The sequence below is a fragment of the Aegilops tauschii genome, chromosome 5 (assembly GCF_002575655.3).
Source record: "Aegilops tauschii subsp. strangulata cultivar AL8/78 chromosome 5, Aet v6.0, whole genome shotgun sequence".
NCBI classification, from domain to species: Eukaryota; Viridiplantae; Streptophyta; class Magnoliopsida; order Poales; family Poaceae; genus Aegilops; species Aegilops tauschii.
This window is the reverse complement of record NC_053039.3, coordinates 160,644,123-160,788,301: the sequence shown is the minus strand read 5'-3', so window position 1 is coordinate 160,788,301 and position 144,179 is coordinate 160,644,123. Positions and strand designations below refer to the sequence as shown.

The window sequence follows — 144,179 nt, the reverse complement described above, 5'->3', positions numbered from 1 at the left end:
ATGTTGCACAACCACCTAGCTTTGAAGATCCAAAACAGCCTGATATGGTATACAGGCTCAACAAGGCACTGTATGGCCCCAAACAAGCCCCACGAGCTTGGTATGACACACTCAAAGACTTCCTGAAGAGCAAAGGCTTCAAACCTGGTTCCCTGGATCCCACTCTCTTCACGAAGACATACGATGGTGAACTGTTTGTGTGCCAGATCTATGTGGATGACATTATCTTCGGCTGCACTGACAAAAGATACAGTGATGAGTTTGGGCACATGATGCAAGAGCAATATCAGATGTCCATGACGGGTGAGCTAAAGTTCTTCCTTGGTCTTCAAATTCGTCAGCAGAGCAACGACATCTTCATATCTCAAGAGAAGTACCTCAAAGATTGCCTGAAGAAGTTTGGAATGCAAGACTTCAAAGGTTACTCAACGCCAATGCCAATCAAAAGTCATCTGCGCCCCGACGACAATGGTAAAGCGTTCAATCAAAAGGTATACCGCTCCATGATTGGTTGTTTACTCTATTTATGTGCATCTAGGCCAGATATCATGCATAGCGTTTGCATGTGTGCCCGATTCCAAGCGGCACCAAAGGAATCGCATCACTTAGCTGTGAAGCGAATTCTTCGATATTTGGCTTACACCCCAACACTAGGATTATGGTATCCAAAGGGCTCAAAGTTTGATCTAGTCGGATTCTCAGATGTTGATTATGCTGGTGACAAGGTTGATGGCAAGTCCACATCAGGAACATGTCATTTTCTTGGACGATCTCTTGTCTGTTGGTCTTCAAAGAAGCAGAACTGTGTGTCTCTCTCCACAGCTGAATCTGAATACATTGCTGCTAGATCTTTCTGCGCTTAGCTTCTATGGATGAAGCAAACTCTCAAGGACTATGGCATCTATCTAAAGAAAGTGCCACTTTACTGCGACAATGAAAGCGCCATCAAGATTGCCAACAACCCAGTTTAGCACTCGAAGACAAAGCACATTCAGATCCGTCATCACTTTCTCAGAGATCATGTCATGAAGGAAGATATTGATATCATTCATGCCAACACTGAAGAGCAATTGGCAGATATCTTCACAAAGCCCTTGGATGAGAAAAGGTTATGCAAGTCGCAGCGTGAGCTAACTATCTTGGAATCCTCGAATGTCCGGTAATTGGACATACGTCCTAACGTTTACGCATGTTGATGACTTAGATGTGCAACACACGAAGTAAAGTATATCTTCAATCTATGAAGATATACACTCTAAGTGTGAATACATTAATGCAGAATTTGACTTCGGAGCGCCACGATAATTGTGCGCCGTGTCTGGGTCTAATACTTCGTATACGGTGGGTAACGCCACCACCAAACTCTTGTTTGAGGTGTTTCATTTGGCATCACGATTGCAAAGTCTTCGCATTTGGTTTGTCTTCAACATTGATTTGTTTTCGCGTCTATCTTCGCAATATTGATTTTGTCTAATACTAATAAATACATACATTTGTGTTCTGTCCTCTACAGCATTCACTTATAGCTATGTTTTCATATTTGAATCTTTTGATCTAAGTGAATGTGATCGGACCCTAAACCCCCCTTCTATGCTTCTACCTCAGATTCTATCTATCCAAATCATATGCATTCTATTGAAACTGTCGATTGTCTTCTCTGAGTCCTTGTCAGCAGAAGATACATAGACAAAAGTTGAATCTGTTTTAATGCTATATCCTTATTGCCTGAAACCCGGAGAAGCCGGAACGACCACCCGACAGTCCAGGCGTGCGTGTGAACATGGAACAACTTCCAATGTGTTGCATGCATGCCACGTGTCCTTCAGATGTGAACCGACAGGGGCACCTGCGTAATTACAATGTGCTGTCCCTTTCCTTATAAATACACAACTCACTGCGGTCATTATTTCTTCTTCCACCTCGCCACCGCGACCCTAGCGCCTCCGCTAGCTCGCGTCGACACCGGAGACAAAGTGCTTAGCCGCCGCGACCTCTTCGACGCCGTCCTCACGCCGGCCTTGGACCTCGTCCTCTCCGCCGGCGCCGTAGGTGTCTTCCGCCGCTAAGTTAGGGCGCGGAAGATTGAACTGCTCGGCCTCCCTCTCAACTTCATCTAGCAGTTCATCGTGCGGTAATTCAATCTTACTTTTTACTACCTTTTTTATCCATCAGATCCATCCACTTCAACCAAAAGGGGTTTCTTAACTTCCCAAACTGGATCTGTCTTCTTCTACATCTCATATCTTGCCAAGTATATTCACTTATGCTTCACAACTAGTTAGATTCCTCACTTCTACTTATTCTTGGATTCGTACAAATTTGGAACCAACTCTCTTCAAATAAGTGAACGCCATGAGGTCAATGTCTTCAAACTGATTTATCTTCAAAATCTTTTGAGAATGCATATGACCTCTTCCCTTCCCTCGCACCTCTAATGCTATCACATGTACATGTCGGTGGGAGAATCCCTTGGTTCTCATAGTTTGCATTCATTTGCAGAATTCTTACAGCGAGACATCAATTCTCCTGAAGCCCGTTCCTGTCTGACCAACAAAAGGAAGCCATTCACTGTATTGAAGCCCTTCAGTCTGTATATTATGGCAACTGAAAAATCTGCAAGGAAAGGCCGCAGGCAGCGTCGTGGAGATACATCTAAGGATTTACCTCCTGATCTGTATGAACTGTACAAGACAGATCCTGAAGAGAACTATGGTCAGCGCAAGACTCGAATCTGTCACACCCTGATTTTCATGCCACAACACTTAAGCTAATAAATAATGATAAAGTGTGGTTTGACAAAAACTTTTGCATTATTTGGCTTTTATTTGGAGTTGGTTTTCTCTCTGGGTTTTTCAAGTGGTCCTTAAAGTCAACACAACTCCACCTTCTATACTTCATCTCCTTGCCCCAAACTTCTGCCCAATGATCATGCCATGTGTACAGTGCAATATAGTATTTTCTTACAAAAATAATTTGGCCAAAAAGTATTTTCTAAAATTAGTTTTCCAAAAACCGCTGAATTGAGGTTTGCACTGCAAGTACTTGATTTGGGGTGTGAAAAATCTTTCAGAAGGTATATTTGAATCCTATTAGATATAGGACTCCCATAAACCACAAAAATATAATTTCAAAAGTTATGTTCCTATTTTATTTAAAAGCTTTTTCTTAAGGCCAGAAATGGTCTTTAATAGGGAAAAATTATTTTATTGTTCAAAAATATTTGACAAAAATCAGGGAGACTCAGTGGACATATATTGTCCATATATATGAGTTTCAATACATGGTCATGTTCAAAATTTTGGACAAAACCTCCCAAAACAATTTCTGCGCATTTCAAGGATTTGAAATATTTATACAGGAAATATTTTCATAAAAATCCAAGGAAAATCCAGCAAGTCACAAATGCATATTGTGATCACGTCGCAAAGCCTCATATCAATCAAGGTCATTTTGGTTCACCAAAATGCCCCAAAACCCTCTCTGACCAGAATCAAATTTGTACAACTTTGTACTACCAACTTTCTCTCCATGACCCTAACTTTTGTGAGCATGTTCACATGACCAAATGAGGCCACTACACCAAGTGGTGCATCATGGGGAAGTGATTTGCTCAACTAGATCTACACAAGTTCATTTCTGCTAATTTCTAGGGTTTACAAAAGTTGCATTGGCAATTTTGCCCAAATGAGCTCAAAATTGGTGGAAGGCCCTAATTATATGTGACATTTCACCCTGTGGAGTGTCATGACAAATGGAGATCATCTACTTGCCCAAACCAATATCAAACACCTTCTGCCACTTTACCAAAATTCCATTTTTGACCTCTTCCACTAATCTCCATGGGCTCAACTTTGTACCACAGCTGCTCCTGACCCTCTTCTACCTCCAGTAGCAATGGCAGCATCTCAGATCAATTATTGGGGGGTAAAATCACCTCTTTCTCTCTCTGTTCACCCATGGCAGCACCTCTCTCTCTCCCATTTCTATATTCCAGCACCCCACCTAGCATCTCTCCACCCCAGGGCATCCAAGGAAACCCCAAGGCACAAAGGGACATGCCCTGGCCCTTTAAAAATGGCCATGCCAGCCATTTGCATGCTCCAGAGCGCCCTACAGTGCGCTCCCGCACTGTAGCCGCCCCCTGCCAACCACCCCCGGCCACATCGGGCCTTCCCAGCGCGCCCGACGAGGTGCCTCGGTGTCTGCGTCACGCTAAACCCCTGTCCCCCTCCTCCTTCTCCCTCCCGCTACCCCTCCTCGCACGCGCACCGGCCGCCCGAGAGCTCCAATGAGCGGCCTCACACGCGCGGCATCTCTGGCCTTACCCCGCTCTCTCCCTTAGCTCCCCTCGGCGTAGTCCACGCCTAGCAACACCCCAGACACGGCGCCAGCTCCTCCCGAGCCCTGTGGCGACGAGCAGGAGCTCGCCGGCGCACGGGTCCACGGCACCCCGTCGTTCGCCTATTTAAGGGCCTCCCCGAGCCCTACTCTCCTCACCACTCGCTCTCTCACTCCCCTAATCACCCCCCTACACCACTCACCCCTCTCTAGACGAGCCCGAGCTCGAGATCGAGCTCGAGCTCCGCAGCCTCGGGTCGCCGTCGATCCCACGGTACAGGCCACCCCTGGCCCTCTTTATTGCTTCTATGGAACGCCCATAGCCCACTGATCGATTCCCCCCTCTTTCCTGATCATTGTGTAGTCGGAAACGGCTGGAGCCATCGGCTGGAAACATGCTACTGCTAGCTGTAGTGCCGTAGCAGTAGTGTGGTCCCCCGCGTTACTGCTAGACCTAAAACTGGAGCTACTGCCTTTTCCCTAGTAGTGATGCTACTTCTGCTATGAATGATGCTATTGATGATGCTAGTACATTTCTTGATGATAATGTGCCACTAGATGAATTTGTTGATGCACAACTTACTAAAGCTAAAGTAATTGGAACTGATGAAATTATTGAAAGTGAGAATTATGAAACACCAATTAGACCTAACTCTCCTAGATATGAATTGCCAGAGATACCTGAGGTTTATGTTATGGAGGGAGAGGTAGCTAGGGGCTTTCTAGCTTGTAAGGATAGAGATGATCTCAAGAAATTATTATGCAAGCTGAAAGAAAAATCTTTGAATGCTAGAATGAAATATGATCCTAAGTTTGCTACTTCACCTATCTTTATTACTGATAAGGATTATGAATTCTCTATCGACCTAGAGTTAATTACTTTGGTTGAATCTAATCCTTTCCATGGCTATGAAACTGAAACTTTTGTGGCACATCTTACTAAACTAAGTGATATAGCCACCCTATTTGCTCATGATGAGAAAATTCGCTACTATTACATTCTTAAGTTATTTCCTTTCTCATTAAAGGGTGATGCTAAATATGGTACAATAGTCTCGCTCCTGGTTGTGTGCATAGTCCCCAGGATACGATTTATTACTTCTCTAAAAAATATTTTCCTGCTCATAAGAAACAAGCTGCCTTACAGGAAATATTTAACTTTTTGCAAATTCAACAAGAGAGTCTCCCACAATCTTGGGGGACGCTTCTCCAATTACTTAATTATTTGCCTAATCATCCTCTCAAGAAAAATGTAATACTTGACATATTCAATAATGGACTAACCGATGCTTCTAGGGACTTCTTAGATAGTTTTGCTTCTTGTGTTTTCAGGGAATGAACTGTTGAACGAGCTGAGGAAATATTGAAGAATATGTTGAAGAACTATGATGATTGGACTCTTCCTGAACCACCTCCTAAACTCACTCCGAAGAAGAGGAGTATTTTATTTCTAAGTCCTGAAGATATGCAAGAGGCAAAGAAATGTATGAAGGAAAAGGATATTGAACCTGCAGATGTTAAGAATTTACCACCTATTGAAGAAATACATGGTCTTGACACACCACCATAGGTAGTGGAGGTAAATTCTCTTTTAAAGTTTAATGAAGGTGACATCCTTTACAATAAACATCCTAGTCAATGCTTATATTAATTTTACAATTACATTATGAAGCAAGATCATTTCAATGCCTATGTTATGAAACAATTAAAACAAAATTATGATATGATTGCTCGCTTGAGTGGCTTCTTATTTAGAATCACTAATGATGTTAGAGCAGTAGGAAAACATACTTCTATGGTTCAAACTCAGTTAGAACAAGTTGCTAAATCTCAAAGTGAGTTAGTCAATGAAATGAATAATAGTACAAATGATCATGTTGTTAGAGTAATGACTAGAGGAGGTAAAATGACTCAGGAGCCACTTATCCTGAGGGACACCCTAAACGAATTGAACAAGACTCTCAAAGAAATAAGGTAGATGCACCTAGTCCTTCTAAAAAGAAAAATAAGAATGAGAGGACTTTGCATACTTTTAGTGAACCTAAGGTGGAAAAACCTTCTGATGATAATGATGTTTCTCTTTCTGATGCTGAAACTCAATCTGGTAATGAACATTCACCTACTGATAATGAAAATGATAATGATGATGTTCATGTAGATGCCCAACTAGACAATGATAAAGAACCAGATAATGATGTTGAAATAAAACCTGTTGTTGATCTTGACAACCCACCTTCTTAAAATAAATGATATGATAAGAAAGATTTTGCTGCAAGAAAACATGGTAAAGAAAGAGAGCCATGGGTTCAGAAACCCATGCCCTTTCCACCTAAACCATATAAGAAAAAGGATGATGAAGAATTTAAACGCTTTGTTGAAATGCTTAGGCTAGTCTTTTTGCGTACTGGTTTGACTGATATTTTAAAGATGGACCCTTATGCTAAATACATGAAAGATATTGTCACTAATAAAAGAACAATACCTGAAGATGAAATATCCACCATGCTTGCTAGTTATTCCTTTAAGGACAGAGTACCTAAGAAACTAGGAGATCTAGGAATACCAAGTATACCATGCTCCATTAAAAGAAGTTATGTCAAAACTGCTTTATGTGATTTGGGAGTCGGTGTAGTGTTATGCCTTTCTCTTTATATAAAAGACTAGATTTGAAAAAACTAACACCTACTAAAATATCATTGCAAATGGCTGACAAATCAACTGCCATACCTATCGTTATTTGTGAAGATGTGCCTGTTGTTGTTGCAAATGTTACTATCTTAATAGACTTTGTTATACTTGAGATTCCCGAGGACGACAATATGTCGATTATTCTTGGTAGACCATTTTTTAATACTGTAGGGGCTATTATTGACTGCGACAAAAGCAAGGTCACTTTTCATATCAAAGATAATGAGCATACAGTGCACTTTCCGAAGAAACAATTTCGAGTGAATGGTATTAATTTTATTGAAAAATCTCCAACAATTACTATTGGAAGTTTTCAACTCCCTCTACCAACTGCCAGAAAGAAATACCAGACACTTATCGTTGGGGAGATGCTTATCCCTATTGAGGTAACTTAGTGTTTTATGAAAGTTCTTCGGGTTCATAAGACTTGATCAACCTTATTAATGGATTGTTTTCGAGAGGCGCGTGGTCGACGAATTTAGTAAGCACAACCTCCTGTACCCACTTTTTGTTTTCCATTATTTTCAGTTAAATATTAGAAAATGCCATGGTTATCCTGTTTTCTAAATTTTTCGTGCAATAAAAAAAGCCTAAAAATAAAAGTGCTCAGAATGCTATTAAATTTTAACACGATTTTTTCTGAATATTTAAGAATTTTTTGTACTGAAAACACGACAGGGGGGTGCCCCAGGTGCCCACTAGGCGCTAGGGTGCACCAGCTACCCCAGGCGCGCCCCGGTGGGTAGTTGGTCCCATAAGGCCCCCTCACTTGTCCATTCAGCTCACTTCAACACCTACCTCTAGAAAAAATCACTCTAGCTCGCTCTCTCGTGTTCTAGCTCTTAAACCAGCGGATTTCGATCTCTTTGCTCGAAGCTCCATTTGCGAAACGGTTTTGGGGGATTGCTAGTTGGTATGCGACTCCTCCATAGCTCTAATTAGTTTTTGTTCTAGTGGCTACTCTTGGTGCTGCTGTAAATGAGCTTGCATGTTGAATTCTTTGAGTTTCAAGTAGTTTGAATGCTTGATATAGCCTCTAGACATCCATATGAGTAGTTACTATCAATCTTGTGAAGTTTAGTTGAGAAAATTTTATGGCTCCAAAATTTCATAAATTTGTTCTTAGGAAGATGGACCTTTTTTGAAGGAGTTCATCTAAGAAGAATGCCAAGGGAGTCACCGGTGAATTATCATCTGGTGACATCAACACTCCACGATGGACGGAGGTCCGGCCATTCGAATGGCCACACATTGCCTTCATGGAAGAAGCTCGATTCCACCAAGAATTTGTGCAATTCATTGCAAATGCTGGGATCACCAACTTCCTCGCAGATGAGTGTGACCAACACCACACCCTCACGAACTCCTTTGTGCAAAAAAATTATTTTTTTAATAGGCATGAACCTCGTGTGGTGTTGTTTAATTTATACTCTAAAACTCGTCAGATACCGCTCACTGAGTTTTGTGAGATGTGTTTAATGCCCTCTGACGGTGAATTAAGAGAGCCTACACCGGCAGAGTTTGAGGACTTCCTCCTCACTTTAATAGTGGGTGAGGAAAGGGGCGTGTCGAAAGCCACGGCCACTAGTCTGTACTTTCCTTCGGTGCATTACTTTGCTTTATGTATCATGAAGAATTTGACTTGTAGGGAGAAGGGCAGTATACTTAGTGCCCCTGACCTTGCCATTTTACACCGTGCATTTCACAATGATCATACCTTTAACCTAGGAGCTATTATTGCATGTCATCTGCACCTTCACAGAACTAAGGGCAAAATCCATGGTGGTATTTATGCCACTCGCCTAGCGGGATGTTTCAATGTTCAGATATGCCACCATGACTATCTTTTGCCCCGAGTTTATCTAGATCACCAGGCGATGGTGGCTCACCCATTATTGATGCTGCCCATTATTTTCACAATATTCTTTAGAACTTGGTTTTCGGTGAGAAAACCCATGATATTATCCCGTTTCATGCACCTGCCTTATTTTATTCTATTGCCACAGATACACCGTCCTACAAGCAGACATTATTGCCTACCGGAACAACTAGGCAGCGGAAAACGGGGAGCCCCAGGAGAGAAAAAAGGGGAGGAAGTTTCATCGCGTTTTACGATATGGAGCCGCCGCCACCTCCTTTTCTTCATCGGGAGGCTAGACCTGGAGTCCGTTTTGGGCTCCGGAGAGGGGGATCTTCCATCTTCGTCATTAACAACCATCCTTCATCACCAATTTCATGATGCTCACCGTATGGAGTTAGTAATTTCTATGTACGCTTGTTGGACGGTGATTGGTTGGATGACATTCATCATGTAATCGAGTTAGTTTTGTTAGGGTTTGATCCCTATTATCCACTATGTTCTGAGATTAATGTTGCTATGCTTAAATCTTGTCACTAGGGCCCCAGTGCCATGATTTCAGATCTGGACCATTTATGTTTTCACCATTATATCTATGTTCTTGATCTGATCTTGCAAGTTATATGTACCTGTCACGTGTTATGATCCATAAACCCCAAGGTGACAATATTGGGATACTTTTCGGTGATGACCGTAGTTTAAGGAGTTCATGTATTCACTATGTGTTAATGCTTTGTTATGCTTCTATATTAAAAGGAGGCCTTAATATCCCTTCGTTTCCTTATGGACCCCGTTGCCATGGGAGGGTAGGACAAAAGATGCCATGCAAGTTCATTTGCATAAGCACGTATGACTACGGAATACATGCCTACATTATATTGACGAATGGGAGCTAGTTCTGTGTCGCCCTAGCCTATGACTGTTGCATACGAATATCATCCACCAAAATCACTGATCCAATGCTTATGAGCTTTTGACATATTGTTCTTGCTAAGTTACTATTGTTGCTGCTACTGTTACAACTGCTAAAAAATCACCGCTACTACTGTCATTGTTACTATCGCTGCTACTACTATTTTTTTAACTGTACACAGTAGGGCAATGCCCCACTGCAATTTTTATAAATTTAAAATGGACAGAGTCTTACAAGGCTTGAGCTAAGCCAACAAGAAGAAAAAAGAAAAAAACTAAGCTAAAACTAAAAAAAGAGAAGAAACAAAAGAGAAAGGAAAAAAAGACTAAAACTAAAACTAAAACTAAAAGAAGAAGGGAAATTACAACAAATTGTCCAGCCAAAGATTGAAACCAGGGGCATGCTTCTGCTTGATTCTAAATCTAAGCCATTTCAATTCCTCAAAGAAAATATGCCTCCAATTCTGGAAGGATCGTTGCACTTGCTGGAAGATAAGATTATTCCTTGATATCCATATTGCCCATGCAATTACTATTCTACTGATCATACTACTGTTCTACTGATCACTATTGTTACTACTATTATTTGATCACTATTGTTGCACTTACTGGATATCACTACTACTATTGTTATCGCTATCAAACTATCATACTACTGTTCTACTGGTCACTTTGATATAGATATTAAGTCTCCAGGTGTGGTTGAATTGACAACTCAACTACTAATACATGCAAATATTCTTTGGCTCCCCTTGTGTAGAATCAATATATTTGAGTCGAATACTCTACCCTCAAAAACTGTTACGGTCCCCTATACTTGTGGGTTATCATGCCAGAGCTCAAAGTTTAAAATAGAAAGAAAAAGTTATTTTGAGAGGCATGATTTTCCTGTCAACAAAAGTGACCGAGAATTCCCAATATCTTCCATGCTAAACACATTATAGGCGGTTCCCAAAAACAAAATAAAGTTTATTTCCTTTCCACCATTCTTTCACAATCCATGGCTAGCCATATCCACGGGTGCCTTCCATACGAACACTTTCCAAGGAATTTATTATTGCTATTTTTTAAATTTCGGGGCTGGGCATCCCTATTACCTTGCCACATTCTTGTGGAATGAGAAGTGAATAAACACTCATCCTGAGACTAACACGCCTAGCATCAAAAATATTGGCCACCCCTTGTGTCGGAGTCTTGGGACCTGCGTCCACGTACTTGCTAATGAATTGAGGTTCAAACACTAGGGCTCTGGTTCGCAACCTAGTCGACTAGACATGGATGGTGGCGAGGGCTCAGGAGACGCACGCAAGCACAGAGCACGGCGAGGACACACGAATTACCCATGTTTGGGCCACCGTGGTGGTGTAAAACCGTACTCCTGCTTGGCTGGGTTTGCTTGTGGGCAACAGTGCGCTTGGAACTACAAGGTGAGGTGAGGAAGGAGGAGACCATCCTAACAATGGTTATCCTCCCTTCTTATAATGCCTTGGGCCTCCTCCCCAAAAATATGAGTGGAGAAGGGCTTCCACAGGGCGGCAAATTTGAAGGGGGACAAGGGCGCAGGCTTATCCTGGCCAAAGGTGGTCTTCGCCTACTACATGTGTTATCCTAATATAAGCGTGGGCTCGGCAGCGATGTATGTCCTGGGCGCCGAGCTGTCTTGGTCTTCATTCACCCAAGTGGAAGGCTTTGGGACTCGCTTTGGAGGGAGTCATGCACCATTTCCCCCTTAGCACCAAGGTGTAAACTGGTCTCTGCCGTACCCTGCCATCCTTATCCTGACAGCAGGGCGTCACCCATGTGATAGGTGCGGGCTTCACGGCTGGAACCCTGAGGCTGCCTTGCGAGGTAAGCCTCATGAGGCGGCCCCGCGATTCGGCCTCACGAGGCTACCAAGGACTTGGTGAAATCTGCTTCGTCTCTCCTGGCGGCGGGGGAGCCTCGGGAGGCTGGCTCCACACAGGTGGCTCACTTCCTGGGGGGGCAGGCTTGGGCCAACCTTCTTGGCCTGCGAGGGCCCCCTCCTGGGCCGCAGGCAGACGGGCCATGTGTAGCAACCCGACCTCAGACAGTCAAGCATTTGTGTGTCCGTGCCATCCCTGGATCAGTATGCTGGCACACATAGTACATCAATGTATATATGAAAATTTAATCACATGTATAAATAACGTAAAACTGATATATATATATACCTTATAAGTCTCAGCGGAAACAGACAAATGGGTGTGGAGTCCCATCACTGCCATCGGCATGTTGAGTGTAGACCATAACCCAACAATGAAACTCACTCGTCATAGAAATAATCCAGAAACATGATACATTGCAGCCGTGTAGGTCAGTACATTGAATGTACCAGCAAGATCACTCTAAGAAAACATATGATAAAACTATACTATATGCAATATGGCTTTGTGGCTCTGTGTTTGAGTTTTGTTTGTGTAAAATCTGGATTTTATTTTGCCTACAACGAAAGAATGTCAGGGGTCTGTACTACAGAATTTTCTATCATGACATGGTTCCACCAACCGATGTTTCATAACCCATTAAATCATAACTTGCCCACAATTAAGTTAACAGTCCGGTGTTGAGAGTTCTGAGATAGATCCAAGTCCAGAGGCTCAAATTGTCTGTAACCAGGGACACGACTAATCAATTAGGTTTTAACTCTGCAGAGTGTTGTGCACTTTACCCGCAAGATTCGATCCCTCTTTTTATGTTCTCGCACTTCAGGGTGTTTGAGAACAAGATGACCAAGACATGGTCTTCCAAAGAGTTCATCTGACCACTTTTCGGTGCCCATCCAATCCTACCGTAGTTCTACATCTGCTGGCACCGTCCAAGCTAGAGTCACCACTAGGGTCAACCAAGCCAGAGCCCATAGTGACTTGTGGTTGCACAGGTAAGCTTTCGGGCATGAAGTATTCTTCCATCTCTTTGAGCATCGGTGGAGCTTTCCGGATGATATCATGGCGCTTCTCCGAAATCACTGAGTACGGGGCGCACCATGTACCCTTCTTAACCATTCTCCACCCAGAGGTATATCAAATTCTTGTCTCGAATCTTGAAGTCTTGAGGCCTTGAAGATGCAGTCCTTGCAGATGCCATCATGAAGTTGTCGTCATTGACGTAGAGTCCTCCTTATTCACACCACTCCTGAATCTCTCATACCAAACCCCGTCTATGATAGCGTAGCATTAAAACTATATACGTCCCGGGCTTGGTAACAGGGAGATGGGTTCCTACCTCATGCATTCTACCCAACTACAAGATTCAATATACTACTGAAGGAAATGGTGAATTGGTAATACTATATGCAAATAAAGCATACGTATGAAAAACATGGTCAAAATGAACTTGCCTGGTAAGTGGATGAAGATATTAATGCTCTCAGAAACTTGATAAACTATTCGTCACCCCGAGAAAATCTATATAGTTAAACATTGTATTAACATAAGCAATAGTCCTAGCAAACAATACCAGCAATCAAAATAACAATCAAAAAGAAATATATAAATCCATAATGAAATCAAAGATACCCACATAGAATTCCAAAGAAAACTTCAAGAAAACAAGGGGAAACCCAACTCACACAATAACAGTTAATACTCTCATAACAAAACTAAATTACTCTAATAACTTTTCTACATCAAAGAAAATATAATTCTAATGAAACAACATAAAACAATTTACTAAAGCATTTACTATCAAAAAGAACTAGTATAACAACTATTATAACTAACTAGTCAACCCCAGAACAACTATAACAACTAGCAAAACACTAAGACAATAGTAAACAATACTAAAATAATTATGAAACTAATTTACTCCTAAATAATAGAAGCAATAACAACATAACTGAAGTGGCAAAAATAATTACTTTTAAAACTAATAAAACAATTTTTATAAACTATGACTCTGAACTAAACAAGCAAATACGAAAGCAGTAGATAAACACTAAGAAATAACTACAAAAATGTATCTAATGTAGCCTAACAGAAACATATAACAACATGTAAAAAGTTACAAAAAGAATTAACTAAAAATAATTAAAAACAACAATTATATGACTAAAACAACTATATAAGCAAAACAATACTGTTTTTGCAATAAACCTAATTTAAAATAAACTAAATCACTATATGCTACTGGATAGACAAAGCAATAACAAAAAAAAGAATCAATCAAAATCTATTCTAGAATTCAAACGAGAGCCAAAACAATGTTTGAAGCATATTTTAAATAATTCAAATTTAAACTATTCAAATTAAAAATTTAAAGTCACAAACAGAAACTTCATAAAAAATTGACACAATGCAATTGGAGTCACTCGAAAACAATAAAAAGCCTAAATGATATTAAAGATCTAAGGTCAGAACTATTTTTGTAAATCTAAATAAAACAGAAAAGAAAAACTTCTAGGAGTCGGACAGGGGTGCACGTGGCAGCGTCTGATTGGCCGAGGTGTGTGTGTGATCTAGCGGTAAGGGCGGACGTCCGAATCTTAAGAAAAGCGGCACGCTGCAGACTAATTGGAAAAAACCGAGGAGACTCAGTTTGATATAAATGGGGATAAATAGAAAATAAACCGACAAATAACCATACCGTTTCAATCCAAATAAAAGATCCTATAAGATCTAATCTACGCCGTATATTTTGGATCGGAGGGAGGAGAGGGCTTATAGCGATGGTGGCAACTCCGGCGAGGTCGTTGGCGGCGGTGGCGGCTCGGGGACAATGCAAGCGGCTCCTCTCGTGAATCTCCGACGTAGATGAGGTCTCTGTTTGTGAGGAACTTGCTAGTATATCTCTCGATCTGGTGATTCATGGCAGGATGAGCTGGGAATTTGAATTAGGATAGAGGAATTCCTCCCAACCACCCACACCTCTATCCAGTCATGCCAAATACAAGACCGGCCTCAGCCGTCCAAATCCTAGCCAAAACTAAGAAGAAAGCATCAACGGCTATTTGTAATATCGTACACCCACTCAGCGGGCCCAGTTGGAGCTTGCAAGCCACTGGGGAGGCCTCTTGGGCTGAGTCGACTTGGGCATATCTTGATTCACTGTAGGTGTCTTGCGTTTGTTGACAGCCGCCGTGCCCTATTCACCATTCAACTCGCCAGGAGTGTTGCTGTTTTCCGTCTGGTCGCTGACACCCCCCCTCCGTTGAGAAACGGCTTGTTTCCAAGAAGGCACACGGGGAAATTTTTTACGAAGAGAATCAATGTCTTCCCACGTACCCTCCTCTAGCGACGTGTCGCTCCACTGTACAAGTCCTTGAGCAATGGTACATTTGCCACTTTGACGAACACGCTTCTGCAGAATCTTGATAGGAACTTGCAAATGGGCAGCAACAGGGGAAGCACTTGCTGGATTGTGCAGTCAGGATGTACAACCTCCTTAAGTTGCATACATGAAAAACAGGATGTATTTTACTGCCCGGTGGAAGTGCAAGTCGATAAGCCACTTCTCCAATCTTCTCCAGAACCTCATAAGGACCAAAATACTTGAAGGAAAGCTTGTAGTTGGATCGATGTGCAACTGAAGACTGAACATAAGGATGAAGTTTCAGAAACACTTTATCTCCCACTGTAAAATGCATTTCTGTTCTATGCTTATCTGCTTGATGTTCCATGCGCTGTTGTGCTCTCAGCAGGTGTTGTCTGACAGATTCCACTACTACTTGTCTTTCTTCCAGCCACACTTGGATATCCACAAGAGCCACAGAGTCTGATGCAATTATACCAAAGTATCTTGGAGGGTGCCCATAGATCACTTCAAAGGGTGATTTACCCACAACTGAATGACAGTTAGTGTTATACCAGAATTCACACATAGAGAGCCACTTGCTCCATTTTGTAGGATGGGAACTAATAAAGCTGTGAAGATAACCTTCCACTTGTTGATTCACTCGCTCTGTCTGTCCATCAGTTGCTGGGTGATATGCAGAACTCAGATTGAGGTGAGCACTAGTTCTTTTAACAAGTATTTGCCAAAAAGAGCTAGTGAATATAGGATCTTTGTCTAACACAATAGTTTCTGGCATTCCATTTAGTTTGTACACATTATCTAAGAAAATTTCAGCAACTTTTTGAGCAGTGTAGGCATGTTTGAGGGGCATAAAATGACCATACTTAGTAAACTTGCCAATAACCTGTAGAATGCAGTCATATGAGAAAGAAGAGGGAAATCCTGTGATGAAGTCCATTGTAACAGTTTCCCAGGCTTGCTTAGGAACTGGCAGAGGTGAAAGAAGTCCTGGATAATTAACCCTCTCTGCCTTAGACTGCTGACAAACCATGCACGATTGTGCTTTATGTCTAATAAACTGCTTCATGCCAACCCACCGAAACAGTGAGTGTATTCTTCTGTAAGTGATAGGAAATCCTGAATGCCTCCCCCACTGGACTATCATGGAATGAAGAGAATACTTTGGCATGTAATTCAGGATGATTACCAATGCATATACATCCTTTATACCTAATGATCCCTTGGATTAATTGATATTTAGGTTTTGCCTGTAGGTCAACAGAAAGTTGTTGCAAGAGCTCAGTTGCTTTACCATCATTTTCATAACTGGCAATGATTTCCTCCATCCAAACAGGCTGAGCTCTGGATATACTAAGCACTTGTGAATTAGGTGGCCTTCTGGATAAAGCATCAGCAGCTGAATTTTCAACTCCCTTCTTGTACACAATCTGATAATTAAGCCCCATCAATTTTGTAAGATCCTTCTACTGCCAAACTGTGTGAAGTTTCTGGTTCTGCAGATGAACCAAACTTTTCTAATCAGTTCTAATGGTAAACTATTGCACATGCAAATAATGTTTCCATTGTTCCACTCCAAGGAGAATGGCCATGTATTCTTTTTCATATACAGACAGAGCCTGTTTTTTGGTCCAAGGGCCTTGCTGACATATGCTAGGGGGTGTCCTTCCTGCATGAGCGCAACTCCAATTTCTACATCACATGCATCTGTTTCAATGACAAAGCGGTTTCTCAAAATTAGGGAGAGCTAAAACTGGTGCTTCCACAAGGGCTTTTTTCAGAAGAGTAAAAGCTTGTTCTATAACTGTAGTCCACACAAAGGGAACTCCCTTCTTAAGCAACTCTGTCAAGGGTCTGCTAATGATACCAAAGTGCTTAATGAACTTTCTGTAATACCCTCTGAGCCCTAGAAATCCTCTGACCTCTTTAACATTCTCAGGACCTGGTCACTGTTGGACTGTCTAATTTTTACTAGGATCAGTAGCTACACCAGCAGCACTAATGACATGCCCCAGATAAGCAACTTGCTCCTATGCAAAGGCACATTTGGACAACTTAACATGCCATTTACCAGTCTGCAGAATGGAAAGGACCTGCCTGACATGGAGTATGTGTTCTTTATAAGTCTTACTGAATACCAGTATATCATCAAAGAATACCAGAGTATTTTTTCTATTTACTAGAAACAAGGAAGTGTTCATTGCTCCTTGGAATGTATTTGGTCCACCTGTAAGACCCATGGCAAGCACTGTGATCTGAAAGTGACCACGATGTGTTAGGAAAGCTGTTTTAAATTCTTCTCCAGGGGCAAGTCTAATTTTATGGTAACCAGCTCTAAGATCCAATTTAGTAAACCATGCTGCTCCATCTAATTCATCAAGCAATTCATCAATTACAGGTATAGGATATTTTCCCTTGATTGTAATAGCATTTAACATTCTGTAATGAATGACCAATCTCCATTCACCTCCTTTCTTTTTCACTAGCAGGACTGGGGAGGAAAATGGGCTTGCACTGGGTCTGATCAAGCCAACTTTGAGCATTTCATCTATCTGCTTTTCCAACTCATCCTTCAAATGAGGCACAATTCGGTAAGGCCTTACAGAGACTGGCCTAGCTCCTGGTATCAATGGAATTGTATGATCACAAGCTCTTCTAGGGGGAAGGCATGTTGGTTTTTCAAACACTATAGAAAATTCTTCTATAAGTTGTTGTATCTCAGGGGGAATAGGTAAGTATTCTTCTAGCTGTACAGCAGATATAGACACACAAGTATAATCAAAATCTTCTGGCACTGTGCTGTGCATAGTCACCAAGGACCCTTTGTGATGGAAGGACAACCATTTTTGAGCCCAGTCAACATACATAGGACAATGGTGAGCTAGCCAATCCAGACCTAAAATGCCATCATAGTTCTGGAGCTGAAGAATTCTGAAATCAGACTGAAGCTCATGCCCATTACAGTTCCACTGAGAGTCAAGCAGTTTGCTCTTACATTGTATGGTAGTTCCACCTGCCACTAGAACTGCCATAGGTGCAGTGGCTATCACTCCTGATAACTCACTGTACTCATGATCAAGGAAGGAATGTGTACTACCAGAGTCCACTAGGAAATGCATGAGGTGGCCTTGCAAGGAGATTTCCAGTTGGAGAACTGGTGATTCAGGTTCTCTGCCTACTGGTGCAGCAGAGAGCCTCATAGAATGCACTGAGGAGGGAGATTCAGTATCAGAGGTTTCAGAATCTTCAGACGACTCTGACTGTAGCTGTTCAATCAATTCCTACACAAAATGAAGTTGCGCAGTGGACTTGCACACATGATCCCTTGCCCACTTTTCACCACAGACAAAACAAAGGCCCTTATCATTAGTACTGGCTGTAGATATTGCAGTAGAAGACCATTGTTCATCAGTAGATCGAGTTTTGTTGACTGAAGAAACTGATGACTTCTTTTGGGAAAAATTGTTCATAGGAGTAACTCCTTCTCCCAATTCTTCATGCAAAAGGGTTAATTCATAGGCTGCATCGAGGTCCTTCGGCTTTTGCAGAACCACTGCAATTCTGAAACCTGGTTTCAAACCATCAAGGAAACGGGTAGTGTAGTGCAGAGAGTTGGGTGCATCCTCATAAGTAGTAAGTTGATCATACAGTTCAGAAAATCTGTCAACATAATCTTCCATAGTAGTGACTCGTGCAATACTAAATAATTTGCGGAGCAGAGTCTGATGCTGGTTCCTACCAAACATGCTCTGTAACGCAGCAGAGAATTCAGACTAGGAATAGTTTGGCATCCGTCTCTACACTGACTCAAGCCACAGAGCCGCTGCGCCCTCAAAGTGTGCCCAGGCCAGGGAAACCCATCGGTGATTTGGAATGTTCCACAGGCACAACGATTCTGCGACACCCTCGGGTTGGTACCATCCAACTTCGGTAACTCCATATGCAGGGAATAAGACGAATGCTCAACAGTATCCAAAACAGAGGAATCGCGGCCGAAAAAGTTTCTGGGGGACGGATTGGATTCGCGCGCACCTCTAGCCGGGGGAGGAACATAGATGTTACGTGATTTTGCCCGGTGCTCGTGGTCGAAGCCCACGGCGTCCTTGGTGACACCGCCCTGACTCTGCTGAGACGGCGAACTCCCACCTCCCTTGGGACTTGGCTCCGGGGACTCCTTGCTCAGATCCGCCTTGAGCTGCTCCAGATCAGCGCCAGCTCCTCGCGGATGCCTTCAGTCCGCTATGACATGAGGTTGTTGAGCGTGGTGTTGTTCTCCTTGATGAGCTTTCTCATGGACGAGATCAATGACTCACCGTGCTCCTTAAGCCTTTGATCCATGTCATTGGCGAGCTCATGGCATAGGAGGTTGTAGACGGCGCGACCATCTGCGCTGAGGCCCTCCATGGCTTGCCGACGCCGGCGGTCGCTGAACCTGGTCTGATGTTGGTGCTAGGGAATCTCCAGGACGATGGCTCTGAATACCAGATGTGAGGAAGTTGCTAGTATATCTCTCGATCTAGGGATTCATGGCAGGATGAGCTGGGAATTTGAATTAGGATAGAGGAATTCCTCCCAACCACCCACACCTCTATCCAGTCATGCCGAATACAAGACCCGCCTCAACTGTGCAAATCCTAGCCAAAACTGAGAAGAAAGCGTCAACAGCTATTTGTAATATCGTGCACCCGCTCAGCGGGCCCAGTTTGGGCTTGCAAGCCACTGGGGAGGCCTCTTGGGCTGAGTCGACTTGGGCCTATCGTGATTCACTGTAGATGTCTTGCGTTTGTCGACAGCTGTCGTGCCTTGTTCACCATTCAGCTCGCCAGGAGTGTTGTTGTTGTCCGTCTGGTTGATGACATTGTTTGATGCGGAGGACGACCACGATCAAGTGGGTGACCTCAGCGGGGCTCGGGGATGACAGGTGCGACGGCGGGGACATTCGGTGGTCGATGGTGCAGTTGCTACGGTGGCTTCACGACTCAGCGAAGTGGATGGGGAGATGTAGGGGAGCAAGGGGAGGACGGGGTGAGCTCGGGAGGCGATGGGGAGGATGTGAGGTGCTTGGGTGGGTGGCAATGGCGGCGGTGGCCAAGATTAGCTCTGGCAAGCTATTTGTGGGCGGTGCAGAGGGTCTCGAGGTTCAGGAAAGGGCGGAACAGGTGGAGGGGGGTGTTTATATAGGGGGAGAACGACTTGGAGGAGGGGGAAGATCGGGGAGAGAATCCCGAGGGATCCGGGATACGGCGGCGGTTGAGCGAGATCCGGCGTGGCCTTGGCTTGGTGTGAGGAGATAGAAGATGCGGGCCCCGCTGTTAGTGAGAGAGAGAGGCGAGTGAGAGGGAGAGGGTTTCGGTCATCCGAGCGATAGTGCTTCGACGATCGAGAGGCTGCTGGGCCAGCCTAGCGCGTAGGTGGGCCGAGGAGAAGAGAGAGAGAGTGGTCGTGGTGCTGGGCATGGTTGGGCCTACTGGCTACGACCATTTGTCTATTTGTTTTAAACAAACGGAGAATAAAACTAAAACAAAAGTGAGAAAAACACATAGACATATAATATATCAAAAATTTCAAAAAAATAAATCCTAAAAGATGAACATATTTTGAGAGGCAATTAAAATCCTCAAAAAATATAAATAAAGCACTGTTGCATTAAAACCCAATAAAAAACATTTTAAAATACCAAAATCATTTCAAATTTATTTTCTCCCAATCTTCCATTGATGGGAATCATTTTACCCTTATTTCCATTTATTTTATTTTATTTTCAAGAAAATAATCTAAATAAAAGTCAAATAACTCTAAATTGATTGTAGATTTCAAAATACCTTCAAAGGGACTTTCATTTGATTCCTTTAAACTTCGAACTCATCTTTGAAGAAGTCATTTTATCTTCTCTCATGAGGATCATTGACTTGCATAAAGTTTATGACTTTGAAGCGTTTTCAAAAAGGAATTCAAATCTCTCCAAAACCACTTTTCATTTCAAATGGAAGAAGTCATGTTGTCTTATCTCTACGGTTTTGTAATTGAAAGGAATTTGAATTCTTGGAGGTCAAGATGCAAGGTGAAAGTTTGGGAAATTCATATCATTCCCTCTCATTCAACTTTCAAAAGTTTCAATTTCCACTCATTTTCACACAATCAATCACACAACAAGCAGACAAACAACCATATTTATTATTTAATATAGCATCCCAAAATTTAGAATTTTGGGATGTTACACCATCGTACCCCGGTATCCACTTGACCGACACCCTGCTGCTTCATGAGCGGTACAGGCACACAAAATGGATTGTTTTTTAATTATTAGAGTTGGCACATGCAAATTTACTTGGAATGGCATGGAAATACCGCATATAGGTAGGTATGGTGGACTCATTTGGCACAACTTTGGTTTTAAGGAATTGGATGGACAAGAAGTATTTCAGCTTAGTACAAGTGAAGGCTAGCAAATAGATTGAGAAGCAACCAACCAAAAAATGAAAATGTTCATAAACATGCATTGAGAATAACTAACACTAAATAATGCACCGTAAGTAGGATGTTAGTTTGTTGCATAACTATTGAGTTTACGTGCATGCTTAGGGAATCACAAACCTTAACACCAATATTCTTACTAAAGCACAATTGTTCACTAGCATAACTCACATATTATCATCTCCATATCGCAGACCTATTGCAAGGAATCAAACTTATCATAACCACTGATCTACATGAAAGTTTTTATTATATCCTTCTTGGATATTCATCACATTGGGACCATATTCATATCTTGTGCAAATTACCACTACTCTTATCAACTCCCAAACAGATATAAGTGAAGCATGATACTTTATCTATTTCTCCAAATATAATCACCGCCGTGCTAAAAAATATATAAGTGAAGTACTAGAGTAACTACCTAGCTCAAAAGATATAAGTGAAGCACATAGAGTATTCTAACAAATCACGAAAAATGTGTGTCCCTCTCAAAAAGGTGTGTCCAACAAAGATGATTGTGACAAATTAAAAAGAAAAAAAAGACTCATATAATACACAATGCTCTAAGCAAAACACATATCATGTCATGAATAAAAATATAGCTCCAAGTAAAATTACCGAAAGAGGGGCTACCTTCGAGGGCATCCCAAAGCTTAGTTGCTTGGGTGTCCTTGAATATTACCTTGGGGTGCCTCGGGCATCCCCAAGCTTAGGCTCTTGCCACTCCTTATTCCTTCATCCATCGTGATCTCACCCAAAACTTGAAAACTTCAATCACACAAAACTCAACACAACCTCATGAGATCCATTAGTATAATAAAGCAAATCACTACTTTAAGTACTATTTTGAACCCGTTCATATTTTATTTTTGCATTATAACTACTGTATTCTAACTACTCCATGGCTTACACCCCATGATACAATCCATAGTTTCATCAAAACAAGCAAAACAATTCATAAAAAACAAAACATGTCAAAAATAGAATAGTCTGTAGTCGAACAATCACCATACTCCTGTAACTCCGAAAATTATGAAAAGTTAGGACAACGTGGGAAATGTATATATCAATCATGTGTAGAAAATTCAAAAAATCGACGCTCCAGTGATTTTTAACAATTCTGTTACTGAGCGAAAAAAATTCTGTTTTTGCACAGAATCAAAGCAACTATCATCCAAATCATCCCAAAGGCTTTACTTGGCAAAAACACTAATTTAAACATAAAACACAATCATAACATTAGCATAATTGTGTGCACACAAGAAAACGGAAAAGAAACAAGAAAAATAAGATAACTATTGGGTTGCCAACCAACTAGCGCTATTGTTTTACGCCCCTAGCTAGGCATAAGGCATAGTTTCAAGTGTTTTCATCTTTATTCTTCTTATCCAAAGACGTGTTTTCATCAGGACGCTTTTCAAAGGTAATATGAAACACATCATCCATAGAAATTTTAGCATTATCAAATTGTCCATCCGCAAATCCCTCTCGATTACCAGCTACAATCTAAGAGTATTGCTTGTTAACATTATTGCAAACTTGTTGGATTATATTTAGAGGAGGGATTTATTTTTTATTATTCTCATCAAAGATGTGGTTGTTGCGAAACAAATACCTCAACAAGTAATCACTGTTATATAGGATCTCATCTATTACTAGTTTTTCACGGTTCATACCATAAAAATCAAAGATCTCCCTAGCTTCTTGTACTACGTGATCAAATTCATTCATGAGGACAAGGGTAGCTATTTTCTTAGCTCTAAGATTTTTTATAACGGGCAACTCATCGAACAATCTTTGCAAAGTAGGATGGGTACGAATAAAGCTTCTTTCAAGTTTAAGAACAAGCGCGTAGATAGCTTCAGCATAGTTTTTGGTTCTTTTAAGTATGGGAGCATCATCACAAGCCAAAGTTCCTATGCAATTAAACAATTCTTGGATAACACTTTTTCCTATAACATTCCCTGGTCCGATCACAAAAATTTTAGCATCAAGATTGGTAAAAATTTCAATTTTAGGAGTTTTACCATCTTCACTTTCTACCTTGCCAAAATCACCCATGATAGCAGTTTCAAACAAGTAACACGCAAGAAAATAGAAAGGCACACAAGCAAAAAGGCAAACGAAAAATGTTTTTGTATTTTAGTAAATCTTTTTTAGAAGTGGGGGAGATGAAAACGAGAGGAAAATGGCAAATAGTGTAAATGCAGGGAGATGAAAGTTTCTGCGAAGGTACTTGATAGATGTTGATGATGTCTCCCTGATAATGGCGCCAGAAATTCTTCCTGCTACTTGTGAGCTGTGTTGGGATTTGCTCGAAGAGTAGAGAATGATGCGGTAAAGTAGAGTTAAGTATTTCCCTGAGTTAAGAACTAAGGTTATCAATCCAGTAGGAGAACCACCCAACACCTCGTTAGCAGTACCTACACACAAGATAAAAAATCCTTGCATCCAACCCGAACAAGGGGTTGTCAATGCCTCGGCGGTTACTTGCAAGAATAAATTGTATGGTGATATATATATATATATATAGATAGATAGATAGATAGATAGATCTAACAAGAACATAAAATAAAATAAAGAAAGAAAAATTGCAGCAAGTTATTTTTGGTTTTAATATATGATAAGAAGTAGACCCGGGGGCCATAGTTTTCACTAGAGGCTTCTCTCTTGAAAATAGCATATAGTGGGTAAACAAATAACTGTTGGGAAATTGATAGAAAAGAAAATAATTATGACGATATCCAAGACAATGATCATGTATATAGGCATCACATCCGAGACAAGTAGACCGGCTCCTGCGTGCATCTACTACTATTACTCCACACATCGACCGCTATCCAGCATGCATCTAGAGTATTAAGTTCATAAAGAATGGAGTAATGCCTTAAGCAAGATGACATGATGTAGATAAAGTAAACTCAGGTATGAATAAACCCAATCTTTTTATCCTTAATCGCAACAATAGAATACATGTCATGTTCCTTTTTGTCACTAGGATTGAGCACTACAAGATGAACCTAGTACAAAGCACCTCTGTAGCGACCCGACCTCAGACGGTCACGTCTCTGTGCTTCAGTGTCATCCCTGGATCGGTAATGCTGACACACACAGTACTCAAAGGATTTATAACAGAGTAGAAATCACACACTTTTTACATCGAATGTCTCAAAAGAGAACTCATTACAATAAATATGGCTTAAGGCCATCTAAATAAGATAACAACGGAAGGCTTGGAAGATAAAGTGAGTCCATCAACTCCAACGGCATAGCTGAGTGCACGACAACGGCCTAGCGAACCTTACTCCTCGTCTGAAAAGTCTGCAACATGATACGTTGCAGCCCGAAAACGGGTCAGCACATGGAATATGCTGGCAATGTGACACAGTAGAGTAATGAACAGATAAATGCTATCACTATATGCATATATGGCTGGTGGAGGCTCTATGGTTAATATGTTTTTGCGAAAAGCCATTTTTTTCCTACAACAAAGGAATATATTTTATTTAACTATCATGGTAGTTGAAACATCATTGAGAAGGTTCCTCCAACTCAATCCCAATTAAAAATAATTATCAACCCAACAAATTAAATTAGAGTGATGAGATCCATATGATAATCCAAGATCCAGATACTCAAGATGTCCATAACCGGGGACACGGCTAACCTTGATTAGTTTGTACACTCTGCAGAGGTTTGCGCACTTTTCCCCACAAGACTCGATCTCCTCCGTTGGATTTCTTGCACTACATGATGTTTGAGAAACGGATGACCAAGATACAGTCTTTCAGAAACATTAACTCTAACCTCGGGTGGACAGTTACACCTACTTTCCCTCTACATCTGCTAGCCCACCACTGGAAGAGGTCATGCAACATACTCAACTATGCTAGAGCCCATAATAGCTTGTGGCTGCACACGGAAGTTTCTAGCATGAATAATCTTATGATCCCTTTGAGCCTGGGTGGCGGACCGTAGGATGATCACACGGGTACTCCGGGATATCCTAGGACAACACTGGATTTTCCAGGTGCCCACAAGAAATCCACCCAGATGTGTATTAAAGTTGCCACCTTAAGTTGAACCATTAATTAACAACTCACATCTGTCATGGATCTCTCAACCCAAACCACGTCTATGAGCATAACATATCAATATAAGCATACGTAGAAGTAACTCCCAAGGGTTTGATAATAAACATGGCAATAGGATCTACCTCATCAACTACTTCCCAATACCCACATGTTAATCACATCCTAATCATGCAATGTTTGAGGATTGGAACTAATGCATAAAAACTAGAGATGAAAAGAGTATGATCAATGTGTTACTTGCCTTGCTGACGATCCGTAAAACCTAGTGACTCGTAGTAGCACGCTTCGCACTCCGGGAATTCTATCGCAAATAAACAACAGCATACATAAGCAATCAAGCAATGATGCACGGGTAAAACTCAAGTAAGAAGATCTAACCAGAAAGTTCAACTGAAGAACTCCGGTTTGCAAAAAGAATAAAATCAAACGGAGCAACGAAACTCGAACCACGAAAGAAACAAGATCTGTTTACTAATATGGACTAAAGTCAAATTTTACTGTATCAAAATCTTGTTCGAGTTGGTTAAACAGAAAGAGAACTTCGAGACGAAGATCTAGGCACTTGTTTCACCTGATTTGGATAAACGAGCGAAAAGATAAACTAAAACGAAAATCAGGGCAGAAATCGCGATCGAAAACAATTGCGGAAAACCCTGGAAAAAAACTGACGAACAAGCTAACGAACGAACCTTCGCTGCCTGCGGCTAAGGGATGAATAGCGTTCGTTAAAACGAACGTACGGACGAGCGTCCGCTATTTAGCCGAACTGAGAAAACCGAAACAAAAACCAATCTAATCTAAAAAACGAATCTAGGTTTTTGAAAAAAAACGAACGGCTTTCTAACGAGAACCAGCGGCGGCGGGCGGCTACCTCGGCGAGGTCCGGCGGGGTCAGCGGCGGCGGCGGCGAGCGGATCCGGCGGCGGCGCGGCAAGGCGGCCGTGTGGCATGGGAGTCGAGGCAGGGCGCGGCGGCTAGCTAGGGTTTGGGCGGGGCTGGCGGGTTTGGTGGGCTGCGGGGTCGCGGGTGTCGGTGTACAAAAGTAGGGGCACACCTTTGTACCCCTTTACTTGTGCACGATCAGTCTGAGCCGCGCCCACGGCCACAGTAAGAAGAGCAGGGGAGGGAAGCCGGAGAGAAGCCAGAGGAACAAGATGGTCAGAGGCAACGCCAAGGCCAGAAACACAAGACAGCAAAGGGGCGAGGTGGATACCCCCGGCAAGGCCCTTGCCGGGGTGGCCTCCGCGGCCTCGGCAAGAACCTTGCCGGGGCAAATTTCCCAAACACCAACAGAGCGAGCCAGCCTTGAGCCCACAGGTTCCAACCCAACCAACTATGGTTGGACCAGGGCTCGGGAGGCACCTCTGTGGTGGCATGCAGATCTTTGTGAAGACAAGGAATATTCAAGATCAGATGAGGATTAGAAGACAATGATCCTCGGCGAGATCCTTGCCGAGGAAAGCCACAAGACCACCCGCAAGATCCTTGCCGGGGACGACTGCGCGCCATGGCTAGACACTTGCCGGGCCCCCCGGCAAGACCCACCCTTGCTGAGGACGCCAGAAGGGCCACTGCCAGGCCCACACCAGTCAAGTCTCCACCGCCACTCGCATGCAGCTGCCAGCCCAACCAGCTGGGCAGGCACCTGCGTGGCAACGAGCGGCTTCCGAGCCAACTCAGCAAGCACCTGCGTGGTGGTATGCAGATCTTCATGAAGACCCTACCACCGTGCCACCTCAGCTGCCTGTCTGCCTACATGGCGCCGCATGCACCGCTGGCCTGGGCGCGTGTCGAAGCAAGGCGAGGCGGCAACGGACGGGACGGGCCTCGTTCCCGTCCCCAATAAATCTAAGGGACACCTAGGCTACACATTAAATGTTTCTTGTCCTGTAACACGAGCGATAAGCTCGCAGCACTGTAGGCATTTCCACCTCCTGTGTGCCACTGTGGCAACCCCTTTCGACTATAAAAGGAGGCCCATGGCGTACTGGAGAGGGATTCGGCTCTTCTGAACGACACAGCCACCATAGCTAGTTCGAGAGCTCAAGAAGTCTCTCAAATACACACCAAAGCAGGACTAGGGTATTACGCATCCTCGCGGCCCGAACGTGGGTAAACGATCCTTGTGTTGACTGCTAATCCTGCTCTTCTCACAACCCTGCGCCCCGGCAACCGTAGTAGGGATTCTTGTGATCCCATAGGTGTCGTTTCGCACCGACATCTTTGGCGCGCCAGGTAGGGGGACGCAATTGTGAGAATCTATTCTAGTAGTAAGCCTAGCAGTTCATCATCGCCATGGCTCCCAAGAAGAAGACGATCACAGTGATCGGCACGTCGAGAGCCGAGCGGCCCGTGCTAGTGCGGGCGAGCAGCGGGCCGGTCGCGGATAGAACCAGAGCCGCGGCAGTCAGAGCCTGGCGAGCGCCATCGTTCGTGCGCCAGATGATGAGCCGCACGCCGCCAGGTCCAAGGACGGGACTGGGCCCCCCGCAAGCGGCGCGGGGCCCTCCAGGGGCGTCGCTGTACCCCCTACGGGCGGCGCAGCGATCTCCAAGACGCCAACCCCGGCGACCACAGCGCGCTCTTCCCATGGTGTGCGCGACGAGCAGCGTCACCACACCGGTGACCCTACACACCGCCATGGGAAGAGCCCTCTACTTCATCCACGGGACGAAGGGGTTCACCATGCCTGCCGAAGTACTGGCGAAAATGGCACGCAGCCGCTGGGCCGTGATAGAGCTCCTTCCAACGTGGTTGGAAGTCGAAGCGCGCCACGGTCCACGCAGCTGTCGCCACCACCCACACAAGTAGAAGCTTTGGCGCGCGCACAGCTGCTCCTCGACTTCCCTCATGCTGCGAAGAAGCTCGACGAGTGGAGAGCCACAATCCGGAGCCTCGTCGCCGTCGCTAATAAAGATGGTCCGCGACCGGCGGGGCCTTCGGGCCGGCGCTCCGTCGAACCGCTGCATGCCAGCGGTGGAGGGGCCGGGGGTGCTGCGGCCACGGCGCACTCTCCTTCTCCATGCCAGCCACCGCGGGTGACGGTCCGTCGCGATGACGCTTGTGATAATATGTCCATAGCATCGTCCGACCCACAGAGCCACCGCGACCAACGCCAAGTTCTTCGAGAACGAGCCCACGAAGATGCTCGAACCACTATCGAGCGCCGGCGCGATACGCGCCACCAGTCGGACAAGCGGGCGGGACCCGCTATGGACCACCCAGCGCCGGGGAGCTCCGGCGGCCTACCTTACGAGGTGGGTTGCCCAACTTTTACCCGTGAGCTGCGGCAGTTCCAGTGGCCGTCCCACCGCACGTTCAAGCCCGACGTCGGCGAGAAATACATTGGCAAGACCCATCCATCAGAGTTCCTCAGCATCTACACCATCGCGATTCAAGCTGCTGGAGCTCGCGACGACAAGGTGCTTTCCAATTACTTCCCGTTAGCACTGAAGCCCAATGTCATGTCTTGGTTGATGCACTTGCCGGCGGATTCCATTTCTTCTTGGTCGGATCTGTGCCATGAGTTCGTTGGCACCTTCACTGGAGGCCACCAAGCTCATGGTCAGGCCAGTGATTTGCATATCATTCCCCAGAAGGAAGGGGAAAACCTGTGCAAGTACATCCAGAGATTTAGCCGGGTGCAGTAAAACATCCCCGACGTTCATCCCGCCGCCGTGATCAGCGTGTTCCATCAGAACATGCGCAACCACAAGATGCGCGAAGAGCTAGCGATGACCAAGGTTAAGGATGTGGCCGAACTCTATGTTCTGGCCGATATGTGCACCCGGGCTGAAGAGGGAAGGAAGTACCCCGGCGAAGACGCCGGTGCGGAAACCGACTCTATTGATGAAGACACCGCTGCCCCGACGAAAAGGGCCGGCGTCGCAACAGGAAATGCAAGGGCAAGGCCGTGCTTGCCGTCGAGGGGTCCGACAGCACCGGCGCCGCCAAGAAGCAAGAAGATGATGATCATGACGAGGACGACGAGTCCGGCGAGCAAGAGTCCAGAAGGCTACGGAGGCCATGTGCGTCGATGGTGGCGCCTCGCTGCATACTTGTCACCGCGAGCTCAAGCAGTGGGCGCAAGAGATTACTGCAGCGGAGCCATCGTTCGACGCTCAGAAGCCGCTGAAGTGGTCCAGCACGCCCCTCATCTTTGACACCGAGGACCACCCTGACCCCACAACCGCGGTCGGGTGTTTGCCGTTGTTGGTCTCGCCAATGATACGCAACCTCAAGATGTTGGTCGACGGCGGGGCCGGCCTGAACTTGATCTCGCCCGTCGTGATCAAAAGGCTACAAATTCCGGATGGAGACCTCGAGGAGACGGGCACGTTTCAAGGGGTCAATCCGGGGAGGAGCCAGCCAAAGGGGAAGGTCACACTGCCCGTGACGTTTGGAGGAGAGTTGAACTACAGGACGGAGAGGATCGTTTTTGATGTGGCCGAGATCCCTTTGCCCTACAACGGGATCCTCGGCCGCCCGGCACTAGCCAAGTTCATGGCGACGTCGCACTATGCCTACAACATGCTGAAGATGCCCGGGCTGTTGACCATCATCTCCATCCCCTCCGACAAGAAGGACGCGCTGATTTGCGCCGACCAACTCTACTAGGAAGCAGTTGGAGCAGCTACCGCGAAGGCACTTGCTCCTACCGCTGAAGCCCCGGGAGGGAAGAAGAAGCCCGGCAAGACCTCTCGCACCCACTCCAGCAAGCGCACCTCTTCGGAGTGTTGTGCTACCGTCGAGGACGTGCCAGAGGGCTCCACCGGCAAGAGCAAGAAATCCAGAGCTGAGCCACCACAGACCAAGAAGGTGTCCGTTATGGAGGATGGCACAGGAGGGGCTTTCACCATAAGCTCCACCCTCGACAACAAATAGGAAGGCGCACTCGTCACCTTCCTGCGGGCGAATGTCGACGTGTTTGTGTGGCAAGCATCCGACATCCTCGGTGTTCCCAGGGGAGGTGATTGAGCACCACCTAGTTGTCTGTCCTCGTGTGCGGCCCGTCAAGCAGATGGTCAGGAAGCAGGCTCTGGAAAGGCAGGAGTTCATCACAGAGGAGATCAAGAAGTTGGAAGCGGCAGGTTTGGTGAGAGGAGTGCTCCATCCGACGTGGTTGGCCAATCCGGTGGTGGTGCGCAAGGCAAATGGGAAGTGGAGGCTGTGTATTGACTACACAGATATCAATAATGCTTGTCCCAAGGATCCCTTCCCGTTGCCGCGCATCGACCAGATTGTTGACTCCACGGCCGGGTGTGATCTGTTGTCATTCCTCTACGCCTACTCAGGCTACCACCAGATCTTCATGACAAGAGAAGATGAAGAGAAGACAACATTCATCACCCCATGTGGTACGTACTTCTTTTTACGGATGCCTTTCAGGTTGAAGAGTGCTGGCTCGACGTTTGCAAGAGCGGTCCAAATTGGTTTTGAACCCCAGCTCCATAGAAATATGGAAGCATACATGGATGACATAGTGGTCAAAACCAAGGACAGGGCAACTCTTGTATAAGACCTGGAAGAGACGTTTGCCAACCTGCACAAGATCAACCTCAAGCTGAACCCTGAGAAGTGTGTCTTCGGCGTTCCGTCGGCAAGCTTCTCGGGTTCTTTGTGTCGCAGTGCAGGATCGAGGAAAACCCAGACAAGATCAAGGCTATTGAACAGATTGAGGCGCCCAAGCGGACCAAGGATGTGCGTCGGCTCATTGGCTGCGTTGCCGCCATGAGCCGATTCATCTCCAAGTCCGCCGAGCACGCCCTCCCTTTTTTCAAAATCCTGAAGAAGGCAGGCCCAATGCAGTGGACCCAAAAGCCGAGGTGGCATTGCAGGATCTGAAGAAATACCTTTCCCTCACGCCAATACTGGTTGCGCCAAACCACAAGAGGCATTGCTGCTGTATCTAGCGGCAACAAATCAAGTGGTCAGCACCGCTCTGGTAGCACAGAGGGAGGTCGACGAGGAGGCAGTGGCGATGGCAGGACCGGCGGATGGCAAGCCAGAGATTCCCCCGGCAGGGCCTGGTGCCGGCAAGGCAAGGCCCCCGGCAGAGTCTGACGCCATCGGGGCAGTGCCCGCACAGTAAGGTGAAGTGGTGCAGAAGAAGAAGATGATGCAGCACCCGGTTTACTTTGTCAGCTCCCTCTTGCAGGGGGCTAGGTCAAGGTACTCCGGTGTGCAGAAATTTCTCTTTGGCCTCCGTATGGCCTCGAGGAAGCTGCGTCATTAATTCCAAGCCCACGAGATCACTGTCGTCACCCGCCTCCCGTTGCAACGGATACTGCACAACCCAGATGCGACCGGAAAGATTGTGGAATGGGCCTTGGAGTTGTGGAGCTTTGGTTTGAAGTTTGAAAGTACCTCAACAATCCAGAGCAGAGTCTTGGCGGAGTTCATTGCAGAATGGACCTCAACGCCCGACGAAGAAATCCAGGAGACCGCTCTCCCCGGCAAGGAAGCAAGCCGCGACAGGATCATGGACTTTGATAGGGCTTTCTTGCTGCAAGGTGCCGGTGTGCTGCTCCCGTCGCACCCACCGGAGAGCACCTCAAGTATGTGATCCAGATGCACTTTCCCAGGGAGATGTCCACAAACAACACTGCTGAATACGAGGGGCTGCTTGCCGGTCTCAGGATCGCGGTGGACCTCGGGGTGAAAAAGCTCATCGTCATGGGTGATTCACAGCTTGTCGTCAGACAAGTCAACAAAGATTATCAGAGTCTGTTGATGGAGGCCTACATAGATGAGGTGAGGAAACTGGAGGAGCGCTTTGATGGTATACAAGCGGAGCACGTTCCCCGGGCGGAGAACGACATCGCTGACTACCTGTCGAAGCACGCTGCATTCAAGCTACCTGTGGAACCAGGTACCTTATTGCTCAGGTTAACTCAACCATCTGTCGAACCATCAATGGCGCAGAACAAGCATAGGAAGTGAGGCCCCGGCAAGTACTTTCCCGCCGAGCCCCCAGGGGCTGCCGGCAAGGGTGTTGCCACAGATTCTGAGCCCACCAAGGGGCAGCTGCCTCCGGCGGGGCGCCATGCCCTGGCCGTAGAGACGGCTGCCCCCATGGCGGAAGAGATGCCCTTGGTCCTTGCCGTCGAGCCCCAGGCTCCAGCATGGGCACAGCATACCATCCATTTCCTCCAGACAGGGGAACTTCCTGAGGATCAGGAAGAAGCAGAAAAAGTAGCCCGTCGGTCTGCCTTGTACCAGTTCGTCGATGACGTCCTATACAGAAGAAGACCGAACGGTGTGAAATTCAAGTGCATCCTCCGGGAGGATGGACTGGAGCTGTTGGCAGAGATACATGGAGGCATATGTGGCTCCCACATAGGATCAAGGGCCCTTGCCGGCAAGGCATTCCGGCAAGGCTTCTTCTGGCCCACCGCCCTCCAGGATGCAACGTCACTAGTAACCAAGTGTGAAGCGTGTCAGTTCCATTCAAAGAAGCTTCATCAACCAGCTCAAGCCCTTCAAACAATCCCTCTCTCCTGGCCATTTTCGGTCTGCGGGCTCGACATACTGGGCCCCTTCCCCCATGCTGTTGGGGGCTTTGACTACTTGTACGTTGCAATCGACAAGTTCACAAAGTGGCCGGAGGTGGAAACGGTGAGGAAGGTGACAGCACAGTCAGCCGTCAAGTTCTTCAAGGGACTAGTCTGCCGTTTAGGTGTGCCAAACAGAGTCATCACCGATAACGACACACAATTCACAAGCCGCACCTTCATGCAATACATTCAAGATCTTGGCAGCAAGGTCTGTTTTGCTTCCGTGGCACACCCCCGGAGCAACGGCCAAGCAGAGAAGGCAAATGCTGAAGTGTTGCGAGGCCTGAGAACGAAGACTTTTGACAAGATGCACAAGAGCGGAAGGCGCTGGATTGATGAGATGCTGGCGGTTCTTTGGTCGATCAGGACGATGCCAAATCGAGCCACCGGCCAGACACCCTTTACCCTAGTATATGGGGCAGAAGCAGTTCTCCCCACAGAACTCATATACGGGTCACCTCGAGTGCTCGCTTATGATGAGCTTGAGCAAGAGCAGTTGCGGCAAGATGACACAACGCTCCTTGAGGAAGATCGTCTTCGGGCGGCTGTGAGAGCTGCACGCTACCAGCAGGCCTTGCGCCACTACCATAGCCGCAAGGTCCATGCCCGAAGCTTTGAGTAAGGCGACCTTGTTCTTTGGCGCATTTAGTCGGCCAAGAATTCCAGCAAGTTGACGACAAAGTGGGAAGGCCCTTATCGGGTAATACGAGTCACCAGGCCCGGCGTAGTCCACCTGGAGACCGAAGATGTTGTCCCAGTGAGCAACTCCTGGAACATCGAGCATCTTCGCAAGTTTTACCCATAAGGCGCGGCTTGTCTGGCCTCCCGGCAAGGCACCTTTTGTACAAGCTTTGCCGGCAAGGCATGTAACCCTTTGTACAAAGCCAGGCGCAGACCCTGAGCATAAATAAACGAAGTGCTGGCGCCCTAAGTCATAGCATGCATGCTAGGTCTAAGTCTCTTCCTCGGTTAGGGTTGGTAGTGCTTGGCGGCGACTAACCCCTAGCCTGGAGGTTGAGTTTCGCGTCTTTCTGTTCTCTTTGGTTCGCAGGGCACGCGGACACTTCTGCTGAGCCGCTTGGGAAGAAGAGAACGAATCGGCGCTCTGGCCCCGGTAGGCCAAGACCGCCGGGGGCTGAAGATACAAGGATCCAACCATGGCAAGCCAAGGTTGCCAGAGGCTACAGATTCAGATAAGTCTTTCATCCCCCTGTCATGTGTTTCCGTATAGAACTGGGACATGTGAAACCTCGTTTATATTCTTAAAACCACCTTGCTCCCCCTTTCCTAAACCCAAGAGCTACCTCTTGGGTCAGAATTTGGTAGTAGCCGCGGTGGCAAGGAGATGAACGAGGGGCCTAACTCTACTTCGCCCCTACCTCCGCCAAGAGCGCGAGAACGGTCGACCGAAGTGGAGAGACGGCAAGGCCTGTTGCCGGGCAACAATGTTTATCATAAAAATAACAAGGATTCATCTTTGGCATGGGCCTCGCTCATGCACAAAGAACCCGGCAAACCCCCTTTTCATTAAAAACATCCCATACAGGTATAGTTCGTACGGAATGAAAAACATGAGTAAGGGGATTACAAGCTTTAAATCTAACGAGTGCCCGCAGGCTTACAAACTAAAAAGAGATAAAATGCCCGTAATCCCTTTCTTGTCCCTCTCCTCAGAAGATGGAGCAAGACAGCAGAGGGCAAAAGGGGCGCCTAGGCGAGGTGCGAGGAGCAGAAGGCACCAAGGGAACATCTTGGTGCCACGAAAGGAGCTGGAAGACAAGGCAGCAGGCTGGCAATACGCGACGAAGGCGTCGGTGCCCGCGTACTCCGAGTTGACGGCCGCCACCCGCCTTCTTCGCCTTCTTCGGCCCTCCTACGCCAGCCGCCCAAGGAGACGACGGGGAGCACCCCGATGGAGAGCTTGGCAAGGATGGCCCTCGGCAGGGCGCGTGGCCGAGGGAGGGGCGGTGCGGTCAGTCGAAGTCGGCATCCTGCCGCTCGACTCCCTCGTCGTCGCTGTCGCTGTCCTCCTCGTCACTCCCGCTTGAGGAGTAATCTTCATCGTCGTAGGAGCTCTCCACTTAGCACTTCAGGCGAGTGCCAAGATCTCCGAAGACCTTGACGAAGAGCAGGCCGCCCTCCATTAACTTGAAGTAGAGGGCGAGCCCCACCGTCAGGCTATGGATGCGGGCAAATGTCTTCCATCCGCCACGGAGATACATGCCATGAGGAGCGGGGAAGTCGACGTCGACCCGCGTGCCGCCTGTCCCGCAGCCCCTCATGTGCAACCTGAGGGTCTGGGGCGAATCAAGCTCCATCTCCTCTACGAAGGGGGTGGGGAGACGGAGACGACGACGCGGTGGCCGGCGCAGCCTGATGAAGAACTCGCAGGGCCGGTCCCCGACGTGACCCTCCATCGCGGGACACCTCGTCCCCCTCTCCCCCTACCGCCGCGGCGACCTTGGTGTAACGCCCCGAATCTGATGTGCCAGGTGTCTTCCAGTTATTCGCCGTCCTTGCCATGTCATTTGCTTGCGTGTTGCATTTGCCATGCCATCATCTGCATTGCATCTTCATGTATTTCAAAACATGCATCTGGTCATTTTCCCCGTTGTCCGTTCCGCGTTCCGATTCTCTCACACACGCCCGTTGCCCCTCTCAGACCTTGTTTCGTGAGTGCCATTTAAATGTTCTCAGAATGGGATGAAACTTGGCGTGCGGTGTTGTTTTAGAGTAGGTAGACCGCCTGTCAATTTTCATTCCATTTGGAGTTCGTTTGACGCCCTAACGGTTAACCGGGTAACAGTGAAAGCCCTCTCTCTTTGCAGCCCATCACCCCTTCACAACAGCCCATTAGCCCATCCAAACCCCCTCTATGCTCTTGGTCGTTGGATCGTGATCGTGTGGGCGAAAACCGCTCCCCATTTGGACTCTCCTAGCTCCCCCTACCTATAAATATGTGCCCTCCTCGAAATTTCCGCAGTTGAAACCCAAGCTTCTTCCTCCTCCCGCCGCCGGACATGTCCGCGCTGCCATCGGACGAGTCCGCCACTGCCCTCCGACCACTCTCGTCGCGCCATGTGGGCTCCTCCGCCGCCAGCCGCCGGCGGCCTGCAGGCCCTGATTGGGCCCTCCGAGCCCATCGCGCCCCCGCACGCCTCCGCCACCGCGCCCGCTCGCCCGCGCCGCTCGTCGCCCGCGCTGCTCCGCCGCCGTCCACCGCGCCGCCCAGCACCTGCGCCACCGTCGTCCACCGCGCCGCCCGGTCGCCGCCCGCACCGCCGCGCCACCTCCGACCTCATCGCCGGCCAGATCCGGCCTGCCGGCACCGGATCCGGCGCCCCCGACCCTCGCCGGCGACCTCTCCTCCAACTGTGGCCGTCGTCCCCCTCGTCTCCGGCCAGATCCGCCGCCGCCTTGTTTTCCGTGCCGGGTCAACCCTAGATCCAGAGGTGAAATTTTCTGCCAAGTCCCGAAATTCTTGCATTCTGGTGCCCAATTTGTCAAGCCATATCTTCTTGCATATAGCTCCGTTTTGCGTACATGATGTATCAAAATGTGCATTGTGAGATGCTCTTCATTTCATTGCATTGTGGCATACTTGTTGGAGTTCATCTTGATGCCCTAATCGTCGTTGCAATAGTGCTATGTGATGTTAACTTGCTGAGATTGTTATAACTTGATGATTTGTCATTTTTGTTGCATTTTGTTTGTGCATCCTATGAGCATGATGTCTACATGTTTGTGAAGCACCTCCATGCCATCTTTACAATGGTGCCATCCATGTATTTTATTATGCCCTGTAGTGAGTGTACCAAGCTTGTGAAGTGGATTACTTGTTGTTAATATTCTGTCAATACCGAAACTGCTATATCATGTTGCTATATTTGCTTGATGCTATCAATTGATCTATGCAGAATCTGGAGATGTTCACTAAGGATGTTTTTTCTATAAATGTGATGATCTATCCACAAATGCCCTAGGTTGCATTTATATCCTGTTGTAGCTTGCTGTAAGCTTGCTCTCAAATTGCTAAATAATGTTGATGTCAGCCTGTTAACATTAAATTCAGTTTTGCCATGTGTTTTGCTAGTGAATCTGCCCTATCATTTGCCATGTTTGCATGGTGGTACCATCTTTTCTCTTGATCTTTGGAATAAGTTCAGTAAGGGAGTTTTGTTAATTGCTTTTAGTACTAGCATGTCATACCTTTGGTTGCCATGATAAGTTCCTGTAGCATGTTGTTTGATAGCTCTAAACTTTGCAACCTGATGTTATTTCTGTCATGTCTGTGAAACTGTTATTATTTGCAATCTTGCCATGTCCTTTTGAGCATGTTCTATTGATTTCTGGAGATAACTCAGTGTTCATGTTGATTAATGCTTTACATGTACATCACGTCCATGTCATTTGTTTTCATGTTGAGGTGATATAGCATCTTGTTTTGATACTTGCAAGTTGCCTAGTTGCTGTTTTGGACAGCTTGCCCTTCAAACTTGTTTCATGTGTATGTGTTGAACCGTTGCTCCGTTTTGAGTGTGATCTACATGAAACTTGCTTAGTTTTGCATGTAGTTTCATGTTACCTTGTTGCATCTATGTTTTGAGTGTGTTTTCTTGATGGTTGAATGCATTTTGCATCAATGTCGTGTTGAACTTGTTTTGCTCACACCTTCTAGGCCGTAGCTCCAAATGAAATGAACTTTATATGTAACTTGACTAGCATTTCGTGTAGATCATTTTGGTGCACCTTAACTTGCTGTTTCACAACTTGAACATAAGGTTTGTTCAGATCTGGACCAATTTCGAAATTTGCATATCGCGACTTACCGGAATTGCTATATGTTGTTTCCGGCCTCATTTAAACTCGATTTGATGTGTTGTTCTTGTATGTATCATCTCTTGCCATGCGTAGCCTCATGTAGCCTTGTCATGCATCATACCTGGTTGAGCTTCATGCCTTGTTCATGTGTGTGGTGTGTTTACCATGTTGTGTGCTTCTCCTCGATAGTTCCCGTTTTGTTGCGATCGTGAGGATTCGTTCGTCTACGCTGGGTTCGTCTTCGTGGCTTCATCTTCTTCATGGACTCGTGCTTCTTCCTAGTGGGATTTCAGGCAAGATGACCATCACCCATTACTATCATTGCTATGGTAGTTGCCTCGATGCTATCGCTATGCCGCGTTACCTACCACTTGCTTATCAAGCCTCCCAAATTTCCATGAACCTCTAACCTTTGACACCCTTCCTAGCAAACCGTTGATTGGCTATGTTACCGCTTTTGCTCAGCCCCTCTTATAGCGTTGCTAGTTGCAGGTGAAGATGAAGATTGCTCCATGTTGGATTATGGTTATGTTGGGATATCACAATATCTCTTATGTTATTAATGCATCTATATACTTGGTAAAGGATGGAAGGCTCGGCCTTATGTCTGGTGTTTTGTTCCACTCTTGCCGCCCTAGTTTCCGTCATATTGGTTTATGTTCCCGGATTTTGCGTTCCTAACGCGGTTGGGTGTTATGGGAACCCCTTGACAGTTCGCATTGAATAAAACTCCTCCAGCAAGGCCCAACACTGGTTTTACCATTTGCCTACCACCTATACCTTTCCCTTGGGAGTAATTAACCCGAGGGTCATCTTTATTTTAGCCCCCCCCCCCCGGGCCAATGCTTCTCTAAGTGTTGGTCCGAACTAGAGCCACTTGCAGCGCCACCTCGGGGAAACTTGAGGGCTGGTTTTTAGTTGTACGTAGTGCTCATCCAGTCGTGGCCGGAGATGAGATACGCGCGGCTACTATCAGGGTGTCGGCACGCTGGGAGGTCTTGCTGGACTTGTTTTACCATTGTCGAAATGTCTTGTAACCGGAATTCCGAGACTGATCGGGTCTTTCCGGGAGAAGGAATATCCTTCGTTGATCGTGAGAGCTTATCATGGGCTAAGTTGGGACACCCCTGCAGGGTTTGAACTTTCGAAAGCCGTGCCCGCGGTTATATGGCAGATGGGAATTTGTTAATATCCGGTTGTAGTAAACTTGAAGTAAACTCTTCTAAAATACACCAACCGCCTGCGTAACCGTGATTGTCTCTTTTCAGGGTTGTTCGAGAGGAGAACACGGTTTTTGGGTTATGTTTGATGTAAGTAGGAGTTCAGGATCACTTCTTGCTCATTACTAGTTGACGACCGCTTGTTAAGCTCCTCTTCTCGCTCTTGTTTCGTAAGTTAGCCACCATACTTTGCTTAGCCGCTGCTGCAACCTCACCACTTTACCCCTTCCTTACCCATTAAGCTTTGCTAGTCTTGATACCCATGGTAATGGGATTGCTGAGTCCTCGTGGCTCACATATTACTATACCAACAGTTGCAGGTACAGGTATTGCGATAATCATGACGCGAGAGCAATGTTTACTCCTTTTGGAGTTCTTCTTCTGCTTCTTCGATCAAGGGATAGGTTCCAGGTCGGCAGCCTGGGCTAGCAGGGTGGATGTCGTTTGAGTTTCTGTTTGTGTTTCATCCATAGTCGGATGTTGTTCTATGTATGATGTATTGATGTATTCTTGGGGCATTTGTGCCATATGTATGTATCCCCATCTCTTATATAATGTTGATGTAATGATATCCACCTTGCACAAGCATGTCAATATGTGGTTCTATCCTTGGTGGGGCCTTCGAGTCTCTTTAGGATAGTATCGCATATTGGGCGTGACACTCGGCCACGCCCCCTCCCCCTTCCTCTTGTGGCTGGCTCCACCGCAACGGGCTCGTGGGAAGGAGGGACGCGCTAACGAGCAGCGACCCTCGCCGCCACCGTCGAAGGCCCAGCACCTCCTCTCGCCATGGCAGGTGGAAGAAAGAACCAAAGATGAAGCAGGATGGATACTGAAGAATGTGGGATGGCGCCCTCCCCCCCTTCTTTATAAAGGGGCGGGGTCGAGACTCGGCAGCCCCACTTAGCCAATCCGGCCAGCGGAGGCGCAGGGAATCAGGACCGACCAGCTGCGCCAATCAGCGATGGCCCGGTTTCCCGCCTCCACAGCCCGCCACTTGCATGAAGGACGCGTGGCGAACGTGCAGGGTCGAAAGGACGGGTGAGGCAACCGTTCCCCGCCCCGTGATGGGGGGTCGTGGGTGCCTTGAAGACGGCGACCCGAGTCCATCCAGTAAATGAGCCGCACCGCCACGCCTCCCTATTTTTATGGGGAAGGCGCGAGCCGCCTCTTTACCACGATGTGACGCATGCATGCGGAAACCGCCTACCTATCATTGTTCCTGCCATGTGCTGTTATTTTCACTAAGTCTGAATCTGCCCTATCATTTGCCATGTTTGCATGGGTGGTACCATCTTTTCTGTTGATCTTTGGAATAAGTTCAGTAAGGGAGTTTTGTTAATTGCTTTTAGTAATAGCATGCCATACCTTTGGTTGCCATGATAAGTTCCTGTAGCATGTTGTTTGATAGCTCTAAACTTTGCAACCTGATGTTATTTCTGTCATGCCTGTGAAACTGTTATTATTTGCAATCTTGCCATGTCCTTTTGGGCATGTTCTATTGATTTATGGAGATAACTCAGTGTTCAAGTTGTTTAATGCTTTACATGTACATCACGTCCATGTCATTTGTTTTCATGTTGAGGTGATATATCATGTTGTTTTGATACTTGCAATTTGCCTAGCTGCTGTTTTGGACAGCTTGCCCTTTAAACTTGTTTCATGTGTATGTGTTGAACCGTTGCTCCGTTTTGACTGTGCTCTACATGAAACTTGCTTAGTTTTGCATGTCGTTTCATGTTATCTTGTTGCATCCATGTTTTGAGTGTGTTTGCTTGATGTTTGAATGCATTTTGCATCAATGTCGTGTTTAACTTGTTTTGCTCACATCTTCTAGGCCGTAGCTACAAATTAAATGAACTTTATATTTACTTGACTAGCATTTCGTGTAGATCATTTTGGTGCATCTTAACTTGCTGTTTCACAACTTGAACATAAGGTTTATTCAGATCTGGACCAATTTCGAAATTTGCATATCGCGACTTACCAGAATTGTTACATGTTGTTTCCGGCCTCATTTAAACTTGTTTTGATGTGTTGTTCTTGTATGCATCATCTCTTGCCATGCGTAGCCTCATGTACCCTTGTCATGCATCATACTTGGTTGAGCTTCATGCCTTGTTCATGTGTGTGGTGTGTTTACCATGTTGTGTGCTTCTCCTCGATAGTTCCCGTTTTGTTGCGATCGTGAGGATTCGTTCGTCTACGCTGGGTTCGTCTTCGTGGCTTCATCTTCTTCATGGACTCGTGCTTCTTCCTAGTGGGATTTCAGGCAAGATGACCATCACCCATTACTATCATTGCTATGGTAGTTGCCTCGATGCTATCGCTATGCCGCGTTACCTACCACTTGCTTATCAAGCCTCCCAAATTTCCATGAACCTCTAACCTTTGACACCCTTCCTAGCAAACCGTTGATTGGCTATGTTACCGCTTTTGCTCAGCCCCTCTTATAGCGTTGCTAGTTGCAGGTGAAGATGAAGATTGCTCCATGTTGGATTATGGTTATGTTGGGATATCACAATATCTCTTATGTTATTAATGCATCTATATACTTGGTAAAGGATGGAAGGCTCGGCCTTATGTCTGGTGTTTTGTTCCACTCTTGCCGCCCTAGTTTCCGTCATATTGGTTTATGTTCCCGGATTTTGCGTTCCTAACGCGGTTGGGTGTTATGGGAACCCCTTGACAGTTCGCATTGAATAAAACTCCTCCAGCAAGGCCCAACACTGGTTTTACCATTTGCCTACCACCTATACCTTTCCCTTGGGAGTAATTAACCCGAGGGTCATCTTTATTTTAGCCCCCCCCCCCGGGCCAATGCTTCTCTAAGTGTTGGTCCGAACTAGAGCCACTTGCAGCGCCACCTCGGGGAAACTTGAGGGCTGGTTTTTAGTTGTACGTAGTGCTCATCCAGTCGTGGCCGGAGATGAGATACGCGCGGCTACTATCAGGGTGTCGGCACGCTGGGAGGTCTTGCTGGACTTGTTTTACCATTGTCGAAATGTCTTGTAACCGGAATTCCGAGACTGATCGGGTCTTTCCGGGAGAAGGAATATCCTTCGTTGATCGTGAGAGCTTATCATGGGCTAAGTTGGGACACCCCTGCAGGGTTTGAACTTTCGAAAGCCGTGCCCGCGGTTATATGGCAGATGGGAATTTGTTAATATCCGGTTGTAGTAAACTTGAAGTAAACTCTTCTAAAATACACCAACCGCCTGCGTAACCGTGATTGTCTCTTTTCAGGGTTGTTCGAGAGGAGAACACGGTTTTTGGGTTATGTTTGATGTAAGTAGGAGTTCAGGATCACTTCTTGCTCATTACTAGTTGACGACCGCTTGTTAAGCTCCTCTTCTCGCTCTTGTTTCGTAAGTTAGCCACCATACTTTGCTTAGCCGCTGCTGCAACCTCACCACTTTACCCCTTCCTTACCCATTAAGCTTTGCTAGTCTTGATACCCATGGTAATGGGATTGCTGAGTCCTCGTGGCTCACATATTACTATACCAACAGTTGCAGGTACAGGTATTGCGATAATCATGACGCGAGAGCAATGTTTACTCCTTTTGGAGTTCTTCTTCTGCTTCTTCGATCAAGGGATAGGTTCCAGGTCGGCAGCCTGGGCTAGCAGGGTGGATGTCGTTTGAGTTTCTGTTTGTGTTTCATCCATAGTCGGATGTTGTTCTATGTATGATGTATTGATGTATTCTTGGGGCATTTGTGCCATATGTATGTATCCCCATCTCTTATATAATGTTGATGTAATGATATCCACCTTGCACAAGCATGTCAATATGTGGTTCTATCCTTGGTGGGGCCTTCGAGTCTCTTTAGGATAGTATCGCATATTGGGCGTGACACTCGGCCACGCCCCCTCCCCCTTCCTCTTGTGGCTGGCTCCACCGCAACGGGCTCGTGGGAAGGAGGGACGCGCTAACGAGCAGCGACCCTCGCCGCCACCGTCGAAGGCCCAGCACCTCCTCTCGCCATGGCAGGTGGAAGAAAGAACCAAAGATGAAGCAGGATGGATACTGAAGAATGTGGGATGGCGCCCTCCCCCCCTTCTTTATAAAGGGGCGGGGTCGAGACTCGGCAGCCCCACTTAGCCAATCCGGCCAGCGGAGGCGCAGGGAATCAGGACCGACCAGCTGCGCCAATCAGCGATGGCCCGGTTTCCCGCCTCCACAGCCCGCCACTTGCATGAAGGACGCGTGGCGAACGTGCAGGGTCGAAAGGACGGGTGAGGCAACCGTTCCCCGCCCCGTGATGGGGGGTCGTGGGCGCCTTGAAGACGGCGACCCGAGTCCATCCAGTAAATGAGCCGCACCGCCACGCCTCCCTATTTTTATGGGGAAGGCGCGAGCCGCCTCTTTACCACGATGTGACGCATGCATGCGGAAACCGCCTACCTATCATTGTTCCTGCCATGTGCTGTTATTTTCACTAAGTCTGAATCTGCCCTATCATTTGCCATGTTTGCATGGGTGGTACCATCTTTTCTGTTGATCTTTGGAATAAGTTCAGTAAGGGAGTTTTGTTAATTGCTTTTAGTAATAGCATGCCATACCTTTGGTTGCCATGATAAGTTCCTGTAGCATGTTGTTTGATAGCTCTAAACTTTGCAACCTGATGTTATTTCTGTCATGCCTGTGAAACTGTTATTATTTGCAATCTTGCCATGTCCTTTTGGGCATGTTCTATTGATTTATGGAGATAACTCAGTGTTCAAGTTGTTTAATGCTTTACATGTACATCACGTCCATGTCATTTGTTTTCATGTTGAGGTGATATATCATGTTGTTTTGATACTTGCAATTTGCCTAGCTGCTGTTTTGGACAGCTTGCCCTTTAAACTTGTTTCATGTGTATGTGTTGAACCGTTGCTCCGTTTTGACTGTGCTCTACATGAAACTTGCTTAGTTTTGCATGTCGTTTCATGTTATCTTGTTGCATCCATGTTTTGAGTGTGTTTGCTTGATGTTTGAATGCATTTTGCATCAATGTCGTGTTTAACTTGTTTTGCTCACATCTTCTAGGCCGTAGCTACAAATTAAATGAACTTTATATTTACTTGACTAGCATTTCGTGTAGATCATTTTGGTGCATCTTAACTTGCTGTTTCACAACTTGAACATAAGGTTTATTCAGATCTGGACCAATTTCGAAATTTGCATATCGCGACTTACCGGAATTGCTATATGTTGTTTCCGGCCTCATTTAAACTCGATTTGATGTGTTGTTCTTGTATGTATCATCTCTTGCCATGCGTAGCCTCATGTAGCCTTGTCATGCATCATACCTGGTTGAGCTTCATGCCTTGTTCATGTGTGTGGTGTGTTTACCATGTTGTGTGCTTCTCCTCGATAGTTCCCGTTTTGTTGCGATCGTGAGGATTCGTTCGTCTACGCTGGGTTCGTCTTCGTGGCTTCATCTTCTTCATGGACTCGTGCTTCTTCCTAGTGGGATTTCAGGCAAGATGACCATCACCCATTACTATCATTGCTATGGTAGTTGCCTCGATGCTATCGCTATGCCGCGTTACCTACCACTTGCTTATCAAGCCTCCCAAATTTCCATGAACCTCTAACCTTTGACACCCTTCCTAGCAAACCGTTGATTGGCTATGTTACCGCTTTTGCTCAGCCCCTCTTATAGCGTTGCTAGTTGCAGGTGAAGATGAAGATTGCTCCATGTTGGATTATGGTTATGTTGGGATATCACAATATCTCTTATGTTATTAATGCATCTATATACTTGGTAAAGGATGGAAGGCTCGGCCTTATGTCTGGTGTTTTGTTCCACTCTTGCCGCCCTAGTTTCCGTCATATTGGTTTATGTTCCCGGATTTTGCGTTCCTAACGCGGTTGGGTGTTATGGGAACCCCTTGACAGTTCGCATTGAATAAAACTCCTCCAGCAAGGCCCAACACTGGTTTTACCATTTGCCTACCACCTATACCTTTCCCTTGGGAGTAATTAACCCGAGGGTCATCTTTATTTTAGCCCCCCCCCCCCGGGCCAATGCTTCTCTAAGTGTTGGTCCGAACTAGAGCCACTTGCAGCGCCACCTCGGGGAAACTTGAGGGCTGGTTTTTAGTTGTACGTAGTGCTCATCCAGTCGTGGCCGGAGATGAGATACGCGCGGCTACTATCAGGGTGTCGGCACGCTGGGAGGTCTTGCTGGACTTGTTTTACCATTGTCGAAATGTCTTGTAACCGGAATTCCGAGACTGATCGGGTCTTTCCGGGAGAAGGAATATCCTTCGTTGATCGTGAGAGCTTATCATGGGCTAAGTTGGGACACCCCTGCAGGGTTTGAACTTTCGAAAGCCGTGCCCGCGGTTATATGGCAGATGGGAATTTGTTAATATCCGGTTGTAGTAAACTTGAAGTAAACTCTTCTAAAATACACCAACCGCCTGCGTAACCGTGATTGTCTCTTTTCAGGGTTGTTCGAGAGGAGAACACGGTTTTTGGGTTATGTTTGATGTAAGTAGGAGTTCAGGATCACTTCTTGCTCATTACTAGTTGACGACCGCTTGTTAAGCTCCTCTTCTCGCTCTTGTTTCGTAAGTTAGCCACCATACTTTGCTTAGCCGCTGCTGCAACCTCACCACTTTACCCCTTCCTTACCCATTAAGCTTTGCTAGTCTTGATACCCATGGTAATGGGATTGCTGAGTCCTCGTGGCTCACATATTACTATACCAACAGTTGCAGGTACAGGTATTGCGATAATCATGACGCGAGAGCAATGTTTACTCCTTTTGGAGTTCTTCTTCTGCTTCTTCGATCAAGGGATAGGTTCCAGGTCGGCAGCCTGGGCTAGCAGGGTGGATGTCGTTTGAGTTTCTGTTTGTGTTTCATCCATAGTCGGATGTTGTTCTATGTATGATGTATTGATGTATTCTTGGGGCATTTGTGCCATATGTATGTATCCCCATCTCTTATATAATGTTGATGTAATGATATCCACCTTGCACAAGCATGTCAATATGTGGTTCTATCCTTGGTGGGGCCTTCGAGTCTCTTTAGGATAGTATCGCATATTGGGCGTGACACTCGGCCACGCCCCCTCCCCCTTCCTCTTGTGGCTGGCTCCACCGCAACAGGCTCGTGGGAAGGAGGGACGCGCTAACGAGCAGCGACCCTCGCCGCCACCGTCGAAGGCCCAGCACCTCCTCTCGCCATGGCAGGTGGAAGAAAGAACCAAAGATGAAGCAGGATGGATACTGAAGAATGTGGGATGGCGCCCTCCCCCCCTTCTTTATAAAGGGGCGGGGTCGAGACTCGGCAGCCCCACTTAGCCAATCCGGCCAGCGGAGGCGCAGGGAATCAGGACCGACCAGCTGCGCCAATCAGCGATGGCCCGGTTTCCCGCCTCCACAGCCCGCCACTTGCATGAAGGACGCGTGGCGAACGTGCAGGGTCGAAAGGACGGGTGAGGCAACCGTTCCCCGCCCCGTGATGGGGGGTCGTGGGCGCCTTGAAGACGGCGACCCGAGTCCATCCAGTAAATGAGCCGCACCGCCACGCCTCCCTATTTTTATGGGGAAGGCGCGAGCCGCCTCTTTACCACGATGTGACGCATGCATGCGGAAACCGCCTACCTATCATTGTTCCTGCCATGTGCTGTTATTTTCACTAAGTCTGAATCTGCCCTATCATTTGCCATGTTTGCATGGGTGGTACCATCTTTTCTGTTGATCTTTGGAATAAGTTCAGTAAGGGATTTTTGTTAATTGCTTTTAGTAATAGCATGCCATACCTTTGGTTGCCATGATAAGTTCCTGTAGCATGTTGTTTGATAGCTCTAAACTTTGCAACCTGATGTTATTTCTGTCATGCCTGTGAAACTGTTATTATTTGCAATCTTGCCATGTCCTTTTGGGCATGTTCTATTGATTTATGGAGATAACTCAGTGTTCAAGTTGTTTAATGCTTTACATGTACATCACGTCCATGTCATTTGTTTTCATGTTGAGGTGATATATCATGTTGTTTTGATACTTGCAATTTGCCTAGCTGCTGTTTTGGACAGCTTGCCCTTTAAACTTGTTTCATGTGTATGTGTTGAACCGTTGCTCCGTTTTGACTGTGCTCTACATGAAACTTGCTTAGTTTTGCATGTCGTTTCATGTTATCTTGTTGCATCCATGTTTTGAGTGTGTTTGCTTGATGTTTGAATGCATTTTGCATCAATGTCGTGTTTAACTTGTTTTGCTCACATCTTCTAGGCCGTAGCTACAAATTAAATGAACTTTATATTTACTTGACTAGCATTTCGTGTAGATCATTTTGGTGCATCTTAACTTGCTGTTTCACAACTTGAACATAAGGTTTATTCAGATCTGGACCAATTTCGAAATTTGCATATCGCGACTTACCAGAATTGTTACATGTTGTTTCCGGCCTCATTTAAACTTGTTTTGATGTGTTGTTCTTGTATGCATCATCTCTTGCCATGCGTAGCCTCATGTACCCTTGTCATGCATCATACTTGGTTGAGCTTCATGCCTTGTTCATGTGTGTGCTGTGTTTACCATGTTGTGTGCTTCTCCTCGATAGTTCCCGTTTCGTTGTGATCTTAAGGATTTATTCGTCTACGCTGGGTTCGTCTTCGTGGCTTCATCTTCTTCATGGACTCGTGCTTCTTCCTAGCGGGATTTCAGGCAAGATGACCGTCACCTTGGATCTCATTACTATCATTGCTATGCTAGTTGCCTCGATGCTATCGCTATGCTGCGTTACCTACCACTTGCTTATCAAGCCTCCCAAATTGCCATGAACCTCTAACCTTTGTCACCCTTCCTAGCAAACCGTTGATTGGCTATGTTACCGCTTTTGCTCAGCCCCTCTGATCGCGTTGCTAGTTGTAGGTGAAGATGAAGATTGCTCCATGTTGGATTATGGTTATGTTGGGATATCACAATATCTCTTATATTATTAATGCATCTATATACTTGGTAAAGACTGGAAGGCTCGGCCTTATGCCTGGTGTTTTGTTCCACTCTTGCCGCCCTAGTTTCCGTCATATCGGTATTATGTTCCCGGATTTTGCGTCCCTAACGCGGTTGGGTGTTATCGGAACCCCTTGACAGTTCGCCTTGAATAAAACTCCTCCAGCAAGGCCCAACATTGGTTTTACCATTTGCCTACCACCTATACCTTTCCCTTGGGAGTAATTAACCCGAGGGTCATCTTTATTTTAGCCCCCCCCGGGCCAATGCTTCTCTAAGTGTTGGTCCGAACTAGAGCCACTTGCAGCGCCACCTCGGGGAAACATGAGGGCTGATTTTTAGTTGTACGTAGTGCTCATCCAGTCGTGGCCTGAGACGAGATACGCGCGGCTACTATCAGGGTGTCGGCACGCCGGGAGGTCTTGCTGGACTTGTTTTACCATTGTCGAAATGTCTTGTAACCGGAATTCCGAGACTGATCGGGTCTTTCCGGGAGAAGGAATATCCTTCTTTGATCGTGAGAGCTTATCATGGGCTAAGCTGGGACACCCCTGCAGGGTTTGAACTTTCGAAAGCCATGCCCGTGGTTATGTGGCAGATGGGAATTTGTTAATATCCGGTTGTAGTAAACTTGAAGTAAACTCTTCTAAAATACACCAACCACGTGCGTAACCGTGATTGTCTCTTTTCGGGGTTGTTCGAGAGGAGAACACGGTTTTCGGTTACGTTTGACGTAAGGAGTTCAGGATCACTTCTTGATCATTACTAGTTGACGACAGCTTGTTAAGCTCCTCTTCTCGCTCTTGTTTCGTAAGTTAGCCACCATACTTTGCTTAGCCGCTACTGCAACCTCACCACTTTACCCCTTCCTTACCCATTAAGCTTTGCTAGTCTTGATACCCATGGTAATGGAATTGCTGAGTCCTCGTGGCTCACAGATTACTACACCAACAGTTGCAGGTACAGGTATTGCGATAATCATGACGCGAGAGCGATGTTTACCTGTTTTGGAGTTCTTCTTCTGCTTCTTCGATCAGGGGATATGTCGTGGATTTGTCACGGCAGATGTCCTAGTGTGAGGACTTAGTTGTGAGGCCAACGCATCTATGCAGTAGCTTGAAGGGGTTGGTCGGAATTGAGAGACGCAAGGCGGATCAACACACGAGACAAGGATTTAGACAGCTTCGGGCCCCGGGAAACATCATCCGGTAATAGCCCTACATGCTGTTTGTGGCTAGGTCTCATTATGCTCATGAGGGAGTCGCCGTAAACCGGCTCTCCTAGTTGTGTCTAGCCCTAGAGATTGTTTCTTCTTGCTTCTCCCTTCTTTGGGGAGCCCTGCCCCTCCTTATATATGTTGAAGGGGCGGGTTACATGACTAGTCCTAGTAGGATTAGGATTGCTCTATTACAATTGGAGTCCTAGCCTTGCTTCCTTGGTAGGAGAATATTCCTTATGCCTTTCCTCATAAACCGGCCCACCATAACTTGAGCCGGCTTCTGGGCCTTGGGCCGACTCTTCTGTGTGACCCGCCGTTAGGGCCATCCGTGAGTCGCCAGGCTCGTGAGTCGCCACTCCGGCGGGTTACCAATGAAAACGCCAAGCCTGGCCAGGTCATACTTCCGGCCGGGTCATACCACGGGGTATATCCCCGACATTAGCCCCCAGTTTAATTTGGATTCATCCATGTTAAACTGGTCCTGTAAAATAAACACAAGAACAAACTTGATAGGTTGTGCTCCGGGTTAAATATTTTCCTGACTGCATACTCAAGATCTTATAGCAAATCTCTTTTAACAGATATGTCCAAACCTCGCCAATGCAAAAAATCCAGGCACTTCTTCTAAAAAATCCGGGTCAATAGGCCAGCTTCATAACCAATCTGCTGACATTGGCTCTTGTAGAGAAATATTATAAGAAATAATCCATTCGAGTCGGCCTTCAATGCTCTGACTTGACAAAAATATTGGTCTTGAAATATTCAACTGATATTCAGCCGGCTCAAAGATGTAGATCTTGCCGATGATTGCCAAAATTGCTGGGTTATAAATAACTGATGCCGGGTCATGATTGTTGTAGACACCGGGTTAATCTGGTCTACTCCAAACTGAGAATTAGTCATAAACTGAATATTCCACATATGTAGCCCCCAAGTGTCGGGTTGTCATGCTTGCAGCAACCTGGGACTTGTAATTGCCTTATGCTCATAAAAACTTCAACCAGTGTAGCCCCCAAGGGCCGGGTCATTATGCAATAATGAGCAGGGACTTTGTAAATATGATCATGTAAACTTGACCAACAACGCGTAGCCCCCAAGGGCCGGGTCAGTAAGATATTACCGAGCTGGGACGTTGTATATGATTCATTGATAATAACATCATATGATGTAATCAACACCATGGGGCTTGAACCCACGTCCACAAGGTTAAGAGCTTTTTACTCTACCAATTGAGTAGTGGATCTTTCAATATAATAGATTAAGGCTTGTGTACCTTGAATTTTCGACAGGAGCAATTGGTAGCCCCCAAGGGCCGGCTCATTACAATGGGATGAGTCGGGTCTTCAATAAGTTGATCAAAAAATGACTTTACATTAGCCCCCAAGTGCCCAGGTGCATGCTGGCAGTGACATGGGACTTGCATATTTCATGTAATATCAATTTGAATAATGTAGCCCCCAAGTGCCGGGTCGTAAGCCTGCAGCGACTCAGGACTATTCCTTCCATTGTAGAATAATCATATCCATTGATAAAATAATAGCCATTGCGCTTAAAGCGACTTTGAAAACCTCAATCATAATACTGGTTATTGATAACCATAATAAAAATCCAGCCGTGTTGGCTATTAAATATTTGAATAATATAATCCGGTTTGGAAAACCGGTTCCTGTGATGTTGAATCATACTACCAGTTTAGGATACCTGTGCAGTAAGGGTGATAACCCAATCTTTAGAAGACAAAAACTTCCAAATGTTTATGATTGTCATATATGGAGATTTATCATCCAAAGTCAAGCCGGGTTAAATAGAAACCACTCATATACACTTTAGATATGATCAAAAAAGCTTCAAGTAAAATCCAAAAAATGTTTGCAAAAAGAGACTTCAAAAATTTTGAGGCTTCTGATTCGAATACGATCAGAAAACCATTCCAAAGGGGTTAAGCTAAGATTCGGATACGATCGTATAGCCCCAGTGGCTTTGCTGTTGCCGATCAAGAGGGTACCGACGGCTATGTTCTCTTTGGTTCGAATACGACCTATGTTTGAACAGGAAGCCCCCAAATGACCTTGAGAATTGTTTAACGACGCTGATTCAAATATGATCCACGTCGGACCCAAAGGGGTTGAGCTATGATTCGGATACGATCAAGAAGCCCCCTAGTGGGTTTGGTAGTGTGCCAATCAAAAGGGTACCGACAGCTATGTTCTCTTTGGTTCGAATACGACCTATGTTTGAACAGGAAGCCCCCAAATGACCTTGAGAGGTTTTTAACGACCCTGATTCGAATACCATCCAAGTCGGACCCAAAAGGGATCTTCATTTTGAGCCGGAAATTTTCTGACGGCCTTTCAATTTGCACCAATGTGGCAGTAGCCTCGGGTCCGGGTTATTTTTCCCTCAAATGACCCGGAGTTCTTGAATTTACTGAAAACCGGCAACATTTGCTGAGTCATGTCATCATAGCCCCCGAGTCTCAAGAGGATTCAAGGAGTTGGCATGAGATTCTCCACAGTTGACCATGATATAGACCTGTTTGAGTCCTGCATGGGAGAACTTGCAAACCGGAGTAATTGCTCTTTCAAAGAAAGCAATATGTAATACAAAATATACTGGATGGATTTCATGTTAGGCCAGAAATTATCCGCCGCGGAGTTGATGATCACTATGGTGAAGCTGAAAGAAATCACGGGCAAGTCGGCCGAAGGTACAGATGAGTCAGCCGCGGCGGTTTAAACCGGAGCGGCGGGCAAGTCAATCGCGGGCGTGGTAAGCTGCGCGGATGGGCAAGTCAACCACGTCGTGTTGATGTAGAGAACAATTGTCCTGCATCAAATATCACCAACCCAGAGTAATTTCTCTTAAAAGAATAAAACATGTACTGATGAAATTCATAGGAAAAATAACACCTGGTATTTTTTGTCGGATGATCGTGCTAGATAATGCATAACACTGCTTTGGCTTTTGACAGAAGAATTGCTCTGATGTGTGCAAAGATAGTGATTGGAGACTGAAATATGCCAACACGTCTCTTTTGGTTCCCTTGAAAACCATGCCATATTGAGAGGAGTAGTAGTACTGGTTCTCCTATCTTCAAGTGCCTAGGATGATTGAGTTCTCTGTACGTAGTCTTTTGGTCTGCGACTAGTACTTGACCGTGAAATCTTTCGCACGAGCAGTGATAGGAGAGACTGAAGGAACTTGTTGCTTTTGTCTTCTCATGCATGTATAGCAGATATTTCTTTCCTTTCTTCATCATTAAGTCATCCATGCAAATTGATAAACCAGTCTCTCCAGAGCCCGAGAGGCAGCGGCTTAGCAGCAAATGCAAGGCGGCTCTCCTGCTGTAGCTTGAGGCAGATGGCTCAACTCTCCCGCTGCAGTGGTTGAGGCAGCGTGAGATGAAGCGGAAGCAACTGGAGCACATGTCGGGTAACATGACCCGGCCAGGCGCCGCGCGAGATGAAGCAGAAGCAGTTGCAAGGCCGAGTGGCTCATAGCTAGCGCAAGAAGCAAAGAAAACAGATTGCAATGGTGACTCGATGATGACTCACAGTCTGGCCATAGCAGAGGTGGACTCGATCAGAGGACGACGACGGCTCAGCAGGGTAGCGGCCTGACGCCAGCCGCAGGAGCGGAGTCTGAGTAGAATGGCATGAGGCGAGGGGGCGGCCGAGGTAGCTTACTCACGCGGAGGTAAGGCGGTTCAAGGCGCGGTGCGTCACAGCGGCTTGGCGTAGCTATGGGAGCGACGCCGGTGGAAATAGCAACCCACAAGCAGGGGCGGTCCGAGGTCTGCTCTGGCAGGGGCCGCGGCGGATCTTGGTGGAAGAAGTGAGGCCGGCGGCTCAGGCACAAAACCCGACGGGAGCGGAAATCCGAGGCGAGGCGGCACTGTAGCCAGGGCGGATCGGAATAAAATCGAGCGGATGCAGCTTGAGGGTACCCCGGTCGAAACAAAGGCAGCAGAAACGACTTGCAATGGTGGGTCGCGAGGGAGGCTAGGCGACTCTCGGCGCGAGGCGGTTCTGACCGTGGCGGCTGTTCATCACAAGGAGGCCCGGAAACGGGGGGCGGCTCACCAGCGGCGATTTAATGCGGCACCGTCTAGAGGTGCACGGAGGCTCTCCAGTTGCTTGGCCGGGGCCAGCAGCAGTGGGCGGCCCGTGGCGGTGACTCAAAGCCTGGTCGGTGCGGCGGCTCTGCAGTGGCTCACGGTAGCGGCTGTGGACTCAGCAGGGACCAGGTCTTCGTGGAACCATGGCAGCGGTTTTAGGCAGCTCGACGGCGCGCGACAACGAAGGTCGAGCAAGGAGAGATCAACAGAGACGCAGTAAGGCGTGGCAGAAGCAACGCTCGTAGGCGGCGGGTCAAACTTGAAGCAGGACGAGCACAACGGCAGTTTGGAACACGGGACAGCCCGGAGGGTGACCGGGCGGCTCACGGCGCTGGGCGACTCAGCGGGCGACGGGCTGCTCGCGCCGGGGCGGCTCAGTGGCTCGGCGACCGGCGGTTTGAACGACGAGGGCGCGATGGCGGCGACCGGCCCAGAGGTGATGGGAGGCCGTGGCGGGTCGGCGGAAGCGATGGCGCGGTCGGCTTCGATGAGGTTGGAATGAGGGAGGTGCCCGGTTCAGTGGCGGCGACTCAGGGCCAGCAGAGCGGCGCATCCGACGGAGAGGGCTAGCGGAGCGAGCCGCGGCGACGGGTTGAATCAGGTCGCAAGAAATCAACTCCCATGGCGGCTCAGTAAACAGGCGTGGAGGCGATGCGGCGACTCTGGCGGAGGATCGAATCCACGTCCGCTTTCCGTGTCATGGCCGGCTTAATCGACTCTCGTCCGTGTCCTCCTTCCAGTCGTGGTTGGTTTGACTCTCTTTTTTTTCATGATACTAGTAGTACTTTGGAATGGTCTGCAGTTCCTCCTTTCCTTTGCCATGTACGTACTAATGGGGAACAGTGGAAGTGCTTGAGGACTCTTTGGACTTGGCTCGATCATCACGGCGCTACTCCAGCCCTTGTTTTTTTTTAATATGTGGGACTTGCAATCCATGACGCATCAGCGGAAAAGCCAAACTAATTTACCCGGTCGCGGCAGAGATCTGTTTTCTCGGTGGAAACTTGCCATGGACCGATTCCACGGCGTACGACACGCCGCCTAATCAAATGAACGATCCTCTGAATTCCTGTCAGACTCAGCAATGTGTGGTAGAAGTTGTCTCCTCTGATCTCGGATTCGACTTGCAAAGGTGGCGGCTCACGGTGGAGGCGATTCATGGTAAAAGAAAATCAGCAGAGGCAACCTACGGTGGCGGCTTGGAACAACCTGGCCTTGCGCCTGTTGATGAATTGCACCCATCGGATTTTGGTGAACCGCCACTGAACAAAAACAAAACCTTAGGGATTTCCTCTGGTAACTAGTTGACCGGATGAACTCCATTAATCAAAAGTTTCTGATCTTGATCAGGGCTGGAGTAGCTCCTTCCAGAACCGACTTTTCTTCATCCTGAAACTTGCGAACTTCTCGAAACCCTTGTTAAGATCCCTCCAAGAACTCAACACCACCATGCGCAGGCCCCACGATGGGCGCCAACTGTCGTAGATTTGTCACGGCAGATGTCCTAGTGTGAGGACTTAGTTGTGAGGCCAACGCATCTATGCAGTAGCTTGAAGGGGTTGGTCGGAATTGAGAGACGCAAGGCGGATCAACACACGAGACAAGGATTTAGACAGCTTCGGGCCCCGGGAAACATCATCCGGTAATAGCCCTACATGCTGTTTGTGGTTAGGTCTAATTATGCTCATGAGGGAGTTGCCGTAAACCGGCTCTCCTAGTTGTGTCTAGCCCTAAAGATTGTTTCGTCTTGCTTGTCCCTTCTTTGGGGAGCCCTGCCCCTCCTTATATATGTTGAAGGGGCTGGTTACATGACTAGTCCTAGTAGGATTAGGATTGCTCTATTACAATTGGAGTCCTAGCCTTGCTTCCTTGGTAGGAGAATATTCCTTATGCCTTTCCTCATAAACCTGCGCACCATAACATGAGCCGGCCTTCTGGGCCTTGGGCCTACTCTTCTGTCTGACCCGCCGTTAGGGCCATCCGTCAGTCGCCACTCCGGCGGGTTACTAATGAAAACGCCAAGCCCGGCCAGGTCATACTTCCGGCGGGTCATACCGCGGGGTATATCCCCGACAGGATAGGTTCCAGGTCGGCAGCCTGGGCTAGCAGGGTGGATGTCGTTTGAGTTTTTGTTTGTGTTTCATCCGTAGTCGGATGTTGTTCTATGTATGATGTATTGATGTATTCTTGGGGCATTTGTGCCATATGTATGTATCCCCATCTATTATGTAATGTTGATGTAATGATATCCACCTTCAAAAGCGTGTCAATATGCGGTTCTATCCTTGGTGGGGCCTTCGAGTCTCTTTAGGATAGTATCGCATATTGGGTGTGACACTCGTCCACGCCCCCTCCCCCTTCCTCTTATGGCTGGCTCCACCGCCACGGGCTCGTGGGAAGGAGGGACGCGCTAACGAGCAGCGACCCTCGCCGCCACCGTCGAAGGCCCAGCACCTCCTCTCGCCATGGCAGGTGGAAGAAAGAAGCAAAGATGAAGCAGGATGGATACTGAAGAATGTGGGATGGCGCCCTCCCCCCCTTCTTTATAAAGGGGCGGGGTCGAGACTCGGCAGCCCCACTTAGCCAATCCGGCCAGCGGAGGCACAGGGAATCAGGACCGACCCGCTGCCCCAATCAGCGACGGCCCGGTTTCCCGCCTCCACAGCCCGCCACTTGCATGAAGGACGTGTGGCGAACGTGCAGGGTCGAAAGGACGGGTGAGGCAACCGTTCCCCGCCCTGTGATGGGGGGGGCGTGGGCGCCTTGAAGACTGCGACCCGAGTCCATCCAGTAAATGAGCCGCGCCGCCACGCCTCCCTATTTTTATGGGGAAGGCGCGAGCCGCCTCTTTACCACGATATGACGCATGCATGGGAAAACCGCCTACTTATCGTTGTTCTTGCCATGTGCTGTTATTTTCAAAGTCTGAATATGCCCTATCATTTGCCATGTTTGCATGGGTGGTACCATCTTTTCTGTTAATCTTTGGAATAAGTTCAGTAAGGGAGTTTTGTTAATTGCTTTTAGTAATAGCATGCCATACCTTTGGTTGCCATGATAAGTTCCTGTAGCATGTTGTTTGATAGCTCTAAACTTTGCAACCTGGTGTTATTTCTGTCATGTCTCTGAAACTTTTATTATTTGCAATCTTGCCATGTCCTTTTGGGCATGTTCTATTGATTTCTGGAGATAACTCAGTGTTCATGTTGTTTAAGGCTTTACATGTACATCACGTCCATGTCATTTGTTTTCATGTTGAGGTGATATAGGATGTTGTTTTGATACTTGCAAGTTGCCTAGTTGCTGTTTTGGGTAGCTTGCCCATTAAACTTGTTTCATGTGTATGTGTTGAACCGTTGCTCCGTTTTGAGTGTGCTCTACATGAAACTTGCTTAGTTTTGCATGTAGTTTCATGTTACCTTGTTGCATCCATGTTCTGAGTGTGTTTTCTTGATGTTTGAATGCCTTTGCATCAATGTCGTGTTTAACTTGTTTTGCTCACATCTTCTAGGCCGTAGCTCCAAATGAAATGAACTTTATATGTAACTTGACTAGCATTTCATGTAGATCATTTTGGTGCATCTTAACTTGCTGTTTTAAAACTTGAACATAAGGTTTATTCAGATCTGGACCAATGTCGAAATTTGCATATGGGGACTTACCGGAATTGTTATATGTTGTTTCCGGCCTCATTTAAACTTGCTTTGATGTGTTGTTCTTGTATGCATCATCTCTTGCCATGCGTAGCCTCATGTAGCCTTGTCATGCATCATACCTGGTTGAGCTTCATGCCTTGTTCATGTGTGTGGTGTGTTTACCATGTTGTGTGCTTCTCCTCGATAGTTCCCGTTTCGTTGCGATCATGAGGATTCGTTCGTCTACGCTGGGTTCATCTTCGTGGCTTCATCTTCTTCATGGACTCGTGCTTCTTCCTAGTGGGATTTCAGGCAAGATGACCGTCACCTTGGATCTCATTACTATCATTGCTATGCTAGTTGCCTTGATGCTATCGCTATGCCGCGTTACCTACCACTTGCTTATCAAGCCTCCCAAATTGCCATGGACCACTAACCTTTGTCACCCTTCCTAGAAAACCGTTGATTGGCTATGTTACCGCTTTTGCTCAGCCCCTCTTATAGCGTTGCTAGTTGCAGGTGAAGATGAAGATTGCTCCATGTTGGATTATGGTTATGTTGGGATATCACAATATCTCTTATATTATTAATGCATCTATATACTTGGTAAAGACTGGAAGGCTCGGCCTTATGCCTGGTGTTTTGTTCCACTCTTGCCGCCCTAGTTTCCGTCATATCGGTATTATGTTCCCGGATTTTGCGTCCCTAACGCGGTTGGGTGTTATCGGAACCCCTTGACAGTTCGCCTTGAATAAAACTCCACCAGCAAGGCCCAACATTGGTTTTACCATTTGCCTACCACCTATACCTTTCCCTTGGGAGTAATTAACCCGAGGGTCATCTTTATTTTAGCCCCCTCGGCCAATGCTTCTCTAAGTGTTGGTCCGAACTAGAGCCACTTGCAGCGCCACCTCGGGGAAACTTGAGGGCTGTTTTTTAGTTGTACGTAGTGCTCATCCAGTCGTGGCCTGAGACGAGATACGCGCGGCTACTATCAGGGTGTCGGCACGCTGGGAGGTCTTGCTGGACTTGTTTTACCATTGTCAAAATGTCTTGTAACCGGAATTCCGAGACTGATCGGGTCTTTCCGGGAGAAGGAATATCCTTCGTTGATCGTGAGAGCTTATCATGGGCTAAGTTGGGACACCCCTGCAGGGTTTGAACTTTCGAAAGCCGTGCCCGCGGTTATATGGCAGATGGGAATTTGTTAATATCCGGTTGTAGTAAACTTGAAGTAAACTCTTCTAAAATACACCAACCGCGTGCGTAACCGTGATTGTCTCTTTTCAGGGTTGTTCGAGAGGAGAACACGGTTTTTGGATTATGTTTGACGTAAGTAGGAGTTCAGGATCACTTCTTGATCATTACTAGTTGACGACCGCTTGTTAAGCTCCTCTTCTCGCTCTTGTTTCGTAAGTTAGCCACCATACTTTGCTTAGCCGCTGCTGCAACCTCACCACTTTACCCCTTCCTTACCCATTAAGCTTTGCTAGTCTTGATACCATGGTAATGGGATTGATGAGTCCTCGTGGCTCACATATTACTACACCAACAGTTGCAGGTACAGGTATTGCGATAATCATGACGTGAGAGCGATGTTTACTTGTTTTGGAGTTCTTCTTCTGCTTCTTCGATCAGGGGATAGGTTCCAGGTCAGCATCCTGGGCTAGCAGGGTGGATGCCGTTTGAGTTTCTTTTTGTGTTTCATCCGTAGTCGGATGTTGTTCTATTTATGATGTATTGATGTATTCTTGGGGCATTTGTGCCATATGTATGTATCCCCATCTATTATATAATGTTGATGTAATGATATCCACCTTGCAAAAGCGTGTCAATATGCGGTTCTATCCTTGGTGGGGCCTTCGAGTCTCTTTAGGATAGTATCGCATATTGGGCGTGACACTCGGCCACGCCCCCTCCCCCTTCCTCTTGTGGCTGGCTCCACTGCCACGGGCTCGTGGGAAACAGGGACGCGCTAACGAGCAGCGACCCTTGCCGCCACCGTCGAAGGCCCAGCACCTCCTCTCGCCATGGCAGGTGGAAGAAAAAAGCAAAGATGAAGGAGGATGGATACTCAAGAATGTGGGATGGCGCCCTCCCCCCCTCTTTATAAAGGGGCGGGGTCGAGACTCGGCCGCCCCACTTAGTCAATCCGGCCGGCGGAGGCGCAGGGAATCAGGACCGACCCGCTGCCACAATCAGCGACGGCCCGGTTTTCCACCTCCACAGCCCGCCACTTGCATGAAGGACGCGTGGCTAACATGCAGGGTCGAAAGGATGGGTGAGGCGACCGTTCCCCGCCCTGTGCTCGGTGGGGCGTGGGAGCCTTGAAGACTGCGACCCGAGTCCATCCAGTAAATGAACCGCGCCTCCACGCCTCCCTCTTTTTATGGGGAAGGCACGAGCCGCCTCGTTACCATGATGTGACGCATACATGCGGAAACCGCCCCACGCATGCCGCCCACGTCACACACGCCCCCCCACCCCCCATGTCGCGCGTTCAACGTAGGTCGTGGGGAAGCGCAGAGGACGAAGAGTTATTGCGGTGAAAATCCGCCCCGCCTGCCCGCGCACCGTTCTGGGCCTGGCCCAACAACGTGACGCGCTTATGTGTGGCCCAGGCCCGGGAGCTCCTGTCGGTGTAAAAAAGTAGGGGCACACCTTTGTACCCCTTAACTTGTGCACGGGCAGTCGGAGCCGCGCCCACGGCCACACTAAGCAGAGCAGGGGAAGGAAGCCGGAGAGAAGCCAGAGGAACAAGATGGTTAGAGGCAACGCCAAGGCCAGAAACACAAGACAACAAAGGGGCGAGGTGGAGACCCCCGGTAAGGCCCATGCAGGGCGGCCTCCGCGGCTCCGGCAAGAACCTTGCCGGGGCAACTTGCCCAAACACCAACAGAGCGAGCCGCCTTGAGCCCACAGGTTCCAACCCAACCAACTACGGTTGGACAAGGGCTCGGGAGGCACCTCTGTGGTGGCATGCAGATCTTTGTGAAGACAAGGAATATTCAAGATCAGATGAGGATTAAAAGACAACGATCCTCGGCGAGATCCTTGCCGAGGAAAGCCACAAGACCCCCGGCAAGATCCTTGCCGGGGACGACTGCGCGCCACGGCAAGACCCTTGCCGGGCCCCCCGGCAAGACCCTTGCCGAGGACGCCAGCAGGGCCACTGCTAGGCCCGCACCAGTCAAGCCTCCACCGCCACTCGCATGCAGCTGCCAGCCCAACCAGCTGGGCAGGCACCTGTGTGGCAACGAGCGGCTTCCGAGCCAACTCAGCAAGCACCTGCGTGGTGGCATGCAGAGCTTCGTGAAGACCCTACCACAGCGCGACCTCAGCTGCCTGGCTGCCTACATGGCACCGCTGGCCTGGGCGCGTGTCCAAGCAAGGCGAGGCGGCAACGGACGGGACGGGCCTCGTTCCCGTCCCCAATAAAGCTAAGGGACACCTAAGTTACGCATTTAATGCGTCTTGTCCTGTAACACGAGCGATAAGCTCGCAGCACTGTAGGCCTTTCCACCTCTTATGTGCCACTGTGGCAACCCCTTTCGACTATAAAAGGAGGCCCATGGCATACTGGAGAGGGATTCGGCTGTTTTGAACGACACAACCACCATAGCTAGTTTGAGAGCTCAATAACTCTCTCAAATACACACCGAAGCAGGACTAGGGTATTACGCATCCTCGCGGCCCGAACCTGGGTAAACCATCCTTGTGTTTACTGCTAATCCCGCTCTTCTCACAACCCTGCGCCCCAGCAACCGTAGTAGCGATTCTTGTGATCCCATAGGTGTCGTTTCCCACCGACAGCGGGCGCTACTTATAAAGGGGCCGGCCTGAGGAGTCCTGGTTGGTTACGGCCCGGAGTAGGTTAGAACTTTTTTTTAATATTTTGACGCGCAGAAAAACGATTAAAAGAAATACTAAACGGACTCCAAAAATCCTGAAATAAATTTTCCCCGTCCTCTAAAAGTATAGCGGACAAAGAGAACATTTATTTGGCCTCTAATGCAATTTTGAAAAATGGTCTTTTACATCTGTCTCCCTAACTCGAACCCACTACTCACATTTGCCCCTAATTCGAAAGCCTGCTCAAAAATGCCCCTCCGCCGTTATGTGCACTTATAGAAATACCCTTATGTGCCGTTACCGTCCGGTCAAAGGCCTTTGACCGTGAACGGGACGTTTTCTGGACATTTCTCCCCTCCCTCCATGTGTCACTTACTGGTGGGACCCACTCTCAAAAAATTAAATGGAAAAACCCTTTCTCTCACCCCCCTCTCTCTCACTTACATGTGGGGCCCCTCATCCATAGAAAAAAACAAAACTCTCTCTCACCTCCCCCTCTCTCTGTCTCTCTCCCTGCCAAACGACGGCCCGACGGCCGCTACCTCTCAACTCCGGCGAGAGTGCCGAAGGGCGCCGCCTTGGCCGCTGGCCTCCCCTGACGCTGCAACCCTCTCTCCCTTGTTCTCTCTCTGCCGCTTGCCTTCGTTCCTGTTCCGCCCTCTAGCCCTGTCACGCAAGCACTGCAGAGAGCGCCCCATCGCCGGCGTCTATCAAGTACATGGCCAACGGCAACCAAAAGCGCCGCCACCTCGCCAGGAATCTCATACGCCATGACCTCATCCTAACAGCCTATGATTTTGACCAGAGACGTCCAGGACAGAGCACCATAATACATCTACCCCACCGCCGAGCTCGGACCACCGCCTTCGATTCGACGCCGTTCAAGCACGTGAGCCGCTCCAAGTGGCTCCTATGGCATCCTGATGTACCAAAGAAGACCTGGGAGTCCTCCATAGCAAGCTCCATGGCCTCGGGCCGTCTTCCCATGAGCTCTGAGCTCTGTCATGGCCGCCATCGTCGAAGTTGTTGCCCCAGTCTTCCTCGAACCCCAGCGGCGTCGCCATCATGCTCCTAGTGAGCTCCTTAATGGCACACGGATGGTTTTCGTCTCCCTCCCCCTCGCATGGTAGCTGCCGCACTTGCGCCGCCCGGAGCCGCCGCGGGAATGGTCGCCGTCGTTCGCTCTGGCAACCATATGGTCCGAAGAGCACATCGCTGGACGCGGTTGAGCAAGAGCTATCGCCTTGTTCCCTCGGCTGGCCTCCTCGCAACCTCCCACCGTGCCTCCCTCGTGGGATTTGGTCACCGCTGGCAACCGTCGGACTAGTTTGAATAGTCATGTTCTTTTTTCTTTTTTTCAAGATCGGCCCCACATGTAAGTGTGGGTGACAAAGAGGGTGAGAGAAAGTGTTTTTTCTGTTTATTTTTTAAGAGTGGGACCCACTACTAAGTGGCACATGGACATAGGGGCAAAATTATCAAAGAAATGGCCAGATAACGGTCAAACAGCTTTGACTGGACGGAAACGGCACGGAGGGGCATTTCTATAAGTGCAACTAACGGCGAAGGGGCAAATTTGAGCAGGCTTTCGAATTACGGGTATATCTGATTAGGTGGTTCGAGTTAGGGACAGAAATGCAAATGGCCCTTTGAAAAACGCGCATTTTTTTCCTAATTCGAATAAAATTGCAATAAAATCCAAAATAAAAAAAATATTAATTGATTTTAATATTTTCCTCCAATATTTCATTTATTTTGGAGAAGTCATATTATCTCCTCTCATATATTTTTTTAATATGAAATATTTTCGGAGAGAAAAATTATTAAAACCAAAATGATCCCTGTTTCGATATTTGATAAAATTCAAATATGAAAACGGCGAAATCCCCAACTCTCTCCGAGGGTCCTTGAGTTGCTCAGAATTTCAAGGATCGCAAAACGAAATGCAATAAAGCATGATATGCATGAATGACCTATGTATAACATTCCAAATTCAAAATTTGGGATGTTACAACCTCTCCCATTGCAAGAAAAGTCAGTCTAGTTGGCCGAACCAAGTCAATAGATCGATGAGAAATATGAAGCTATAATAACTATGCATAAAGGAATTCAGAGAAAACTCAAATAATATTCATGTATAGATCTGATCATAAACTCACAATTCATCGGATCGCAACAATACACCGCAAAAGGTCATTACATCAAATAGATCTCCAAGAATATCAAGGCGAACATTGTATTGTAGATCAAAGAGAGAGAAGAAACCATCTAGCTACTAACTATGGACCCATAGGTCTATGGTAAACTACTGACGCATCATCAGAAGGGTAGCAAGGTTGATGTAGAGCCCCTCCATGATCGATTCCCCCTCCGGCAGAGTACCGGATAAGACCTCTAGATGGGATTAATGCGGCTTGAACTACGTCGGTATTTCCCCAAAGAGGAACAGATGATGTAACACAGTTACGGTAGGTATTTCCCTCAGTCATGAGAGCAAGGTTATCGAACCAGTAGGAGAACCACGCAATACTACGTGAACGGCACCTACACACAAATAACAAATATTCGCAAGCCGACGTATTAAAGGGGTTGTCAATCCCTTTCGGGTAACGGCGCCAGAAATTGGCAGGTAGACGGGATAAAAATTGTAGTAGATTGGATAAATAGATCTCGCGAGAACGCGAGATAAAATAAATAATAATAATAAATTGCAGCAAGGTAATTTTGTATTTTTGGTTTAATAGATCTGAAAGTAAAAGCAAATAAAAATAGATCGTGAAGGCAAATATAATAAAGAAGAGACCCGGGGGCCGTAGATTTCACTAGTGGCTTCTCTCGAGAAAAATAGCATACGGTGGGTAAACAAATTACCGTTGGGCAATTGATAGAACTTCAAATAATCATGACGATATCTAGGCAATGATCATTATATAGGCATCACGTCCAAGATTAGTAGACCGACTCCTGCCTGCATCTACTACTATTACTCCACACATCGACCGCTATCCAGCATGCATCTAGTGTATTAAGTTCATGGAGAAACGGAGTAATGCAGTAAGAACGATGACATGGTATAGACAAGATCTAGTTATGTAGAAATAGACCCCCATCATGTTATCCTTAATAGCAACAATGCATACGTGTCAGTTCACCTTCTGTCACTGGGATCAAGCACGGTAAGATCGAACCCATCACAAAGCACCTCTTCCCATGGAAAGAAAAATCAATCTAGTTGTCCTAATTAAACCAAAGCTTCAAACAATAAATACGAGGCTATAAGTAATCTTGCATATAAGAGATCAAAGAAGACTCAATTAACTTTCATGGATAAAAAAATAGATCTGATCATAAACTCAAAGTTCAACGGATCCCAACAAACACACCGCAAAAAAGAGTTACATCAAATAGATATCCAAGAGATCATTGTATTGAGAATCAAAAGAGAGCGAGGAAGCCATCTAGCTACTGACTACGGACCCGTAGGTCTACAATGAACTACTCACGCATCATCGGAGAGGCACCAAGGAGAATGATGAACCCCTCCGTGATGGTGTCTAGATTGGATCTGGTGGTTCTAGAACTTGCGGCGGCTGGAATTGATTTTTGTCGACTCCCCTAGGGTTTCTGGAATATTGGGGTATTTATAGAGCAAAGAGGTGGTGCGGGAGGCCACCGAGGTGGGAACAAACCAGCTGGGCGCGGCCTGGTGGGTTGTGCCCCCCTCAGGGCACCCCCGGGTGCTTCTCCGGCCCATTGGGTGTCTTCTGGTCCATAAAAATTCCACAAAAAGTTTCGCTGCATTTGGACTCCGTTTGGTATTGACTTCCTGCGATGTAAAAAAACAAGCCGAAAATAGCAACTGGCTTTGGGCACTATATCAATAGGTTAGTGCCAAAAATGATATAAAATGACTATAAAATGATTGTAAAACATCCAAAATGATAATGTAACAGCATGGAACAATCAAAATTTATAGATACGTTGGAGACGTATCAGCATCCCCAAGCTTAATTCCTACTCGTCCTCGAGTAGGTAAATGATAAAAACAGAATTGTTGATGTGGAATGATGCCTAACATGTTCATCACATATTCTTTTCTTTGTAGCATCGACATTTGGACTTTTATATGGTTCAAAGCAATAGTCTAGTTTGTACATGAAGACTTTAATACTCAAGCATATCAACAAGCAACCATGTCTTTCAAAATATCAATTCTAGAACAAGTTATCCCTAGCCCATTATGCTCATTCATTGATCCATTCATGAAACACACTCGCATATTAGCTACACCCAATGCTCAAGTACGATCATAATGCCCCTTAGTTGGTGCTTTATAAGAGAAGATGGAGACTCAAATAAAAATAAAAATTGCATAATGTAAAAGAAAGGCCCTTCGCGGAGGGAAGTAGGGATTTGTAGAGGAGCCAGAGCTCAAAGCGAAAAAGATAGAGATAAAACATTTTGGGTGGCATGCTTTTCCTGTGAACAAAAATGATCGAGTATTACCCAGTACTTTCCATGCTAGATATATCATAGGCAGTTCCCAAACAGAAATAAAGTTTATTCCTTTTTCAACCATACTTTCACTTTCCATGGCTAGCTGTATCCACGGGTGCCTTCCATACCAACACTTACCAAGGAATTTATTATTTGACAACATAATGTAAATTCATTTTTCATTTCGGGATTGGGCATCCCTAATACCTTTGCCGTAATCTCGTGCAATGACATGTGAATAAACACTCATCTTGAGAATAACACATCTAGCATGGAAATATATCAGCCACCCCCTACCGTTTCATGAGCGGTATGAGCACACAAAAGAGAAGTTTATTTTGAAAATTAGAGATGGCACATACAAATTTTCTTAGAACGGCTAAAGAATACAGCATATAGGTAGGTATAGTTGACACATGTAGCAAACTTGGTTTAAAGGATTTTGGATGCACAAGTAGTGATCATACTTACTGCAAAATGAAGGCTAACAAAATATTAAGAAGCATTCAACCAAGAAACGAAAAATCTCATATGCGAGCATTAAGCATAACTAACACTGAATAATGCACCACAAGTAGGATGTAATTTCATTGCATAACTGTTGGCTTTCATGCTTGCATAGGGGATCACAAACCTTAACATCAATATTCTTACTAAAGCATAATTACTCATCAACATGACTCACATATTATATCGACATATCTCAATACTATTACAAGGAATCAAGTTTATTTTGTCCAATGATCTTCATGAAAGTTTTTATTATATCCTCCTTGGATATATATCACTTTGGGACTAGTTTCATATGTTGCTTTTAATAAGCTCAAACAAATATAAGTGGAAATCATGAGCATCATATTTCTTTCCCTCAAAATAATTTAAGTGAAGCAAGAGAGAATTTCTAAAAATATACTAACTCTCAAACAAATCTAAGTGAAGCATGACAGCATTTCTTCAAAAATACTAAAGCACACCGTGCTCAAAAAGATGTAAGTGAAGCACTAGAGCAATTCCATAGCTCATAAAGATTTATGTGAAGCATAGAGAGCAATTGTAATAGGTCATAGCATAATTTTCGCTCTCTCAAATAGGTGTGTCCAGCAAGGATTCCTGACTTAAAATAAAAAGCAAAACAAGCAAACACTCATATCATACAAGACGCTCCAAGCAAAACTCATAGTATGTGACGAATAAAAATATAGCTCCAAGTAAAATACCGATGGTCTCATTAGAAGAAAGAGGGGTGCCACTCAGGCATCCCCAAACTTAGTTTCTTGCTCCTCTTTGGATAATAGCTTGGCCTGCCATGGGCATCCCCAAGCTTAGGCTCTTCTTACTCCTTATTCCTTCATCCATCATAATATCACCCAAAACTTGAAAACTTCAATCACGCAAAACTCAACAAAACCTTCGTGAGATCCTTTAGTATAAGAAAGCAAATCACTACTATAAGTACTGTTGCAAATCCATTCATATTTTATTTTTGCATTATATATAATGTATTCCAACTTTTCTAGGGCAAAAACTCTTCAAAGAAAACCATAGAATCATCAAAACAAGCACACAACGCAAAGAAAACAAAATCTGTCAAAAACAGAATAGTCTGTAGCAATCTGGATATTTCAAATACTTCTATAACTCAAAAATTCTGAAAAATTAGAACAACGTGAGCAATTTGTATATTAATCTTGTTAAAAAACAATCAGTATTTTCTCACGCTTATGTCAAAAATGAAAATTATTTCCGTGAGCACAAAAGTTTCTGTTTTTCAGCAAAATCAAATCAACTATCACCCAACATGATCCTAAAGGCTTTGCTTGGCACAAACACTAACTAAAACACAAAAAACAGAATCATAACAGTAGCATAATTGTGCAAACACTCAAGAACAGAAAGAAAAAAGACAAAAATAAATTTTATTCATTGGGTTGCCTCCCAACAAGCGCTATCATTTTATGCCCCTAGCTAGGCATAATGCAAGGATCTAAGTATTGTCATCTTTAGTCTCCAAGTCTTCAATCGAACACTTGGGATTCTTTAAGGAATTAGCATACAAATTTTCAATGACAATACTCCTAGGAATGAGGTTCAAAAATTCATTTTTGCAAGTGAGTTGTCTTATCACTTCAATAAAATTGGGATGGATACTAATCATCTTAATATCTTCTTTATTATTACTAGAAGTTGCACCCTTGTCCTTAGTGACTTGAGAAATCTTGCCAAATTTTAAACGTGTTTTTTCAATAGTTTCAGCAGAAGCAAAGGCCGTGCTTAGATTATGTCACGCCCAATATGCGACCCTATCCTAAAGGGACTCAAAGGTCCCACCAAGGATAGAAGCGCATATTGAAGACGCTTTTGCAAGGTGGATATCATTACATCGTACCATTACATAATATCTGGGATACATACAAAGGCATACAAATCCCACCAGAATACATCAAACATCATACATGAGAACAACATCCGACTACGGATGAAACACAATCAGAAGCTCAAATGACATCCACCCTGCTAGCCCAACTTGCCGACCATTAACCTATCCCTCAATCGAAGAAGAAGCAGACGAAGAACTCCAACACAAGTAAACATCGCTCTCACGTCGGATCATCGCATTATCTGTACCTGCATATGTTGTTATAGCAATCTGCGAGCCACGAGGACTCAGCAATGCCATTACCATGGGTATCAAGACTAGCAAAGCTTAATGGGTATGTAAGGGGTAAGTGGTGAGGTTGCAGTAAGCGATTAAGCATTGTATGGTGGCTAACTTACGAGTACAGGAATAAGATGAGAAACTACACAAACGTTCGCAAACTGGTAATGATCAATAAGTGATCCTGAACTACTTACGTTCAAACATAACCCAACCATGTTCTCCTCTCGAACTTCCCCAAAAAGAGACAGACACAGTTACGCACGCCGTTGGTGTATTTCAGTTGAGTTTACTTCAAGTTCACTACAACCGGATATTAACAAATTCCCATCTGCCACATAACCGCGGCCACGGCTCTCGAAAGTTTAAACCCTGCAGGGGTGTCCCAACTTAGCCCATGACAAGCTCACTGTGACACCCAAAAAAATTTATTTGGCTTTTTCAAACTTTTATTTGATTTGAGGGAGGTGATTTAAATTTTTTTTTCTTCTAAAGAACTCTCCCTCTCAAATACTTTCTTTTATGACAAGTGTTTTGTTTGGATTCACCCAAGACTTGATTTTTGATCTTCGAGGTTTTTCCATCTTATTTGGACTCAAAACCAAATGCTTTTCATTTGGGAAATTTCTTTTGAAAAATCTTTTAAATAGCCCTATGGCATTTGGGGTTATCTTTTCCCCTTTTCAAAATCTCCTCTAGCCATCACATGAGTGGAAACCACCTCCCAAAAGCCACTCCTCACTACAGGAAACAACTATTTTGCCGTCTGCCACGGCGGACGGCAAAGGCTCGAACGGCGGATGGCAAAGGCCTTTCCCATCAGCCGCGGACGGCAAAAGGCTCCGGCAAAGTAGGCTACGGTAAACAGGTCCTTTGCCGTTCGCTTTTTATGGTGGACGGCAAAGAGTCCTTTGCCTACAGCGGCGGACGGCAAAGAGGAGGGACGGCAAAAATACTGGACGTCCGCCAGCGTTAGTCCGTTAGGCGGCTAACGGCGGCCTTTGCCGTCCGCCAGCGGACGGCAAATTTGAGCGCCTCTTTGCCGTCCGCCAGTTGACGTCAGCAATGCGTCAGCGCCCGCTGTTTTTTGCCGTCTGCCACGGCGGACGGCAAAGGCAAAGTCTTTGCCATCAGCTTAGCTTTGCCGTCCGCCACGGTAGGCAAATTTGCCAAATGGCCCATCTCTCAGGAAGCACAGGTGGGCGCCACGTGCCCCCTTTGCCGTCTGCCACCGATGGCAAAGGTGTCTTTGCCGTCCGCGACGGACGGCAAAGAGCCTGCACTGCCTCTTTTTATTCTGTTTTTCTTATATCCAACAATTATCACAGGAAATATATCACATCAAATATATCACAGGAGCCAGCACATATATATCCAACATAATAAATATCCAGCACATATATATCCATACATACATAGTAGGTTGCACATAGTTCCATCGATCCATACATATTACAATATGCAAAGTTTCATCATAGCAATCTAGTTTCATCATAGCAAGCGAGCAGAATACAAGAAGTGCATCAAAGGAAAAAACAAGCAATCCATCATAGAAAGCTGGCTTCCGTGAAGTGAACGAAACCTGTAAAATGACAAATAAGAAAGTTAGAAAAAGAAGACTAGAAGAAGAATTAGACTAGAAGAAAAAGAATAGAAGAAGAAGAAGACTAGAAGAAGAAGTATATGCCATTTATTAGCTAACTTAGGTGAAATGGATCATTTATGAGCTAAATTAGTTGAAATGGATCGTTTATGAGCTAACTTAGGTGAAATGGATCGTTTATTAGCTAACCTAGGTGAAATGGATCGTTTATTAGCTAACCTAGGTGAAATGGATCGTTTATGAGCTATCTTAGGTGAAATGGATCGTTTATGAGCTAAGTTAGGTGAAATGGATCGTTTATGAGCTAACCTAGGTGAAATGGATCGTTTATGAGCTAACCTAGGTGAAATGGGTCGTTTATGAGCTAACCTAGGTGAAATGGGTCGTTTATGAGTTAACCTAGGTGAAATTGGTCGTTTATGAGCTAAGTTAGGTGAAATGGATCGTTTATGAGCTAACCTAGGTAAAATGGATCGTTTATGAGCTAACCTAGGTGAAATGGGTCGTTTATGAGCTAACCTAGGTGAAATGGGTCGTTTATGAGTTAACCTAGGTGAAATGGGTCGTTTATGAGCTAATTATCCAATTTTTGACATAAGTTAGCTAAGTACATATCGTTTTAGAGCTAACTTAGGTAAAATGGATGGTTTATGAGGTCAGTAAGCTTATTAAGTCATTTTGGAGGAAAAGAAGCTAACTCTAGGTCATTATGGTAAGCATATTGGAGGAAATAAAGCTAAGTCTAGGTCTTTATGCATTTGTGAAGCAAAACACTAGAGAAACTTACCGTGATCAGGGAGGTGTAGGAGCGGGGTGGCTAGTGCCGCTACCTGGAGAAGGATCGTGCGATGCGTTTCTGGAGTTAAGTTGCACCAAAGATCATTTCCAATGTCTCGTTAGCATTACGACACTCAAATGTTAAGACTAGCAAGTAATGTCCATTCAAATTAAACTCACCGTGCTCCCAGGAGCAATCACTGGCATCGGCGGAGCGGGCTGACCGGACTTCTCGCACACAGACTGCACATTTGGTTTTCAGAACAGAGTCATACTAGTTAGTAATGAGACTCAAATGTTAAGACTAGCAAGTACTGCAGAAGAAACTTACCACAAGGAGCTCGTACATGGCCCTTGCCTGCATATCATTCCGTGCCCTCTCCTCCTCCATCATCTTTCTCGTCCTCTCCTCCATCTCCCGCTGCCTCTCCGCCGCCTCCGCCAGAAGTTTCTCCGTTCTATCTCTCTCAGTCTGTATAGCAGCCTGCAACACCACTCACATGACCATTTGTAATCATTGATGGAAGCGCACACAATGTAATGGAGAAAGATAACTGAGTACGTATCACTAACCTTGATGGCGAGTTGCACTGGCCGTTCACGAGGCCTTATCTCAGGAGCGGAGCTCGACTGGCGCGCCTTGATCTCTGGGAGAGTGCTAGGACAACGGATAAGTCCATCTCCAATGGCTATGGAGCCATGGGACCTCCCGCCACCAGATATCATCACCAGCTCTGGATCAATGGGACCCTGGCTCGGGTTAAAGTCCTCCCCTTTCCTCGCCTTCCCCTCATCTCTATATCTCACGAGCTTGTTGTGGGAGGAGATGTTGGTGAAGTTGTTTGCATCATCGAGGTCAGACTGAGAGAAAGCCTTGACTTTCTTGAAAGAGCCAGTGTGGGCCATGGCATACAGGTCGTACACCTCTGGCACCTTATCCGCCTTATTGTGGCATGCCTGAAAGAGAGAAACAATGAAAATTAGTAATTAAAGGGCTCAAGCTAGCATGATGAATGAATTGCATGAATCATGAAGCAAACCACATACCCAGTTGCGCCCGAACTGATATAAGTTGGAGCTGCCTTGATGGTGTGGCACACCTTCCATTTGGGCACGTTTGTCCTTGGCCTCGTTGTGGAGGGCTAGACATTCTTTTGAGCACCACTCATCGTCCAACACCTCCCAACAATCCATCCGATCCGCACACCATCTCGGAGGCGCCTAAGTTAGCAAATAGAAACTTGAGCGCTACGGCTAAGAATTACTAAATGAAGGAACTTAAGTAGAAGGCCTTAAGAATTACCTTCATGTACTACTCCTTACTCAGGAACTTATCGCGGCATGCCGGCTTGGTCTTCTTGATACCACGCAAGGCGTAGTAGTCTCGAACAGCCTGCACCCGAGCCTCGTGCCGTAAGTTCTGGAGTAGGCGCTTGCAGACGTTCTGGATAACATTTGTCGCGTCCTCCTCGTATCCCTCCTCACACCTGTAGAATGTCTGCAATCAAATGAGACAATATTGATTAGTACAATTAATAACTAGCTAGTTGAAGATTTTGAAATGTGTAAAGGAGAAATTACCCAGAACGTCCTGATCACCATGTCTGCCCTCGTGTTGCACACGACACCGTTGATAATGACATCCGGCGGGGCCGGGGCAGCCACGTAGTGCTCCCAGCTCAACCCAAGCTCTGGAAGCCGACCCTCACCAGGCAACGTGACAAACCCCGGGAAGTTTTGCCGGCAAAGAACTCCAAGGACGGAGTTGGGCCGGCGGACACTATGATGGTGGTCCCAACCCCTGCAGCATGACAAGGCCAACGCATTAGTTATTTGAAGAAACGTGAATGCAGAAGGTACAAAAATATTAAATGCACTTACGTACCTCTCCCCATCAGGGAAGATCAACCACCTCTGCTCGTGGGTCGCCGGCACGGACGGGAGCCGTGTAGCACCACGCTGGTAGATGGTGCCACCCTCCTCCTCAAGATCAGTCGGCTCCCCGCCATCATCAGCATGGCCACTCGGCTCCTCGGGCTGATCCGGCCAGGTACCCCATCCGGACGTGTGCTCCTCCGGGGTCTCGTGGGCCGAACTCTTGTGGGCCGAAGGCCAGTCGACCCGAGGCTCGTGGGCCCAAGACCCGTGGACCGGAGGCTCGTGGACCGGAGTCCGTGTAGCCTCCTCCTCGGACGAGTCCACCCTAGCAGTCACGTGCTCGGGTGAAACAGCTGGGGGTGGCGGCGAGGAAGGCGCCGTAGCAGTCACCCTACCTCCTCTCCCGCGACCACGTGCCCCACCTCCTCTCTTCCTACCTCGTCCCCTGCTGGGCACCGCGGTCGACGAAGAAGGGCCCGGCGGTGTGGACATACTGTCCAGCAACGCTCGGCGGAGAGGTGCGTCTGGAATCGAAGACCTCAGACCACGCGCCGACGAAGAAGGGGCCTTGGCGCGCTCCCGACCAGCGCCCACCATCTTTCAACACCTGCCATGACAAACAGTAAACGAAATTAGTACAACATAAAAAAAAAGACCGACATGAATAATAATATGTGTATCACTTAAGTGTATCATCATCAAGTACAACATTAAAAAATTTAATACCTGACACTACTAATAATCTCAACAGTATCATCAATAAATGCATAATCATCATCATCACTATAATCAATGACGGGCTCATAGGGTTCAGTGGCATCAACATGTGGAAGGCCACCTTGACGTAATCGGTCAAGCAATGACAGGTCATCCGCAGCAGTAACCTCTTCTTGTTCCGGCTCTTCTTGTTCCTCCTCTGGGGTGATGTCGGATTCACTGTCGCTGTCTACTTCAATGTTTTGGGGTGAAGTATAGCGGTTCTTGAAACTCTTTTTGGAAAGACGTGTCTCTTGGAAGAATTCTCCTTCATATGTGTCTGGGTTAATGTGAGGTTCATAATCCTCTTCCTTTGGGGGAGATAGTCTAGCACGTGGCGGCACTTCATAAACGACATCCCAACCTTTCAGATTTGGATTAGTTTGGCAGGCCCACGGTAGATAGAATACTTGGGTCGCCTGTTGAGGCGTAATATAGACATCAGGAACATCTAAATGGGTGCTTTGGTTGATTTCAACTAGCCCTATATGTTCATGAGTCCTTCTAGTCTCCTTCGGCTGAAACCAATAACATTTGAAGACTAAGACATTCGGTGGGTTTTCACCATAGAATAGAAGTTCATAAATTGCTTCAACTCTCCCATAATACTCGGTACCTCCTTCGCCGATAGCAGATACACAACAATTTGTAGACTTTCGGGTCGGGCATAGATAGCTCTTTGCCATAGGTACGAAAGCGATACCCGTTGATGTCGTATTTGTCAAATGAACGGACCTTATAGTCAAAACCATTAGCGACTTGTCTCAATTCGCCGTCCATAGACTCTGAATTAGCCTACAAGTTTAATATGAAAGGATTGTTGCATTACGCACAAATTAGCGAATGAAACCGGGATAGCCGCCTACAAATTAGCATACAAGTCTAATAGAAATTACCGTTTGTTTGAACCAAGAGATGAAACCGGGATAGCCGCCTCCTTGCTTTGCGAGAAGCTCATACTCTTCGACAGAATCCTTTTGGATCACCGCTCCATACAAGAATAAGGCGACGTATCGACTGTATGAAATATGCAGGAATAAGGGCAGGTCAAAGGAAATAGAAGTTGCGAAATTATGTACCGAGAACTTACTCGATGTACGGACGCACTTCTATCAGGTTCTTGTAGATATACAACGAAATGGTCCGCCATTGTTCGTTATCCAAAGATACTGGATTTGAAACACTGGCTGGTGCGAGATTCCCTTTGAATAGGCTGAGGTTGGATCCACCCTTTTTAGGGTCATTAGCATTGTACCGAGGCTTCGGATTATGCAAATGACGAATTTTGCTTTGTAGTGTGCTGTCACGAAGTTTGCCGCCTCCTCAGTGATGAATGCCTCAGCCATCGATGCTTCAATTCTACGTTTATTTTTACATTTTTGTCGAAGCGTCTTCTGCATCCTCTCAGTTGGGTAGCACCAACGATTTTGCACGGGCCCCCCCAATCTTGCCTCGGTCGGGAGATGCAAAATCAAATGTTGCATTGGATTAAAGAAGCCCGGTGGAAAGATCTTCTCTAACTTGCAGATCAACTCCGGCGCCAACTCTTCCATTTCTTCTAGCACGCCAGGCGATAGTTCTTTCGCACAAAGAACACGGAAGAAATAGCTGAGTTCTGCCAGTACTAGCCATTCATCCTCAGGGATGAAGCCACGCAACATCACCGGCATTACCCGCTCAATCCATATGTGTCGGGGTCGGGGTCGGGGTCGGGGTCGGGGTCGGGGTCTCGGGGTCGGGGTCGGGGTTGGGGTCGGGGTCTCGGGGTCGGGGTGTCGAGGGTGTCGTGTCGGGGGTCGGGGTGTCGTGTCGGTGTCGGGGTGCCGTGTCGGGGTCGGGGTGCTGTTTCGGGGTCGGGGGGTCGGGGTGTCGTGTCGGGGTCAGGGGGTTAGGGGGTCGGGTGTCGGGGTGGAGTCGGCGTCGGGTGTCGGGGTGTGGTGTCGGGGTTGGGGGGTCAGGGGGTCTTCTCATTCTTCTACTACTTCTACTTCTTCTCATTCTTCTACTTCTTCTCATTCTTCTACTTCTTCTCATTCTTCTACTTCTTCTCATCCCCCGTCTTCTACTTCTTTTCTTCTTCTTCTTCTTCTTCTTCTTCTTCTTCTTCTTCTTCTTCTTCTTCTTCTTCTTCTTCTTCTTCTTCTTCTTCTTCTTCTTCTTCTTCTTCTTCTTTCTCCTCCTCCTCCTCCTCCTCCTCCTCCTCTTCTTCTTCTTCTTCTTCTTCTTCTTCTTCCCCCTTCTACTTATTCTACTTTTCGTCTTCTTTTTTCATCTTTTTTCACTTCCTTTAATTATGACTATTTAACTAAAACCTAACACTAGTGTAATATAATCCAATCTAATTAATATAATCTAGCTAACTATATAACCTAAACCTAAACTAAAAACCTAAACTAATTAAAACTAAACTATTTAAACTAATTAAACCTAAACTAATTAAACTAAATAACCTAAACTAATTAATTCTAAACTGAAAAAAACTTAAACTAAAAAACTTATCTAAACAGAAAAGAAAAACAAAAAACAAAAAAAAATAGGACACAGGGGGGCGGCAGGGGCTCACCGTGGAGGGCGGCGATGGGTCGGGGAGGGGGCGGCGACGGGGCGGCAGCAAGGCGGCGCAGCGATGGGGAGGGGAGGGGCAGCGATGGGCGGCGCTCCTCGGGGGGCGGTCGACCCGCGGCTACAGCGGCAGCGGCGGTTGGTCGGGCGTCGGGGGCGGGGATGGGCACGGCGGTACGGGGCTTGGACGGCCGCGGCGCGGCTGGCCGACGTGGAAGGAGCGGCGGGGCCGCGATGGAGGTTGGGGAGGGGTGCGGGGCGGCGGGGAGACCGGCTACGCCGGACGGGGTCGGCGGCGGCGGCACGGGCTGGTGTGGGCGGGGCGATGTGGAAGAGGCGGCGAGGGTGCGGTGGAGGTCGAGGCGGCGAGGGTGCGGTGGAGGTCGGGCCGGGGCGGGGCGGGCGGCGGCGACGGCGGCGGGGTGGGAGGAGAGAACGGCGATGAGAGAAGAAGTGAGTAACGGGCGGGGGGGCTACGGGCCGTTAGGTAGTGCCCTCTTTGCCGTCCGCCTATCTTTGTCGTCCGCCCTTTTTGCCTCTTTGCCGTCTGCTGGCGGACGGCAAAGAGGTGGGCCGTTAAGTTTTTTCCAAACGGGCGGGGGGTGGGGGCCACCTCAGTCTTTGCCGTCTGCCAGCGGATGGCAAAGATTCTTTGCCGTCTGCTGGCTGACGGCAAAGAGCTCGCAGATGGCAAAGAGCTTCTTTGCCGTCTGCCGTTTCTTTGCCGTCTGCTTTTGGGTAGCTGATGGCAAAGAGCTTCTTTGCCATCAGCTAGCAGACGGCAAAGAGCCGGCAGATGGCAAATTAGCTGATTCCAGTAGTGCCTCATCTTTTTGTCAAGCTATACTTCAAATCCCGCAAGTTGAACCTCCCCATAATTTCTCTTCCATTTATTTCTTATCAAAAATAATTTCTACCCTCTACTTTGGCTCTTGGAGATTTACAAAGGAACTACCTTTTCTCCTTTGAGTTTTGCCTCCAAACCTTTTTCCCTGGCTAGTCCTTAGGGCCCTCAACCAAAATCCATGATGATCCACTGGTCTCCAGTTCAAAAACTTCAAACTGTGCTTGCTGCAAGTTTGGACCATATTTGCCAAATTTGATGAAATTCAACTGTTTTCTCCTCCTAAAAATCTGAGAAAATTCAGGCAGCCTCTGGATGCATTGAGAGGTCACCTCACCAAGTCCCAGCTCCAGATTTTTTTTCTTCATGTCAATTCATTTCGTCGAACACCTGAAGGGCACTGTTACTGTCAAGTTCAGAAGTTCAGTAAACAGTTTCAGGAGCTGCTGTCGTTTTCTTCAGAACCTTTCGTGGATCTCGCCAGTAGCCTCGGTGGCGCCTTGCTCCCTGTTCCCTCCTTCTTATCCCTGCACCGCACGATCACCTGGAGGCTTGCGAGCGTCTGCGACGAGCAGGAGGAGGTGCGCCACCCCGTGAGCGATGGCAGCATGTCACGACCGGATTTTGGGATATAAATTCCCAGAAAAACGGCCTTTTTGCTTGATACCAAGTCTGTCACGACCGGATTTTGGGATATAAATTCCCAGAAAAACGGCCTTTGTGCTCACCAGCCCCAGGATTACTGTTAGCTGATGAGGCACCAACTTGATACAAGAATTCCAAGCAAGTACATAAATATGCAGTACAAGACCATTGTGGCCTAGGGTACAACATTTGGTTTCTAATGGTTGAGGGCGGAAGCGGTTGGAAACATCTGCGTCTATGGGACTCCATTTCCCACAAGAACAGCTGACCAGGATAACTCCTATCTTCGCGAGGCTGCACACGTCAACACGTAGGCTCCGAGGGTGTCACCGCGATGCATACCTCCACGCAAGGCAATCTGGCCAAGACAATAGCCAGGGACAAGCCCGTGAGTACGTTTGAATGTACTCGCAAACATTAAGAACACGGGTATAATATATCAAACATGCTATGGATTTAATAGTCGATCATACATCCGTCACGAAAATATACGAGAAGCCATGATGCACACATATGGATAAAAATACACCAAAATAAAATACTGGGTGCCAAACGAGTGTCTGAATGACTCCTCGAGCGGAAAATGCAGAAATAATAATACTGGTGCCAAACGAGTGTCTGAATGACTCCTCGAGCGGAAAATGCAGAAATAATAATACGGGTGCCAAACGAGTGTCTGAATGGCTCCTCGAGCGGAAAATGCAGAAATAATAATACGGGTGCCAAACGAGTGTCTGAATGACTCCTCGAGCGGAAAATGCAGAAATAATAATGCCGCAGTCGGGCGTTGGGGCGACACCACATAAAGGGCTTATAAGAGAATAATCATAGTGAATATCCAGGAGGTAGAACCATCCCAGGGATACCCAAAAAAAATACATGATATAAATGGTGAGTCCAGAACAATAAAGATCACAATCCATACGTGCCATAATTACAAACAATATTTAGCACAGTCGTTTCTCCATCCGAAAACTGATGAATTAGCCAAGTCGTATCTCCATCCGAATACCGTTGCAGAGTTCTAGTTAAATCGTTCTCCATCCGAATACCGTTACTGGATTTCTAATCAGACAGTGGTTCTTACTCAAGAACATGACTATCCAACAGGATGTATCCTCTGCAGAGGGAGTACCATTTTCCACGAGTAACGGGATTACTCAGTCCCTCGGGACTAATTCCGTCTACGGTCTTTTCATTGAAAACACGCCTGACCTTCACACACCAGCTTAACTCACCAGTGCCTGGAATCACCCACGACACCTGCCAAGCAAAACTCTAAGTGGGGAGGCTACAACCTCGACGTAGCATGGGATCACAAAATTTATACCGCGCGCAAACTGGGGAAGCTATCCCCTTCGGCTACAACCGAAAACACCCATGCCCCCGGACCGAATGACAGGCTTTAATCCGTGGCCACGGGACCTTCATCACGGCCTCTCTGTACGGTGTGTGCTTTGGAAAGGGGTTGACAACCTACTGAACCACACCCTGTCCCCTGCAGGGACAAGTGGTGGTACCGACAAAAGGAAGCTACTGAACAAGACTCGGTCTACAACCGACTCAGGTGATCCAAGTATCCACCAACAATATTACCACTAGTGAAATAAATCACCACTCCTCGAGCCTCACCATGCTATGCCGGGCATACTCGTCACAACGAGGGATTAGGGACAAGCTCGTGTCTACCCAAGACCACGACTTTCCCGCTTCCTACCGGTGTGCAAGAGAAGCTCACGAGGGCGATCCAAATCCTTAGGGTATCCATTTCTGGCCACAAACAACTCCAAAGTGCACTCATGCACGAGACTACATCGATACATAAACTATCACATATACTCCAAGTCAAAAGGTGTTGTGATCGCATCAAAACACCACAACAAATATTATGCCAGAGTTCAGAAATGCTTGCCTTCAAGAGTATGCAAAGGATGCACTTATTGGGAGCTTTCCTCTTCATCCAAAAATCCTATTTTGCAAAATACAAATATTGACTACGGGGAAGATCTTGGTGGCGCTGGATTGGCAAAAGGGTGGCCGGCGGAGACGAATCGCGCTGGGGCTTAGCGGCGGCCGAGCTGGCCGGAGTTGAGGGAGACGGCCACTACAGCTCGATTCATTACGCGGGAAGCTCTACGAGGAGTGCCTGAAGTCGCGTGAGTGCTCGGAGGGGCTCGGGGACCCTTTATATAGCGCTCGAGGCAGGTTCCCGCGGTGGCAGAGGATAGGATCGCCGGCGACAGCCGTTGCTGTAGGTGCAGGGCATCTTGGCGGCGACGAACGCGTGCCGACGAGCGGGAGGATAAGCACGACCTGTGCTCCGGGGCAGCTGGCGCGCTGGCGTGGTTTGGGCAGCGCCGAACAGGGCAGAGGCCACTGCCGACGCCGGCGTGCCGCCAAGGGCGCGGCCAGCGGCGCAGCAGGGTGCCAGAGCCATCGGGGGCGGCTAGTGCGCGGCTCAGTGATGCAGAGGGAGCCAGGGTCGGGTCGCGTCGCATGCGGCAGTGCGGCGTGTCGGCGTAGTGCGCGCGCGTGCAAAACGTGCGCTCTGGGCGCGCCCAGAGCACGCACGGCACCTGTTCGACGCAATGCCAGCGCGCTCTAGAGCTCGAGGGTGGAGCTGGCACTGCACAGGATGACGGTGGGGGAAGCAAGACACTTAGTGGACAAGGTGGATAGGCCAGGGGTTCAAGTCCATAGTGCAAACCAGAGAGCTTGCCAAAAGTGGCTGTGCACACTAGGTGTTCGACAGAATGCCAAGTGCACCTAGGCAACTCTTGGAGTGGCCAAAATCTCCAGACCAGTGTCTCTCTAGATGCAGGAGATGATGGTAAGGTTAGATTGGAAAACACAGAAAGTTGATAGTGCAAGTTTTGCAAAACTCCAGTTCTGGACAGAGAACAGAAGGGTTTAGAGCATGCACCTCAAAACCTCCAATGAGCCCAATCCCCTGGACTTAAGAGTTTGGTAGGGAGGGCTACAAGTAGGAGAAAGCTCAGGGTCACTAGAGCAAGGAAAAATATGGTTGCAGTACAAATCACCAAATTGGACCAGAATGCAAAAGAGGTTGATCCACTCAAATTTTTCAAAAAACATCATTGGGTTTTTGCTTGAAGATGAATTGTATGCATCCACTGTCATCTCCAAACACTTGGAAGAATTTTTGAAGAAATATTTCAATGGGTTGCAGTGCAAAAGTGCCTACTGGGCCAGATTGGAAAAATTGGTGTAGAGCTCAAAATCTCCAATGGCGAGAAGGTATCTTTGCATAAAAGTGATGTGGAAACATCACATGACATCCCCAAATTTTGGTGGAATTTTTAAAAGCATTTATCAAATAGTTGCAGTGCAAAAAGGGGCTCCAAATTTATGAAAGATCATTTTAAAAGAATAAACCTCATAAAAAAAATTATGCAAATTAATCCACTGATAAAGGATTGATTTTATAAATAGGGCACACAAGTCCAAAAATACTCTTTGAAGGTTTTCCCACTTTGAAGTAAAAATTCACCATAACAAAAGGTTAAATCTTGACAAATGGAAAAGTTTTATTTCCTGGCAATATTTTAATAAACAAAACAAGGCCAAAAATCTTGGGTGTCACAACACTACCCCCCTTAAGAAAAAAATCTCGACCACGAGATTTGTTAAAAGTTGTTTTGGACAAGAATTGTTTTTGAAATAAAATCGCTTTTATCAATGAAATCCTCTAGTTGCACAAAAACCAAAAGGCTACAGTGAGCGGGCAATAAGTGGTGTAAAACCACAGTGTGGTTCACTGGCGCGGTGTGGAAAAATCCACGGTTAGGGAAAACGAGATATTTCTACTGGATACAGTAATTTAGAATAAATTCTAAATTACTAAAATACGCTGGTCGCACCCGAGAGCACAGTGCTCTCTCTGGCTGACAGGTGGGCCTAGGGCCCATTGTCGGCCTCTTCTCCTTCCTCTGGCCCTCTCTTCTCTCTCGCGCGTTCTCTCCCGCGCTTCCTCCACCGGTGATGCCTAGCTCGTAGGGCATCGAGGCCGTACCGTGGTAGTGCGTGGTGTGCGTGCTGCCGGTGCAGCGTGCACTCACCTCGCGGGCCAGGCGCTGTCGGCACTGCTCGCGGACTCGCCTCCGAACACCGGCGGTCGAGCGTCGGGTGGCGCTGGTGGACCTCGCCCACCATACACTGATCTCGGGCTATAAAAACGATCGCGGGGCTCCTCTCTTCTTCCTCACACCCGGCCTCGCTCCTACTCCTCCTCCCTTCTCCTCCATAGCTGCTGGCAGGAGCTCGAGCCGAGGCTCCAATGGCGGAGGCAATGCCGGACTGGTATGTGGTCCTGGTGTGTGGAGGCTTGACGGTGCTGCTGGGGTTCTCCGTGCTGCTGTGTGCGATGATCCTGGATGATCGTCGTGATGCGGCCGCACGAGTGTTAGCTCTTCGCGGTGGCGGTGATCATGCGGATTAGGCGCGGCATCGGGGCTGACTCCTGTCGGAGTGCTGGGGCGGCTCGCGCTTGAAGGAACACTCACAAATCTCTCTTACTGGGACGGTGGTGTCCTCGAGTGTGGTTAGATAGGCGCAAAAATGTGCTCAGAGACTTGTAACAGTGCTCGAGGTCGAGTAGTGGTTGCTGAGAGTAACGATGTTGCGCGAATAAAGATCCACGTTGAGAAAATGCATATATACGCGGCAATAACTCGGGGAAAAGAAATCCCCTCGAAAACACGTTGCGAGAGAAGAAATAATTAAAACAACACTAACAGCAGTAACACTGCTCACAAAACAGGAACTAAAGAAAAATCGGATCCGTTGCACAAAGATTTTACGAACATGCTGCAACACACAAATACAAGTACTGGACAATAAATATATCGGAGACGTTTACATGGAAAACGGTAAAGCGACAGGGTCCTGAGAAAACGCCTCTGGCATTGGGGCACACTCCTCTTCTATCGGGGGAAGCGGGTTGACCAGACGATGAATGCGCCCTTCTTGGTCAGGCCTCAGTGGTCTGCCAATAGCGATCCGATGATTTAAATCAGCGAGGCTCTGGAGATAACCCATTACCCGCTGAGTTAAACGCTCTTGGGCGATGACGTACTGGGCAAGGTTGGCCAGTACTGGATCTCTCTCAATGCAGAAAGATGCAACTTCTCCGGGTGCTGCATGGCTCGGAAAATAATAGTACCCTCGCTCACTGGCGTAGGGCACCGCGAATCGAAGGCGGGTGAGCGCCTCGTACGCAGCAGCTTCTATGGCCATCTGCGGAGTCGGCATGGATTTTCCCACGAAGGCGACTTCCGTGGGATCTTGGTTTGGGTAGGCGGGAGGGATGTGCACCACTGCCCAATATTTCGAGGTGGAAGGAGTGATCCTCGATTTGAGCAACTCGTACTGGGGTGGACGGGTGGCACTCATAGTACTGCAGGTAAAGTCCCACAATAATTTGACAAAACTGCCCGGGGTTGCGTCTGGGGTTCTCAGATAAAAGCTGGGGGTCGACATGGCAGGGAAAGGCTGTGAGTGCTGCGCACAAAGGTGAGGGGGTGCTCGGCAAGGTCACGGAGTGGCCTTTATATAGCACCGGGGCTGGGATATCTACCAGGGTAAAAGGCGACTGGCTGACGATCCTGTACTCGGGTCAAAGCCACAGATATACATATCACATAAAGGTGACGCATTACTGTGGGCGTTGACGGGGTTGGTCTAGGTGGCTGCGCCCGAGAAAATAAAAAAATGCAATTGTACGCCAACGTACACATGCATAGCTACTACTCCAAAAATAAGAGCGCTCAAACAGACAGCATGCAACAAAAGCGATACAAGGCCACACATTACAAAGCGTAGGAAAACTAAGGCTCGATACAACTTTGAGCGACTTAGTCTACTTCGTTAATGTCCAAGTGGGCTGGCCTTGCGGACGCCGATGTTTCTCCACGGTTCTCACCATCGGGATTTGCTGGTTGAGGCTGAGGTGCTGCAGGGTCGGGGAAATGGTGATGACCATCCCGAGGGTTGTTGGCCCAAATCCCGTTGGAATGGATTTCCAAAAGGCGACGAAGCGCTTCTGGGGTCACCAAAGTGCTCTGGTTGATGGATGGCGCAGACCTCAAGGGATCGATCGGGTGTCCGAACAGCACGACTGGGTTTTCGGTGTCGGGCTCCGCTTCTCTTCTCGCCGGGGCTCGGCGAACCAGCTCTCCACGAGCTGCGATCAGATCGAGAGTGACCTGATCGAAAAGTTGCTCCAGTGCGCTTACATAGCGCACCAGATGCAACAGCGCAGGATCCGTCTCGTGGTCTCCGTTGGCGACTTGGGGCGGCCTACCATACCCGTCACGATTGGGGTAGTAGTAGAACGAGCGACAGTTAACTCTGGGCGACAAGTGCCGGAGTTGAACTATAGCTTCTCGGGCTGCCAGTTGGATGGCTTGTGGCTCAAAGGAAGTTGTCCTTCCAGTGAACCTGTAGGGGCGTTCTGGCGACAGACCCCTACCGTAGATGTGCACAGTGGCCCAGTACTGACGGCTTTCACCGTACATGGGTCCTTGGTACACAACATACTCAGGAGGTTCTTCTAACGCGTAGGCACGGCGGGTGAGGTTTGCGAGCACGGTCACAAAACCTCCAAGGTTGGTCGCTGTGGTCTCATTGTGAACAATGGGGCCAGGCATCGTGGCTGGGTTTGCGGAAAGAGGCTGTGTGGTGCTGAGGCTAGCGTGCCCTTTTTATAGGAAAAGGGGACGGAGTCTTCCTCCGCATGCTGGCGATAGAGACGGGTTGGGTGTCGGTCACTGGCGCGTGAGCGACGGGCTAGGCTGATAGGTTGGGCACCGTCCGCCGAAAAGGGCGTCGGGTCACTGTGGGGCTACCTTACGCGGGAAGCTTGACCGGGGTTAAGCTAAGGTCTGATGGTTTGGGGTAACCTGGGTTTATTGACCTGGCTAAGATAGGATTAGCCAATGGTCAGCCTGGCTCTGATACCAAGTCTGTCACGACCGGATTTTGGGATATAAATTCCCAGAAAAACGGCCTTTGTGCTTGATACCAAGTCTGTCACGACCGGATTTTGGGATATAAATTCCCAGAAAAACGGCCTTTGTGCTCACCAGCCCCAGGATTACTGTTAGCTGATGAGGCACCAACTTGATACAAGAATTCCAAGCAAGTACATAAATATGCAGTACAAGACCATTGTGGCCTAGGGTACAACATTTGGTTTCTAATGGTTGAGGGCGGAAGCGGTTGGAAACATCTGCGTCTATGGGACTCCATTTCCCACAAGAACAGCTGACCAGGATAACTCCTATCTTCGCGAGGCTGCACACGTCAACACGTAGGCTCCGAGGGTGTCACCGCGATGCATACCTCCACGCAAGGCAATCTGGCCAAGACAATAGCCAGGGACAAGCCCGTGAGTACGTTTGAATGTACTCGCAAACATTAAGAACACGGGTATAATATATCAAACATGCTATGGATTTAATAGTCGATCATACATCCGTCACGAAAATATACGAGAAGCCATGATGCACACATATGGATAAAAATACACCAAAATAAAATACTGGGTGCCAAACGAGTGTCTGAATGACTCCTCGAGCGGAAAATGCAGAAATAATAATACTGGTGCCAAACGAGTGTCTGAATGACTCCTCGAGCGGAAAATGCAAAAATAATAATACGGGTGCCAAACGAGTGTCTGAATGACTCCTCGAGCGGAAAATGCAGAAATAATAATACGGGTGCCAAACGAGTGTCTGAATGACTCCTCGAGCGGAAAATGCAGAAATAATAATGCCGCAGTCGGGCGTTGGGGCGACACCACATAAAGGGCTTATAAGAGAATAATCATAGTGAATATCCAGGAGGTAGAACCATCCCAGGGATACCCAAAAAAAATACATGATATAAATGGTGACTCCAGAACAATAAAGATCACAATCCATACGTGCCATAATTACAAACAATATTTAGCACAGTCGTTTCTCCATCCGAAAACCGATAAATTAGCCAAGTCGTATCTCCATCCGAATACCGTTGCAGAGTTCTAGTTAAATCGTTCTCCATCCGAATACCGTTACTGGATTTCTAATCAGACAGTGGTTCTTAGTCAAGAACATGACTATCCAACAGGATGTATCCTCTGCAGAGGGAGTACCATTTTCCACGAGTAACGGGATTACTCAGTCCCTCGGGACTAATTCCGTCTACGGTCTTTTGATTGAAAACACGCCTGACCTGCACACACCAGCTTAACTCACTAGTGCCTGGAATCACCCACGACACCTGCCAAGCAAAACTCTAAGTGGGGAGGCTACAACCTCGACGTAGCATGGGATCACAAAATTTATACCGCGCGCAAACTGGGGAAGCTATCCCCTTCGGCTACAACCGAAAACACCCATGCCCCCGGACCAAATGACAGGCTTTAATCCGTGGCCACGGGACCTTCATCACGGCCTCTCTGTACGGTGTGTGCTTTGGAAAGGGGTTGACAACCTACTGAACCATACCCTGTCCCCTGCAGGGACAAGTGGTGGTACCGACAAAAGGAAGCTACTGAACAAGACTCGGTCTACAACCGACTCAGGTGATCCAAGTATCCACCAACAATATTACCACTAGTGAAATAAATCACCACTCCTCGAGCCTCACCATGCTATGCCGGGCATACTCGTCACAACGAGGGATTAGGGACAAGCTCGTGTCTACCCAAGACCACGACTTTCCCGCTTCATACCGGTGTGCAAGAGAAGCTCACGAGGGCGATCCAAATCCTTAGGGTATCCATTTCTGGCCACAAACAACTCCAAAGTGCACTCATGCACGAGACTACATCGATACATAAACTGTCACATATACTCCAAGTCAAAAGGTGCTGTGATCGCATCAAAACACCACAACAAATATTATGCCAGAGTTCAGAAATGCTTGCCTTCAAGAGTATGCAAAGGATGCACTTATTGGAAGCTTTCCTCTTCCTCCAAAAATCCTATTTTGCAAAATACACAAATACAAATATTTCAAACACAGTACCAAAACCTGACTCAAATATTTTTGAAATAAATCTTAAAATAAACTAGATGAACTTTGAGAGAGGTAGGAAAAAGAATCAACTCATTTGGAGTATTATTTTAAAAGTTATAGCCAGTCAAAGTTTGGTCAAATCTGTTTTTAAATAAAACCAGAAAAAAGGAAAACGTTTCAGCAGAAATACGCTTTCGCAGCAGAGGAAACGCACTCGGGGGTTTTACGCCTTCACTTAAACAGAGAGAGGGCGCTGTGCGGGTCACTGACAGTGGGTCCAGAGGGCCCACTGGTCAGGTTTGACCGTTCCTTCCCTCCTTCTCTTCTCTTCTTCCCGACGGGAGCGGGGCTCCGGCGATCGCCGGCGACGAACGGCGGCGCCTCACGGGCATCCAAGGGCGGGGATGGAACGGCTAGACCGAGGCGGTCCTTTAGGTGGTGGTTGGGTCGACGGAGGTGGCAGGAATCGCCGGCGGCGAGCTCCGCGGCGGGGGAAAGCTACGGTGGTGAAGTGACATTGTTGCTCCGGTGGTCTCCGATCGAGTTTGGGCAGCTGGGCAGCTCCGCAAGACTACGGGGAAGATCTTGGTGGCGCTGGATTGGCAAAAGGGTGGCCGGCGGAGACGAATCGCGCTGGGGCTTAGCGGCGGCCGAGCTGGCCGGAGTTGAGGGAGACGGCCACTACAGCTCGATTCATTACGCGGGAAGCTCTACGAGGAGTGCCTGAAGTCGCGTGAGTGCTCGGAGGGGCTCGGGGACCCTTTATATAGCGCTCGAGGCAGGTTCCCGCGGTGGCAGAGGATAGGATCGCCGGCGACAGCCGTTGCTGTAGGTGCAGGGCATCTTGGCGGCGACGAACGCGTGCCGACGAGCGGGAGGATAAGCACGACCTGTGCTCCGGGGCAGCTGGCGCGCTGGCGTGGTTTGGGCAGCGCCGAACAGGGCAGAGGCCACTGCCGACGCCAGCGTGCCGCCAAGGGCGCGGCCAGCGGCGCAGCAGGGTGCCAGAGCCATCGGGGGCGGCTAGTGCGCGGCTCAGTGATGCAGAGGGAGCCAGGGTCGGGTCGCGTCGCATGCGGCAGTGCGGCGTGTCGGCGTAGTGCGCGCGCGTGCAAAACGTGTGCTCTGGGCGCGCCCAGAGCACGCACGGCACCTGTTCGACGCAATGCCAGCGCGCTCTAGAGCTCGAGGGTGGAGCTGGCACTGCACAGGATGACGGTGGGGGAAGCAAGACACTTAGTGGACAAGGTGGATAGGCCAGGGGTTCAAGTCCATAGTGCAAACCAGAGAGCTTGCCAAAAGTGGCTGTGCACACTAGGTGTTCGACAGAATGCCAAGTGCACCTAGGCAACTCTTGGAGTGGCCAAAATCTCCAGACCAGTGTCTCTCTAGATGCAGGAGATGATGGTAAGGTTAGATTGGAAAACACAGAAAGTTGATAGTGCAAGTTTTGCAAAACTCCAGTTCTGGACAGAGAACAGAAGGGTTTAGAGCATGCACCTCAAAACCTCCAATGAGCCCAATCCCCTGGACTTAAGAGTTTGGTAGGGAGGGCTACAAGTAGGAGAAAGCTCAGGGTCACTAGAGCAAGGAAAAATATGGTTGCAGTACAAATCACCAAATTGGACCAGAATGCAAAAGAGGTTGATCCACTCAAATTTTTCAAAAAACATCATTGGGTTTTTGCTTGAAGATGAATTGTATGCATCCACTGTCATCTCCAAACACTTGGAAGAATTTTTGAAGAAATATTTAAATGGGTTGCAGTGCAAAAGTGCCTACTGGGCCAGATTGGAAAAATTGGTGTAGAGCTCAAAATCTCCAATGGCGAGAAGGTATCTTTGCATAAAAGTGATGTGGAAACATCACATGACATCCCCAAATTTTGGTGGAATTTTTAAAAGCATTTATCAAATAGTTGCAGTGCAAAAAGGGGCTCCAAATTTATGAAAGATCATTTTAAAAGAATAAACCTCATAAAAAAAATTATGCAAATTAATCCACTGATAAAGGATTGATTTTATAAATAGGGCACACAAGTCCAAAAATACTCTTTGAAGGTTTTCCCACTTTGAAGTAAAAATTCACCATAACAAAAGGTTAAATCTTGACAAATGGAAAAGTTTTATTTCCTGGCAATATTTTAATAAACAAAACAAGGCCAAAAATCTTGGGTGTCACACAGCAGCGGCTTTTGCGGCCGCCAGAGAGGCACAGCGTTGGACGGCGCCGTCCAGCGCCGCCCAAGCCACCAGAGGCCACCGCGTGGCCATCCACTCACCCATGCTCGCTGCAGTCTATCGTCGTGAACTGGAAGGCGCGGAGCGCGCTCCCTGCCGCCGCCGTGCCCGTACGGCCACCCCGTCGAGCACCGGCGCATTACGCCTATCCCGACCGAGGTTTAGCGGGGGAACGGCACCAGTGATCCTCCCTGATGGTGCCTAGCCACCTAAATCCCCTGCCCAACCTCTGCCTCGCCGTAATCGCTCGCCGGAGCTACCCCGTTCACGGCCACCCCCTCGGATCGCCTATAAAAAGGGGCCCCGAGCTCGAACTCGAACCCACACCACCTCTGCACACCACCAATACCACGCCAAGCCACTAGGAGAGCCCCAAGGGAGCCTTCTTCCCCAACTCCGGCCGCCTCGACCCGCCACGGGATCCAGCTCGATTCACCCCCGTGCGTGCACCCCTACCCCTTAGCTCTTGCTAGTAACCTCCTTGTACACCCACTCTTCTAACCCGCGCGTCAATTTGGAGTTTGCAGCACCCACCGGAGTACTCCACCATCGCCCGAACCACCGTCCGCCGGAGAAAGTGTCGCGGTCGACGTGGTGCTCTCCGACGGCCAAGTCCACCACCCACCGACGCGGAAGATCACCCTGAACCTATTGGTACCCTCTGATCTCTCTACCTCGCCGTGGTTCAACGCCGGCGACCACCGCAGCCTTCGGGCGCCGGCGAGCGTCGTTGGAGTTTTAAACCTGACGGGTGGGACCCCCCGTCAGCCTCTCTTCTCCCCCCCTCGAACCGTTTTCTCATAGCACCTTCGGGAAAAATGCGTTTTCTCTTTGGGCTGGCGCATTTCTTTCCGAACCATTTTCTGTTTTCTCAAACAAGTCCCTGGATCTTTTCTGTTTCATCACAAATCAGTCCCTGGACTAAAAGCCTTATATCTTTTTAATAAAAGATGATTTTTGATTGATTCTTTTTCTGTCAGTCTTGTATTTTTGTCTAGTTTTTTTATAGTATTTATTTGCAAAAAATTTGGAACAATTTTTATGCACGTGACGATTTTCAAGTTAGTGTACGGTTTCGTTATACCGTAGGTTCCGGAGGAGGTGACGGAGCCGCGAACTTCGCCGAGCTAGACTCCGACTTCTCTGAACCAGGCAAGCATGTTTGAACCTTTGATATGATAGGTGTTTTGCATGTTTGCTTGAATGGTTTATGCATGGCATATGAGCATCGGTAAGTAATACGTTGCATGCAAGGCAACTAAACCGCGTGTTTCAAAGTTACTGTGATCTTTGATGAGAGATGACCTGATCATGTGGTGACATGAAAGGTAGTAAGATGGCATTGTTGTAGCATGCCAGTCTTACGTCATCTGATTAACTCTGACGTTAACGTGGACTGAGCCACGTTACCGTTCTTCCCCTTTCGTGCTGCCACATATTTTCTGCAAAGAATACTGTTTAGTAAGTTGTTAACCTCTTTCCTTGTACACACCAAATAGAGGGGCCGGGATGAGGGTTCCATGGCCCTGGATTAAAGCCAGTCATCCGGTCAGGGGGCATGGGTGTTTCCGGTTGGGACCGAGAGGGGGGCACCCCTTAGAGCGCGCGTATATAAATTTGATCCCATGCTACGCGAGGTTGTAGCCTCCCCGTATCAAAGTTTTTCTTGAACGTTGCCGAGGGTGATTCCTGGCATCGGAATGTTGAATGGGTGTGTACTGGTTAGATGTGTTTCTCCTAAAACACCGTAAACGGAACTAGTCCCTTGTGACTACCAAAATCCGTTGTCTGTGGTTCAATAGTACAAACTCTGCAGAGTCAAATCCTTCCGAGGCATCGTGTCCATGGTCCAGGACCATGGCCAGTATATCCATATCTATGTCAGTCCTCGTGGTAAATCCCCGGTGAACAAGCTTGAGTGGTAAACCCGGTTGAATCGTTATTCCTGTGGATGGACTAACCTTTTATTTATCGCGTACCTGAATATTCCCTTGCGATGATTTAAATTCATGAGCTACTGAAATATTAAGTTGTGCAATATAAGCCCTTTACGTGATGTCGCTCAGACCTCTGACTATGGCACGCACTGTTATTTATTTTCCATTATAAGCCCTTTATGTGGTGTCGCCTTGACGCCCGACTGCGGCATTGTTATTTCATTTGTATCCTTTCGAGGAGTCATTCAGACACTCGATTGGCCTTCAGTATTATTTTGGGATTTCGGGAGGACTACCGTCCGACTTCCCTTTTATTTTCCCATGCATTGCTATCTCATTCTCTAAGTGCGCTTTGTTAATCTGTTCATATGCATCATGTTTACATTTGTTATATCTTATGTCCGAACTACCTTGCGAGTACTTTCATAGTACTCACCTGGCTTGTTGATTTGGCCAGATGTTCACGAAGGCGATCTCATGGATGAAGAGTTTGATAGTGAGTCCGACCCCTAGAGGAATCCCAGTCAGTCCCGTGCGATCCTGGATATTGGTCACTTGTATTATATACGCTTCCGCCACCCACAATAAGTATCCTCGAGCCTCACTCTGACGCTCGAGAGCTGTTAGATTCAGGAGTCATGTCACCCACTTCACTGTGATATACCCACCACCGCTTTTATTGTGAGCCAGTAGTTATGCCACCCTATCCGCCTTTATGTGTAATATCGGCGTGTTTGTAATAAATTCTTGAGCAGTCTCCGCTCAACCTTGTATTATATTTAGTACTCCTGGTTTTTCTTCTGTGATCAAGATATTGTCTACCAGTGAGAAGGATTCTTCTCTACTGGTCCGTAAAAGGGATCGGTTTCTCAAGAAATATTTTTATTGGAAAACCGGTCGTGACAAGCTTGGTATTAGAGCCAGGCTGACTGTAGGAAGCCACTAGGTGTGATCGCTAATTGGTTATTAGCGTCTTTAGTGCTTTTTCAGCATTTTGCAAATGTAGCTATTTTCTGTTGGTCATCCTAAATTTATGATTTGACTACTCAGAATTTTTGCCTACTTTTGTAGATGGCTGGCAGCGACTGCGAGACTCGGGTGTTCACAAATATGCCCGAGGGGTTTGTCCAACTCCTCGTCTCCATCACCAAGCTCGTGATCGGCCCAGCGACTCGTCCGGAGTTCATGCTTTACCAGCACAAGCTCAGCGACGACGTGTCTATGCACCAGGCCGTGGTGCAATTCAAGGGAGGACGTTCTGTGTCTCGCCACTTCCGTTTTGTGGGAAGGGCCATGCCTACGGAGAGGCATGCCATGCAGATGGCTGCCCGTGAGGCGATAGCTCGCCTTTGGGATATTCTTCCTTCGATGAGGACTCGTCGCTACCGCTACCTCCCAGGCCATGTGCCATATACTTGTCACTATGCATTCGCCTGCCATAGGGGAGAGCGAGATGAAGCTATCGAGATGCTTGTTGAGTATCTCAAAGTTCTCGAGGAAGCTTTCGACAACCTCGTGGACGATCTTGTGGCTGCCCGCATGGACTTAGTTCGGGGCTGTTCTGCCAACAGGAGGGAGCTTCTCCACATGGCACCGCCACTGACGTTCGTCTCGTCCTCAGCATCTTATTCACCTGCCGTTTTGGCCACTGCTCGCCGTCTGCCTAGCACTGAGGAGTTCGACCGGGTCATTGCTCCTACTCCAGTCAGAGCTGCACCGCCTGCTGCACCCACACGATCGCCTGTCGCACCCGCGCCATCACCTCAGCGCAGTGCTACGCACCTGGAGCCTATTAGGGAGGAGGTGGAGGTTGAGTCTCCTGCACCGCTGGGTCTTGCCCTCGGCAAGGGGAAGGACATCTTCACCATCTCCGACTGAGTGCGCCTAGTCGCCGCGCGATGTGTCTGCTTGTATGATATGTTTTATATGTACGTTAGTTTGTAGTATTTATGTGCGCATCATGTAGGGTCCCGGAGGAGTGTGCTAGCTTAATAACATGTCAGGAGTGTGTACGCACATCCTGAGTGATGTATCGTGTGTTTGCGTATCGCGTGTAAGATATGTGCTAAGCAGTCCTTCTCCGTGCGAAATCAATTACGTTCTCGAAAAATCTTGAGGTCTTTTAAAGTTTTCGTATTTGCAAAATTTTCCTTGTGCCACACAGTTCTTCTCATGAGTTTTGAAAAATAATACCCCAGAGTGGAAAATGTCTCGTCCGTGGTCTCGTTCCATGCCAAATCCACCAGAAGAAGTTTATGGAACACAGACAAGCAACAACTTCACTCAGGGACACTCTAGTCAACAGGACAGCGAGGCAGCCTTATCCCAAGTATGCCGTCTTTTCGAACAAAGCCAACAGCAACACCAGGAAATGATGAATCACGTCATCAATATGGGAAATCACCGTGAGCCATACCAGCCACACTCCAAGTTGTCTGAACTGCAGAAGACACGCCCTCCAATGTTTTCTCACACTGATAGGCCGCTTGAAGCCGATGATTGGCTTCGAGACATCGAAAGAAAGTTGATTATTGCTCAATGTTCTGATCATGAGAAGGTGCTTTATGCACCTCACTACCTCACTGGAGCAGCTGCAGCATGGTGGGAGAACTTCCTACACATGCATCCCAGTGAACATAACATCACCTGGGAAGAGTTTAAGGAAGGTTTTCATGGGGCACACATCCCCAGGAGCATCATAAAAATCAAGAAAAGAGAATTTGATGACCTCAAGCAGAGAGGCATGTCAGTGACAGAATACAACAGTCAGTTTACCCAGCTATCTCGTTATGCCTACGATGAGCATATGACTGAGAACAAAAGGATGGAAAAGTTTTTGGACGGCCTGGCGCCAGCATTAAAATGCCAACTGGTCGTACACACTTTCCTAGATTTCAAAACTCTGGTTGACAAGGCCATTACTTTGGAGAATGAACACCGCAGTCTGCAGGATATTCGTAAGCGAAAGAGGGACAAGACGACTCTTGCTCGCAACAACCGAAGCAAGACTGATGTTCAGAGGATTGAAGCAAGAAAACCCACGCCAACTGGTCTTAGGCCAACCAGACAGTTCCATTCGAGGGACAAGGACTTTACATACCGTCCAGGGGTCACTTGCTATGCTTGTGGAGAAGAAGGGCACTATGCCAAACAGTGCCCAAAACCAAGGAACTCGGCCCCCAAGCCAAACAATGGTGGGAACAATCCAGCCCCCAAGCGTAACAATTTCAGTCCCAACAACAATCACAGGAAGGGTCACCTGAACCATGTGACCAGGGAAGAAGCCCAGAATGCCCCAGACATCGTACTCGGTACGTTCCCTGTCAACACAATACCTGCCACGGTTTTGTTTGATTCTGGAGCTTCTCACTCGTTCATTTCGAAGAGTTTTGTTTTGCAACATGGTTTTCCGATACTTCCTTTGGAAAAATCTATGATCATCAAGTCCCCCGGAAATAAGCAGATCACTCAGAATTACTGCCAAGGAGTGATTATTGAATTCGAAGGACTAAAGTTTCAGGATAATCTCATCGTGTTGGAAAATAAAGGACTGGATGTCATCCTAGGGATGGACTGGTTGACCACCAACAAGGGATTTATTGACTGTTTCAATCGGACTGTGATTCTCACTCATCATCACGGCAAGACAATAAAAGTTACAGCTCAAGACAGACCACGGTCACGACAACCAAAGCTGAACAAAGTGGACATTTCAGAATTGAGAAAAGTTCCAGTGGTGTGCGAATTTCCCGACGTATTTCCAGAAGAACTACCAGGCATGCCACCAGACAGAGAGATAGAGTTCAGCATTGAACTAGCACCTGGCACCACCCCCATCTACAAGAAACCTTATAGAATGGCACCCTCAGAGTTGGTAGAATTGAAGAAGCAAATAAAAGAATTACTGGACAAAGGATTTATTCGAGCCAGCTCCTCACCATGGGGTTCGCCAATATTATTCGCCAAGAAAAAGGATGGGACACTGAGATTGTGTATAGACTATCGAGCTCTCAATATGGTCACCATCAAAAACAAATATCCGATGCCACGGATAAATGATTTGTTTGACCAGCTCGCACAAGCCATGGTGTTCTCAAAAATTGATTTGAGATCGGGGTATCATCAATTAAAAGTACGGACAGAAGATATCCCTAAGACAACATTCACCTCCAGATACAGATTATATGAGTTCACAGTAATGCCGTTTGGACTGACGAACGCCCCCGCATATTTCGTCCACCTCATGAACAAAGTGTTTATGAAAGTCATGGACAAATTTGTTGTGGTGTTCATTGATGATATTTTGGTATACTCAAGGACACCAGAAGAGCATGCTGAACATCTCAGAATTGTTTTGGGAGAATTAAGGAAACACCAATTGTACGCCAAATTTAGCAAGTGTGAATTTTGGCTAAGACAAGTTGGTTTTCTAGGCCATATATTGACCCAAGAAGGTGTGGCCGTAGACCCAGAAAAAGTCAAAGCCATACTTGACTGGAAACCACCAGCCAACGTGACAGATGTGCGGAGTTTCCTAGGAATGGCTGGATATGACAGAAGATTTATTGAAGGATTCTCCACTGTGGCAAAACCAATGACACAGTTGCTCAAGAAAGACAAGAAATTTGTATGGACGAAAGCGTGCGAGAAAAGCTTCCAAGAACTCAAGAAGAAACTAACAACAGCACCAGTTTTAATTGTGCCAGACATACACAAGAGTTTTGAAGTGTATTGTGACGCGTCCCGGAAGGGCCTCGGGTGCGTATTGATGCAGGACGGCAAAGTTGTCGCGTATGCTTCCAGGCAACTACGGAAACATGAGGAAAATTACCCAACTCATGACTTGGAGCTAGTAGCAGTCATCCATGCACTCAAAGAGTGGAGGCACTTTCTGTTGGGAAATCGTTGTGAAATATATACAGACCATAAGAGCCTTAAATATATTTTCACGCAACCAGAGCTAAATTTACGACAATGACGTTGGTTGGAATTGGTCAAGGACTATGATGTCGGCATTCACTACCATCCAGGGAAAGCAAATGTGGTGGCCGATGCTCTTAGTCGAAATCCCAGCTCGGGAAACGACAGTCCACAGAACTTGAGGCCTGAGTTTCAGCAGGAGTTCGCTAGACTCAACATGGTGTTGGTCTCTGAGGGCAACGTATCAAATCTGGAGATACATCCCACCCTAATGGAACAAATTAAGAAGGCTCAGCATGGACATCCCAGCATCGAAGGTATAAAGAGGAAAATGGGCCTTGGCAAGGCTTCAGAGTTCGTCACAGACAATGAAGGAATATTATGGTACGGGGACAGACTTTGCGTACCAAACATTGAGGAACTCAAGCAACAAATCCTAACCGAAAGCCACACCGCCCCATATTCGATCCACCCTGGAGGAACCAAAATGTACAAAGACATTCAGGAAAGATTTTGGTGGCACGGTATGAAAAGGGATATAGCCGCGTTCATTGCCTGTTGCGACTCATGTCAGCGCATTAAAGCCGAGCATCAAAAGCCAGCAGGGCTGCTACAGCCAAACCGGATACCTGAGTGGAAATGGGATGAAATTGGAATGGACTTCATCGTCGGACTACCTCGATCACAACGCGGAAATGATGCCATATGGGTCATCACAGATAGGCTAACCAAGGTAGCACATTTCATTCCCGTGAAGACGACCTACTCCACTCAAAGGCTAGCCAAGCTTTATCTCTCCCGTATAGTTTGTTTGCATGGAGTCCCAAAGACTATAATATCCGACCGAGGCACTCAATTTGTCTCTAAATTTTGGGATCACTTACAACAAGCTCTGGGCACGCAACTAGCATTCAGTAGAGCGTACCACCCTCAGACTGATGGACAAACGGAACGCGTGAACCAAATCCTAGAGGACATGCTAAGAGCCTGTGTGCTCACCTATGGATCCAGTTGGGAAGAAAGTTTGTCGTATGCCGAGTTCGCATACAACAACAGTTACCAAGCCAGCTTACAGATGGCACCTTTTGAAGCATTGTACGGGCGGAGATGTCGTACCCCACTAAATTGGTCAGAAACAGGTGACAGTCGTATCTTCGGCCCAGACATGCTCAAGGAAGCCGAGGAGAAAGTTAAACAGATCAGGGACAGACTCAAGACAGCTCGAAGCCGACAAAAGAGCTATTACGATCGAAAACATCGTGAGGTTAGCTTTGAACCCGGTGATTACGTGTACCTACGAGTGTCTCCTATGCGAGGCCTGCAACGGTTCAAAATTAAGGGGAAGCTAGCCCCGAGATTTATTGGACCCTTCTGTATAATTGCACGAAGAGGCACAGTAGCCTACCAACTAGACCTACCCAAAGAGCTGTCAGACGTCCACGACGTGTTCCACGTCTCACAGTTGAGGAAATGTGTGGGCAACCCGGAGAAGCATGTATCTCATGAGAACATTGATGTACAACCAGACCTCACCTACAGAGAGCGGCCAGTAAAGATATTGGAAGAATCTGAAAGGAGAACTCGCCAGAAAACAACAAAAAATTTCAAGGTTCAGTGGAGCAATCACACCGAGGATGAAGCAACATGGGAGAGAGAGGATTTTCTTCAGGCAGACTTCCCACATCTATTTGAGGATCAGCTGAAATCTCGGGGACGAGATTTTTCCTAAGGGGGTAGGTGTTGTGACACCCAAAAATTTTTATTTGGCTTTTTCAAACTTTTATTTGATTTGAGGGAGGTGATTTAAATTTTTTTTCTTCTAAAGAACTCTCCCTCTCAAAAACTTTATTTTATGACAAGTGTTTTGTTTGGATTCACCCAAGACTTGATTTTTGATCTTGGAGGTTTTTCCATCTTATTTGGACTCAAAACCAAATGCTTTTCATTTGGGAAATTTATTTTGAAAAATCTTTTAAATAGCCCTATGGCATTTGGGGTGATCTTTTCCCCTTTTCAAAATCTCCTCTTGCCATCACATGAGTGGAAACCACCTCCCAAAAGCCATTCCTCATCTTTGTGTCAAGCTATACTTCAAATCCAGCAAGTTGAACCTCCCCATAATTTCTCTTCCATTTATTTCTTATCAAAAATAATTTCTGCCCTCTACTTTGGCTCTTGGAGATTTACAAAGGAACTACCTTTTCTCCTTTGAGTTTTGGCTCCAAACCTTTTTCCCTGGCTAGTCCTTAGGGCCCTCAACCAAGATCCATGATGATCCACTGGTCTCCAGTTCAAAAATTTCAAATTGTGCTTGCTGCAAGTTTGGACCATATTTGCCAAATTTGATGAAATTCAACTGTTTTCTCCTCCTAAAAATCTGAGAAAATTCAGGCAGCCTCTAGATGCATTGAGAGGTCACCTCACCAAGTCCCAGCTCCAGAAATTTTTTTCTTCATGCCAAATCATTTCGTCGAACACCTGAAGGGCACTGTTACTGTCAAGTTCAGAAGTTCAGTAAACAGTTTCAGGAGCTGCTGTCCTTTTCTTCAGAACCTTTCGTCGATCTCGCCAGTAGCCTCGGTGGCGCCTTGCTCCCTGTTCCCTCCTTCGTATCCCTGCGCCGCACGATCACCTGGAGGCTTGCGGGCGTCAGCGACGAGCAGGAGGAGGTGCGCCACCCCGTGAGCGACGGCAGCAGCGGCTTTTGCGGCCGCCAGAGAGGCGCAGCGTTGGACGGCGCCGTCCAGCGCCGCCCAAGCCACCAGAGGCCACCGCGTGGCCATCCACTCACCCGTGCTCGCTGCAGTCCGTCGTCGTGAACTGGTAGGCGCGGCGCGCGCTCCCTGCCGCCACCGTGCCCGTACGGCCACCCCGTCGAGGACCGGCGCATTACGCCTAGCCCGGCCGAGGTTTAGCGGGGGAACGGCACCAGTGATCCTCCCTGATGGTGCCTAGCCTCCTAAATCCCCTGCCCAACCTCTGCCTCGCCGTAATCGCTCGCCGGAGCTACCCCATTCACGGCCACCCCATCGGATAGCCTATAAAAAGGGGCCCCGAGCTCGAACTCGAACCCACAACACCTCTGGACACCACCAATACCACGCCAAGCCACTGGGAGAGCCCCGAGGGAGCCTTCTTCCCCAACTCCGGCCGGCTCGGCCAGCCACGGGATCCAGCTCGATTCAACCCCATGCGTGCACCCCTACCCTCAGCTCTTGCCAGTAACCTCCTAGTACACCCACTCTTCTAACCCGCGCGTCAATTTGGAGTTTGCAGCACCCACCGGAGTACTCCACCATCGCCCGAACCACCGTCCGCTTGAGAAAGTGTCGCCGTCGACGTGGTGCTCTCCGACGGCCAAGTCCACCACCCACCGACGCGGAAGATCACCCTGAACCTATTGGTACCCTCCCATCTCTCTGCCTCGCCGTGGTTCAACACCGGCGACCACCGCAGCCTTCGGGCGCCGGCGAGCGTCGTTGGAGTTTTAAACCTGACGGGTGGGACCCCCCCCGTCAGCCTCTCTTCTTTCCCCCCCTCGAACCGTTTTCTGATAGCGCCTTCGGGCAAAATGCGTTTTCTCTTTGGGCTGGCGCATTTCTTTCCGAACCGTTTTCTGTTTTCTCAAACAAGTCCCTGGATCTTTTCTGTTTCATCACAGATCAGTCCCTGGACTAAAACCCTTATATCTTTTTAATAAAAGGTGATTTTTGATTGATTATTTTTCTGTCAGTCTTGTATTTTTGTCTAGTTTTTTATAGTATTTATTTGGAAAATTTTTGGAAGAATTTTTATCCACACGACGATTTTCACGTTAGTGTACGGTTTCGTTCTACCGTAGGTTCCGGAGGAGGTGACGGAGCCGCGAACTTCGCCGAGCTAGACTCCGACTTCTCCGAACCAGGCAAGCAAGTTTGAAGCTTTGATATGATAGGTGTTTTGCATGTTTGCTTGAATGGTTTATGCATGGCATATGAGCATCGGTAAGTAATACGTTGCATGCAAGGCAACTAAACCGCGTGTTTCAAAGTTACTGTGATCTTTGATGAGAGATGACCTGATCATGTGGTGACATGAAAGGTAGTAAGATGGCATTGTTGTAGCATGCCAGTCTTACGACATCCGATTAACTCCGACGTTAACGTGGACTGAGCCACGTTACCGTTCTTCCCCTTTCGTGCTGCCACATGTTTTCTGCAAAGAATACGGTTTAGTAAGTTGTTAACCTCTTTCCTTGTACACACCAAATAGAGGGGCCGGGATGAGGGTTCCATGGCCCTGGATTAAAGGCAGTCATCCGGTCAGGGGGCATGGGTGTTTCCGGTTGGGACCGAGAGGGGGGCACCCCTTAGAGCGCGCGTATATAAATTTGATCCCATGCTACGCGAGGTTGTAGCCTCCCCGTCTCAAAGTTTTTCTTGAACGTTGCCGAGGGTGATTCCTGGCATCGGAATGTTGAATGGGTGTGTACTGGTTAGATGTGTTTCTCCTAAAACACCGTAAACGGAATTAGTCCCTTGTGACTACCGAAATCCGTTGGCTGTGGTTGAATAGTACAAACTCTGCAGAGTCAAATCCTTCCGAGTCATCGTGTCCATGGTCAAGGACCATGGCCAGTATATCCATATCTATGTCAGTCCTCGTGGTAAATCCCCGGTGAACAAGCTTGAGTGGTAAACCCGGTTGAATTGTTATTCCTGTGGATGGACTAACCTTTGATTTATCTCGTACCTGAATATTCCCTTGCGATGATTTAAATTCATGAGCTACTGAAATATTAAGTTGTGAAATATAACCCCTTTATGTGATGTCGCTCAGACGTCCGACTGTGGCACTCTTGTCATTTACTTTCAATATAAGCCCTTCATGTGATGTCGCTCAAACGTCCGACTGTGGCACTCTTGTCATTTACTTTTGATATAAGCCCTTTATGTGATGTCGCTCAGACGTCCGACTGTGGCACGCCCGTTATTTACTTTCAATATAAGCCCTTTACGTGATGTCGCTCAGACGTCCGACTGTGGCGCGCACTGTTATTTATTTTCCATTATAAGCCCTTTATGTGGTGTCGCCTTGACGCCCGACTGCGGCATTGTTATTTCATTTGTATCCTTTCGAGGAGTCATTCAGACACTCGATTGGCCTTCAGTATTATTTTGGGATTTCGGGAGGACTACCGCCCGACTTCCCTTTTATTTTCCCTTGCATTGCTATCTCATTCTCTGAGTGCGCTTTGTTAATCTGTTCATATGCATCATGTTTACATTTGTTATATCTTATGTCCGAACTGTCTTGCGAGTACTTTCATAGTACTCACCTGGCTTGTTGATTTGGCCAGATGTTGACGAAGGCGATCTCATGGATGAAGAGTTTGATAGTGAGTCCGACGCCTAGAGGAATCCCAGTCAGTCCCGTGCGATCCTGGATATTGGTCACTTGTATTATATACGCTTCCGCCAGCCACAATAAGTATCCTCGAGCCTCACTCCGACGCTCGAAGAGCTGTTAGATTTAGGAGTCATGTCACCCACTTCACTGTGATATACCCACCACCGCTTTTATTGTGAGGCGGTAGTTCTGCCACCCTATACGTCTTTATGTGTAATATCGGCGTGTTTGTAATAAATTGTTGAGCAGTCTCCGCTCAACCTTGTATTATATTTAGTACTCCTGGTTTTTCTTCTGTGATCAAGATATTGTCTACCAGTGAGAAGGATTCTTCTCTACTGGTCCGTAAAAGGGATCGGTTTCTCAATAAATATTTTTATTGGAAAACCGGTCGTGACACTCACGATCCGCGGAGACAATCCTCCATCGCGGGACCCTCCGATCAGACTCGGAATCCCGGTGCACAAGACATTTCGACAATGGTAAAACAAAACCAGCAAGACCTCCCGATGTGCCAACAAATCCCGATAGGAGCTGCACGTATCTCGTTCTCAGGGCACACCGGATGGGCAAGACGTCGGGTTGGCTGAGACCCTGCTTGCCCAGGGGGCCGGACATCGCCGGTTTGGACCAACACTCGGACGACCACGGGCCCGAGCGGTTGATTAAAAATCCCCGGGGTCCGAAAAGTCCCTATGCAAGTTTTAGTTGTTATTAGGCGAATGGTAAAACCAATGTTGGGCCTTGCTGGAAAAGTTTTATTCAAAGCAAACTGTCAAGAGGGTCCCATAAACCCTCACCGTGTTAGGGACGCAAAATCAAGGAACATAACACCGGTATGACGGAAACTAGGCCGACAAGAGTGGAACAAAACACCAGGCAAAAGGCCGAGCCTTCCATCCTTACCAAGTATATATGTGCACTAATTAAATAAGAGATATTGTGATATCCCATGATATGCATGATATCCATGTCCCAACATGGAACAATTTGCAACTGCACCTGCAACTAGCAACGCTATAAGAGGGGCTGAGCAAAGCGGTAACATAGCCAAACAACGGTTTGCTTGGAAGGGTAAAAAGGTTAGAGTCTACCATGGCAATTTGGGAGGCTTGATAAACAAGTGGTAGGTAGCGCGACATAGCGATAGCATTGAGACAACTAGCATAGCAAAGATAGTAGTGAGATCCAAGGTGACGGTCATCTTGCCTAAAATCCCGCAAGGAAGAAGACCGAATCCATGAAGTAGACGAACCATCATAGTCGAAGGATCCTCACAATTGCAACTTTACCGGAACTATCAAGAAGAAGAACACCAGAAAGAAGCAAACAACATGGTAAACAAACATCACATAAACATGGCATGATGCACAATCAACGATGATGCATGTCCGGTTTAATGAGGCATGACATGGCAAGGTGCAACAAACAATACTACAAATTAAGTGGAGGTCAATATGCAATGAGTTGCATAGTGACGAAACACCACATTCAAATATTTAGTTCGCTCTCATTTAGCTACTCATCAATATTAAATGTTGGTTAATATGGCAAGAGGTGAATCATCAGTAAACTAACTATCTAGGCAAGTTTAAATGAGGCCGGAACAACAAACAACAATTCCGGAAAATCCTCATATGCATATTTCGAATTGGGTACTTTTCTGTCCTATGCATAATTTTATAGTTCTTAAACATGCAAAGTAAGTGCACCATGTTAATCTATGCATTTTTCTACCCCATTTACATATAAAGTTTATTTAATTCGGAGCTATAGTTATTTAGTTATGAAATAAACCATTTTAACATTTATTATACAAATTAAATGCAAACATCAATTTAAACATTTCAAACATGTATGAAAGATGCATATTATGAAACTAGATGAAATTATAAGCATTTTACATATATAACATGTTTCTTTTGGATGCATGGATATTTAGATATGAGCAATGCAATTTTAATGGCATTTCTGAAAATATACATGCACTGGATATATATGACAAAATCACAGAATGGAAAAAAAACATTGTGGGCCGAATGCAATGCACTGTGCAAGGCCCTAGACGATCTGGCCCGTAATGGTTGAGTGTGTGGGAGCAAAAATAAAAGGAAACAGGGGCCTCCTGGGACTCGAACCACACATCCCCTGGAAGGGTGCACGCTGAGACGACCACTGGCATGACTCTGAATTTGTGTTAACAGAGGCTGTCAGACTTAGATGAAGAAGAACAAGGGCTTGATCTTGGGGAGGCAAAAACTGGTGTAAAAAGGGTAGCGGCCCTTGCGATTTGATCCCTGGTCGCCTAGGTGCAAACCTGCTAGTCTAACCGGTAGGAACAGAAGAGCAATTGGGATAAATTGCAGACAAAATCTAACTGAACCAACAGCTCGAGCGAACCTGACTGAGAATAACAGAAACAAGATGAAATAAAACCTAAACTCTTAAAAGTGCGTGTGCACTAAAACGAAGACTCGAGCACACACCGTGATGGCCGTTCGATCCGTCGCGATCCGCGCGCGGTCGGGCCCAAGTATAATATGGTCAGGGCGAGGGCGAGCATTCGTCGCGTGGCGGTGGGGTCAGGTGGAATACGGTCGAGATGGAGCGACTCGCCTAGGTGGGGCCCACCATGATCTCCTCTCCTGCAAACGGCTCTCTCCCTCATTCGGCGGTGTGGGCGGTTCCTTCTTCCCCTCTCCCTCGCCCAAATCGCCCCAAATCGAAGCCTCGCTGCTGCCCAAATTCGCCGTAGTCCGCCACACATTGGTTCTCTCGAGAGGCGTTCGGCGTCGCGGGTGGCCGGCGGCCGGAGTTGCTCTACCCCGCGGCACGCTGGCCGCGGGGAGCGGCTCTCGCTCGTGAGCTCGGCGACCGTGCAGTGCTCGACTCGCGGGGGTGGCGGACGGTTGCGAAGTGAGGCTGGCCTCGTTTTGTGCGGTGGCGAAGGAAGGAAAAGGTACGTTGACGCGATTTCAACCCCCGCCCTTGCTCTCATCTCTCCATTTCTGGCGATGGGAGTTTCTCCCGTTCGTGGAGTTCTGTCTAGGAGCAACTAGTGCTTCTATCGATTTGCTAGTCTATTTTATGGTCGAGGTTGGTTTCCCCCATGGATCACGATGTTTTGGGCAGCGGCGTTGGTAAGGTTAGGTACTGGGTATGAAATCCCCCCCTTAATCTCCATATCCGTCCATGTTTGTTAATGTGAGCGCCAGATTCGTGTGTTCATGGTCGAACTAGTTTGAGGGTTCGTGTCCTCCCTCAGCCCTCACTTCACCCCGTGCAGATGCCGTTTCAGTGTTTTTTGCTGGTGATTTTTTTGTAGCAGGCAAGTTTATTACCACCACCAGGCAAGTCATGACACGGGGTGTTAGTAGCATTTCTCGTGAGCGGGCAAGTTCATGCGAACCGTCAGGCAATTTTATGGCACACGGGTGTTTTGTTAGTGTTTCCTGGGACCAGGCAAGTTAATGCCATTTGTCAGGCAACTTATGTGCACACGGTTGTATTATTTTTTGTGTTTTACTGGTCCGGGGCAAGTTCATGTCAACAGTCAGGCAACTTATGCCAATGATTTTTTTTTGTTGATAGGAGTGTCATGAAATCTTCCAACGAGACTCAGATAAAATGTTTACAGCAAGGTGAGAAGTAAACTAGAATCAATTGTTTGTAGGTTGATGCTTGGCCGAGTTGGATTGCCAAAATTTCACGTTCAATGAACGGAAAAAGGGAGCTACTCTTCCTATGCCATTCATTCACGTAGGTAGGTGACCGACCAAGGGAGCAGGATCCCTGTGGTGGCACGAGTGAGATAGAATCAACCTCACCTCTCACTTGCAATCAGAATTCGATAGGCTGCGAGGTTTGTACAGCATGGTGCACGGGCCCTGCCGTCCTGGCCGGGACCCGAGCTGTACCATACTCACCATGCCACCTATTTATATCCACGTTTCTCTCACTCTTCTTTTGGACCAGGCAAGTTAATGCCATTTGTCAGGCAACTTATGTGCACACGGTTGTTTTATTTTTTTGTGTTTTACTGGTCCGGGGCAAGTTCATGTCAACTGTCAGGCAACTTATGGCAATGGTTTTTTGTGTTGATAGGAGTGCTGATAATCAGACTTTTTCGTGTTGATAATCAAATGATTGTTAGATAACAAGGCATTTTTCATCCTAATAATCAGGCAATTTGCAAGCTTATAATCAGACTTTTTTCCATGGTGACAATATTTTTGGTATGTAACTGCTTTTTTAAACTGCTTTTTTATAGGTAAAGATGACTAAACAAAGTAAAATGCGTGATCAACAGCAGTCAGCAGAGTCACCGCTTGGCTCGGTTCCACCTCCCTCTCCCGAAGCTGAACGGGGGGTATTCCTTCTGATTTTTGCTACGTAAATATCACTTTGCTTTGGTTGCTACTTTTTTTGTTAAAGAAATTTGTGATTTTATTACAGGCACCTACAGCAGAAGAGCCAGGTGGTTCAACAACTCATGTTTGCAAACGCAAGCTCCAGAAGCGGGTCATAAACCGGGGGAAGTGGCCTGTGGATATTCAAAGCAATGAAGCAGAACCAATAGGAGGTGATTATGAAGCTAATGTTGCAAAACATGAACAACCAAAGAAAAAAAAGGAAAGTGACTGAAAATGAGGTATCCCTCCCCCCTACCCCCCTCCTCCCGCGACCATATGACTACAAAGTCTTTGTTTTCTGACCAACATGTTATTTTGCGTTTTTTAGCTACTAGCAACTAGCAAACAGTACCATGGGAACAAAATGTGGAGTTGCATTTTCATGTTCTAGTTTTCACACATAAGTTGCCTCCATTTTTCCCATGTAGCGGCAACTCATGCAGTACATGCATCTCAAATCCTTTTTATTTTTGTAAGCTAGGTGGGAGGCAACTTTTTTCGTGGTCATGTCCGACAACTCATGTTGCATGCACACCTAGCAAACAGTACCATCCCAAAATCTCATATTAGGAGGTGTAGGTGGTACGCAACTTATGTGAACCATGCATACATAATTTGCACCCTTCTTGTCAATTAAGAAAGAAGGAATTGGAATGCCTTTTTCCCATGTGCCACATGGTACAGATAAAATCAGTGTATGTTTAAGCAAACAAAAAAGCGCCAGAAGTTTAAGCACACATAAAAGCGCCAGAAGTTTTTGTACTAGCAATTTGTTGAGAAAACAAAAAAGAGCAGCCAAGTTCTACGGTATGTTTAAGCAAAAACAGTGTTGGCAATGAGCATCTTTTGTGTGCTTGTTCGTGCTAGAACTTGATGTATGGAGTGGGAAAGTGTGTGCAACTATAGTGGTTTTTTAAGCAAATCAAATGTTTTCAATAAGCAAGTCATTTCACTACATGAAACTGTTTCGATTTTTCTTTCTCCAACTATTGGCTGATGTATATTGAGAGAAACCCGTTGATGTTTTTTTAACTTATTAGGTATGCTTAAGCAAATCAGTGTTGCCAGTAAGCAACTCCTGTATATGCTTTTTCGAAAGTGCGCCCCCCCCATGTTTTTTGCTCTTGCAGTAGAAATAACTTTAGTTTGTCAAATTTTCAGGGTCCTAGGAATAGGTCATCACCTGCAAGGCTATTTAAGTTGAACAAAGATCTCGACGAAGACTAAAAAATGTTATCAGAGACATAGACTTTGGGGGCTTGTTGGATATCACAACTACAAGCATGCCCGGTGATCTCGGCCAGCGGATCATGAAACACTACGACGCAGAAAAGTCTCAAATTGTTATACCAGATAGAGGCAAAATACCAGTAGAAGCAGAAAGTGTTAGGAGGATATGGGGTTTTCCCAACACTGGCCGGAAAGTATGTTTTCAAATGAATCCAGGTGTTATAAGGGAATTCAACAGTATTTTCAAGATCGAGGGAAAAAACGCCCCTACATTGACTTCATGGTGTAAAATGATTGTGAAGATGAATGGGGCGTGCGATGACAATTTCCTCCGTGCTTGGTTGGCAGTTGCATTCTCCTGCTTCCTTGCCCCAACCACAAGCTTGAGCATCTCACCAAGGTGTTACACTGATATTCTCAACACAAGTGCTATGAAAGACACCAAGATATGCGACTTTGTTATTGATCAACTAAGATTGGCATTCATGGGTTTTGGTGACAAGAAGAAGGCTGTTTGCTGCTGTGTTTTCCATCTAGTTGTAAGTATGAAGAAAATCATTTCTAATGTGTTTTATTTTCTATAGTTTTTCCTTTTCAATACGAGCATGAAAGAGCCATGTGTTTCCTAATATTTTTTGCAATTTAAAACCTTTACCGATTTTGTACCTAGATTCATTGGTTGTTCATGAACCAATACCTGCTACACTTCCAAGGGCACGCATTTGGAATGATGATCTAATAACCAAAGTCATGAAGAAAGACAGGAAGGGTCCAGGAGTCACTACTAGAAAAAGGGCTATAGATGGGATTAACACTAATGGCGCACCTGACAAGCGGTGCGCCATTAGTATATACTAATGGCGCACCACCTTTTGATACGCCATTAGAGTTGAAACTACTAATGGCGCACCTGGCCCAGGGTGCGCCATTAGTATAAAATAAATTAACTAGTGCGCCTGTCCAAACATACTAATGGCGCATCCAGACGCAGTGCGCCATTACTAGTTGTAACTAGTAATGGCGCACCTGCCGGAAAGTGCGCCACTAATGTCTTTTTTTCTATTATATTTTTATTCCCTTTTTTGCAAAACTACTAATGGCGCACTGTTCCACCGTGCGCCATTACTAGTTTAAACTAGTAATGGCGCACTGTGGAACAATGCGCCATTAGTATGTTTTTTTTTTGCAAAACTACTGATGGCGCACCACCAGAAGGTGCGCCATTAGTAACCTCGATTACTAATGGTGCATTTAGAGTTGGTGCGCCATTAGTAAGTGGGCAGCAACAAGATATTTTGGACAGCCTCTCCTACCCACACTCACTTTCTCCCCACTTCATTCTCTCCACCTCCTCCTTGTCTCGGGTGCCTCCTCTTTTTCACCTCATTTCCACCATAGATTCATTCAATTTAAGTGGTTAAATTACCTTGTTTTGATAGGTAAGTAAGGGGGGAAGCTATATTTATGTTGTTCTCCCTACAACAATGTGCACATGCACTTTTTATGGCCTAGCTAGATCTATGTATGTTCGTGGTGTTGCATATGTTTGTGGTGTTGCATATGTGTTTGTGTTTGGAGGTGTACCGGTATTTGAAATGCGATAGTTGCCAATATTTTGCCGGAATGTTGATTCATTTCCGTTTCGGCGAGAATTTTGGCATTAAGCATTCTTTTTGGTCCTATTTTTAGGGAAAGTCATGCCAAATTTTTTCTTGGTTCTAAAATATCGTTTTGCTCTACCCCGCAGGCGACCATGGTCCGCATGATGACCGAAGGCATCGTGAATAGGTTTTTGAGGTCTGCGAAGGCCGAGATGCTTCAAAAGAACGAGACGGACATAAGATGTCCGTGTCGAAGATGAAAGCTGAAGAGCCTTATTGCGGACCCGGAATCCGGGCAGGTGCGGGACCACCTGCTCTTGCGTGGTTTCATGGATGGCTATCGGTGGCAAGGTGATGAAGATGACTACGAAGTCGTCCATGGGGGCCGGGCAAGAAATGAGGAAGGGCAGCAAGACAACCACCGCGGCTCGGGCGGGCGAGAAGACGAAGAATCCCCAGGAGATGATCACGACAGTGATGCTGTACACAGTCATCATGTAGAAGATGCAGGACATGATGATGAGGAAGATGCCGGAGCAGACGACGGGCATGATCATGAAGATGATGATGCCGGCGGAGCAGACGACGCTGGACCATCGATGGGCTGGGTGCAGGACCCTCATATTCAAGAGCTGCTTCTCATGCAGACGGATAACGCAAGAGCTGCCGCCCGAGAGAAAGCCAAGATGGATCAACTTGAGTTAGACGCGGTTACTCCATTGTATGAAGGATGCAGGCCCGAGGATACCCGCCTGAAAGTAACGCTCATGGCTCTGGAGATGAAGGTAAAACACAAAATGACCGACGCATGCTTCGACGAGAACATGTCATTCTGGCACGAACGTCTTCCCAAGGGGAACAAGTGCCCGACCAGTTTGGAGGAGGCGAAGAAAATCGTGTGTCCTCTGGATTTACCGCACGTGAAATACCATGTGTGCATGAACAATTGCATCATTTATCGGGACGAGCACGCGGAGTCTACCATATGTCCGGTGTGCGGCGTCACTCGATACAAGAAGAGGAAGAAAGCTCCTCGAAAAGTGGTGTGGTACTTTCCGATCACTCCTCGTCTGCAGCGGTATTTCGCGGACCCTAAGGTAGCAAAGCTCCTGTGTTGGCACGCGGATAGGGAGGAGAAGAAGCGAGAAGATGACGCAAATGATCCGGAGATAGATAAAAAAGACAAGATGCTGAGTCACCCTAAGGATGCGAGCCAGTGGCAAGCGTTGAACTTCGAAGACCTAGAATTTGGGAACGATCCAAGGAACATCGTGCTGGGCGCGAGCACCGATGGAGTCAATCCGTTTGGCAGCCAGAGAAGCACACATAGCACCTGGCCTGTGTTTGTGTGGATGTACAACCTTCCCCCTGGTTGTGCATGAAGAGGAGGTACATTCACATGAGTATGCTAATTGAAGGACCGAAACAACCAGGGAACGACATCAATCTGTATCTAGGGCTGCTGAAAGAGGAGCTTGACACGCTGTGGAAAACCAGCCAATACGTGGGACGCCGCAGAGAAAGAATATTTCCCTATGAGAGCCGTGCTGCTCACGACGGTGCACGACTATCTCGGTTACGGATATGTCGCGGGGCAGGTGGTACACGGATTTTCTGGATGCGTCAGGTGCATGGATGACACAACGTATCGCCAGCTAGATAGAGATCCCGGGTCTTCGAAAACCGTGTTCATGGGACATCGAAGGTGGCTTCGCGACGATGACCCGTGGAGAAAACGCAAGGATCTATTCGATGGTGAAACCGAACCCCGAGGACGCCCGCGTACGAGGAGCAGCGAGGAAATAGACGAGCTGTTGAAAAATTGGAAAGACTGCCCACTGCCGGGAAAGAAGCAAAAGGCGCCAGAGCCGGGAAAGAAGCGAAAGGCGCCAAAGCCGCTGCTGAAGGTATGGAAAACGAGGTCTGTTTTCTGGGACTTGCCGTACTGGAAGATCCACCGTGTGCCTCACAGCCTTGATGTCATGCATATCACGAAGAACGTGTGCGAGAGTCTGCTTGGTACCCTGCTCAACATGCCAGAGAGGACCAAAGATGGGCCGAAAGCAAGGGCAGACTTGAAATCAATGGGCATCAGGCAGGAGCTTCACGCTATATATGATGATGATGATGATGATGAGGCGAAGCAGGACACGGAAAGTCGTCGCAAAGGCAAAAAAGGCCAAGAAGACCGAAAATGACTACCCTCCCGCGTGCTTCACTCTAAGTCAGGAGGAGATCGAGCAGTTTTTCACCTGCCTCGTAGGAGTAAAACTTCCTTACGGTTACGCGGGGAAGATAAGCAGATACCTAGACCTAGCGAAGCTGAAGTTCAGCGGGATGAAGTCTCACGACTGTCACGTGCTGATGACGCAGATACTTCCAGTTGCAATCCGTGGGATCATGGACGCGCACGTCCGTGAAACGCTATTTGGCCTATGCAACTTTTTCGACGTCATCTCTCGAAAGTCTGTTGGCGTGAGGCAACTCACAAGGCTAGAGGAAGAGATCGTGGTGATACTATGCGAGCTTGAGATGTACTTCCCGCCCGCATTCTTCGACGTTATGGTGCATCTGCTGGTCCATATCGTGGACGATATCATCCAACTCGGGCCGACGTTCCTGCACAGCATGATGCCGTTCGAAAGGATGAATGGTGTCATCAAAGGATACGTTCGCAACATGTCACGTCCAGAGGGAAGCATAGCCAGGGGCTTTCTGACCGAAGAGTGCATCTCCTACTGCACGAATTATCTAGGCATCGAGAACCCCGTTGGTCTGCCCGTCAACAGGCACCTCGGCAGGCTCGCTGGATGGGGTCACCGTGAGGGTCACCGCGAAATGCATGTCGACTTCGAGGGTCGACTCGCCGACTTTGAAAGAGCAAACCTAGTTGCGCTACAACACATAGACGTGGTTGATCCTTGGGTGGTAGAGCACAAAACCTTTATTAAGAAGACGTACAATGACCGAGGCCAACAGAGGAAGGACGAAGATATACTCAAAGAGCACAACTCATGTTTCACGCGTTGGTTCAAGCAGAAGCTTCTGTCGTACCCTTTACATGAGGATTCTTCCGCGGAAGAACAACTCATATTCGCCTTGTCACAGGGCGCCGAGCACAACCTGATGACCTATGAGGCGTACGATATCAACGGCTACACATTCTACACCGAGGCCAAGGACATGAAGAGCGATGGTTATCAGAACTCCGGGGTAACGATGGAATCCTACACCGGTAACGACAAGGACAGATACTACGGAAGGATCGAGGAGATCTGGGAGCTGAGCTACGCTGGAGAGAAGGTCCCGATGTTCCGTGTCAGATGGGCCAAGAGCGTCCTAAAAGAAGACCGGTATTTCACCACCATGGTTATACCCGAAGCCAAATCCAAGAACGCAGGCGCAAACGTCACCGCGAAAAATGAGCCATGGGTACTGGCTTCCCAAGTGGACCAATGCTTCTTCATTACCGACCCGTCAAAGCTCAGTCGTGTTGTCGTGAGGAGAGGCAAAAGGAAGATCATCAGAATGGATGGAGTAGCCAATGAGCAAGACTTCGACAAGTACGGCGACCCGAGAATCGAACATGACGACTATGATGAAGTAGCAGCATACACCAGAAGAAGAAGAAGGACCACCCTACCTAAAGGACGTCCGTTCCACAGAAGAACTCCATTTGCGAAAAAGAAGGGCAAGAAGATTGTGAACAGATAGCTAGCTAAGACCGATTGTATTTAAATCGTAGCCTTCATTTCTCGATTGTATTTCATGGGCACTTTTTGAACTATCATGAATATTTTTAAATTTCATGGACACTCGATCTCGATCCCCCTCCATCTCGATCGCTATCCCACCTCGCCAGATCCGGTCCCCCTCGCCGCCGAGCACCCCCCCGGTCCACCGCCCCCCCGCACCCCGCGCACCCTCCCCCGCTCCACCGGCATTACTGTTTGATGATATTTTTTAAAAAATTATTACTGTCTTATAAAAAAATATTACTGTTATGATTTAAACAAGTTTGAACATATTTAAACACAAATAAATATCAAACAGCATTTTAAATGCATAAAAAAATTGTGGAGCCTGGTAATCGAACCCAGGACCTCCTGGTGTGAGAACTGGCTGCTGACCAGTCGAGCTAGTAGAGGGAACTTGGTGTGGATCAGGTCAGGTGGAAGATAACCTGTTGGCTCGAGCAGAAATCAAAAAAAATACTAATGGCGCACCAGGGTGAGGTGCGCCATTACTATGGATGTACTTATGGCGCACCGAGGGGTGGTGCGCCATTAGTATTGTGCCCTCGCCCTCGATCCCCTTCCCCTCTCCTATCCCCGGCCCAAACCTATCCCCTCTCTCTCCCTCGCCCTCGCCCTCGATCCCCTTCCCCTCTCCTCTCCCGACGCCGCTGCCCCGCCGCCTCGACGCCGCCCCGTCGTCCTCGTCTCCGCCCCGACGCCCCGACGCCGCGATGCCGCCCTCTCCTCTCCCGACGCCGCCGCCCCGCCGCCCCGTCGTCCTCGTCTCCTCGGCGCCGCTCTCCTCGTCTCCTCGGAGCACCACCACCACCCGGACCTCGTCGCCTCCCGGACCTCGTCGCACCACCACCAACATCCACAGCGTCGACGTCTTCGTCCCCGACGACGCCCCCGTCTTCTACGCCCGCAGGTACCCCATCCAAATCACCCCCGCCTCCATTTCCCACCTCTCCCTCTCTGCTCCTCCCTCCTTGACCTCCCCCTCTCTAATTCTTCCTGGGTTTATCTTGGGTTTATAAAGTTGGTAGTTCTGTCATAAGATTTCGTTGAGGATCGCCATGAGAAATAATTCAAACTGAATGTATTGACAGTGTGTTAACTGAATTTTCGCACTGCATTTTTGTAGAGGAATTGCCGTCTGTAACAGGGTCGTAGTACTGGTCTCCTAAATTAATTGCTTAAGTAGCCTGCATTTGTAGGGTTCGTGGTGCCATGACATTCTCATGTGTATGTTCCTAATACAACAATCTGTCTCTGAACTTCGCTTTTGGACTCCTGAGTACATTTTGTTTGGGAACTGCATACTATGTTTTATTTAAATGGAGCTCCCATGCGTAGAACACCTCTTGGAGTATCAACTTAGCTCTAGAATCAACCATATTTTTTCTGACACGTACAGCAGGGATACTCCCTGCTCCCAACATAAATTTTGTTCATGTAAGTAAAACCAGCATACTGCAAAACTCCATAGTTGCCGCAAGGTTAACAAGTGTAGGTTTCAAACAGAGGGAAGGGTGGAAAATTAGATTAGGTAAAACCTTGTGGCACTATACCTTGATCATTCTATAGCACTGGTGCAGCATCTGGCCCAAGTATTTTGAGGAGTCTATCTGTACTTTTATTAATCATTAATGTGTTGGTACATATATATTGAGAAATGAAACTTCTGTCACGGATGTTTTATTTTTCTGCTTGTTGGAAACACGACTGCTTCTTGCAAAACCTGTTTGACAGTTCGGATGAAATTAGCCAATCTTTCAGTAGCCAATCTTGGTAAAATGTGTTTAACTTGTAGCTTCTAGCTTAAGTGAGTAGCTTAACTTGTTTAAGTACTGCCAGTTAGTAGTACTGCTAGTGAGTAGACGAACTCCATTTAACTAGCTTAATTGAGTTTCAGTTGTGTAGTGAAGTTCTTCTATTTTGTATGATGCGGTTCACGCTTAAACTAGCCATTTATGTTCATGTGCGTCTGTCTGGCTGTGTATCCCAACTTGTGTTGATGCTCTGAAGTAGGTTTTCTCTAAGAGAATTCAGAACTAAGACATGTTCTTAAACTGAAGCAGTATTTGTATCACAGAAAAAGTTCTGAAGCTGTTGAACCTTACCTTATGTATCACAAAAAAAGGCAAGGAACATCATGAACAACTCTCCATGACTTAATTTTCCTATATGCATTGGCCTGTACAGCAGGTTCACTTTTCCTAGATGCATTGGCCAGTATAGCAGGTTCACTTTTCAAAACAAATTAGAGCAGACCTCATACACCCAAGAAAACCTAAAAAAAATGAAGTTCAACCCCTCACTTTTCCTATATGCATTGGCCTGTACAGTTGGATTTGTTTCTGATTTTAGTGTTTGCAGTCTATTTTTCTATTTCTGCTTTAACATAACGGAATAACTAATGGTGGCTGCCTAATGATGACAGACTAAGTTTCTGATTTATTTTGTTATAGAAGTGTAGATTCATTGGTAGCAATTGTTTTCAGTTTCTCATGTTGCTTGTAGTGTTTTGTCCAAAATGTTGAATGATACTGCTTGGAGATGCATATATTGTTTCACCTCTTCACATGCCAATGTATTTTCCATGTTGTGATGGAGGCCTTTTTTGCCTTGTCCACCCGAGAGGCCCTTGAGTTTGCCGGAATGTCGATTAACTTCCGTTCCGGCAAATTCGGGTACTCCATATGTCCTATTTTCAGCAAAGGTCATGCTGAAATTTTCTGTGAATTTTAGCATGACTTTGCTAAAAATAGGACATATGGGGTACTTGTGACTAATGCATGGGCCGGGGTATCTTAGTAGTTAATTAAGTAGGATCAAGTGCCCCGGCGTACTTGTGACTAATGCATGGCTTTTAGGGTGCCTCGGTGTCGATAAAAACCGAAATGATGAAAGCTTAGGCTTTTAGGGTGCCTCGGCGTCGAAAAACCCTCAATGATAAAAGCTTAGCTTTTAGGATGCCTCGGTGTCGACAAACCCTAAATGATGAGACCATGATCTTGTTCCTTGACAATAACCAACTTTTTGACCAAACTTTGTTCCTATTTAGAGAGAAACATGGCCAACAACGATGAGGCCGGGGGTTCGGGCGTCAAGGCATTCTGGAAGCTGTCCCAGGAGATGGAGGAACAACCTCACTTGTATGAGGACGCCGCCTTCCCCACCGATCCTGAGACCACTGATGGTACCGCCGAGGATGACCCCACTGATGCCACCACTGATGGTGCCGCCGAGGATGCCACCACTGATGATGGCGGCGCACGCACAGATGGCAGCCAACCGAAGAGGCAACGGAAGGACCGGCGCCCGACCGTGCTCCGCACCCTCAAGGAGGAAGTTACTGAAGTGGACTCCGACGGGAATCCAACGGCGCCCGAACGAATAGTCAAGGGGTACTCGCTTCAGCTCGGGTGCATTCTCCGGAGCACCGTCTCGATCAACACCGAGAACCTGAGGCATCCTAACCGAGGGAATTTGCGCAACCTCCTCTTCACGAAGCTGCACGAACGATACAAGTTCCCCACTGAATTTGAAAACACAAGCCTCAAAGGGAATAAAGTGAACAATGCTGCCCTCACGAAGATGAGCAAGGCCCTGTCTACTTGGAAAAGCAATGTGAAGAGAATGATCGAGAAAGGTGAGAGTTATGAGAAGATCAAGGAGAAAAATCCTTCGATCACCGAAGATGACTACAACGACTTCAAGATCAATTGCTCGAGCACCGCAAACTCCGAATCAAGTAAGTGGGGGAAAGAAATGCGGGAGCTGAACTTAGGGGAACACACACTCGGTCCCGGCGGTTACAGAGTGGCGGAGCCTATATGGGACAAGGAGGAGGCGGACCGTGCCGAGCAAGGCCTACCGCCCCTCTTCGATAAATACGGTGACAAGCAGACCAGGAACTTTGTCAGGGCCCGGTACAAGAAGGACCCGAAAACAAAGGAGCTTACCACGGATCCGAAGACCAGGGCGCTTGAGCTTGTTCTGGTAAGGAATACACCCCCGCGTAATTAGCTCCATATGGTTGCATTCTAATTAATGAAGCCAAATTTCTAAATGGTTCACATTCCTTCCGCAGGCGACTGAAAGCAGTAGCGCGGGGTCGACTAAGAGCAACCCTTGGGACACCACTCTAAATAGGGCGTTGAATGTAATGAAGAACAAGGATAAGCTCAGAAAGCCGACGTCAGCTGGTCGTGTGGCCGGCAAAGGCTTGTCGACAAAATGGTCGTCATACTATAACACTGGTGGGCGAAAGGAGAAAAAGACCAGCTCGGAAAGCCAGGCGCGCGAGGTTCAAGAACTCAGGGCACAGGTGGCGCGGATTCCGGAGATTGTCCAAGAGCAAGTGCAACAACAACTCGGAGCGACGATCACCGCCATTGTGCCTACCTTGATCCAGGGGATTAGTGCGTGGATTGCGGGCGGCCAACAGGGGCCGCCCCCGATTCCTAGCTTCACGGCCAGCAACTCGCAGAACGCGAGGGCGGGGCCATTGGTGTCTCCGGCGGAGGCGGCATTGGTGTCTCCGATGCCGGCACGGGAGCTTAATGCACCCGGGTGTACGCCGGCCGGCACATCTGCAGAAAGCGGCCCCTCCGTCAACTGCACGCCCGCCATTGGCGGTGCCTCGACATTAGCCGAGCTCGACGCCATCATCACGGTAACTAATTAAGCCTCTCTCGGTCGAGAACTTCATCTCCTTGCCTTTGACTGGGCATCCCTAACGCCCTACATGTTTTCGCAGGGCGCCGCCGACGTTCCGTGCACTCTCCTGCACTTCGTGAACAACGAGTTGGTCGATGTCGCCAAGGGCAAAATCGTTCAACCGGGCAACCCCTTGTTCCACGGTACCCAGATGCCACCCAACTTGTTTAGGGTTCAACTGGTTCGGGTGCTGCCAGGCTGCAACGAGTTGTTACCTCCGATTCGACCCATCGGGGCCGACGATGATGACGTGATGACCCTCAGCGCCTGCCTGAGCTGGCCCCTGCTTTGGCCGAAGAGCCAGATTCGTTTGGGGGCAGGGGACACCACCCCAAAGACAACACCGCCAGTCGTGCCGGCGCCAAGTCGGCCCCATGGCAAGACCGCCGCAACGATGCTGGACATCCCTATGCCACTGGATCCAAACATGAATATGGCACAGGATCACAACGACGACGACGATACATTTGCCAACGTCGATCAGTACTTTGCCGATCGTGGGTACGGTGGCGACTTCATGGGGCCCCCTTCTCAAGAACCCAACCCAACAAAAGACGTGTGCGATCTAGCTGGTACCGCGGAGAAGCCAAGTTGCAACAGGCGTCGTCTGCAGTTCAGCTCTCAGGAGACGCCTCCAGCTGCCGACTTCACCGAGCCTCAGATAGGCGAGGTGCGAAATATGATCAGCCCCAACACACTCAAGAAGGCGGTCTGTGAGCAGAACTCGGTCCCATTACAGGAGAAGAAGAAGGCACACAAAAGAAAGACTAACAAGGGTGCGGGCCAGCCGGCACCGAGTACGATCCGTGCTCAGGACGGGCCACCTTCAACTGAGGATATCTCGAGGAGGGTGCATGTGGCGGGTAGGCCGATGCTACCGAGAAATATGCTCGATGCTGCAACCGGTGCTATGCGGAGTCTGCATGACAGTGTTCTTTCTTTGGAGAAGCGGCGTCTCGGAGAGAAGGATGTGGCATACCCGGTTTTCGCGGCCAAGGTGCCAGAGGGCAAGGGCTTTGTGGATAACTCCATCGGGGGTACGATCGTCCTGCGGTTTGATGACATCCACGCTATGTTGAACCTTCATCCGCTACACTACACCTTCGTTCGGCTATTTTCGCTGAGTATGGAGATGCGGATCATTCACGACAAGACCCCGGACATCGTGATAGTCGACCCCTTCTACATGCGTGCCAAGATCTTGGGCAGCGCTGGGGACCGGCAAGTCGCTAGTTCTTACCTCGAAGGCGTCATTCTGGCAAACCAAGATAAGGATAACTTCCTCGTGCCTTACTTTCCCGAGTAAGTCCTCCCCTCAACCGCCCCGTAACATATGAATTCTTAGATTTCGATCGTTTTTCTTTTAACATTCCGTGTTTTCTGCAGTGACACACATTGCACGCTCATCCTCCTAAGCCCCAAATATTCCATGGCCACGTATTTTGACCCGGACCGTCAGTCGAACATAGACTACACAAATTTCAAGAAGGTTCTTGATGATGTTCTCCCCGGCTACGTCAAATCTGGAGGCACCTTCACCAGGCCTATTCGTAAGTACGGCAAGCACGTGTTCTCCCACAATACGATGTTCTGCTGCGTCAAGCAGCCGCCTGGCGGTCAGAAGGGTGCCTACTACGCCATCCATCACATGCGGGCGATCGTACGGGACCATCATCAACTTCTGCTACCGAGTAGACTCAAAGATTGGGCCGCGAGCATGTCGGCAATCCAGGACGCGGACATCAGACAAGAATTCTTTCGCATCTAGTCGGAGTTTGCGGAAATCATCCATCAAGATGTCCTTCGTACCTCGGGGCAGTTCTACCTCAGAAATCAACCATCCAACAGTGACATCGACACAATCCTACAAATGCAGGCTGACAACGCCCGTTGTTTCATGACTCCCACGATAGACGGCGGCTTCATCCACGCTCCGGTCCCTTGAGTCGAGTCGAAAGCAGTGATGCTGTGTCTAGTTCTGAAACATCGATTGGCTCATGTTGTAATTAAACTTTAATGAACTTGTAGTATGTCTCTTTGGTTTCGAGAGTCGTTCAACTTAGATGTAATCGATGCTATTAATGTCTTGCTTTTCTCTTCCGATCGTTCTGTTGCATACTTATATATTGCTTATGTATTGTCTGTGAATTGGTACTAACGTTTCGTTTGGCTACTGCATAGCGATGCCGTGGTATGTCGTGTACAAGGGTAAGGTTCACGGAGTCTACAACGACTGGGAGGAGTGTCGGAGACAGGTTCACCGATTCAGCGGTAACAGTTACAAAGGGTACGCCACTAGGGCCGAGGCCGAATCTAGATACGCCCGCTATCTAGCGGGAGAGGGGAGGGAGCGTTGGAGGAACCGGATGAAGATGAGTTTCATCGTGATGATGCTCATCGTGATGACCGCAGCTCTCTTCTATGTGATGGTAGTTTAGATGATCGATATCGACTTGTAATGTGAAGACAAACTCGCGGTCTCGAGACTTGTAATATAATGTTCTATCTTTGTTCGGTCTTTTCAATTCGGAGACTAATATGATGAATTGTATTCGGAGACTAAAATGATGAATTGTATTCAGAGACTAATCTTCTATTGTATTCGATGAATCTGTTGTTGATGTGTGCTGTCTATATTTTGTCCAATTATACATTTTGTAACCTGTGCAAAAAACAGAAAATTAAAAAACAAAAAAAACCTAATATTCATACTAATGGCGCATCACATCATAGTGCGCCATTAGTATGCCAAAGGATACTAATCGTGCATCACTAAACAGTGCGCCATTAGTATGCCGAAGTTACTAATGGCGCATCCTGTTGTTGTGCGCCATTAGTATGCCAAAGCACCTGGGTATACATGGCCCCCTAGGAGGCATACTAATGGCACACTGTTGTATATACTAATGGCGCATCTGGGGTGCGCCATTAGTATACTAGATACTAATGGCGCACCAGTGGTGCGCCATTAGTAAAATATACTAATGGCGTGGCACTAATGGCGCACCACTAATGCGCCATTAATGGCCAAATTAGGTGCGCCATTAGTAGGCCTTTTCCTAGTAGTGAGTGTATGGCAAGCTGCGAGTAAGTTCTTTTCGTTCAAGAATTAATTAATACCAAAACACACATTAATTTGTAAAAAACAATTTATAGGATAAAAATAGAAACAGTTTTTATACAAATTATGCCAAACACATTGTTACAGGTCAAGGCAAGTCATAGTATTAGGACCAACATAACTTGCCTGTGGAAGAAACATATGATTGGGGGTAATAGTTTTCCTTTTCCAAGCAGTACAACACATTGCATGTTGATTACATTACAGTACTTGCCCAAAAAAATATTACAGTACTTGCCTGCAAATAGAACAGAACTTGCATGCATTACATTACATTACAGTACTTGCCTGGAAATAGAACATAACTTGCCTACATTTTTTCAGAACAATACTGCATTGTGCATAGCAAATAACCTAGCTAGATCCTGAAACTATGACTGTTATGTTTTTGCCATTTTTTCAGACAACAATGGGAAATCTGTATACAATAGTGGGAAGTGTGTAGTTCATTCTGTCAGTTTTTTCAGTCCAAAACAGGGCAACCTTCATAATGTACTACTTTCCTTTTCTTTGATCGAAACATGGCAAATCCAAAGTGAAATCCAGGGCAATTTATACTATAAACATATGCAAGTTATACTCTGACCTATACGGCGTTGATCATATGGTGTTCATTTTGTTCGCCTTGTTTTTTGTTTTGATGAAAACAGCTCAAGACTGAATTTTCACGGTGTGCAAACGACAGTTTGTTTGGAAGCTTGGACCACATTTCAAAATTCGTTGCAGCTAGGTTGCCTGAAAGTTACGACAACTATTCCAATCGCAAGAAAGTCCTTTATATGTTTTCTCACTGCATTTTGGATTTTTTCTGATCCCAATGAGTTTAGTATCTGACACGTATTTATGTTTTTTGTTTTTGGTGTGCAGAAGCAAAATAGGATAACAGGAATGGTTCATGAAATGTGCACTGAAATGTCACATGCTATCGGGAAGCTCGTAGTGGGCATAGGGAAGCTTGACGAGGGGCAACCTGGCTCAAGCAAGAACACAGACATTAACCCACAAGTAAGTGAACATACCAGTTCTCGGAGGAAGCGAGCAACACCTAGAGTGATTGAATACAGCTCAAGTGAGGATGAATAATCATTCAAGTCGGACGAAGAGAGCGAGGATGAGGACGACGACAAAGACAATGAATCAGAACAAGATAGTGGTAACTCGGGGGATGATAGCGGAGATGACGATTCAAATGATGATGATGACAACACCAGTCATGGAGGCAATGTCAGACACAATTCTGCCGAGGATGATGCCGATAAGGATAGTGAGAAGCCACATGAAACAATAGAAAACAAGGATGACAGTGGCAAGGACAGTGGCAATGTGCAAGGAGGGAACGACAGTGCCCCCCAAGTTGATGAGGAAGAGGTAAGCAAGGCCGATGTGCCGGAAAGCGAGGCAGCTGAAGATGACGAGACAGAGAAAGTTGGTGAAGATGAGGACAGTGAGGACCAAGTCGAGAAGGGTAGAGGCAAGAAAAACAATGATGGAAATGGAGATGATGAGGACCATGGCAGAGGAGCCAATACAGGAGGATGCAGCAGGACAAACAATTCTGATGGAGATGAAGTAGGAGGAAGTTCAAGTAGCAGCAGGGACAGCGACTCTAGATCAAATTTCTTTACCAAGCAAAATGACAGTAAATAGCAAGCAGGAGATGCTACAGAAACATTTTCCCTTATAGATATTGTCAGGATGGAGTTCAAGAAGCAGTGGTACCCCTTTCAAAAGGAACTTGAAGTGCCACAAGTGTTTGATGGGCGGAAACCCCACTCATATGCGAGCACATTATTCGATCAGATGGTGTTTCACGAGGAGGAAGGAGAAACAGGCATCAAATTCAATCCTGAGGAGTTATGCCCCCCAAAAGACAGACTGAACTCATGCAAGCAGTTTATGGAATAAATCTGCCGCAAGCATTTTCTAAGAAAGATTTACTGTCAATTGCACCAAGGAAGCAAAAGAGAGTGTCATTCAACCAGAATCCAAACCCTGTTGCAGCTGCAGAAAGGATGGAACCGAAGGCACTGACACCATCACTCAAACATAGAGGCCAAACTGAAAAAGTTCAACAGGCAACTATGTTGGCTAACAAGGCAAGTCAAGCAAAATGTCAGGCAACTTACAGTGTTCAGAAGCCGGTTGAGAAAGGCTGCAAACCTGGCACTATCAAGCAGGCAAGTTCAATGGGGAAGTTGCCCACCACAGGAGTGAAGTTGCTTGATGAGAACCGACACCTTGACAACTCCCCAGACTCTGGTACAAAACAACAAGGCCAAGTGGATGTGTTGCCTAGGTCTGTTGTTAAGTTGTTTGCCAAGAGTCCTCTGGTTGATCCTATGCAAAGGAATGATGCAAAACAACCAGTGCCTTTCTAGAAGTTGCCCAACAATGTTATTGATTTGCCAGCAAGGAACCAGCAACCTGCCACTTCATACATGACTGGTGGAATAAAACGAGTGCCAGAGGAGAAGTTGCCTAGCCCTGTTGCTGTTTTGGCTGCAAGGACCCCTCAGCTTGCCAATTCAACTACGATGGCTGGGAAACAAACAATGCCACTGCCAAACCAGAACTTGTCGAATACTATTGCTGACTTGCCTGCAAGGAACCACCAACCTGCCACCTCAGATATGACCGGTGGAGAAAAATCAGTGCCAGAGAACAAGCTGCATGGCACTGAACAGATGATGCCTGCAGGGACTGATGTAAGACATGTAGGACCAGTAGCAAAGTTACTGAAGACTAACCTGAGTTTGTCTCCAACACACCTCCAAGATGATGCAAACAAGGAAAACTGGCCACCGGTACCACACAAGCATCAGACTGTTGATATAGCCAAAATAAATGAAATTATAGACAAGTGTGTTGCTCCAACAAATGCTCCCATCCACATCCCACCACAGAGAATAGTTGAAGAGCCAGGCAACGAACTCAAGAGTAGAAGGGTGTCCGGGATGTGCGATGACTATTGCCCAGCTCCAAGTTTTGGAGTGATTTTCGATGAGTTGGAACCTGGCCTTGAGGTAGGAGATAAGGACATCAACAAATGGGATGAAGTTCTTAACATGCAAACAGAGGATATCGCAACAGCGAGCATAAGAGAAGTAATAAACCTTGATGATGTTGTGCAGAGGAACTAGAGGCAGCGTGTGTTGAAGCAGAGCGAAGGCGGAAAGAATCAGTTAATTGTGCTATGTTCAGTACACCAGAGTAAATCATCAATGAAATAGATGTGGGGTCAGGTGGTAAGTTTTCTAGCAGTAGCAGTTCAGGGGAGGTAATTACCAACAAATTTGAGAGGAGGCTCATCAAGCCATCAACATCTTTGAGATCACCTTTCACGGGCATTGACAACAAAAAGGAATTCTATTGCAAACCCGAAGTCAACCGCTTATATGCATATCTTATTTTGCATGCAAGGCGCAGTGCAGAAGAATCACCCGATACAGATAACAGGTATGTACCATCACCGTCTTCATTGTTGGTTTTTTTAGGTAGCTACAATACCCATGTATAGGAAAGTTTACTTTTTCATGCTTTATTTTTGTCCTGTGCGAATTTATTGTATAGCCCAGGACTCATCGACTTTGATGGAGACTTTGAAACTGTGAGGGAGCTCGCGGAGTCCATGAAGTGTGGTGGTTTCGTCGTTTCGCATGTTTTCCAAGTTGGGTTACAGTCTATAATTTACAACTTGCCAGCAGACTCAAAGAAGGTTATCATGCCAGTTAAATTCTCAGTAAGAGATGCACCCTACAATTTCTTTTTTGCCCTTGCTCGCCTTCTTGATGGTGCTTTGTACTACAACCAATGGAAATTTCATCATTCACTCCATTTTTGTCTTTCTATTTTCTACAGGTTAGGTTACAACATATGATATGGAATACAAAAGAGATTACTGCCAGGTTTAACAAGTCAAATCACTTGGACCGAAGAGACATGGTGAGTACACTATTTTTCCTTCTTTTAGTCTGCTGGCAAGTTGTAACAAGTTGCGACTACTTGCTTCAAAAAATACAAGTTCACAAGCTGCAACTTTTTCTTTGCCCTGTAATTACCTAAACCACTAGTTGCCTCATCATTTTTGCAAGTACTTGCAACGTCATCTTCCAAAAATTCTTGCCCCAAATCTAGTTGGCAAGTTGTTTATGTTGTTCTCGTAGAATGACAAGTCTAGCCCAAATTTTTAGAGAGCCACAGACTTAACCTTTTTTGTTCGATGCACCTTTGCTTCAGGAAAGAACTTGTGTAACATGAAACTCAAGAAAACCACAAACATGCCTGCTATGAAACATGTAGTTGCCTCAATTGTAGCTGTAAGTTGCTTGCTTTTTTTGAAGCAAGAATCGCCTGATCCAGTAGTTGCCTCATCAATTACAAGTACTTGCCTCATCATCTTACAAGTTGTTGCCTCAAAATATAGTTGGCAAGTTGTTTATGTTCATTTTCCGTAGAATGACAAGTCTAGCTCAATTTTTAGAGAGACTCAGTCTTAACCTTTTTATATTCTTTGCACCTTGCTTCAAGGGAAGAACTTGTGTAACATGAAAGTTAAGAAAACCACAAACTTTCCTCCTATGAAGCATGTAGTTGCCTCAGTTGTAGCTGTAAGTTGCTTGCTTTTTTTGCTTGAATTACCTGAACCAGTAGTTGCTTCATCAATTACAAGTACCTGCCTCATCATCTTGCAAGTTCTTGCCTCAAATATAGTTGGCAAGTTTTTTATGTTCCTTTTCGTAGAATGACAAGTCTAGCTCAACTTTTTAGATAGCGTCAGTCTTAACCTTTTTATATTCATTGCACCTTGCTTCGAGGAAGAACTTGTGTCACATGAAACTTAAGAAAACCACAAACTTGCCTGCTATGAAACATGTAGTTGCCTCAGTTATAGCTGTAAGTTGCTTGCTTTTATTTTTTGCTTTAATTACCTGAACCAGTAGTTACTCATCAAAAAGTGTTTGCCCTCTTTTCTTTTTCTGAGTACTTTCTTCTCGAATTGCCTCATATTTTTTACAAGCATCTCATATTTGTTTTTCTGTAAATGCATTTCTATCCAGATTATGTTTCCTATCCTAGAGAACATTGAACCAGAAAAACCAGTATCGGGGAATCATTACTAGGTGTTCAATTTGAACATAAGAGACAAGATGTTTGAAGTCCTTGATTCCTAGAGGACACTAGATAATCCTGTCTTGGACAAGAACGCTAGGTTGATAGCGGCAACTATTCGTAGTTTATGGGAGCATCATTATGGCCACTCCCGTGTTGTGCTGGATAAGTATCCGCTAGTCAACATCGATGTCCCGAGGCAGAACAATGAGTAAGCAACTTTTCCCAATATCAGTTATTCGGAAACCAGTTTTTACTTATGTGCAATTTCTTAAACAAGTTTGTTTGCCTCCTGTGTGTTACAAATAGCACTAACTGTTGCATTTATGGGCTGATGAACACAACCAAATGGGTTGCTAGGGCTGTTCCAAAATATGAACCAAGTGATATTCCAAATATCAGGAAGCAGCTGACAAGCATCTGGGTCTCCGATATCCACAACAAAGCTCCTTGGAAGGAAATCCTGGAACTACCGTAGGTATGTTTATCACACCTTCCTTTTTTTGCACTCATTCAGTGAATTTTGCTATTTTTGAACAGAAAGTACCTATGGGATCATAGTTCATGTACTTGGCCAAAGTTGGAACGCAAGAAATATTTTGAAACTAGACAAACTTATTTAAGAATAGCAGGCAAGTAGTTATAGAAATGCTAGCAAATAGTGCCTCCGTTTTGCACAAATGTTTTACCAACTACTACTTTGCTTAAGCAAGGGAAATAAATGTATATATGGTCGCAGCAAGGACAAATGAAAAATAAACACCAAGTATCAACCACACCACAGATTAGTTCTAAGTTGCCCAAAATGTCAATACAGTTTCATGAGCTTTCTAATTGAACAATCACAAAAAACATGGGGGCCTTTTTTCACTCATCCTCATTTGGCTCCCGTTTTTTCGCTTCCTTCTTTCGCCTTCACACCAACCTTGCCTCGCAGCTCGCTGCATTGTGGTCAACAGAACTACAGAAACTACATTTGTTCTTCCTTTTGGGGTGTAGTTCCAGTGCTGATTCAATTCGTTTATACTTCACTCTCCCTTTTGTGTTGGACTTTAGTGGCTCTCTTGGAATAGTTGGAGTAGGTGCAGAACCTCGAGGGGTGTCAGGCTGCAGTGGAACAGGAGCACCTGAGCCTGCAGCGGCGACGAAGGAGCACCAGTAGTTGTTTGCGTATTCCCACTACGAGCTAGAGCAGGTGCTTGCGCCAAAAATGATGGTGGCTGAGGAGGAGCATCAGTAGCTGTTTCAGGCTGAGTGCGTCTGGCACGCGTAGCCGCTGGAGGTTTCTTTTTCTTGGTCAATTTTAGGCGTGTAAGCTATGTCCGAGCTGCATGCATATGCTTCTTCAGAATTTCTGCAGGAGCATCGGATGCATAGGCAACTTTGGCCAAGCTTGGAAAATCCATCTGCAAGTTCGTATGTCGCATTTGCCACTTTGACAATGGGGGCATTTCATCTGCTTGTTCTTGTACAGCGGGGGGCGCATCAGGAACTGCTAGGGGAGTCCACCTCCGAAGAATGTATTGCGCTGGTATTTCATCCACTCCAAGGTGGGTAAATACCTTCAAGATATGGCAGCAGAGGATACCATCTCTGTCCACCTTGCAGCACTCGCAAGTGTAGTTGCCTGCATCACTTTCAACTGACACAAAGTAGTTCCTGTCCCCATATTTAGCAACCCATTCCTGATTAGGTTGAAGCTCATATAAATGTGCACCCCGGGGCCATACATTGTACCTCCCAATCATTTCAAACTCATTATGAAACTTTTTGTACAAGTCTCTAGTGTATGTTTCGTACGCCTGCTTCTCAGTGGGGAAAGGTGACCACAAATCAGTTTGCAAGTGCTCTGTCCTATAATCTTGCGCACCCTCCCGCACAAACACATTTGTTTGAATCTTTTCATACTGCTTCACAAAGTTTAGGATAGAGCCATGTGGGTTCGCATACCGCTTCCGCACAGCATTGAACCCCTCGCTTCTTTGTGTCGACTGCAAGAATGGGTAGAACCGGTGCTTGAAGTAGCACGACACCCATGTTGCACGGTACTCGTAGAGTTTGTCAAAGTGTGTGCCAATAGGAGCCTGATATTTCATCATTAGAGTGGCCCATTTTGCCTCAAATTCTTCCGGTGTGAAGCTAAAGTCTACACATGTGTTGAAATCCTTTGACAATCCAGGGTTCCTGCCCAACATTGACCCGAGCTTCTCTTGAGCTTTTTTCATGCTGTGCCAACGACATGGCCGATGCACACTTCTAGGGAAAATGTTCTTAATTGATTCAGCCATTGCAATATCTTGGTCAGTTATGATGTTGTCAGGTGCTCGACCATTCATTTCTTCAAGAAATGCCCCAAACAACCAATCGAAGCTTGTTTCCAACTCTTGCCTAACAAACCCAGACCCCAACATGATCGACTGTCCATGGCGATTGATACCAATGAATGGCGCAAATGGCATGTTTGTCATGTATGTTGTGTCAAAAGAGACACAATCATGATAAGCCTCAGTATACGCCCTACGTGCTACTCCATCAACCCAGAACATATTGACAACCCTATCCTCCTCATCATATTTGACCTTGTAGAAAAAATCAGGGTCATTTTGTTGTTGATCCTTGAAGTAGGCAACTGTCTCAATAATATCTCCCTCCTTTGTGTCAAACGTATTCAAGCCTGATTACATATTTGATATCGCTTTAGTTGTGTAAAGCACAATTAGCTCTGAACCATAAAATTCAGGCATGATGTTCATCATACGACCTGCAACAAAAGGCAGCCAAAAAATCAGGCTTCAATGCACAAGTTGCTCAAGTTGCATACACATCTTGCTTGACATATAACTATCAGGTTGCCTATCCTAGCAGAACCACAAGTTGCTCAATTTGCATACACAACTTGCCTGACCTACAACTGGCAAGTTGCCTACCTACTAGAGAACCACAAGTTGCTCAAGCTACATACACAACTTGCTTGACATATAACTGTGAGGTTGCCTACCTAGTAGAAGCCACAAGTTGCTCAGGCTGCATACACAACTTGCTTCACCTACAACTGTCAGGTTGTCTACCTACTAGAGAACCACAAGTTGGTCAAGCTGCATACACAACTTGCTTGACCTCTAACTGTCAGGTTGCCAACCTAGTAGAAGCCACAAGTTGCTAAGGCTGCATACCCAACTTGCTTAACCTATAGCTGCCAGGTTGCCTGTACTTTTTGGGTTGCAACTAGTTGCTGCAGCTGTGCTTCCCAAGTTTTTTTTTCTATTAGAACCAGAAGTTGCTCAAGTTTGCCTACATGTCTTGCTTGACCATATAGTTGTCAGGTTGCCTGCATTTTTTAGAAACCTACAGGGTGTTATCCCTGTAACCATAAATTACCAAGTTCTCAAGGTGACTATGTTGGAGCACTAAAACAAGTGTAGTAAATGCAGAGTGTTTTATTTTGCATGAAATGTAAATGAAGATTTTTTGGAATGCTAATGTAGTAATGCAAAATGTATTTGTGAAAAGTGCACACACCGGTGGTCAAATTACAATTATGAAGATTTTTCAAGAACAGTTTCTCTTCTGGAGGGATCCCTTGGTGTGATCGAAGGTACTTAGTTAGTGATGGCTTATCAACCAATGCATGATTGTGTTCAGCAATAAAGAAAACCACCGACCATCCTTTAGCTTCACAACCATCCTTGCTCTGCACCCTGTCTGCACTATTGTATCTCGCTTTCTTTTCTTGGACTTCTTTTTTTTCCTGCACTCATCATCAAGGAAGACAATCTCATCGTCTGCACCATCTTCTGCATCTCCATTAGTGTCCTCAATCACATCTAGGGCAGGGACAGTTTCCGCACCTCCATCATCAACTTTTGGTTTTCGGAACTTCTTGCAAACAAATTGTTGCTTCTCCAACTTTCCAGTTTTTCTGGATTTCCTAGAAGTGTTCATCTTGATTGAAAACCCAAGTCGGAGAGCGTAGGCATTGTAGTGTTCTTGAGCACACTCAAGAGTATCAAACCTCATGCCTATGAAAGGCTCTCTTGGTTGGGACCAAGCTTCATCGTCATTATCATTTCCCACAACCCATTGTCCAATAGTTCCACCTGTTTTAGCAAACGTTGTTATGTCATCAAAACTGTCGCCTTCTGTCTGCATAGCTTCTTCAGGCGCAACAGGAGCATGTTGGGTACTCATGGGATTAGGCGATTCCCCTACAACCTCATTGTAGACTCTACCAGGTTGTGGGGCATTAGGCTGCGTGCAGTACATGGGGTCTTCAACTCCAATCCCACCCGTTAAATGCACTTCAGAGTGACCACCATCATCAGGCAATTCCTTTAAGTCAATCATCGCCAACCTGTTTGATAAAAAAGCAAATAATGATTTTCTAGGCAACTAATAACAAAAATGAAGGCAACTCTAGAAGTAAATGTTCAATACAAATTTCATGAAATAATGAATTTTCATTTTCTGTCTTGCATTAATATCTTTCAATGCCCTTCATTCTCCAATAGTGGCTCCTTTTAATGTTTTTCTGTTTTTATCCTTTGTTCTTTATCAGGAAATGCGAAAAAGCGAAAGACATGGCTTATGATTCTCCATTTTTTCGTGTTTGCTGAAGTTACAGTGGCAAATATATCTCCACTTTCCAAATGCACAAATATGAAGAAGGAAGAAGAATACTATGTAGTTTTTCTTTTTTTGTTAGCATTTTGTGATGCCGTGGACCATATGTGATATGTGTTTCGAACATGTGTGCTTGGACATGACATAGCTTTGTATGACTCGTTTGTAGAACATCTTTATACTACTATGTTGTTTACTTGCCTAATGTCTTATAGCTTTTTGGTTCACTTCTGCCAAAGTTCTATCGGGGTTGCCACAGGTTTTGTATACAGGTTTTACAATTACTAAGTACCATTTTTTATTGGTAAGGTTGTGAAGCTGGCAAAGAAGTCCAAAAGAAGGCAACTTATTAGGTACTTCTTTCTACCTATCTCTCATGCTACATATCTTTTCTGCATTACTGAATAAAGAACTTTTTTACAGCACTTGCATGCAGTAGAAAAGGACCTGCCTACATTTGTATTACAGTAGTTGCCCACATTTTTTATATCACAACACTTGCCTACAAATAGGACATGACTTGTCTGCATTATAACCCAGCCGGCCCAAAATACTTGTCAGTGAAATTGATATGTCTAGACGTATACTGGTTATAGATACATCCAATTTTATACATCTGTCCAACAAGTATTTGGGATGGAAGGAGTACACTTATTTGCATACAGAGTAAATTTTTCTCTATGTTACAATACTTGCCTGGAAAATGTATTTTTTATTCTACTAGTGTTCTACATAGCAAAAAAAACTGACCAGAACATAGCTGTCCTATAGTTATGTACATTTTCATAGTTTTTCTAACCATGTCCCGTGCTGTTGACGCCAAACAGGACATGCCTGCTGATCTCATCAAGTTGCTTCCCCCCTATACAGGAAATTTTACAGGTGATCTTCAACATTTCACAATGTCCAAAAGAAGGCATCTTATTAGGTACTACTATCTGTTCTTCTACCTATCTTTTTCTGCATTACTGAATTAAGAAGTTCTTTTTTACAACACTTCCCTGCAGTAGAACAGGACTTGCGTGCATTACATTACAGTACTTTCCCAAATTTTTACATTTACAGTACTTGCCTGGAAACAGAACATGACTTGCCTACATTTTTCAGAAACAACTTTGCATTGTACTAGATAGCAAATAACCCAGATAGATCCTAGCTCCTATACAGTTATGTTTTTTCGATAAAACACTTTTTTAACCAATCCCGTGCTGTTGAGGCGCAAAAGAACCTCAATTTTCAATCCAATCAACTTGCCTACCCCCTCCCATAGATGAAACTTTCTCATGACATCTTGAAAAATGTAACAGTGTTATTACTCAAAACAGATGTTCTACTCGAGGAAAACATTTTTTTATTGCCTACTTTTGCATTATGAACTTGCCCGACTAACACACCCTGAAAATTCATGGGAATCTAGGAGTGGGTGGCTGGGTATGTTAAACAAAACCTTCTTAGGAAATCTTTGTTAGACTTGCCACCCCTATACACAACCTTGCCCGAGAGTTGAAATTGACAAAGTATTTGTTAACTAAAACACACTATCTACTCGAAATTAACACTGTTAATGCATAGGTTGCAGCATCAACCTGCCTGACAAGAAACTAGTGTAACTTCAAACTGCCCAACAATGTTGTGTTGTTAGGGGGAAATAGAACCTGCTTTGCAGCTTGTCTACAATTATATGCATGCTCCTCTTTTGTCCCTATGTTCTTCTAATTTTAACCCAACAAATTATGTGACTTAGCAGATGTAGTTTTTGACTTGCTAACCCAGTGCATGGAACTTGTCTACAATTCTATGTATCCTCCTTTTTTCTTCCTGCAGCAATGGGGAGGCCATGAGGGAAAGAAAGGAGATTTTACATACCACCAGAAGTAGGAGAGGGGGCAGGCCTGGTGAGGGAGGTGGTGGGGATAAGGGTGGGGGGTGGGGGAAAGAGTTTCTCTGTGAGGTTTCTCTTATGGATATTTGGGGCTTGGTCAAACTCCAGGTGTAGCCATGGAGATCTGGATCCAGTGTCAATGGTGTTCTTGGGGGGAAACGATGGAGCGGAAGGAGAAGCAGGGGAGAAGGGTCCAAATATTTGCGTGGTTAGCGTAGGGTGGACGCTGCTTTGGGCAGCGGCATCCAGGGTGCGTGGGGGCGTTTTGATTCGGTCCCCCTCGTTACGGGAGGGGCAGTGGCATCTTTCTGTTACGGGAGGGGGGACAACACTTTCCTTTTATACATCACAGCTGGCAAGGGGTTTCCTTTTACGGGTGTGTGCCCTGATTGACTACCTGGCCAACGGGTGCCACCGAGTCACGTCCGAAATAAAAACTGGGGCGCCTGGGATTTGATCCCGCGACCTCCTGGAGGACAAGTAAGCGCTGACCAGTTGACCTAAATGGATGCTTGTGCTCAGCAACGGGGCATAGAACATTGAATAGGCAAACGACCGGTCTTGGAAACACCATGAACGCGCAGCAACTTGCCAGCGACGACGGCAAGCAAAGTAGCGGCTGTAGGTGCAGCAGAGCACCAGGGGGGTGCGGGCTTGGTTAGTGAGCGCAGGAGCGAGCGGCTTCTGCTCGCCAATGTCATGGGTGTGCGCGTGCTCAGGAAAGAGCAAAATAGAGGAAGTGCCGGCGCTGGGGACGTCAGACAGCTGAGGAGCTCGTCGGAGCTGTTCCGGCAACCAAAACATGCAACGGAGGGCGCAGATGGAAGCTACGCAACGGGGCGAACCCATTCATGCCAAGCATACAACAGGAAGTGAATGGATTCCTCGCCGATGACGGGGTTCCGCGGTGGGCCGCGTGAGCTTGATGCTCTCGGCCATGGCGTTGCACGGCGACCCAGAGGGGGGTGTGTGACGTGGTGCATGAAACAGGGAGACGCGGGCATCCCGTTGGTGTGGACGGAAGTGGTTTGCACCGAGGTGCGTGAGCAGGAGCTCGAGCTCGAGGTCACGGCCATGGCGAACGAAACCAGCGACGCATGGATGATGGCTATGTGGACAACGAGACCACAGAGAGATGGGGAGGATCGGGGCTTCACCGTGGGTTGCTCAGCGTAGTCGATCGGGGTCGGGGACGAGCGGAAGCGACGAGGGAAGGTGCTGTCCGTGAAGTAAGGGAGGAAGAGGACGACAGGGAGGTAGCCGGACTTGGCGATCCTTGGGCGCGGCTTGTTGTCAGAATGGGTCCGGGGCACTGTTCTCGAGCGAGTAGACAACGGAGGGGAGGCCACTACTGAGGGTTAGGCCGGCGGCGAGGTCGTGCCCGAGCCGGCCATGGCTCCTGGAGGCGGGGAAGTAGGTGCGTGGGTGCCCCTTACCTGTGGCGGCGGCTTGGAGGGGAAAAGAGGGAGGAGGAGGAGGAACCCTAGGGCGAGGGCTGCTGGTTTTATAGGAGGGCGAGGCAAGCTGGCTCGGCCACGGTGGCCATGTGCCCCTGCTCGCAGGTTTTACCATGAGGGGGAGGTGGCGAGAGGTGGAAGAAAGAGGTAGGCGAGAGGTCGCTGCAGGTGGGGGCGGCGTGAAGTCCGGCGTGGGATTACCACGGGAGGTTGGCGCTGGCTACGGGCTGGCCAGGTAAGGAGGAGGCCCAAGTGGGCTGCTACTAGAGCAAGGGAAGCCCATGCGCTGTGACTGGTAATGCTCCGCTCTTTTCTTTTTCTTATTCAATTTCTTCAGACGGAAATTCAAGAAAAGACCAGAGAGTTTAGCAAAGAAGTGGGATGAAAAAGGGATATATATATATATATATATATATATATATATATATGAGGTCCTGGATTTATGAAGTATTTGAATAAATTTCTTTGGGCATTTTTAGAGAAAGAAAATTAGCGCAAGTTTGAATTAAATTCAAACTTGAGGCAATTTCGATTCCGACCAAATCAAGTCCAAAAGAGCTGAAAATTGGCAGACATGATGTAGGCGTGGTTGAGAATTTATAGGAAAAGAATGAACATTATTTGGGGCAGAAAACATGACGCTTGCATCAATGGGCGAAATTTGAAGAAAGGAAGAAGGAGATGGGGTTTGCTTGGAGATGGATTAACTTGAAGGGTGAAGATGCCAACAGCAATGGAGATGAAGAGAAAGAGATCACACCATTACATACAAATTAAAATGCACATGCAACGGCAAGCAAGATGATCATGATGCAATGCAATAAAATGACAAGAGGCACCACAAAATCATGAAGCATATAACAAGGCAAGATGATCATGGCACAACAAGGATGGCAAAATATAACCAATGATGAACATGATGCAAGAAGCAAAATAAGACAATGACACTCATCATGATCATGGCATAGACATATAGGAATGAAATATGCAAAGCAATTATGATAATGCAACAAACACAATAAACACACGACAACAACTAAAATGAATGGAATGCAACTGGAGCATCGGTCTCGGGGCGTCACACCTCGTCCTGAGATCTTAGGAACGAGACAGAAGAGGAATAGGAAAATAAAGTTGCTTCTTGGACAAACGAGTGAAACCAAGGAATTTTGAGAGGTTGAACAACTTGAAAGAAATAATACAACGAAGATGAACGAGGTTGAGAAGCTCCGTTACAGAAGAGGAACAAGGAACATTACGAGAATCTTGTAGGTGGAAGGACATGAAACAAGAGCTTATTGAAACAAAAGAATGTGAAATGCACCGGTATAACAAGATAGCCAAGGGACAAGAATGAAAGAATTTGGACAGCTCTCCGGTTGAACATGGAAGGAATGGAACATGAGCTTGACAAGATGGGATGATACTTGACGAGAGCAACAACGCTATGCCTCCAGAACAAAAGAAAAAATGTAATGAAAAGAACAGAGGAGAAGTGAACATCTTGTCCATAATGAGTTTGAAAGAGCATCCTTACAAAGAAGGGTTGAAAGGTGTTGTTGAAAATTCAACAACCAAATGATATGCTCCAAATGGTCTTAGGGAAAATATCTAAAAATTGAGGTGAAATTCTGCCACTAACGGGAACAATTGCTTGCTTGAGATTAACGAAGAGATGAAAGCTTGTTCCACCAAGATGATAAAGAGATAACTTGGGTCATTAATAAGCATCAAAATAGCAACAATCCTTAGGGGAGTATTTAGGTGAAATATAACCCAAGATAACTCCAACGAATAGTTTGATTGGTAGAAAGTATCTCCTGGACGAGGAGAAAACAATGGTCTTAAAATATCTCATTCCTGACAACTTTTGAATCACAAAGGGAAATTGTCAAGAATGACATAATGCCCCTTCAAAAGATAAAGATAGAAAGAATTGCAGTTCCGAATGCAAGATGAAGAATACTTGAACTCCTCAAAACAAAACATGTGTTGAAGACCATGCTTAATTTTTAGTATAGCTTGGCGGATCATAACTTCGAGAGAAATCTTGAACAACAACTGAAGAATGAAAGGAATCCTTGACGAACCACCATGTAGAGCCTCCATGAAGAACTCTGGTAATAAAAGGATGATCAAAACGAAAGGAAGGTTGAAAAGAATAAGATGAGGCCTTGCAATGATTTAGATGGAGCTTCGTGACAAGATAATTGAGAGAGCATGGAACTCCGAAAAGAAAGATGAACAACTTGAAACTGAGAAATACTTCATCATGAACAAACTCCGAAATAAGGAACTAAATCATCTTGATGAAATAAGAATAAGAATTATGTCATGCTTATCCTTCATAACTCAAATTGAGGACAAGCAACCGATTTGGCATGCCACTTATTCTTCTTGAAAAGATTGAAGAGAGATATAGCACAAACTTGGAGAAGGTCTTCAACGAACCACCGGTAGGATTTGGGAAGAACGAATGAATTGATATGATAACAGAGGAAGAGGAATCTTCAACGAACCACCGTAAGAAGCTAAAAACGAACGAAGAAAAGATAACGAAACACCGAAAGAATTAGAAAACAAACAAAGATACTTAAGTGAATTTAGATGCAAGAGAACGAAGAGAACACAAGATGACTTAAGAATACTGGAACGAAGCACCGGTTAGATTTGGAGAATGATAGCTGAACACTGAGAATGAAGAATTATGAAATGATGGCCTTCGAAGGAATGAAATGGAAACAACTCATGAAATGCTTCGGATGGGTATGAAAAGAATTTCTCACGATCGAAACAATTATGAGAGGATGGCGTGAAGGTAGAACCACGAATCTTCAAGAGGACGGAGCAAGATTTAGAGAAAAGCTCTTCTTCGGTCTTCAAAAGCTGAGAATGACGATGAGAAACACCACCATGAATTGTTGAGGCACTCCGGAATGAAGAATAGAAAGGTTGAATCAACGATGAAAAGATTTTGAAAGATCTTGGAGAAAGTAATTGACTGATGAAAATTCATTCTTATGTCGAACTTTGAAAAGAAATTTAGAATAGCTCCAAAAAAATTAGAAGAGTCAGGTAAGATCCTGGGAAAAGACCTGTGGGTTAGGGCCCACTTAAATTAAACACCATCGGAAATTTTTGCTAAAAAGCGAGATTGCGCCGATTGAATTTGAATGACTTGAATGAGATAACAATCATGAAATAACTTGAAAGGATTAAGAATGGAAACTCGAATCTTCTAAGATATCTTCATCGCTCCGGAATGATTAAATGGTGAGAGGTGAACGAGCAAGGGAAAACATTTGTGCTAAGGAAAGGAATATGATCAACCCGAAAAAGATGAATTGGATCCACCGGAAAGAAAACGAGATGAACAATGATGAACTAGATGAGAATTCACCGGTTGAGATAATAGAGGACAGAATGAAGAGGCTTCGTACGAATGAAATTGATGCTCGAATAGAGGCTCATACTCCGGGAAGAAAAAGGGTGGGAGGGCGGGAAAAACAAAGGCAACTTGGAAGGGGGAACTGACGAATAACTTGAAGAGAAAAACACTGATTGAGGAAAGGATGCTAAGGCTTCGCACGAGTAGGATGGATACTTGATTACGGACTCCAGCTCCGAGAAGAAAAGGGTGTGTGGGTGGGAAAAAGAAAACAACTTCGGATGGGGAAACAACATCGTTGAGAAAGAATTGTGGACTGATCTTGCAAAAGACAAAGAGGGTCGACTCAACTCAAAGAGAGGTGCGCCGGATAAAAAGAGCTGACATCACAATGAACGAAAACTAACTGCGTGATCCTAAAAAAATTGAAGGGGAAGAGGAGTAAGTCAAAAAACCTACGTCAAGATTCCTTACCAGAGGGACGAAGGGGCTGAGGAGTAAACAGAATCCCTACTCTCCGATATAACTAGACTTTGAAAAAAAAGTTTTTCTCCTAGACTCGACAATGGCCAACTACGATCAATCAAGGGGGCTCCTATGGTCGGCCGAGGCTCTGATACCAACTTGTAACGCCCTGGACACACCCGCCAGTGGTCCTTACTCCTGGCGGGATCTAGACAGGCCCCACAGATCAATACTAGTCTTTTCTACGCACTTTGTCCTCACTCGTGCGCACCTAGGAGCAACTTCCCGGTCGGTCACTCATCCTGAAAGTACTCCAAGCTGAGCACGTTTAACTTTGGAGTTCTGTCTGAATGGGCTCCCAGAAAAGAAGGAATTCCTTATTGATATGAGTAGTCTATCATCCTTATTAATCCAGGCTCTCACATACACCCCCACTCAGAGGAACCGACGTCCTCGTCGGGCCACAGGAACGTTCGCTCTTGGAAATTACGTCTGTGCTTCCAGTCCGAAACATGTGCCACGTCGTGTGCCACGACGGGTCACAAACGTCATGCACAACATGACCGCGCACCTGTCTGCAAACATCCGTGTAGCCGCGAGGGTCGGCTCTGATACCAACTTGTCACGCCCAATATGCGACCCTATCCTAAAGGGACTCGAAGGTCCCACCAAGGATAGAAGCGCATATTGAAGACGCTTTTGCAAGGTGGATATCATTACATTGTACCATTACATAATATCTGGGATACATACAAAGGCATACAAATGCCACCAGAATACATCAAACATCATACATGAGAACAACATCCGACTAGGGATGAAACAAAAATAGAAGCTCAAACGACATCCACCATGCTAGCCCAAGCTGCCGACCAGTAACCTATCCCTCAATCGAAGAAGAAGCAGACGAAGAACTCCAACATAAGTAAACATCGCTCTCACGTCGAATCATCGCATTATCTGTACCTGCATCTGTTGTTGTAGCAATCTATGAGCCACGAGGACTCAGCAATCCCATTACCATGGGTATCAAGACTACCAAAGCTTAATGGGTATGGAAGGGGTAAGTGGTGAGGTTGCAGCAAGCGTCTAAGCATTGTATGGTGGCTAACTTACGAGTACAGGAATAAGATGAGAAACTACACAAACGTTCGCAAACTTGTAATGATCAATAAGTGATCCTGAACTACTTACGTTCAAACATAACCCAACTATGTTCTCCTCTTGAACTTCCCCAAAAAGAGACAGTCGTGGTTAAGCATGCGGTTAGTGTATTTTAGTTGAGTTTACTTCAAGTTCACTACAACCGGATATTAACAAATTCCCATCTGCCACATAACCGCGGGCACGGCTCTCAAAAGTTTAAACCCTACAGGGGTGTCCCAACTTAGCCCATGACAAGCTCACGATCCGTGGAGACAATCCTCCATCGCGGGACCCTCCGATCAGACTCGGAATCCCGGTGCACAAGACATTTCAACAATGGTAAAACAAAACCAGCAAGACCTCCCGATGTGCCGACAAATCCTGATAGGAGCCGCACGTATCTTGTTCTCAGGGCACACCGGATGGGCAAGACGTCGAGTTGGCCGGCTTAATTAGTTTAGGCTAGTTTAGACTACTTAGGTAATCTTTGTTAGGTTAGTTGCTAGCCTATGGCAGGTGGACCCCATTTAGTTAAAGTTAGATTTTAATTATTTTGTTTACATACAGCCTATGACATGTGGGTCACACCACTCCTTTTGACTAGTCAAATTGACTTGGTCAATTCGAATTAAAGGTAATTTAGAAAATCTAGAATATTGATAAAACTTTGAAAAATCATATAAAATAATCCGTGACTCGGATGGAAATACTTTGTACATTAAAGTTGCTCAAAACGACGAGACGAATCCGAATACGTGGCCCATTCGTTTACCACCCATCCCTAGCATAGCAAACACGCAACTTTTCCCCTCCGGTTCACCTGTCCGAAAACGCGAAACACTGGGGATACTTTCCCGGATGTTTCCCACTTCGCCGGTATTACCTATCGCTGCGTTAGATCACCCCCGGCACCGCGTATTGCCTTGTTATATTTGTGATGCTTTTGTTTGCTCCGTATTTACTGTTTCTTCCCCCTCTTCTTCTCCGGTAGACCCCGAGACCGGCACTGATGCCCCCCCTTTGATCACCAGATATCGCCTATTGTTCTCTATACTGCTTGGATTAGAGTAGTGTAGCATGTTACTGCTTTCGGTTAATCCTATTCTGTTGCATAGCCTCTCATTGTTGCTACAGTTGTTACCCTTACCTGCTATCCTACTGCTTAGAATAGGATGCTAGTTTTTCCATCAGTGGCCCTACATTCTTGTCCGTCTGCCATGCTATACTACTTGGCCGTGATCACTGCGGGAGGTGATCACGGGTATATACTATATACTTTATACATGATACATGTGGTGACTAAAGTCGGGTCGGCTCGTTGAGTACCCGCAAGTGATTTTGATGAGGGGGCTGAAATGACAGGTGGCTCCATCCCGGTAGAGGTGGGCCTGGGTTCCTGACGGCCCCCGACTATTACTTTATGGCAGAGCGACAGGGCAGGTTGAGACCACCTAGGAGAGAGGTGGGCTTGGCCCTGGTCGGCGTTCGCGGATACTTAGCACGCTTAACGAGATCTTGGTATTGGATCTGAGTCTGGCCATTTGGTCTATACGCACTAACCAACTACGCAGGAACAGTTATGGGCACTCGACGTCGTGGTATCAGCCGAAGCTCTTCTTGACGTCAGCGACGGAGCAGCGCGCACCGGATTGGACTGGAACGCCTGCTAGGTTAGGTCTGCTTCCGGCCGCGTATGCAACGTGCAGGTGTGCAATGGGCGATGGGCCCAGACCCCTGCGCGCATAGGATTTAGACCGGCGTGTTGACCTCTCTGTTGAGCCTAGGTGGGGCTGCGACGTGTTGATCTTCCGCGGCCGGGCATGACCCAGAAAAGTGTGTCCGGCCAAATGGGATCGAGCGTGTTGGGTTATGTGGTGCACCCCTGCAGGGAAGATTATCTATTCGAATAGCCGTGTCCCTCGGTAAAAGGACGACCCGTAGTTGTACCTTGACCTTATGACAACTAGAACTGGATACTTAATAAAACACACCCTTCCAAGTGCCAGATATAACCCGGTGATCGCTCTCTAATAGGGCGACGAGGAGGGGATCGCCGGGTAGGATTATGCTATGTGATGCTACTTGGTGAAATTACCATCTACTCTCTTCTACATGCTGCAAGATGGAGGTGGCCAGAAGCGTAGTCTTCGACAGGATTAGCTATCCCCCTCTTATTCTGGCATTCCGCAGTTCAGTCCACTGATATGGCCCTTTACACATTTACCCATGCATATGTAGTGTAGCTCCTTGCTTGCGAGTACTTTGGATGAGTACTCATGGTTGCTTTTCTCCCTATTTTCCCCTTTCTATACCTGGTTGTCGCAACCAGATGCTGGAGTCCAGGAGCTAGAGATCCCGAGGATGATTCTACATGGAGTTCGGCTTCGAGGAGTAGTTAGGAGGTCCCAGGCAGGAGGCCTTGCCTTTTCGATCGTTGCTACTTTTGTGCTAGCCTTCTTAAGGCAAACTTGTTTAACTTATGCCTGTACTCAGATATTGTTGCTTCCGCTGACTCGTCTATGATCGAGCACTTGTATTCGAGCCCTCGAGGCCCCTGGCTTGTATTATGATGCGTGTATGACTTATTTATGTTGTAGAGTTGTGTTGTGATATCTTCCCGTGAGTCCCTAATCTTGATCGTACACATTTGTGTGCATGATTAGTGTACGGTCAAATCGGGGGCGTCACAAGTTGGTATCAGAGCCGAAGGCCTGTAGGAATCCCCCTTTCCAACTCCTTGGCCGAAGTCGAGTCTAGTCATTGAAAAACTTTTACTAACATGGCTGTGTGGCTTACGGGCCCACGTCGCCATTAGGTGGTATTGGGATCTTTTACTCCTTGTCTATACTCTGGGACTCTGATCTCTCTTCTATTCGGGTTAAGTGAATTTTGGTAAATCTAACATTAGGATCTCGTTATCACTTTCACCCGGAGCGCCCCTTATTACTGATGATCGTCTGCTGCACGTGAAGACCCTGAAGATACTCTCCACTGATAACCCGAGAACTTGTGTTCATCGCTTTTGCAATTCCCTTTCGTCGATAAACTCCTATGGATAACCACGTATACTCGCCATTCATACATTGTTTCCCAGTTGATCTTGTTATTACAAGATACCCCGAAATTCTCTCTGTTGTTCCGAGAATCCTTTGAGCTTACTGCCTTGCTGTTCTTTGTCACCTGAATACCCCTACGGAAAATTCTCGTACATACCGAGTATCCGCTCATCCCCAGTTGATTCAAGTATTTCACAAAAGTGTTCAAATACCATTCGATCTTCCGAAAATCCTCAGGAGCCTTTTGCTCTTGAAATCCTTGCTTACTTGCATTATGATTAATCTTAAGTCTCGTAATCTTATTGGCATCTCTTGTCATTATCATTTTGAGTCCGTTGATTCAATTTGTTGCGAATGCTCGCAATCCTCAATCAGAGCATAGAATTTATCCTTCCGGCTCAGACGTCATTTGAAACGTGAACTGGTTATCGACCAATCAAATTGCCGTCGGTTGTACCCCTAAGTCTGTTCAACTTATCCATTCTTAATCAGACCATGGGCTTCTGATCCCTTGATTTGGAAATGATAATTCCTTTGCATTTGAGCTTTGAATTACTCAGTTGTTTTTATAGTACAATGCCCTTTCGTTCCTTCGTCCTCTGATAGAGTACCGATACTCGCATCAGCTCCGTTGTAGACCACAAGACCCCTTGTTGGGTTATTATCCGACAGTGTCCTTCATATTCAATAACCTTGTGATCATTTCCATGGATATATAATGCCTTTGGTAATTTGTATCCTCTGCTTGATAACCATACTCTACTTTTGAGCTGGTGATTTTACTCTTGAAGTTTGAGGTATATGTTTCTAAGATGCCCCGATGGATTGAACCTATACCTTCCCTAAAAACCGTATGAACCCGAAGGTTTTCACAAGCCATATCCTTCTGGTATTTTACCAGATAATTTTCTACCATACAACTTCATCGAGCGCGAGAAGTAAATGAAAGGTTATGCATTGGAGTAGTGGGAGTCGACCTTGAACTTTGTGTTCATGCCCATGGACACGATGTAGATCTTATCATTAAAGCTTCTCTTAAATTAATTATTCCCTGAGTATAAGTTCATCTTATATCTGGGATCTGGCCTTTTTCAATCGTGGTTCTGACCATGTTCTCCTTTAAATACCATTTCTCGTGCAAGTTTAAGCACTTGTCCTTTGCAGAGCAATACCTCCATCCAACCTCTACTTTGGTCTGTCATCGAGTATTACCCCCTGGTATCTCGAGAATGCCAAGGAACTACTTAACTTCTTATGAGTAATTCATCAACTAATATTCTTGCCGATTCCATTTTTCCAACGGGTTCTGAGTTGTTAGAACCCCTCAAGGACACCGATAAGTGAATCAATTCCGCACTCCAATTCAATAACTCTAAGTAATTTTTGTTGCTTACGAGTTTAATAATCCTTCAAGTCATTCCTAGCCTCCTCGACTATGTCATTATCGTGCCGATTTTAACTGTGCTACCTGGACCTTCCCAGCGCACAAATTTCGACAGTGAGCTATCACTTCTCCTTGAACAGCAAACTTGATTTCGAGTTTGTGTCCTACCCGTGGTTCCAATAACCTTTCGCTTTCATCATTCCTTTGACTTGATGTCATCGTCGATCAATTACATCTTCTTGAAACCCTCTCGACAAATTTGTCGTGATCATTGTCAACAATTTGACTTCTTCCAAGTTGTGTGTCAAAATTCAGGATGAGAAATACCATCCTTGCCCCTCGATGAATTGTGTTATCATCGACAACATTCTTGCCTCCTCCAACACAAACTTGTTCATATTTTGTGTTGTATCTTGATTTCCCTGCTATCCAACTTATGTTATGTTCTACCGTGGAGTATTACCATCTTTGATGTCAAGAATGTCGTGAGCATTACTCCACCTCTTAAGAATTCTTGGTACAGTGATACTTCTCACCATCACCAATCTTTCTTGGTCCCCGTGTTGTTTCTAAACGAAATACCGACAAATGGTCTGTGATGTGTAAATTCTAAACTTCTAGCAACCCTATTGCTTTGAAGTTATTGGTCTATAGTTTCATTCTACGTCTATGGCTTAATGAATCATCATTCGAATATTGATCGTGCTACCTAGCCCATATTTCGGGTGCACATTTCAACCAATGTTTAACTATGTATGTTTTCCTCGAGCATACATCATTAAGTCATTCGATCTAGCTAATGTTATCTCCTTGTTCACATAGTTGTGGAAATCCATCTTTTGGAAATCTCAATGGATTGTCGCTGAGTCAATCAGTCACCTCCTCACCTCTCCTTGATTTAATGATGAACCCTTGTTCGGAACTCGCTTCCATAGTTCATCTCCCGAGAATCTACAATGTCATCTCGTCAATTTGTATTACACCTTTTCCTCTCAGGCATCCTGAGTCTGAGGTATTTTGACACCGATCAGATCTGAATCTCGGTCAGATATGATGGTTGGAGCATATTTTCAAGAGTTATAACATTGGTCTTTATATGACCCGGTAAGGTGATGTCATGCCTAGCACACTTGACCGGAGGACCTATTGTTATAGTTCTTCCTTTCAGCAAGGTTATCCATTCTTCCATGAGGAAATTGTAAAACTTATTCTACAAGTTGTTCCTGATGGATCCTTCGTGCATCCAAATTCTGAACCTTAATTGATGACCATGTCAATGCTATCTCAAAGCATGTCTGTGGTAATCCGATTTTCAATAAGAGCATTTGAAGCACAATGCTAAATTTTCTTTATCCAATTATCCAAACACCGTTGTTTGGGTTATGTCATGAAATTCCTCTCCCCTTACCTAAATGGTTTTCTACTTTCTATCCTGTCATGGATATCATGCTCTGCTTGTCCTTGGGAAGGATATATCCATGAAACATGTGTTTAGACACATTTTCCTTTCCATTGTTCTGTTTAATCTGATGATCACCTTTTCCTTTCCATTGTTTTGTTTAACCTTACTGGTGATCTATATGATCTAAGCAGTAATATTCTCCTGCTTAGGTAAGCACCTCGTTGAACCACTCTGTCAGTAAGACCATGTTAATATTGTTGATAACGTTCCGGTAACCACCGATGGACGAGAACTTTACCTATTGGTCCGCCTCGTTCCACGAGCAGGAAGATGGTTCTCTTCATCCCTCGTCCTTGGTACCTACGTTGCCGACATAATTGATAGGCTATCCTATGACATGCCTTGTTATCATGACTGTGCAAAATACCACCGCCCTTTCTACCTTTAACCCACATGGTGGGCCCATAACCCACAGGTCCCAGGATCGAAACCTGACTCTCGTGTACACCCCCATTTCCAAGTTTAATCCTCACGCTTGGCTTCGTGTGTAATTTGCGAGCCACCTTCCTAGTGATCTATTCTGGTATCAAACGCAATACTTATTCTCGCTGCTCTGTACCCCTTTCACACTCTGTTTCAGGCATCGAACGGTTGCCTACATGCTCAAAACTTTGCATCATACCTCATTTCTTTGCTCGTGAAATT

General features: G+C 46.6%; 1 protein-coding gene across 1 annotated transcript; it reads right to left on the bottom strand.

Annotated features, from left to right (window-relative positions):
• Positions 1-125,990: 125,990 nt before the first annotated feature.
• LOC109782083 (protein FAR1-RELATED SEQUENCE 5-like) lies at positions 125,991-129,018 on the bottom strand. The gene is made up of 3 exons (XM_020319731.1): positions 128,337-129,018; positions 127,433-127,435; positions 125,991-127,348 (listed from the first exon to the last, which is right to left on the bottom strand). Exons 1-3 carry the CDS (start codon positions 129,016-129,018, stop codon positions 125,991-125,993), a joined length of 2,043 nt encoding a protein of 680 aa, XP_020175320.1.
• Between the last annotated feature and the right edge of the window lie 15,161 nt (positions 129,019-144,179).

What these genes read in the sequence shown, in the direction of transcription:
- LOC109782083 (XM_020319731.1), bottom strand. Translation starts at nt 129,018, where the DNA reads ATGATTGACTTAAAGGAATTGCCTGATGATGGTGGTCACTCTGAAGTG.